This window comes from Haliotis rubra, unplaced genomic scaffold (genome assembly GCF_003918875.1).
Source record: "Haliotis rubra isolate DU_JTF1 unplaced genomic scaffold, ASM391887v1 Scf420, whole genome shotgun sequence".
Taxonomy (NCBI): domain Eukaryota; kingdom Metazoa; phylum Mollusca; class Gastropoda; order Lepetellida; family Haliotidae; genus Haliotis; species Haliotis rubra.
This window is the reverse complement of record NW_025767103.1, coordinates 421,397-543,292: the sequence shown is the minus strand read 5'-3', so window position 1 is coordinate 543,292 and position 121,896 is coordinate 421,397. Positions and strand designations below refer to the sequence as shown.

The 121,896-nt window shown below is 40.9% G+C and overlaps 3 protein-coding genes across 4 annotated transcripts; 2 read left to right on the top strand and 1 right to left on the bottom strand.

The window, feature by feature from the left end:
- The first annotated feature begins 3,204 nt into the window (after positions 1-3,204).
- On the top strand, positions 3,205-33,064 carry LOC124288596. The gene is made up of 3 exons (XM_046725146.1): positions 3,205-4,175; positions 21,785-21,955; positions 32,404-33,064. The coding sequence occupies exons 1-3, from the start codon at positions 4,112-4,114 to the stop codon at positions 32,613-32,615; spliced, it is 447 nt and encodes a 148-aa protein (XP_046581102.1). The 5' UTR covers positions 3,205-4,111; the 3' UTR covers positions 32,616-33,064.
- Positions 33,065-39,567: 6,503 nt separating this feature from the next.
- LOC124288592 lies at positions 39,568-47,059 on the bottom strand. 2 transcript variants are annotated; one of them, XM_046725142.1, is made up of 2 exons: positions 46,842-47,059; positions 39,568-40,499 (listed from the first exon to the last, which is right to left on the bottom strand). In XM_046725142.1, the coding sequence occupies exon 2, from the start codon at positions 40,496-40,498 to the stop codon at positions 39,710-39,712; it is 789 nt and encodes a 262-aa protein (XP_046581098.1). In that variant the 5' UTR covers position 40,499; positions 46,842-47,059; the 3' UTR covers positions 39,568-39,709. The 2 variants fall into 2 exon arrangements, with proteins under 2 accessions (XP_046581098.1, XP_046581099.1); XM_046725143.1 differs by having other exon boundaries at positions 46,952-47,059.
- A 13,450-nt stretch (positions 47,060-60,509) lies between these two features.
- Positions 60,510-112,386, top strand: LOC124288598 (protein rolling stone-like). Its single transcript, XM_046725149.1, has 4 exons — positions 60,510-60,698; positions 93,452-93,680; positions 106,293-106,421; positions 110,731-112,386. Exons 1-4 carry the CDS (start codon positions 60,606-60,608, stop codon positions 111,189-111,191), a joined length of 912 nt encoding a protein of 303 aa, XP_046581105.1. The 5' UTR covers positions 60,510-60,605; the 3' UTR covers positions 111,192-112,386.
- Positions 112,387-121,896: the final 9,510 nt, after the last annotated feature.

Sequence of the window (121,896 nt, the reverse complement as noted above, 5' to 3'; positions counted from 1 at the left end):
AAGGTTTTCCATCAACGTGATATCGCGTCCATTAAGTGCATCTTCTGCGGAAAGGCATACAAACAAAGTTATAGCGTCCATTAACTGCATCCTCTGTGGAAAGGTGTACCATCAAAGTTATAGCGTTCATTAACTGCATCTTCTGTGGAAAGGTGTACAATCAAAGTTATAGCGTCCATTAACCGTATCTTCTGTGGAAAGGTGTACAATCAATGCTATTGCGTCCATTAACTTCTTCTTCTGTTGAAAGGTGTACCATCAACGCAATAGCGTCCATTAACTGCGTCTTCTGTGGAAAGGTGCGTGTACGATCCTGAAACTTATAAGAATCCAGATGTTATTCATCCCTTACCGAGTGATCCCCAGATTGCTATAGCTTAAGATTAACTGCGTCTTCTGTGGAAAGGTATACCAACAAAGTTATAGCATCCATTAACTGCGTCTTCTGTGGAAAGGTATACCAACAAAGTTATAGCATCCATTAACTGCGTCTTCTGTGGAAAGGTGTACCAACAAAGTTATAGCATCCATTAACTGCATCTTCTGTGGAAAGGTGTACCAACAAAGTTATAGCATCCATTAACTGCATCTTCTGGGGAAAGGTGTACCAACAAAGTTATAGCGTTCATTAACTGCATCTTCTGGGGAAAGGTGTACCATGAACGTTATATAGCGTCCATTAACTGCATCTTCTGGGGAAAGGTGTACCATGAACGTTATATAGCGTCCATTAACTGCATCTTCTGGGGAAAGGTGTACCATCAACGTTATATAGCGTCCATTAACTGCATCTTCTGTGGAAAGGTGTACCATCAAAGTTATAGCGTCCATTAACTGCGTCTTCTGTGGAAAGATGTACCATCAAAGTTATAGCAATGCTTTTGAACACATAATGTGTATTAAATGCTTATGAACACATAAATCGTTATTACAATTGTCGCTGGTTGACGCAGGTTGCCCCAGCTTGGGCGCCAAAATGTCGCAGGTTTAAGATACGACCACTGGGCTGGTGCCCAATGTCTTTATTCTGCCATTTGCCATTTGAGGTACAAACACTGAGCCTGCCATAAACCTGTTATTAGGGACACTACACGTGAGGGCTTCCACTGCCAGCATGGTGGGTAATACATTATATAAAATTGTGATAAAGTAAAACTATTGTGACATTACATAATTAGTGAAGAAAAACTGATTATGAAAGTCAATGGTAACTAAACCATTATTACAGACAGTTACCAGAATACAGGATAGACCGGACTTCTAATTGAGAAATTGTTTTAATATGAACCGAGCATTCTCTTCAAATGGTGCAAAACTCTGGAAAAATCTACCACAAGAACTTCGATCACTGACTGAACTTGCATCTTTCAAAAGCCAGTTAAAGACTCATCTTTTTACCAAAGCCTACCTTTAGCTCCAGCGTGGACATCGGATTCTGGCGCTATAGAAGTTTTGTATGTATGTATGTATGTATGTATGTATGTATGTATGTATGTATGTATGTATGTATGTATGTATGTATGTATGTATGTATGTATGTATGTATGTATGTATGTATGTATGTATGTATGTATGTATGTATGTATGTATGTATGTATGTGTATGTATGTATGTATGTATGTATGTATGTATGTATGTATGTATGTATGTATGTATGTATGTATGTATGTATGTATGTATGTATGTATGTATGTATGTATGTATGTATGTATGTATGTATGTATGTATGTATGTATGTATGTATGTATGTATGTATGTATGTATGTATGTATGTATGTATGTATGTATGTATGTATGTATGTATGTATTTCATTCAAACAAACTTGCATACCTGTAATTAGGGATACTACACGGTGAGGGCTTGTACTTTATGATATTTACATTTGAAGTTGTGTGATCAAAATTAAAAACACATATGTTTGAAATCAGGTGTTTATGAAGCTAATCCTGTTGCGGATTAGGCAGAAGTATGACTCCTGTGAAGTTTGTTCGTCTCCAAATGAGAACGATGAAATGAATAATATTAAAAAATCAGAAATAGTCCAATGAAAGTCAATACTGTACATGGATATAAAAAGATATGAACTGTTGACCATTGGTTTACCATGACTATAAAAGTTGTTTAAGAAACTATCACGTTGGTATGTCTACTGGAACTTTACTCCCTCTCTTCCGGCTCCCGGCCCCTAGTGGAGAAGTGAATAGATACGGCATATTGAATATAACTTATGTGTTAAATTATCTGAATACAAAATAATCACAGGTCACTGTGGATGGTATAACTGATGATGAGACCGCCTCCATGGTGTAGTGGTTAGAGCTTCCGCCCGGAGAACGGAAGGTTGCGGGTTCGATCCCCGACCGCGTCATACCAAAAGACGTTAAAATATGGTACTTGTTGGTCCCTGCCTGGCGCTGGGCATTAATGGGTACAACAAGGACTGGTCGGCTCGGAGTCAGTATAATGTGTTTGAGTGGGGTATTCATGCTTCACTGCGGCATGGTATCTCAGTGGGCTAGCACTGTAAAACCAGCTTCAGTCTGGGCTAGTACAAGCAGCCGCACATACACATACACACGCATGCACGTCTTCATACGAGCGAAATATTCTCAAGCACGACGTAACTCCAGATAGCATTCAGACGTTGGCCCAACGTTGGCAATGGTTTTGCCAACATTGACAACGTTGGGCCAGCATCCGAATGCTATCTGGGTAAAACCCAATTTCACCTCACCTCACTGATGATGATGATAATGGTGATGATGAGAATTTAGTTGTTGTAGAATTCTATGGCTAGGTATGGTCAGATATCATATACATACATCCGCAGACAAGAACACAGGCAGACGACACCAACAGCAGACGACATCACCAGATAGATCAGACGACATCACCAGATGGAGCAGACGTGCTGCTTCGGGCTACGTCTGCTCATATCTACGTCAACCTTTCATCGTGTGTCTCTCTATAAGTGGAAGATTTTAAGAAGAGTGCGCCATCACGTGACGTGTAATTTTCACCCAGGTATCGATCTTACCATTTGTTTATACATTGGTTGAGATTTTCGCAACGTTTATCCATTGGTTGCAAAGAATATCGATCTGTCTCCGAGACCTGTTGGAGTGATACAGGCGACAGTATGTGTATGCGACAGTGTCACTCACCAAAACAAGATCATAGACTGTACGCACTTATGAGCCTCATTGCTCGGGAGGTACAATAGATGAGCCTATTGTTTCCATCTCACGATGGTGTTATCGCCCTTGTTAGTGTCGTGTTGAAGACAATACAGCTTGTCTTAGTATTGATTTTCTGTTGGACCACAGATGATGAATTTGAGAATGCCGAGCAAAGTATCGGAATAACATGCTGGGTGTCCTCTTTGTAACTATATTGTGTTGACTAATTCAAATCTGGCAAATAATTAACTGTTTTGAAAATCAGGTGTAAAATGGTATAAACTAAATGCCAGATCATGAATAAGGGGCATGGTTTGCGGACTCCCTTCCTGAAAACCATCTTTCCGTGTTGCTTGATGTCTCATTAGCAAACACGATGACATAATCACAAATCGATCCGATTAGATTGCAAGAAATACAAACTAATTATGCCCTTTGTCTCTGTTGAGTCTGTGTGTTTCCAACAGCCAACAATTACATAACTCGTACTCCAAGAGTTGAACATCGATTGTGTTAGTCGCAGCAGAGGCATGCAACGTTTCAGCAGCGTCGTATACTCCTCCATCCCCGATTGAAACCTTCGCCATCAGCAACCAAAACCAGTCGTGCACAAGTCACCACTCCATCTACTCTCAGCGCAGGGACTACGACCCAATGAACATGCATCCATATGATTCATGAACTCTTCTCCACATGAGAGATAAAGACAAGCCGTCTTTCGTCAACCGTGTGTTGATTGCGTCAACAACTTGCACAAGGACAGGGAGGGTTCGCGATGCGGCAGGTTCAGCTGGCAGACCGGGGGCAGTGTGATTAGTCTGACATACGTTTACTGTCCAGCGTGCACAGTGGGAGGAGGAGGAGGGCGACGTCCACGACGTAGGATGACTTGTTATGTTTACAAAGGGAAGACGGACGTGGATACAAACCAATGATCACCTTCACAGCGCCGTGCATTGCTCTCCTGTGTGTTCTGCTGTTGGACTTGTGCAGGGGTAAGTGACACAGGGTCTTGTACGGGTCTGTTCATGGGGTCTGTTCACGGGGTCTGGTCACTGGGTTTATGGCTTCATGATAATTGTGTATATCTGAATTCTGTCCTTTGTATGAGAAAAACTGATGAATTTTCGGTATTACAAAATTGTTTGATTTGGAAAAAAATATTAGTTCTATTGATTGTAATTATCGTAATAGCGTTTATCTTGTAATTGGATGACCTTTATGCATGATGTGGGGATAACAGAAATATGTGTTGTTAGATAGGAGTAAATATATTTTGTTTTTCAATTCGGAATGAGTCATACCTAAACGGCAGTGAATGACTTTCGTCACATGTCTGTGCATTATGTCAATGTATTTGTCGATAGTCACTGTTATGGTCTGTACGTATTCCCACACATATGAATGTGTTGCCTAGCAACAACTCTTCAACATAAAATCGGTGGTTTACAATGAAAAGTCAAACAATGTAAATCTCACGATGGATGCGGAAGACGAAGGATATATTCAACCAAACATTCTTAATCCGTCGATTCTTGTGACTGTTAGAAGAGTTATGCTGATTGGAAATATAAAACGCATATAATTCATTCTTCACCAGAATTTCAGTGATCAAATCGTACAGTTATTGTTTCGACATTTGTACCTACTGCGATGTTTCGTCCGATAGTCGTGACAAGTTATCCTCTGATCATTACCATTCATAATGTTTTAATGATTGTAGCCGGGTTCTTATTAACATATATTCGCTGTATCTGACCTCGATATATCCAAAGTAGACAATAGTGAAGCCCACATACAGTGCACGTCACCCTCCATGACATTGCTGGAGTGTTGATAAGCAACCTAAAACTACACTCGCTCCACCCGAGGACACAGTAAGTCGTATCCATGGAGACGATGCATCGGTTCTTAAAGGATGGGGTAGACTAGTGGCTGCAGCTTTGATTCGTCATGTCGATGACCTGGGTTCGACTTTCTGCGTGGTGAATCACATTTGTGGTGTTCAGTGCAGTGATACGTTGGTATATTGCCATCAGCGGTGTATATCATACTGGGATGCTTTGTTTACTGAAGATACTAACGTCGTTGGGATGCTTTGTTTACTGAATATACTCATTATCGTCACCAGGATGCTTTGTTTACTGAATATACTTACTAACGTCACCAGGATGCTTTGTTTACTGAATATACTCACTAACGTCATCAGGCTGGTTTCTTTACTGAATATACTCACTAACGTCATTAGGATGTTTTGTTTACTGAATATACTCACTAACGCCATCAGGATGTTTTGTTTACTGAATATACTCATTATCGTCATCAGGATGTTTTGTTTACTGAATATACTCACTAACGTCATCAGGATGCTTTGTTTACTGAAAATACTCACTAACGTCTTCACGATGCTTTTGTTTACTGAAAATACTCACCATCGTCACCAGGATGCTTTGTTTACTGAAAATACTCACTATCGTCACCAGGATGCTTTGTTTACTGAATATACTCACTATCGTCACCAGGATGCTTTGTTTATTGAATATACTCACTATCGCCATCAAGATGCTTTGTTCACTGAAGATACTAACGTCATCAGGACTGTATGCTTACTGAATATATTCACTATCGTCATCAGGATGCTTTGTTTATTGAATATACTCACTAACGTCACCAAGATGCTTTGTTTACTGAATATACTCACTAACGTCATCAGGATGCTTTGTTTACTGAATATACTCACTAACGTCATCAGGATGCTTTGTTCACTGAATATACTCATTAACGTCATCAGGATGCTTTGTTTACTGAATATACTCACTAACGTCATCAGGATGCTTTGATTACTGAATTTACTCACTAACATCTCCAGGATGCTTTGTTTACTGAATATACTCACTATCGTCATCGGGATGTTTTGATTATTGAATATACTCACTATCATCATCAGGATGCTTTGTTTACTGAATATACTCACTAAAGTCACCAGGATGCTTTGTTTACTGAAGATACTAACGTCATCAGGATGGTTTGTTCATGAATATACTCATTAACGTCATCTGGATGCTTTGTTTACTGAAGATACTAACGTCATCAGGATGCTATGTTTACTGAAGATACTCACTATCGCCATCAAGATGCGTTGATTACTGAATATACTCACTAACGTCACCAAGATGCTTTGATTACTGAATATACTCATTAACGTCATCAGGATGCTTTGTTTACTGAATATACTCACTAACGTCATCACGATGCTTTGATTACTGAATATACTCACTAACGTCACCAAGATGCTTTGATTACTGAATATACTCACTAATGTCATCAGGATGCTTTGTTTACTGAATATACTCACTATCGCCATCAAGATGCTTTGCTTACTGAATATACTCACTAACGTCACCAAGATGCTTTGATTACTGAATATACTCACTAACGTCATCAGGATCCTTTGTTTACTGAATATACTCACTAACATCATCAGGATGCTATGTTTACTGAATATACTCATTAACGTCATCAGGATGATTTGTTTACTGAATATACTCACTAACGTCATCAGGATGCTTTGTTTACTGAATATACTCACTAACGTCATCAGGATGCTTTGATTATTGAATTTACTCCCTAACATCTCCAGGATGCTTTGTTTACTGAATATACTCACTAACGTCACCAGAATGCTTTGCTTACTGCATATACTCACTAACGTCACCAGAATGTTTTGTTTACTGAATATACTCACTATCGTAACCAGGATGCTTTGTTTACTGAATATACTCACTATCGTCGTCAGGATGCTTTGTTTACTGAATATATTCATTAACGGCACCAGAATGCTTTGCTTACTGAATATACTCACTAACGTCACCAGAATGCTTTGCTTACTGAATATACTCACTACCGTCACAAGGATGCTTTGCTTACTGAATATACTCACTATCGTCACCAGGATGCTTTGTTTACTGAATATACTCACTATCGTCGTCAGGATGCTTTGTTTACTGAATATATTCACTAACGGCACCAGAATGCTTTGCTTACTGAATATACTCACTACCGTCGTCAGGATGCTTTGTTTACTGAATATATTCACTAACGTCACCAGAATGCTTTGCTTACTGAATATACTCACTACCGTCACAAGGATGCTTTGTTTACTGAATATACTCACTATCGTCACCAGAATGCTTTGTTTACTGAATATACTCACTATCGTCATCAGGATGCTTTGTTTACTGAATATACTCACTAACGTCATCAGGATGCTTTGTTTACTGAATATACTCACTAACGTCATCAGGATGCTTTGCTTACTGAATATACTCACTAACGTCACCAAGATGCTTTGATTACTGAATATACTCACTAATGTCATCAGGATGCTTTGTTTACTGAATATACTCACTATCGCCATCAAGATGCTTTGATTACTGAATATACTCACTAATGTCATCAGGATGCTTTGTTTACTGAATATACTCACTATCGCCATCAAGATGCTTTGCTTACTGAATATACTCACTAACGTCACCAAGATGCTTTGATTACTGAATATACTCACTAACGTCATCAGGATCCTTTGTTTACTGAATATACTCACTAACATCATCAGGATGCTTTGTTTACTGAATATACTCACTAACGTCATCAGGATGCTTTGATTATTGAATTTACTCCCTAACATCTCCAGGATGCTTTGTTTACTGAATATACTCACTAACGTCACCAGAATGCTTTGCTTACTGCATATACTCACTAACGTCACCAGAATGTTTTGTTTACTGAATATACTCACTATCGTAACCAGGATGCTTTGTTTACTGAATATACTCACTATCGTCGTCAGGATGCTTTGTTTACTGAATATATTCATTAACGGCACCAGAATGCTTTGCTTACTGAATATACTCACTAACGTCACCAGAATGCTTTGCTTACTGAATATACTCACTACCGTCACAAGGATGCTTTGCTTACTGAATATACTCACTATCGTCACCAGGATGCTTTGTTTACTGAATATACTCACTATCGTCGTCAGGATGCTTTGTTTACTGAATATATTCACTAACGGCACCAGAATGCTTTGCTTACTGAATATACTCACTACCGTCGTCAGGATGCTTTGTTTACTGAATATATTCACTAACGTCACCAGAATGCTTTGCTTACTGAATATACTCACTACCGTCACAAGGATGCTTTGTTTACTGAATATACTCACTATCGTCACCAGAATGCTTTGTTTACTGAATATACTCACTAACGTCATCAGGATGCTTTGTTTACTGAATATACTCACTAACGTCATCAGGATGCTTTGTTTACTGAATATACTCACTAACGTCATCAGGATGCTTTGCTTACTGAATATACTCACTAACGTCACCAGAATGCTTTGCTTACTGAATATACTCACTAACGTCACCAGAATGCTTTGCTTACTGAATATACTCACTAACGTCATCAGGATGCTTTGTTTACTGAATATACCCACTAACGTCATCAGGATGCTTTGATTATTGAATTTACTCCCTAACATCTCCAGGATGCTTTGTTTACTGAATATACTCACTAACGTCACCAGGATGCTTTGCTTACTGAATATACTCACTAACGTCACCAGAATGTTTTGTTTACTGAATATACTCACTATCGTAACCAGGATGCTTTGTTTACTGAATATACTCACTATCGTCGTCAGGATGCTTTGTTTACTGAATATATTCATTAACGGCACCAGAATTCTTTTTGGTTACTGAATATACTCACTAACGTCACCAGAATGCTTTGCTTTACTGAATATACTCACTACCGTCACAAGGATGCTTTGCTTACTGAATATACTCACTATCGTCACCAGGATGCTTTGTTTACTGAATATACTCACTATCGTCGTCAGGATGCTTTGTTTACTGAATATATTCACTAACGGCACCAGAATGCTTTGCTTACTGAATATACTCACTACCGTCGTCAGGATGCTTTGTTTACTGAATATATTCACTAACGTCACCAGAATGCTTTGCTTACTGAATATACTCACTACCGTCACAAGGATGCTTTGTTTACTGAATATACTCACTATCGTCACCAGAATGCTTTGTTTACTGAATATACTCACTAACGTCATCAGGATGCTTTGTTTACTGAATATACTCACTAACGTCATCAGGATGCTTTGTTTACTGAATATACTCACTAACGTCATCAGGATGCTTTGCTTACTGAATATACTCACTAACGTCACCAGAATGCTTTGCTTACTGAATATACTCACTAACGTCACCAGAATGCTTTGCTTACTGAATATACTCACTAACGTCACCAGAATGCTTTGCTTACTGAATATACTCACTAACGTCACCAGAATGCTTTGTTTACTGAATATACTCACTAACGTCAAGGCAGCAAGGGGGATGCGGAAGCATCGCCAGGCAACTGATACTTCAATGAACTGACCACTAAGGTGATCGTAAGTCACTAAGGTAACCTTGGTGCAATGTTAAAGAATGGGAGTTTAGGTTAACCTTAGTAAAGGTCGTTTGATGAAAGGAGCCACAGGCCAGTTTAACATATACAACCACAGGAAACTGACCAGCTATTACTACAATACCTGGCGACCCCAAGCCTGCAATAGCTTATGTCTGAAGAAAACTAGAATATTGATTTATATGACGTTGTTGAGTCTTCGGAAGGCGTGGTCTGGCCACGAACAATGTGATCAGGAGAATTAACAACATGGACATATGCCATCTTTACTGAATGCGTGTTAGTCATACCCATTAAGAGAGACTTCTTATGAATCTGAAGTTGTCACTTAATCATATCATTTGTTACATAGAGTGTGTTCAATGATGCATTTTATGTCTGAGGCAAAAGTTGTCTTCAAATGATGCATTGTATGTTTGGGACGTGGGTGTGTTCAAATGATGCATTGTGTGTTTGGGACATGGGTGTGTTCAAATGACGCGTTGTATGTTTGGGACATGGGTGTGTTCAAATGATGCATTGTATGTTTGGGACATGGGGTATGTTCAAATGATGCATTGTATACTTGGGACATAGGTGTGTTCAAATGATGCATTGTATACTTGGGACATGGGTGTGTTCAAATGATGCATTGTATGTGTTGTATTGTTTGGTGAAGATATCAATATACTTTTTTTTACATCAAAGTAGTATAAAGGTGGTTGGTTGCGTTTTCATATGAAGATTCGCAACAACACATCTTAGTGGTATTCCGCCCTCTTATAACATAACCATACGTTCAGGGAATAGGATAATTATAAAGCATTCCTGTTGTCACTGTAAAGCAAAGATGGAACAAAAACCGTCCACAACGTTGTCAGACTGTCCCTAACCGTGTCTTGTTCCTTCTCGGTTCATTACACGATAAAAAATGAATCGTTCTGGCTCAATCCGTGGTGTGTTTCACCAAACGCCCGGCATCACTGTGAGTTTCCAACCCAGCTGATGCCCTGTGGTCCAGAGACAGTCGTTCAACAAAAGACATGTGGCGATGAAGGACGAGGTTGAGATGTGAGATGGTTTGTTGAGAATTGCCGTCTGCCTTCTTATCTCCAGCTCATCACTGCCCAGATTATGTCGCACTGGACAGACAGGGAGACACTATACACTCGTCAGTTGATGGGGCCATGTTACGAAATACTTGCCGTCTAAGGAGATACATATACTATAGCGGCCACCCACGGAAAGAAATGTTCTGACCAAATGAAACATTATATGAAATACACCCTCGCCCAACACTTGTCTGCGCTTGCCTTGACCAGAAACATGTCACACTAACCCGTATTTGTCATTACGTGAACACAATACATTGGGTATACTGACCACATGTTTCAAACACCAGTATTCCTATTTGTGAGGAATGTACGGATGATTGACAGTTGAAGTTGTGTACTTGAGACGATATGTCTGACTCCATAGTTCATCTTATTAATTCCAAATCCACAACAATTCCAAGGCATCACGCAGATGTATCACGGATACGATAAGGACATACAATGTCGGAAAGATCAATAACCTGCTATTACCTCAATCCGAAGTCACAGCTTAGTTGTTCAGGTTAATAGTTGCCTTGCCTTTGTATGTGTTTGTTACCGGTGCAACCGTTGGTGCAGGATACGCTGAAACACCCGTGGTCATTACTATTTGATAGTGAAACACATGCTATATCATAAAGTCGACTATGTCTTTAATACAGATTTCTTATGACTGTGGAAATGGTTTTGGCGCTGTTGTTTGTATCAACTTAGGGGCTCGAAACATAATGATATTGTTTTTAATGCAATTGAATATTGACACAACTGTTGTTAAACTTGATTGTGTCTATTCAGCCATCACTCATTGCTGCTACAGTTTGTGAAAAGAAATTTACTGCTGGGTAATTTAGCATTTGAAATCTTGTATAGTTGTGTCAGATTTATTGATTTATTAAAGATAAGATTTCTAAAATATCAAGCCACAGTTGTACTGGTTTCAACCTTTCATAGTTTGAATTCAAATTATTTTAAAAATATAGATATGTAGACATATTCCTTTAGGAGCTGACTGGGATCGTTGAAGTGGTTGCACGTGTAAAATCACAGATATGAGAGAGTTTCAATTAACCACATCAACCATTAGATAACATCTACCGAGAGGTGTTATTTATTGTGCCTGTAAGTTTGTTATCCAATATTATTACATTCATGAATATACAATGAAACGAAAGCCAATTACTATGGTAACAATAACCATGTATTTCTTCCACAAATGATGTTAGAACTACCCGATGATGTCACGACAGGCATATATACCACCAGCTGTACATAATATCTTTGATGTTAATTCGATTTGTGGCGAGGTGAGTGTCATTGTAAGCAGACCTAGACCCTATGATGCACATCAAAGTGCCGAAACGTCAACGGCGCTGTTCACGACGACATATAACTCGATACTGGGGCAGACTCTTTCGCGGGCAATGACGTCATTAGGTGAACAAAGTTACCTAGCAACTGTAACATCAATGTGAAACATATCAAACCTGTAATCGAGGAGTGCAGTGGAGAGCCTGACTTTGAGATTCACTCTGCTGAAAGACGGAAGACGATTCTCGCGGGGCAAGTTTTCTCTTCGACTTTCAGGCAATTATGAGCTCAAGCTCATTTGTCAACTTCCTCAGACCACGAGAATGAACTCATGGAACTCACGTTTTTGGTGAATTCATTGAACGGTCATGGAAACATAAGTGGTTGAGTGGATGGAATTGTGTTGAAGTAGAAGTCTCGACTCTATGGGTTGTTGTTAATGAAGGAGTTCCCCAACAACAAACTGTGTCACCCTACTGTAGCAGGATGTTTGACACTGGCAGTAATTACATTGCACCCCAACAAGTCTACAACACAAACGTTAAGTACGACACACAGGGTATACTTGAATTCCTCACAGTAAGCTACTCTTAAAGCTAACTTATAAAAGCTACAATGAATGTTACCACATTAAGCTACACTTGAACTTCACTCATCAAAGTTACACTAGTTTTTATTTGATGGACATATCGTTATTAGTGATTGTTTTGTGGAAGAAGATATAAATTTAAAACAGAGCAAAATATTCATAACAAAATTAAAAACATTTTTCTAGACCATGTTGTTATTGTGATTTTGATCTAACCCCAAATTCTCAGATTCATCTGGTATCATTATATGATAAAATTAAAAATACAAATGGTTTTGATATCATCGGAAAAGCGTTCCCCGCCACTCCTGTGTTCGTGACAACGAATTACGATGCACATGTGATACATATGGTCTCACCTTAGGCAAGTGAGTTTGTTCAAACCTGCCCCTGTTCACCCAGCAGAAAATGGATACCTGGTGGGATAAGTCGTGTGACTATCAACCTTCTATCTCCTCACGGGCAGCTTGGGTTATCCGGGGTAATAATAATCCGATTGTAGCGCTTTGAGCGTGCCCCTCCGTGGTGCGGAATTCAGCTCATTACAAATGCCCTTATTATGATTAATCGTCATGCTGTGATGAATTCTATATCACACCACACATGAAAATCACACATTCAACACACATCACATGCACATCACACATTCAACATACGACAATATACATCACACATACAACATGACACACATGGACAAAAATGTACAACACACAACACATTCATGACCCATACAAAACACCCACAACAAACACGAAACACACACAACACGAACAGAACACACAGACATCACAACTAATGCCCAACACACGTACAACACGTGCATATCACATATACAGCAGAACAGGTGCACATCACACATCACACATAGCATACACACAGCACGCGCAACAAATACACAGCACATGCAGAACACACAACACGTGCAGAGCTGCAAGACACACACAGCAAACACGAAACACATACAACACAAACAGGACACATACACAACTCATGCACAACACATACAAATCTGACATACAACACAACATATGCCCATCACAAATCACACATACAGCACACACTACATGCACACCAAATACACAACCCATAACACATTCAGAACTTATGAAAAGTTACAATCAACGCGAAATGCATGTACAATGCACACAGAAAATATGCATTACCCAAGCAGAACGCATACACAACTCACAACACACACGAAACACAGACAGAACACATACACAACTCATGTGCAACACATTCACCACACACAAGAAACGCGAAACAGACGCATACCGCGAGCACAAAGCATACCAAGACTACATCACATACGCAACACGAAGTCCAGGAGGTTATCGAGCTATCCGCAGTTCGACACAAATGGCAGACAATCTTTACTATTGGACATGCATGGGTTGTTTTATTAACCTGTCCCGTGTGTCGAATGACATCAACCTTTGTATTACGGCTACCGTTTAGTACCTTGAACAAACCTACAAATGACATTGACTGCTTTATTAGTCGACTATAGGAGTATTTGTTCATTGATTTCCGCAGCCATAATTCTTCCGACATGAACGATCGATCAGTGTCTTTTTGCCCGACATTTGCGTCATCGATCCCATCTTTGTAGCGGGATATATTGGCACGCATAAAGTGATAATTCTACATGTCTCGGGCTGAAGACGTTTTAAGGCAAAGGTAGAACATGAATTGATTCTAGATACAATCACATCCACCAAGGTATACAGGGATCCTGACATGCCACCATGTTTATACATAAACATGAATTTCCATAATCTGTATAGCTAAATGTTTCTTGGTACCTTGGGTATTATCTTGTTCAGGTCCTGTACATGCATCTAGAATGATCAATATATTTATAACGCATATATTATTATCTAACGACATTACGTGAACCTCTAAACGACGCGACCGGGAGACGTTTGGTAGCCCCGTTTTGGAGTTACATGCTCGTGCCGTATTTTGTATATATCCATGTTGAAAGATTACACCACATGTGACGTATGTTGGAAATCCCAGGTGAAACACGACAGTACATGCACGTGTTGTACATACAATACATCGTCAACACTGTAATGCGAACAAGAAATTCATGTAAACAATTTCCAGCGTGTAGCTCGCATTTAAGAAGTGATGCATCATTCTCTGGACAATTTGGCTCAGCACATCCACCCAGCACACTAACAATAATCATAACAATGTCCATTATAGAAACAAGGGACGGTGGGGTAGCCTAATGGTTAAAGCTAGCGTACTCTCGTCACGCCGAAGACCCGGGTTCGATTCCCCGCATGGGTGCAGTATGTGAAGCCCATTTCCGGTGGCTTCACCGTCATATTGCTGGAATATTGCTAATAGTGGCGTAAAACCATACTCACTCACTCGTTGTACAATGAGCATATGATGTAAAAAGTGTCAGGTGTGATCACTCTTTGTTTTCTCAAGATGATGAATGTATTATTACTTTAGTAGAGCATCAGATTATTTATTGTAAGTTATATGCTACATCATCTGAGATGGAAACAAACGGGAGATCCGAGGCAGTTCCTCCACCCGTGCTTGAGTCATGGTATGTTATCATGTGATCACATCATCCGCTGGTATAGTTTGGCATGAAATGCATGTGGACCCGTTTTTTGTAAATATCTCTTCATCCAATGATCCAATCGATCTCAAACTGTGCTAGTGGATGTTTTGTCAGACAACCTAATCACATTGTAAATCACCGATTTTATGCATTTGTATTAAAGAATCTGTCTATGTAACTGTCAACAAAATAAACAGCAGAACGCAGACGGCTTGCAGAGGGAGGGAGCCAATGACCTGTAACAGCGGCAGTGTTGGGTCAGAAAGGTAAATGCACGTGCAGTTCATGATAGTTACCTGTGCACTGCACAGTAATAGACCGTTTGGATCATTCACATTGACTACTTCTAGCTGTCATCATGAAAGCTTATTCAGATGATGCTAAACGTTTAATTAGAAATGTGTTTAATTTTTTTTTTAAAGGAGAGCAAACGTAGCAAACCGATTTATAAGGTGTCGGATTACATGAAACGTACAACTTTTGCTCTTGGCATGAAAAAGAACATCGTGCTAAAAATTGTGAAAAATAAACCAACAACCAATAAACAAAACCTTGTACAAAAAGGTAGGCATCCAAAGTTAGATTCTTTTGACATCAGGGTCATCAGAGATGTCATTCGCCGGCTATTTGCTAGAAATGAAGACCTGTCCACAAGAAAGTTAAAACACATCCTTGCAGAGGATCATGACATTAATGTTTCTAGGTTTATGCTAAGCAAACTACTGCTCAAATTTGGATACAAGTACAAGAAGGTAGCAAACCAGAAACTTGTAATGTGTGAGAGATCTGATATTGTGAAAATAAGGTGTAACTATCTGAGAGAAATTAAGCAGGCAGGAGAGGATGGGTTCGAACCTGTATATCTGGATGAGACCTGGGTCAATGTAAACCATACTGCTGCCAGACAGTGGCTACCCACTGATCCCAGTGATGGTAGGAAAATACCAACAGGCAAAGGTGAACGTTTAATCGTTCTTCATGCTGGTTCCCACCGTAGATTCCTACCTGGGTGTGATCTGGTATTTCGGTCAAAGAGCACAGATGGTAGGGAGTATCATACAGAAATGAACTCAACGGTTTTCACACAGTATGTTGAGGAACAATTGTTGCCAGCTCTGCCTTACAAAAGTCTTGTTGTCATGGACAATGCTCCCTATCACAGTGTTCGAGATCCAAACAATAGGTGCCCAACTTCCAATACAAAGAAGTCAGATATGCAGCAATGGCTAACAAATAACAATATACAATTTTCAATTAAGGCCACTAAACCACAGTTGTACTCTTTGATTAAACCTAACAAACCTCCACCCACATATAACATTGACAACATGCTACGCCAACACGGCCATAAGGTCTTGAGATTACCACCGTACCACTGTGATTTCAACCCAATCGAACTTATCTGGGGAGACCTTAAAAGTACAGCGGCCCGGAAAAATCAATCATTCAAGTTGAATGATGTCAAGCACATTGTCAACACTGCTATATGTGACATTGATATTGCACGCTGGCATGCATGTGTTGAACATGTCAAGAAGGTGGAGAAAGAGTACTGGCTCAAAGATGGCTTGAAGGAGCAAACAGTTAATCCAGTTGTCATTCGTCTGGACACTGATAACTCTTGAACTTGATGATGTTTAATTCTGTTATTATATTTACAGATAATCATAGTATCCAGCCAGATATGCTCAAAGGAATATAACTTCTTTTAACAATGCCAGCACTGACTAATTCCAACGACTTATAGTGTAACATGAAACACTCATTTCACATAAAATTATCATGAAAATATAAATATTAACTATCTATATGCTTAAAGCTATTAGAAATGCATTGCTTAATTTGGAATGTGAACGACGTCAAAACATAACACTTTTGTCTTCATTCTAGCTTTTCTTCAATGAGTGTGCATGATTGTGTGTGCTTGTGTCCGAGGGAACGGGGCTTTAACAGTTGTTGAGTTCTAACCATAGGTGGTCCGATTAATGATTTAGTGTAAATATACTTTCTGTGTTCTTTAAATGCATTTCCACTTAGGTACTGCATAAACAAAATATGACATTAACATTACAAATTTAAAGATTTTAGCCTACAGAAGAATTCTCACTAATGGGTTTTGTGGTTAATGTTGAACAACTCAGAGAAACAAACTCCGTATGATGGTTAACAGTTGGCACCCACCATACCCTATTCACGACCTGTGACACCTCTTCATACCTGTCACGTGCATAGCTGACCTACATTGACGAACGTTGACCTTTATGACCCAACACTGCCGCTGTTACAGTTCATTGGCTCCCTCCCTCTGCAAGCCGTCTGCGTTCTGCTGTTTATTTTGTTGACAGTTACATAGACAGATTCTTTAATACAAATGCATAAAATCGGTGATTTACAATGTGATTAGGTTGTCTGACAAAACATCCACTAGCACAGTTTGAGATCGATTGGATCATTGGATGAAGAGATATTTACAAAAAACCGGGTCCACATGCATTTCATGCCAAACTATAGTAGATATTGCGATAGTAATGTTGGGAAGAGAGCAAGCACGACCAAAAATGTTGACCGAATCAGTAACTCTTCATCACCTTATCGATTTGCCCTGCGAATGTCATTGAGGGGCGGGCAACATCCTCTTTACTTTGTCTTTTGGTAGATTCAGCTGGCCAATCAAACAGTTCTGTTGAAAATGCGTCAGGAATTTACACGGTTATGTCACCAATTCGTCAGGTCGTATAAACATGTGCGGTACTAGCCACGGCGGGTGACTGCAACAGTGATACCATGTGCGGTACTGGCCACGGCGGGTTACTGCAACAGTGATAACATGTGCGGTGCTGGCCACGGCAGGCTACTACGACAGTGATAATCTGTGCGGTACTGGCCACGGCGGGGTACTTCGACAGTGATAACATGTGCGGTACTAGCCACGGCGGGATACTACGACAGTGATAACATGTACCGTACTGGCCACGGCGGGATACTACGACACTGATAACCTGTGCGGTACTGGCCACGGCGGGGTACTACGACAGTGATAATCTGTGACTAATCGACAGTGATAATCTGTGTGGTACTGCCCACGGCGGGGTACTACGACAGTGATAACATGTGCGGTACTAGCCACGGCGGGGTACTACGACAGTGATAACATGTGCGGTACTGGCCACGGCGGGGGACTGCAACAGTGATAACATGTGCGGTACTGGCCACGGCGGGGTACTACGACACTGATAACCTGTGCGGTACTGGCCACGGCGGGGTACTACGACACTGATAACCTGTGCGGTACTGGCCACGGCGGGGTACTACGACAGTGATAATCTGTGTGGTACTGCCCACGGCGGGGTACTGCGACAGTGATAACGTGTGCGGTACTGCCCACGGCGGGGTACTATGACAGTGATAACGACTGCAGTACTGCCACGGGCTACTGACAGTGTGATAACGTGTTCGGTACTGGCCACGGTGGGGTACTACGATAGTGATAACGTGTGCGGTACTGGCCACGGTGGAGTAGTACCACAGTGACAGGGTCTTGAGTGTGGACAGGGTGAGCAGGAGAGATCTTAATACATGTTTACCTGATATACTGTTAATGTGACACGAAAACATTATGTTCCACTCCCAGGTCACCAGCAGCAAAACAGAATATTCCCAAGACATGTTTCCAGAGTGTGATAAATTTACTTGGACCACGAAAATATTGTTCCCGAGATGTGATTATTGATTGAAGGACACTTTTTCACGTGATCACATCTTGCAGCTGCCGTGTTTTCGTCATGTTCTCATTATACCACATTAGTGAAAGTCTTCCTTCAAGAAGCAGGCAATGTATACGGCCTCATTACTAGGGGCTAATAGCGACATGGAGATCACATCCAGGACAGTGAATCCTCCGATTATATAACAGCAATGACGCTAAACCCTTAATCAGGACTAGGACTGTCCCTGATACAGCCGCAACCACTGCTGCCCAAGACAGTTAACCCAGGGACTGTAGATACCCCAGACAGTTAACCCAGGGACTGTAGATACCCCAGACAGTTAACCCAGGGACTGTTGATACCATATACAGTTGACCCAGGGACTGTTGATACCACAGACAGTTAACCCAGTGACTGTAGTTTCCCCAGACAGTTAACCCAGGGACTGTAGATACCCCAGACAGTTGACCCAGGGACTGTAGATACCCCAGACATTTAACGCAGGGACTGTAGATTCCCCAGACAGTTAACCCAGGGACTGTAGATACCCCACACAGCTAAGCAAGGGACTGTAGATACCCCAGACAGTTAACCCAGTGACTGTTGACAGCACAGACAGTTAACCCAGGGACTGTTGATACCACAGACAGTTAATCCATTCACTGTTGATACTACAGGCCGTTAACCCATTCACTGTTGATACCCCAGACAGTTCACCCGATGGCTGATGATGCAACATGCACCTAGCCGAATGACTTTTGAAATAACAGACAGTTAACCCATTTACTGATTATGTAACATGCAGATAACCCTTTCACTGTCTATATAACAGACAGTTAGTTTTTCATTGTTGATATAATGAAGGGACTTTCTAAACAATTTTCTTGTAATGTGGGTACCCGCCAGGGATGCATTTTAAGCCCTCAGATAGTTATAATATTTATTAATCATTTATGCACAGTTATGCAAAATGAAGGTGGTAAAGGAATATTTGTCACTGCTGTTTTCAATAATGTGTATGCCCTTATGTTTGCTGATGATGTTTCGGCTCTTTCGGACACTTGTATTCAACTGCAGAAAAAGATAAATGCCCTTGAATTATTTTGCGAGGAAGCAGGAATGAAAGTAAACCTTAAGAAAACAAAAGTGGTTGTTTTCAGAAATGGTGGGCCTCTTAGATCTTATGAAAAGTGGTATTTCAATGGGGAACAAATAGAAACAGTATCTTTTTATAAATATCTTGGCATCATATTTACACCAAAACTTGTTTGGTCCAGGGCACAATTATGTTTAGCTTCTCAAGCTGGAAAGGCAATTTTATCAGTTAACCACTTTCAAAGGAAATTCGGAAACATTAACTGTACAGATCTATTCAAAATTTTTGATGCACTGATCACACCAATATTATGCTATGGATCAGAAATATGGGGAACTTCCTATTGTAAAAGTATTGAATCGGTACAGCTTGATTTTGGTAAAAAGTATCTGAAAATAAATAGGTCATCTTGTAATTCCATGGCCCTGGGTGAATGTGGCAGATTGCCCCTGCAGCTTAATTATATGACCCGTGTAATCAAATATTGGTGTAGACTGTTACAACTGCCTCATGACAGATTACCTTTTCAAAGCTACCTTATGCTTAAGTCTTTAGATGATAGTGGTAGAACTACATGGGCATCAAAAGTTAAAAATCTTCTGGTTAATTTTGGTTTTGGATATGTTTGGTTGAGCCAAGATGTTGGTGATGTAAAGATGTTTATAAGCTTATTTAAACAAAGATTATCAGATAATTTAAAACAGTCCTGGTACTCTTCCCTGAGTAATTCTTCCAAATGCAACTATTATCAGTATTTTAAATCAGCTTTTAATGTTGAATGTTATTTATCGTTTAACCTTTCTACACATTTAAGAGCTGTTTTAGCACAATTTAGGTGTAGTAATTTTTAAAAAGCTGTAGAAACTGGGCGTTATAACAACACTGATTATAATCAAAGATTGTATATCATGCAAATCTAAAGGTCTTACCTATATTGAAGATGAATTCCATGTACTGTTCATTTGTGAATCCTATTCACACCTAAGAGAGAGGTTTATTACAAAATGTGTTAAAAGCCTTATACTGTATATTCTTTAGCAAATCTTTTCAAGAATACTAATGTAGACACTGTAAAATCTGTTGCCTTGTATCTATTTTATGTTAAAAGGATTATTATCAACACACATGAAAGCACATTGTGCCCCTGACTACACTGAAATTTCCTTTGAATGTATTTTGGGCCTATGGCCTTTTACTGCAAATAAACTCTGTATAATAGACAGTTATCCCATGAACACAACGATGATATCACAATTAGCTGATGTACTACTATATGTAACTACAATGTCCTGTCTGATATCGCCTCATGTTTCTCTAACCAGGTCTAGTGTACTGGTAATGACTTTACTGTTGCCTAAACGGTATGCATGCAACTTCCTCACTCACACAACTATACTTCGTTGACTACTGATTCATCATAGATTTAGGGTAATCACAACAATGTACCCATCACCGCACTGAATTGTCACCTGCATTTATGACACGCCTGCACACGCGTCTAACCTTGGCCTTGTCAAATGAACGGTTATCTGTGCTACACGAGTATTCCTTTGTGAAGACCCCGGGCCATTGAGCAGAATGGGTGGTTACAATACCTGACCTGCCTTTTTGTGTCAGCTGGCCAAGAGAAACCCACGCGACCTCGAACCATCATATTGATTATTGCGGCATAAAATAACATTTACTCTTTGAACGAAATTTCAAGTCTTGTGTTCCTGTGTACCATCTCTCAGTCTTGCCTTTCAGTGAATAGCCTTGGTTGTTTCACATGTACTTCTCTGAACGGAAGTGACCCCTCCTGCCGTGACCCCTTCAATCCTGTCCACGTGAACTACGAGACCAAATGCAAGCAGGGCATGGAAGGCAGAGTCGGTACATTTCCGGCCAAATATTGCACCAAGATCAAAGGCGTGAGAGGTAAGTAAGTCCCCAATGGGATGGCCGCTGGGTTATACGCCACGTTGAACATTATTCAAGCAATTTCATAACAGGTTTTACACGTACCCTTAACATATTGGAAATCGAACGCGGGTCGGCCAAACCCCAACCTGAAGCCAAACATTCTAAAAACCCATTTTGAGTGTAATCAAGCAGGTAGGTTTTTATTATTGATCCTAAATTGTCACTAAATAACCTCCTTGCATGAACATCGAACCTTAATACACACCTAAAAGGTCTTCATCCCTTCATTCAGAGAATTCCGTATTCTTCAAGGATACTACGCAACGTAGGTTAAGGACCATTCCATTTTTTCATTTTAATATAGTCAGACGACCGTGGTATGGCAGATTGACAATAGTACTATGAAAGATTCGGTGGTCATTATCTTAGGTATTTGAGGTGAGGTGAGGTGAAATTGGGTTTAACGTCGTGCTTGAGAATATTTCGCTCATATGACGACGGGCATGCGTGTGTATGTGTATGTGCGACTGCTTGTACTAGCCCAGACTTAAGCTGGTTTTATAGTGCTAGCCCACTGAGATACCATGCCGCAGTGAAGCATGAATACCCCACTCAGACACATTGTACTGACTCCGAGCCGACCAGTCCTTGTTGTACCCATTAATGCCCAGCGCCAGGCAGGGACCAACAAGTACCATATTTTAACGTCTTTTGGTATGACGCGGTCGGGGATCGAACCCGCGACCTTCCGCTCTCCGGGCGGACGCTCTAACCACTACACCACGGAGGCGGTCCTTAGGTATTTGAATGGCATTGTCTTCTTCCGTGTGGCATGAATATATAGTTGTTAGTTTCTTGACGAAAGAGCAAAATATGGGAAATATCGCAACTCTCGATTTATATCGAGATTCATGCTTCAAGGTAAATACCAGAAACGAAGGATAATTCAGAGTTCAGTTGGAGAACCATCATTTGGATATGTGTAAGTTGTGTTAGAAAACAAATTTATTTTATTTATTGGCTTATGTACTTCAAACATCATAGGCTCTTATAATGTCCTGAATATATGAGTTGTGATTTCTGTTCGTCAAATACATAATTTATTATATATATATAAGTTGTTACTTTTCCCCGTAGACACACATTCGAAAGACGTACCACTAATCTCATACAGCATGACACTGTAACAACTTGGTCCATCACATCAAACAGACAATATGGAGTTTTGTATATATCGGTAGATGCTGCAGGGTCCAGAGTGTGGGCAGTGTGGAATGTCTGTCCGCTGCCCTGTGGCCGCCTTGAACGGACACAGCCAGTGAAGAGGGATAGACATTACTGTTTAGTGTGAAAATAGCGGACCGCGCGATGTCTGGCCGCCGAGCGTCAGTTGGTGTTCCAACAAAACACTAATGATGGCCAATTTGAGGTTTTGTTAACACTATCACAGGACCAAAAGCCGGATAGTAAACCATTGAAATATACGTAAATACAGTAGGAAATACATGCCATGACCGGATTTACGTATGTTTTCAGATATTTCCTAACTTCGGGCATATATTTCATATGAATCTATACCTTTGAAACATATGCTCATCGTTCATTTTCGTATGCACAAGCACCTCGTTCATGTATGCCCTGACCGGATTGTCAGGGATTTCCAAACATGAATTGCAAAACAGATACCCCGGTAAATACATGATCATATAATATTTCCAATGCATTCCTTTGAATTTCAATGGGTGCTGAAATTTCTGATTTCGTTCTAAGTTTACTCGGGTTGGAAACATGTGAATTTACTTAGGTGTGGAAACATATGTAAATTTTCAATTTTGCAAATATTTACACACCTTAGATATTTATGTATCATACCGGATTTCAGGGGGTATGTATATGAACGGTTCATACACCTTCATGTTACCTCTGGGGCGGTGGGGTAGCCTAATGGTTAAAGCGTTGGCTCGTCACGCCGAAGACCCGGGTTCGAATCCCCACATGGGCACAATGTGTGAGGCCCATTTGTGGTGTCCCCCCGCCGTGATGTTGCTGGAATATTGCTAAAAGCGGCATAAAACCAAACTCAGTCAGTCAGTCATTTTACCTGTACTCAAGCAAAATGATCATATATATCCATCATGTGAATTACTTGGTTCATGTAATTTCATTTTCACACATTTTAATACGTTTGAAATCAACGTTCACATGACCTCAATATTCTTATCACCAAAAGAGCCTGACAAAGAAAGCAGTATTACGCAAGCTAACACGCCTTATCAAGCTGCATTCGCTCTTGCTACCAGTATCAGTTACGCCTTGTCTGTGGTGTTGGCAAATCTTGTGAGGTGCATGTATCGAGGGATTAAAATGTTCAGTGGTGAACAAAGGGCGATGCGTTGCCCCTTTGTCCTCGCAAGTGTCCCTAGCTGTCCCAATAGAATAGCACTTTGTCTCTCTTGGAGCACAGCCAAATATGCTACACGAATCAACTCGTAATTTCTGTTCAGCTCGCGCATCCCTACTGTAAAATATTTTGTGGCAGTACATAATTGGAATATTATTGCACTGCATGTGACCTTCCTTAATAGTCTCACAGTGCCTGAACAATGTTATTTCTCCATTCACTCAGCCTTTGCTGTAATAACGCCATACATAAGCTTTAAAGTTGTCCGCATTTGTTTCCCTAACGCAAAAGTATACGATAACAAACAATGCCATATCAAATTATATATTCTGTGAGACATGAAATGAAAAATTGTTTTTTATCGTGTAGCGATTATGACCGGATAGCGCAGGCGGGTGCGTTCTCTCAGTATTTCATCGGCATGTTGGATCGCGGTGCCTTTTGTGAAATTCGTCTATATTTTCCTGTTTAAATTGACGATCCATAACTCAGATTGCGAGTAAATATCACGTAAGTAATTGTGATGTCGCATTGCTGAAATTTCCCTGTCGGAGAAGTCATTCTCACAAGAAAATATCTTTCCGACATGAATACAATATCTCAGCGTTTTCCTAAGTAAGTGGAGAGCTTTCTACAACATTGGAAATAACTGTATCGTTGTCCTTCTGATATTCCCCCTGAACGAAAGCTCTACCCATTTAGGGTACAATGTGTAAGTTACAGAATTGTAGGGAATAGTCTTAAGACTTTTCTACTTTGACCAGGATTCTTCGAACTTGTAACAGTCGTTTGAGAAGATCAAAAGAGAAAAGGGTAGTGCGCGATGTATCTGACGGACGTATATGGAGAACGTTCGAAGAACTTTATAAATACATTAATAGAAATACCGGTTATGTTTAAAACGTACCCTCAATCTGATAGAGGGATTATTGTGAAAGATCGCAGTATGTATCATCATAAACGGGCCTAGATAAAAGTACATGTCATTCATCCCCACATTATATCCCTTTAATAGACTCGGAACATCGTTGTTACAGGTAGGGCAAACACTTTCTTCTAAAGTATCTGCCGGTTTCACGCTACATACATGTGTTCAGATTATCGAGAAAACTAGCGATGCAAGTTCTCCTCCATCACACCAGAGACCACATAATCTATCATATGGCCTTTGATCACACATATAATTGTATAGATACCCAGTGTTTATTGATAGCGATGAAGCAACTTATCAAAATCTACAGCCGACAGTATCATCTGCATTACTCTCTTACATAAGGTGAAATATCACAGGGTTGTCATGGTAACGATAATTTGGCATACTATTTATTGTGTTATTCTTTAATCTGCGATTAGAATTTAAATCAGTTTTGACGTGAGCATGTTAAGAAAAGAGAAGCTGTAAAACGAAATGTATTGTGATCGAACCTATAGGCCTTTGTAAAAGCGAGTTTCAAGCCACCTACATAAAAACCACTTTTCATGATAAGTATCTGCTAATCCTTGGCACGATTCCGACCATATCATGGGCATGTGTTTGTGAATCATAATCAAATAGTGATGTTACAAGGCGTCCATGCCGCGTCAACAACACATGCAAACAGGGGCGTAGCTACCATTATAAAAAAACAGCTCGAGCGTACACATGATCTTTGCTAAAAAATAATTTTTCTTCTAATTCTTTCCAAAAATACCTACAAACACGTTCCATTTAAAAAGTGGCAATCCCTCTATGTATCGTACTGACTACAATATTCTTTGATTAAAGCATTACCATGTACAGTAAACAGGTTATTCTTCATATCATAGCTTTCAGTGATGATTGTTTTTCCATCGACATGAATGAGGATGTTTTGTTACAGTCATGATTATATGTGAATCATCACTGAAATGCAGTTGCTTATTTATCATTTGTTTATCAATTATTTTAGAAAAAACACCAAATACTCGATGTATGGTATTGTATCAATGCAGCAGACATGTATAAAATATGTCCAAACATATTTGTATATGAGGAAATCACATTTCAATTTCCATGGTGGTAAGACTTCCGTCCGTATCCCCCCCTCCCCCTCCCCCCATGAGGAAAACTTTCTTTAAGTGGCATTTTTAGAAGTAGAATATGTCTTTCAGTATGTTCAAATACAATAAACAAAACACGTTAAAACTCATCCTTATCGGATGAGGAATATATATTCAGGTCATATGATTTGACTAGAATGAAATTTAAGGGGGAACAGGCGGAAGTTTTTCCGGGCAAGCCCTCAATACCACCTAAATATAAGGCTTTGCAGCCCATAGGGCTTACACGAAAAAATTGGCTTGCTACGTGCCTGGCAAACGCACGAGAATTGCAATACGGGCCTCAAACCACTGATTCTCCGTGACCTTGAGACACATGTGATTGAGCGTATGTTGGGACGTCGTCTGTCATACAGACCCTGAAGCAAACATATCCAAGCCCACGCAAGTCTACAAAATGTGGCAAGTCTAGATTCCACAGTTTCAGGAGAAAGTCTCAGGGCTCCTTTTCTTTATATAATAGTCTTTTTTTACTATAAACTTTTTTTCTGTAAAATATGTTCATATCAGAGACTAGTTGTTAATCTAGTTCTGACGGGTAGAAGACAAAAGACAAAATGGATACTAGTGCTGTTACATTTTTTAATTATGTATAAACATTCGTCCTTGGCTCGGGATAAATGTATATTTTCCACCAAATGTACATTCGGAGGATATTGAAATCTAGGTTAAGCTATTTGAATCATATTTACAATTAAAAGACCCAAACAATGGTTTGTTGTCCACATTTTTGGTTTTCCATGGTCACAGAACGATATTTTCGCCCCTTCCGTCTCTAGGAAAACTCACTGCAGGGTTCGGGTTATGGAGTGCCATACCAAACACCCACAGCTGGCGGGACCAACATCTCCAGTAACATTTACATCTGCCATAGCTTAATTCGCAAGTGGTGAGGCAATAAGCTAATGAGGCTAAGGGTCCTGTACCATGTTTTTGAAATATCTCTGATGCCTTATATGAAGTCTATCATCTAAGCAAGTCTAGCTATGTATGGCGTTAAGTCACTGCTTGAAGAAAGGCTCCTTTAGAATTTTATTTGGTCAATATTAGTATTTCCATTATATTGGAAAATCCATAGACTAACGCTTAGTGTCTGAATATATATAATTTTGATAGTAACAAACAAGCCCATTTAAATTGAAAAGGAGCCCCAGGGAGACAGGAGATTCAGTCCGGCTAGCCATGGCAGTTAGCTATAGATATGTTTACTTTGTAACCCGACCCCCAAAGTGAGTTAGGGTTCTTGCAGATGTTAACAGATCCTGGACCTGAGGAGGTCTAGACTTGCTTCATTTAAGGCTTTAGCATTGCAGAGAGGGCTTGGCAGTAGGGGAAATAATGTGGTTCAGGGACTGTGAGATAGACTAAACAGTAAGGAAAATAATATGGTTCAGGGACTGTGAGACAGACTATAAAATGCATGGCAACCTACACTTCATTGTGACTATCATTTTAAAACACAAGGGTTATTTCCTTTGCGTTAACTGACAGGCTTTCGATGTCAAATTATTTGGAACTCCAGCCAAAGGTGATGTTATGCTGTTTGGAAATATGTCCTTTTTGCAATGCCATAATGATAAGTGATTGTTGTACATATGATGTTTTTGAAGGATAATCTCAGTTGACTAATACTTTGCACGTGTTTCCCCCCACTCTTTCCATACCCGTAAAAGTTAACTTTCCATGTATATGCCTGTAAGAAAATACTGTAAAGTAATGGGATGGCGGAATTTGGCCACCTAAGGTAGTGACCACAGCACTCTGGTTATACTGCATTGAGAGCGGACAGAGCTTGGCAAGATACCAATAAATATGCTTGTCATTTAAACCTTTATCTGATGTTTGTGGAATGTGATTTTAGAATTGAAGATGCTTCCTGCACCTGTAGCCCCAATATAGATGTTGTTAGTCTGTGAATCTTCAAAATTACTTCGTCTCTTTTTTTCAATTGAAATTAAGATCAAATAATATATTTTCAGTCTTAATGTGCCTTTGAACCCAGTTTTGTCACAATATATCCTTCAGTTTTTATGTTAGTGACATGATCTGCACACCGATAATTTAAAAAGTGGAATATAAATAATGATTGTTTGCGATCTTTATCCAATTTAGTTTTCCATTGATCGAGTAATTTTCTGTTTCTATTTCCTCGAAATTCTGTACGAAGGTACTTTTAACAGTTTCACCCAATAACAGTAAAGCATACAGATAATACGTTTAGGTACTTTGATAGTAATATAAGTACAAATTATATTCCATGATATTGAGATACCAAAAATGATTAACACAATTATATAATGTATAACACAGCAAAAAGCAAAAAGGAAAACGCATGAGCAACATAATGCTGTCAGGTAGTAAGCTTTCAACAATTATCGAAACTGCTTAGTTATGAGCTAATTGCAATCACTACAATTTCCTATAGTCTACCCAAGAGATGGAAACAAAATAGGTCTATTATGAAAATTATGAGCTAATTGCAATCACTACAATTTCCTATAGTCTACCCAAGAGGTGGAAACAAAATAGGTCTATTATGAAAATTATGAGCTAATTGCAATCACTACAATTTTCTTTAGTCTGCCCAAGAGGTGGAAAGAAAACATCTCTACAGTATATTCCGTCGGGTAACTGTAATTTTAGAAAACGTCCGTGTATACCTGTATTCTGAATCAAAAAGAGGCCATACCAAGTATGTGCATGTTCACACATTTACAACAGTAATTTACACCGGGAATCATTAATACATTGTAATCATCTTTTATGAAAGTATAGATAATGAAATTTGTTCAGTTATGATCAGTCGGATAACTCATACAAGTGAGCACTAAAATTAGGGACCTACCGGTTCATGTCTGTGTGAACACATCTGTCTGTGTTTTATTGTAATTAGCAGTGTCTCCTTGTATAGCATATATAAGAAGTGTACCTAAGGTCAGTTATTTAAACTGTTATGTAATTTCCATTACAAAAAGTATAAACGATATTACCTACTGGTCTGAAAGACTTATCAGTACCCCAACACCGACCCACCGCTACCACCCCACCCTAGGCCTACCCCATGCCACACCCGCTCCCTCGCACACACACACACACACACACTCCCTAACATACATATCGCTCTGGCCCATAGACCCGATATTTGAACCTTTTAAACAGACACCATGTGTATGTCATGAAAGACACGCATGTTATTAGTTGTGCTCAGTCATGGGTATCACTTCACCATGTGTTTCTAATTATCTCAGTACATTATGGCGTGGTTGGACGCGCTAACGAACCCTATGTGACAGTTACATTACAGAACCATTGAAATACTTGTTAAAGTAGTGCTAATCTTGTAACACTATATTTACCCATTTCCAACCATTTACGCATGTACTAACTATATGACAAACCTAACCTTGGTCATACGAGATTTCAAGGGTATTGAAATGCATGTCCTACAATCACAGGATTTACATATGTTACACATGTTAGGAAACACATGAAAACAATGGCCAGATTTACACACCTGTAAAATACATGTAAATGCAGAGTTGAAAGTTCGTTAATTTTAACATCCCTTTAAACGTGTGTAAATCTGACGGCCAGATGATACGTAGATTTCAAACGTTGTTCATATGGCCGCCGGATGAAACGAGTATTTCCTGACGTTAGTAAATTTGGGTAATACAGTCATTTTGTATGGTGTATTTAAGCAGATATTAGGTAACGTTTGACACAAGAAGACATGGTTTATAGATCGACAGACCACGTGTCATCGGAGGTGTTAAACTTAATTGAACGATAGATTCTTAATCAATTCGAATTATAAGGTTGGCTCGTCTCCATCCGGGATTCGAACCTACATTCTCATTGTGAGGCTCATATAGTCAGGGATCTAACCCAATCCACCGCGACCGTGTTGTTTCTAATCCCAGATGGGACTCAACCCAGAAAGGTTCTAGAATCTGTCGGATTGTAAACATGTGGCAAGTAACCATAGGCGGATCCAGATTGGGGGTGCGTCCCACCCTTGTCCTGATAAGTTTATTAAATGACCATTGGAACTCTCGAGAAAATGGGTGAAAATAAACTGTGCACACACAGCCCTAGATGGGCTAGCACTGTAAAACCAGTGTTAGTCGGGACTGAAATGAAAAACGACTCACAGCGTGTCAGCCAGCTAGCCACACACACAGCATCACACACACTCTCTCTCTCGCACACACACACACACACACACACACACACACACACACACACACACACACACACACACACACACACACACACACACACACACACCACAGGCGGATACAGAGATGCACACATACACTCACATACACACACGTGCACGCATGTCGCAAATTGATGTAATATTCTTTCTCATTATGCCCCATTGAATCCCATTATACCTCAAAACAGACAGTTTTGAGAGTACTATTCTCGAAACTATACCTTGAACCTACGGATCTTTCCCAAGTGTATAGGTATAAACTAATCGACTTTACGTTCAGAAAAAGCAATTATTGAATAGCTGAGTTCAATGAAATTCTACAATACAAGCACGATGCTTCAAATGTGTGCGGTACCAGGACAACAACAGGCTATGAGAGACAGATAGCGACCGAGCAAAGCCACATTAAACTGTCTCATTAAAAAGTAAGACCAGAAATGCGTGGAAAATGCTTTTTGGCAATTTTTTGATAATGGTTGATATTTCAGATTCAAAACTCATATATAATCATTCATACCACCTCTACCTAATATGGCATATGAGTAATCACGATGTACCATTCCCTAATCATAATGATTACCCGTAAAATATCGAAAAACTTTGAAAACATTCCATGGTAGAAACACTTCAAAGAAACAAACTATACCGTGACCCATCTGGCAGGCAGACAGGGTGACAGCGTTCATGTAACGCACGGGCAGTACATGTCAGGGACCGTCTCAAAATATCAAGTGTCAGTATCACTGTTGGTCGAGGACTCTATCGGAATTACAACAGGTGCAACTCGGCTGACGTTAACGCCGTCCCGCAGACGGTATTCGTCCTCGATTGTTCTGCAATTGGGCAATGGCCATGGGCAAGTACATACAGCTGTAGTGTTTGTATCAGATAATAGTCCAATGTCTACGGTGGCTTCTGAATAGGCTGTTAATACTTGTATCTTTGTGTCTGTAGGCCAGCTTGTCTCGGGAAACAGCAATATTACCCTCACGTGTGTTCGACAGTATGATTAATATATTTACTAGCTTACACTAATAAAGTTACACGTTGACATGTTTTTACATAAACTGACATTTTTAGTCATGTGTTATTGTGGTGTACTCGGGCACCAGGTTAACCGATTGGGAACTGAAGTCAGAACACTAGACACGAACAGTGTAGCATACATCCCATTGTACCCCTAACCCTTATATGGTACAGTCCTTGTCCTGTATCATGTCAATACCTCTGTAGCCATGGTATGTTGCATAATGTAGTTGGTCTGAGAGTTGAAACTGGAACACATGATGTTGTCCTTTATCTAAAAGAATTAATTGCATAATTGTGAAGGTTTTCTTGAAGATGAATGTTAAATGTTACTGCAATGTCCGTTATATCCTGTAGAACGTTTAATCTTTTTAACAAGTGTACCTAGTTAAAAAGAAGTTTTATTTTCTTTAAGAATGCAGATAAGGTTAATTATATACCGTCATACCCTAAGCCGTCCTTTAAACTGCCCAAACCTCCTATAGTATCTTGAAAACACGTGCTGCAAATTTGTAAATTCCTACTTACTTAATATTTTATTATAATAGTGAAAATATACTTTGTTTAGATTTTGTTTTGATTTATGCATAATGATCTCTCGTAATTCTGTATGCAATAGCTCAAGGATTTATCGAATGTATGTGTATATTTTATGCACCAAATGCTGAGTTTAGACGTTAATAACATATCTATCTGTCTGTCTGCTGTTGACGCTGACGTTGCTTCTGTCTGCAGTTGACACCCAGTCCGAGATGCTGGTCCGGTCTTGTGGCATGGAGTCGATGCTCAACACCTGCGGCTTGTTTCGGTTCAAGGAACACGACTACCACGGCTGTCTAATGTCGTGTAAGGCTAACGCTTGTAACGAGGCTAGTGCACTACGTCATATGACGTCAAACATAGTTGTGTTTACGGTGTCAGCTCTAGTTATAGGCAAAAACAGTTGACCTTGACCTTTGGATCCACAGGAAGACTGACGTTTCAAGAATGACGGTACTGTTATAATCATTACTCGCATCACTCAATGTGTGACGTCACAGACACATGTGGCGTAGACACGTCACGGCTGAACACATGTGTATTGTCTACCAAGGATGGGTATTCGATGGACGTGGAAATTGCACGTTTCTAGATAGCGTTTGGACGGTGCATCATGGCGTCACAGAGCAAAAGGGATCGGATGTATCAACATTCATTTGACTGTGACTTACTTTCATCGAGGCGTAATGTTGAGAAAATGTGTCTTAGCTTGGTAATCAAATATGAGTACAATTGTCTATATTTTCTTTATTTCACGTTGCGACCGCATAAGATCAACGAAGACATTGATTTATGTATATATTATGTTGGTTGGTTGATTGGTTTAACGCCGCACTCAGCAATATTCCAGCTATATGGCGGCGGTCTGTAAATAATCGAGTCTGGACAAGACAATCCGGTGATCAACAGCATGAGCATCCATCTACGCATTTGGGATACGATGACATGTGTCAACCAAGTCAGCGAGCCTGACCACCCGATCCCATCAGTCGCCTTTTACAAATAAAATGGGTTGCTGAGGACCAATTCTAACCCGGACCTTCACGGGTAGTACATATTATATGATTATCAGCGTGCGAATCATATCATCTCGATCTTTCAGAAAAATATGGTCTCGACATAAGGAAAGAAACAAGCGACTATTACAGGAGAATTTATCTTGATGCATGTCGCAAAGATCGAAGCTATATATATGAACCAATCACCGGATCGTCTGGTCCAGAGTCGACAGTTGGCGTCTCCTCTCATTGTCTTAATGTTACAGGTAGAAGTCGACTATCCTTCATATAAAGTTATATGGGATAGTCTAAGTTTGGGAAAAAACTCCGGGATCGTAACAACGAGAACTTACATATATATATCCCCCTCTCCTTTTCCGTTACACTGAATGTTGTTTTGTTGAACGTGGTATATCTACTCAATCTTGAGATATTATTTTAAGTGTGAGAAAAAGCTAGTGTGTTTTATATTCATAGGTTTCGAACTATGATTTGACATGTACAAATATTTCAAATTCGAAAGAACCTTAAAGGTATCGGAGCTACATTGAAACTTCTAGCTTAAAAAGCGATTTTTCTTTTCTTAAATCATGTATATGTTGAATTTATATGTGTAAGGAATTCTGACATGTTTAATTTTCATTTGTTTCTGATAACTGCTATCCTTCCAGAAGAAGAAGTCGGATATCGAGTACATCGTCTGTACCATAAAGTGTCGTGACAGTACAAATGTTTGTGCAATTTTATTACATAACATAACGGGAATTCGTTTTTTAAAAATATTCATTAAACTGTTCTCCAATCGATTACAAATGCATTAAACATCATGATATAAACATGCAATATGTCTAGAAAGTGTTAACGTCCCGTTTGAAGGGTATATATTCTGAATTGTTTCCATTTTGCCACGTGACATGATGACACCCACCCCTCCACGACCAGTAGTGTACCCCGTCATCCTACCGTCTTTTCACAATGGCGCCACTTCCGATCACGTGACAGCACTTCCGGTTTGGAAGTCATGTGATTGGTTGTGTGATCGGTCATGTGACCGGAGGCGTGGCCATTTTGATGGGATCTCCCTAGAACTGTATCGTTGACATACTAGCCAAGCTTAGCTAAACTGGACTATATTATGTCGGGTGCTTGTCCCGAACTCCTCAGAAGTGTATTGGTCAGTCCACTCCAGCTGGTACTGGGTCCTCTTCAACTCCTCAACTTCCCTTCTTCCATATCTTGTGTATCAGCTAGGGGCTGCAACTGACAAGACCAGCCGGAGCCGTGTTTATGTAAGACCCTATGCTGTCGTAGCCAATGACGTCATAGGCGCGTGAGGCAATTAAGACCAATGAGACGTGAGGCATGTACCAGTTCAAGCTTTCTCAACTCTCACCATCACTTGCCAACTGAAACTGGAACCACGCAGACGTCTCTCTCCTCCTACCGTTGTCGCCTGTGACAAACAGATGTACTGTTAGATAGATAGACATCTGTACTGTTCTATGGTGAGCTGCACAATATATGGTGTTCAATGACATCGTCATTACAGATGTCCACAGGAAACTGTGAAAAACACAATTGCCGTCGCAGTTACGACTGTCCACGCCACTGCCGTGACTGTGACAATGACGATCACCGTAGTCTGGACTGCTTAACAAGTCCCTGAGACGCCCAGCCCCAGTCAACCAGCCAGGTCAACCTCAGCTGGAATTGACCCACATTCGTCTAAAAAAGGGCTTAAACAGGCACAACCAGCCCCCCGCTGACATCCCCCCCCACACACACGTGCACAGACCACCACCCCTCCTTCCGAAGCCTCTCGTTTTTTCACGTCCCTTCTCGCGAGAACGCGCCTCCCGCGAGATCCCATCAATAAAGCTAGGTATCCGATCACATGACCCTCAAGCCGGAAGTGATGTCAAGTGGCCGGAAGTGCCGCCATCTTGAAAAAGACGATAGGGTGACGCCTGTCACCTCTCCATGAAGTCGTTCATATTTAGACGCGAACAAGTTAAGAACTGGAATAGGAAATCACATTTTGTAGTATTTTCAAGTGTCATCCTATAGGAATATTCAGTCAGACGATGTCAGTGAACATATATTATCTCAAAGTAAAAAAAATGTAAGCAAACGTAAATTTAATCATGTTATTATCATTATGAAATATTATTAAGAATATAAATACCCACCACACATTTTACTCTTCGTGTTTGTTCTATCCTTTGTCGTCATTGTTTGCATCAACGACGTTGTGATGTTGAATACGCAGTTGAAGAAGAGTCCTGACATGAGTTTGTTCTCGGCGCTGGACAGTGCAGAGTGAGTCACTTACGTCACATGTAAGCTTAATGCACCATGGCCATAACCATCGATCGGGAGCTGCACAGCCTATTGACTCCGTTCATATGTACGTTCATAACGTAATGCTATAACGTCGTGAAATGTCATACAATAATGGCGTCGAAAATTGTGAGTATGATGAGAAATGATAGATTGTTTTATCTTATTGTGAAAGCGTGTGTTCTTTATCCACAATACACGCTGCAGCTCGGATCAGCAGGTACAACTATAACGAAACATCTTGAGAAACACACAGGATTATATTGAATGTGTTATGCGAATATAAAATAAAATAGAATAGAAATATCATCATCGTGACTTTTTATAGTACTTGTACCAGTAGCAGCAACACCAGAATTGGTACTTCACTATTCAGGTTAACATAACGGTGCCAATGAAAGTAAAAACAGAATTTATGTTTTCTGATCACAGGTTTGGATATTTTACCAAATATTACCACGTTCAGTTCTCATGCTGTGAACAGACAGGCAATACTGGAAAACACGTATCCCCAGGTTCCCTTGGAGTCACGGAAAGGTACCGAAAACCTGAACGGGATCTTGTGGGAGGCTGACATGGCCCCGCTTCTTATTTGTCTGGTCCCTACTCGATTCTTCTGATCACTAGATTACTTACAGACCACCACCATATAGCTGAAATATTGCTGATTGCGGCGTTAAACAACAAACCAAAACAAACGATCCTTCAAACACGCATGCATGATGTGACGGATCGAATATTGCTGGGAGCTGCAAAAAGAGATATTCACGTGGAACGGACCTCGAGGCTTGGTGTTATGATTTTACAGACGCTTCCATAACCCTGTACGCCATAACGTACAAAAACGTGAACACACAAAAAACGTTTTCGTTTATAGATATGTTTAATAAATTTCTCTAAAATAGTGTCATCTGTCCACTGTATCACATTCGAGTTATTGCTGCAAGACATCATCACAGACTATATTGCTGTCTCCATCAGGACCATTTAACAACACAGAGGGATTCAAATGGGTGTAAATAATCTTAATATAACCACATACAAACAGTAATATTCCATTCCAGCAGTATGGTAAAGACAACAGTGTTACCTATTCAGCTTCAATCAGAAAAGTAAAATATACTTTTACCAACAATTTACAAAGATATCCTCTAAACAGAAAAATCCTCCCCGATCAACGAGTGAGTGAGGTGGTGCCGGCACTAGCCATCGAGATTCCACACAGATTATATAATTATCCATTATCCAGGATATCTCTGTTATAACAAGGCAATAATAATATACAATGAATTGCCTTATTCGGGTAGTACATAATCATACATTCACGGTTAGCTAGGAAGCAATAAAAGCATAATATATGAGAAGGAAGTTAACAGTTACGACATCAGAGCGGTAGCTGATACCCAGTTAGAAAGTTAACTGACACTAAACAGGTTTAGACTCATCCAACGCTAGAACTCTCGCTGTAAACTGATTGCTCTGGATAGATCCACAAACCCCTTTAAATCATCAATAGAATTCATAAAACGCTAAATTCAATACCCTGAATAGCCTGTAGAGGCCAAGGGCAATATTATCCTGCATCGTGATTTAGTGACTCTCTGTCATAGGCCTGAACCATATTATTTACCTTTCCGTCCAACCTGTTCTGCAATGGAAAAGCAGTATATGAAGCAAGTCTAAATTCATTCCGAGCTCGCGATGGCTCCTGTTCAATTTGAATGGAGTTATTTGTTTCTCTCAAAATATAATATTATATCGTCAGAGATTAACCGTTTGTCTAATATGCACATCTGTGGCTGAAAGTGCGTAGATTCTGATATCACTGGTCCATTGGTCTCATTCCAGGATGGTTTTATGCGAGAAGCTTATTTTCCACAAATAGCTGTTGTTGGTAATAATGTGTATATTCAGCACACGCTCTGGCAACATCTGGTGGATTCCCATTATGAATAATGCAAGCAGTCATGTACATGTAAATACAATACTGTGACATACAAGTAGTGGAACACTCTCAATCCTAGTGTGTCATCTGATCACACTTTGACATGTGACTGACACTGTTGATCGACAAATGCACAGATTTACATACCAACACAAATTGTTTCCACAGTTCATCAAATCATAATGTTTGTGAAATTTCAATTTGGCAAGTATGGGATAATTTAACCATCGTAAACAATGATCATTGCTATATATGCACACTGTAGTAATTGGGCGACCATACACGCCCACAGCATACTGTGTCGCAGACTACCAGTACTGATGAAGCTGGCATTTACACCAAAGCTACTTACGTTTTACACATGCAGTATACCAGGGGATCTGGTAACAGTATTACAGTAATATTACGGCGAGGTACGTAATTATTGGGTTACATTGTTGAACCGACAGTGCATGAAGTGATAAGAGTGTGAATGATTCCTTAAACCATTGTTCCAGGTCGAAATGGTCCATTTAAATAATCGGTGCAGGAACATTAAAAGTCCAAATGGACTAAAGGGATAAGGATTAGCTAATCCCGCCACTATATGTACGAAACATGATCGGCCTTAGGGCTTGAACTGTCTTCACGTGTATGCGGATGGCGTCACATATATCAGGGCATGCCTGGTTAGTGTGGGAGGAAAGCCCGGAGTGATGCAGGGGTCAGAGGTCACCAATTTCGTGAACCACATGGGCAGTTCATGGTGCCGACATACCCCGGAATATAACAGGATCAAAACGGGAATCGAACCAACGATTGTAGATTTCTGGCCACGGGAGTCCGCAACAGACTGGGAATGATTTAACCAGAATTTTAACCATTTCGAGTGTAAATTAATGAGCTAGGGGTTATTTACGGTCTGCTTAAACTGTGAAGTGGGATAAATAAGCACTTAGGCACAGGTACACATTTCTCAGAAAAACGCACTTGATATTTATCATAACGTCATAATCTTTCGCAGGAAATGGAATATTTTGAGGGCATATTAGAATGAGTGAGCGAGTGAACGAGCGAGGGAATGAGTGAGTGTGGAAATATATCAGTCAGTTAGTCACTCAGGTGGGTTTTAGAATTAAACAGCGTGTCTTTAAAGACTGAATATCGTATCAAGCAAATTATGTTTACATTTCATACGCCAGTTACAGTAGATACTTCCATATATAAGGCCTATATTCCACATGCGGTTCATTCAAAAAAGGGCAGACCTCCCAAAAGACAGACCTCTCATAAGACAGACTCAATGAGTACAATAATTAGCTGAGCCATGCTGTCCACACCTATTTAATTAATGAGCTGGCCTAAGAAGAGCAGAGTATGTCCCACCCCAGAAAGGTGCGTCCCAGGTACTCCTAGAGGTTGTAGGAAACAACGTCATAGGAAAAAGGTCATTGATTTGGGGAGGAAAATGTCATAAACTAAAAAAAAAATCAGTATTGATAATGTATTTATTCAACAAGTCATAACAATATTATCATCAATTTCTCAAAACCACATCTAAACCTAACTTTATTCTAGTATACTACAAGTATTAATAACTGGAGAATAGGACGTTTTTATAACAGTTGTTGTTGAATTAGTTTTTGCAAATAACTGGAGAACAGGATGTTTTTATTACTTATTATTTGATGATGAAAGTGAAATAGTATTTATAAAATACAGTATAAACAAAGTAAAAAGAGAATGGGATGTTTTGCTGAGTTTTAGCCATATTTAAAAATAACAAATATACTACGATTAAGAGTTTGGGAGAGATAAAATGACTTTGATGTTTTGGGACTTACGGCTTGTTCTCATGTTTGATAGGTACATGTATAAAATATTGTTTTTGATAATATTCACAAGTAAATGTGATCTGGCAAATATTATGTTTATGTACATATATGTTGATGCAATATGTCTTAATCTAAAAAAACACACACCATAATTCATTACATGAATTGATAAAACTATAGTTAATACCTAATGTTGTCTTGTTTTATCTGGGCACATACCATTATTATCAAGGGTACAGCTTAATTATGCCTTATGCAACCAACCATAAAATGTGTTGTTTTACGCGGTCTGTCTTTTGGGAGGTCTGTCTTATGGGAAGATACCCCACATGCACAGCAAGTTTATGGTTTATACGTGGCTGCGTATTACTGTGCAGTACATGCATTACTCCAGTAACCCTACTTCACTGCCCAACAATACCCCCAGGGTGCCAGCTTGCGTACCTCTCTGGGTTCATGGAACGTTCAATCATTGCAAAGATCAATATTCCGAAGATCAGGGCGAGGATCCCCGACAAAATGATCAACCGTTCGGCCCTTTTGGCGTATTTGGCCGCCGTGTCAATGTTGCCTCTCATGATTCCCTCGTCAAACTCAGTCTTTGCCTTGAAAGCATAGTAACATGCAGGAATGCCGGTCGGAAAGAAGAATATGATTGCTATAGTGCCGAAGACCTTCAAGAATTTCAACTGTTTTTGACGCAGCGGCCGATCCAATTCTCGCCATCTTTCTGGTATTGCACGAGTCTGTATTTCACTTGTTCCGTCTGACTGAGGTACCACAACCCGTTCTTGTATTACGACATTGTTCCCACTTCTGTTGTCGTAAACAACCGGTAAAGAATACCCGGATGACGATACATCGGTTTGGTCTGCGGTCGGGGTGGACTCTGCAGGTGTTTGTGCAGAGGTATTTTTCTGTGCTAAAATGTCCTTTTTTGACGGCGGTGGTGGAAGGCGTATGGCAGAAGTAGTACCATTTCCGGCATTTGGCGCAGTACCATTTTCAGCATTTGGCGCATGTCCATTTAGAACTCCTGGCTCGGGGTCTGTTGAGGTTTCTTCAAAAGCCTGGTTCTCGTATCCACCGAGTCTCAGCATGCCTCCGTTGATGTTTGGCTGATAAATACCGCTCTCACCAACGCTGTCGCCAGAGACCAGTTGGTCGGAGAATCCGGAAGACTGGTCGGCCATTCTGAAACAGAAATAGCATGCCTGACAAATGAAACCCTGAATGAAACATTTCCCCCACTCCAAGGCTTGTTTTCTATGGAAACGCACCTCCTCTGGCCACCTGACTGACACATTGGGGAATCCAAATCTGGATTTAAAAATGAGAAATATATTTTCAAAATGTATGTTTTGTAGACTGCCTGCATCCATACTTTTTGCTGTGAGTCTTCATAACATACTTGTTTATACTATGACTTAATATCAACCTGAACTGGTAAGTCAATTTTGTGATGTTTCATGGAATGTACTTGAATACTGCATTGCTTTGCATCAAAACAGCTTTGACAAGGCAAGGAGGCCACACCCCATCTGTGTATAGGTTTGAACCCCGGCCTTTAAGGATGTACTTAAGCTCTGAAAACCGAAAATATTACCATGTCTTAAAGTGAGATGTTACTTCTGTTCAAGTCTTTGCTCCCGAGTGCTAGCCCATTCAGATACCACGCCTCATTTAAACAGTTCCCAAAGCACAGCGGACTCATTCCTAGCCGTCCAGTGCTTTGTAATTCCTTTAATGCCTAACGTCAGTCAGCGTAACAAGAAGTGCCATCTTTTAACGTCTTTTGGTACGATTCAGCAACTGAAGGGAATTAATTAATGACCTTTCGCTCTTCGGACAGACGTTCTGGTAGACCACGGAGGAAGTCTGATGTACATATGCAAATTTGACCAAATGTGCACTGTTTGTGTCATTTAACACATTGTTGCCTTCCAGCTGAATATAGAGTGAGTGAGTGAGCGTGTCGGGTTGGGTGGAATTTCCGCTTTATTCCGTAGCCTGAGCTAACTGAGAGAGTGAGTGAGTATGGTTTTACGCCCCTTTTATCAATGTTCCGGGGGACACCAGAAATGGGCTTCACACATTGTACCCATGTGGGGAAGCGAACCCGGGTCTTCAGCGTGACGAGCGGACGCTTTAACCATTAGGCTACTCCATCGCCCCGCTAACTGACTTTATTTCACTGGCACATCAGCTTGACGTCTCTTCAATGAAACAGGTCAGACATCTTTCCACTTTCGTGAAGGTAAACATTCTGCACTTAGCAAAATGATATTGATTATTTGCCATTGCTGACATAGGCTTGGGGTCAAGCCTTCACACTTACATAGGCTGTTCACACAACAGGTTTTTAAAACTTCTTAAAAGGGTAACATACAATGACCAAAGTTGGTGAACAATTGCAAAATTAAGATGGTCTTCAAATCGCGTTAAAGATTCCTCATCTCGACTTGGCTCTCAAAGTTCCAGCCTTATTTCTTTAAAATCACATTCAGATAAAAAGGAAAACCCAAACGACACCGCGTAAAGAAAAGGAAGTAAAAAACGTGCCATTCGTTGCCGCTTGGCGCACAATTACGTTGATTGCATGTGCTGGAGGACTGAGATTAGCTTCGTATAGAGATGGCTGTTGGGCTTTGTCGACTGTATCGACTTGCACTCACGTACGGCCAACTGTACACCGGTTTATATAGAGTACTTGCGGTGTGCCATTGATCCAGATGGGAAAAGGTGGACGAAATGATGACAATTATCTTTTTGTATGGTAAATGTTAATATCAGCCCAGACTCAACTCGTTCATGTATGATACGAAAGTGTATAAGTAAAGGTTAGGGTACAAGGGCGAGGTCTTGCTGCGTGTAGAAAGATCACGGGGCAGTAGGGAGTCTTTCTACACGTATCTAGACCTCGTCCACGAACACTGAGGAAGAAGTTTAGTCATGAATAAAGGACACATGGTCCAGAGCTCGTTTTCATAGCTAATATCAGTTGATGTGCACATGTATTAGAGATTGACAAACATATTTCTTTATGCATTATTACAAAGGTAAATCTCTTTTCATATATGACAGTTTTATGATGAGATATACATTGCTGAAGGGAGAGTGAGTGAGGTTTACGCTGGTTTCAGCAATATTCCGGCATTATCATGGCTGGGGACATTAGAAATGGGCTTCACACACTGTACCCATGTGGGGAATAGAACCCGGGTCGTCGGCGTGAGGAGCGAACGCTTCAAACACAAGACTACCCCACCTTCCTGCAGCAGCTGGAAGATCGTTGGAGGATGGATTAACGTTGATGAAAGGAAGAGTACATTCATAGCTTTCGGCTACAGGAGCTGCGCGACATTTGTCGTGGGGTCACACGAGGTTCATGGTCTAGACTGTGTGGAAGTCATCACTGACTTTGTGTGCTGGCGCACACAATGCCTCACTCTCAGTATTTGGGTTGACATCCCGGACGGGGCTCAACCCCTCCAAAACGTACAAGTGTTTGGAATCAGTTGTTCAGAGACATTAAGTTTTATCAAGTTGAGTGCAACTCGCTGCTCACAGTAATTTTGGTATCAAGGGGAATAACTCTAATAGGAGCCGTTATGAGCGGCAGTTGACGGTTGAGAGAAAGCCGCGCGGTCTGCGTCATTAAGTGATAATTCGAAGGTTTGTTTTGCAGAAAAAGGCAGGTTAAAGTCTGTATTCGCCAGGAAAGTTTCACCTAACGTTTCAAATCACTTTAATCTAGGACTATGCTAGGTTATGCTTTAGTTCCAACGCAGTTACATCTATTTCTCATGAATGTTTCATCAAGTCGCAACTGACTTTCATCTATGAAACAGTGTTGCAACAGTGGAGTTCTGGATTAAACAATTGAGACTTCGAGTTGATATTCCATGAATACGAAAAGGCTTGGCCAAGGACAGTACGCCAAGAACTTTCCTGGAGGGCCCCACAAGGGTAAGATCTGGATGGCAGTTTGCTCAATCCAAGAGGGCTCTATCATGTAATGTAAATTGTAGTTTGTCCAGATAACTAGAACATTTGGTGCCATGATAGTTCCGTTAAAATTGCCTTTCAGTTTGTAAGTTTTCAAACTAATATACATCATGTTGATATTTATTCATAATTGTCGGAAGGAAATTATTCAGTTTAAAAAGTCCAATCAAGGTTATGTTAAAAACTTTGGAGCATCATTATTTCCTTTATTCATTAAATGTCTTTCCACAGTTATTTATATCTTATTTGTTCTACCCAAATTTTGGGAATGATATTAATATTTATACATTCCTTTAGAAATTTAAAAAAAGATTAGTTTTAAAAAACTGCAAAGTTGTATAAACTCTATTTTATTCATATTAAGGTGATTCGTGAGGTTTTGTGTAGTGTCAAATATGTGAGCTTGGATCCATTTAGAGTTGGGACAAGTTTCAGAAAACACATTCGCGTGAAACAAGAAGTGCTTTGATATGGGTAATTTGAATACAGAATAACACGTCAGTCAAAAGTTAAATAATATCAATCACTGTGCAACATACTGAGAGACCTGTGAAGGTCCGGGTTAGAATATTGATCTTCAGTAACCCATGCTTGTCGTAAGAGGCTGCTAACGGCATCGGGTGGTCAGTCTCGCTGACTTGGTTGACACGTGTCATCGGTTCCCAATTGCGCAGATCGATGCTCATGCTGTTGATCACTGGATTGTCTGGTCCAGACTCAATTATTTACAGACCGCCGCCATATAGCTGGAATATTGCTGAGTGCGGCATAAAACTAAACTCACTCACTCACTTACATACTGAGAATTTGTTGAACTGCATTTCGAGTTTAACTCAAAAGTGATGAAAAGCAATATATAGCTATCCTATATCACAATGAATGGATGTGAACGTGAGAGAATGTTTAGTACACAGCGACAGGAGGAAACTAGTTTCTACGCTCTGGTGCTCGTCACAAATCCAGACAGGCAGGTGATCTGATTACCAATGAATACTGGTGCAGCATACTGTTAAAATATACAAGCCTGTCAGAATATCATCCAACTACCACTTGAGAGTGAATACAGGATAGGAAGACACGTCATATAATGTTTGTATTTGGAATTTCGCCGGTATGAATGTTGATTTGTACCGCCATCCGCAAATATAATTTAAGAACTTCAAGTTTAAGTTTAGTCAACTTTCCTTGTGTGTCTTGCGATATTTCCTCTGCTCAATCCGTGGGTATTTAAAGGGTTGTATGCGGGCAGTAATACACGTAATGATCGACGTGCACTCGGTATGAGCAGATGAGTGTGGAAAATGGTTGCTATGCCTCCCTTTCCATGAACAAATAAACATAATAAACAAACAATAAATCTGAAGACAAAACTGGGTAATACTGACATCGTTACAATGCTAGAAAATACTCTTTACCATTCTATTCTCAATCTGTTAATGAGTGAGTGAGTGTGGCTTGATGCCGCACTCATTAGCAGCTATTCCCTGCAAGAGGTTACTAAAGGTGATCTAATAAGTGTTCAGTTTATGGAAATACTCATTCCAAACACATATCTTGTGTTCGACAAACGAAATGCCTCCTAAACTGATCGCAATATGTCAATATCTACTTGAAAAAAAATCGCGCCTGACCCACACAAACCAGTAGTCGGGAGGATGTTCAACGACTCAGGATACAAGGTTCCAGGACATGCGCCACTGTAGCCGACATGTATGATGTGGCATGACGTCAGTATGGGGGCCCATGGGTAGGAATCCATGTACGACCTCTAATATGCAAAGGCTAATCGGTTGTTGTAGTCCCCTTGCTCTTGCGGATAGCTGTAAATTGTTACTCACTAACCCAGACACTCATGATGACTCACCCCGGTACCCTCACTCACTCAAACATTCAGTCATGGACCGGTGGGGTAGTCTCATAGTTGGAGCGTTTGCGTGTCACGCCGAAATATCTGGTTTGTGTCACTGCAAGGGTACGATGTGTGAAACCCATTTCTGGTGTTCCACTCGACGAAAAAACATACTCACTCACTCAATCGTTTAGTCACTATTATGTCTTGTATTTCACTTTTACTCCAATATACCTTTACCTTAATATACTAAGCTTGGCTTGTTTTTTTTCTATCATATGAATACACGAACATTCACTAACTACAGCATACCCTTCTCTCTTGTCCTTTACTTTCTGGTTAGTAGATTACCTTTACAATAACATAATTACTGGTCACTTTTAATTTATTATGTAGTTCTTCTGGGAGAGCTGATGGGCTGTGCTCATTACATGGGGGTGTCTCTACTCAGATAATTAATCCCTAATTAATCCCTGTAGTTAATTTGGAATGTAGTTCAAACGGGATGTAGTTCTTATGGGAGTAAACCTATCTCACTATCTCTCATTCACTAATCTACTTTCTCTTACTCACAAGCCCACAATCTCCCTCACCCATTCATCCATAGTTAGACTAAATGCTAGTCTCTGATTATAATATTATTTTGATTGTAACAAATAATTCCATATACATAACAAATGAGGCCCAGTGAGAAGGGAGATTCTCAGACATGAGGAAATCTAGACTTGCTCTATTAAGAGTTTAGCTTTACAGGCAGGCAGAAGGGGAAATAATGTGGGTCAGGGGCGGTAGGCCAGGCTAGCCCACAATCCCCCTCACTCATTCATCCACAATCTCACTCACTGTCACTCACACACCCAATATCTCACTCACTCAGGGGCGGTGGGATAGCCTAATGGTTAAAGCGTTCGCTCGTCACGCCGAAGACCCGGTTTCGATTCCCCACATGGGTACAATGTGTGAAGCCCATTTCTGGTGTCCCCCGCCGTTATATTGCTGGAATAACGGCATAAAACTATACTCATTCACTCACCCACAACTATCTCACTCGCGCTCTCCTCACAATTATTATTCTTATAGAGTCTCTCTCTCACTCACTCACCCAGCCACTCTCTCACCTCGGGTTTGTATGTATGCTGAACAAAGATGAATATATGGCCGACGTTAGGAGAATCTTAATTACTCACTTTGCAAACAAGCTGGGTCTACACCGTACAATATATATGCAAGTCCCGAAATGTTGGTTATGGCAACAGCAACTGTGAAACCAGCTTGCAGCAATACCGCCGACCGTTCCAATTATACACCTAACATCAATAAATCAATCAACTCTCCCCTAGACAATGATACCCAGCTGACCTGATTGATAATCGATTATTGATATTATTGACAACGTGTACAGGTAGCCATATTTGATCAAGGTGAACATTCCAAACAGCGCCTACATAGCCATTCAACTGTGTCGTAAATACCTGGCAAGTAGTTTTACACCTGTATCATATAATCACAGGTATTTTCTGTGTAACTACGATCAATACTCCCCGATTAAACAGCTGATGAAAGACACGCTGTATAACAATGTTGCTAAAACAATACAGTCTAAACTTTGGGTGTTGAAATTTAACCTAACTTAAACCCCATGCAATATTGTCAACGGAAACAACCTCTTAATTCCTTACCTGTCCGCTAGGTGACGTCAGCCCCGAAGTGTATGATTAGGCGGATGAAAATGCCACGCGAGTTGATGCAATAAACAATCTGTCAGTCATGATTGCAATCGACAACTTACGTCTATTTCCTCAGTATGTGAGAGGGTAAGTCCAACATGATCTGAACGGTGACACACGTTCTCAATGAGGCGCTCGTTTGGCCTGCATTCTCGCTTGGTCGACCATGCTAAACGATAAAGCCTGTGTGTGGGCGATTGTTTTCACAGGTGTACGGAAACGTGAACGAAACTATCCCAAGTGTGATTCGGCCGACCATTAGATGTTCTGGGGATGAGGACGGTTTGAGGGGATGGGATGCCTGGGATTTTGTACAGAGGCGAGATATCTTTTCAGATACACCTACACCTAAAAAGCAGATATCTACTTGATTAAAGCTATGAGACTAAACGCACGCACGCTATGAAGGATAGAGTGTTTGGAGTTGGGGAAAATACCGAAATGATGTTAGCCTTTTTATACTTTGGTTAAACCCAGGACAATTGATGTTATGCTGGCAAAATTAAAAGTGAGTGAGTGCGTGAGTGAGTGAGTGAGTTTTACGACGCTATTAGCAACATTCCAGCAATATCAGAAATGTTGTACCCATGTGGGGAATCAAACTTGGGTTTTCAGCGTAACGAGCGAACACTTTAACCACTAGGCTACCCCCACCGCCCCGACTAACCTGGAAAGATATCTAGGCTTCGAACATCAAATGACCACTTTTTTCTGGCACACCTAAAAATTGAACTATCTACATCGAACTGCGAGGACTTCGACTGCTGGGTCCGCGGTGGCCACTATCTAAAATGAGTGAGTGAATTGTGTTTAACGCCTTTTAACAGTATTTCCGTTACATCACGGTGTGCTAAATATGGGAGAAAAGACCGAAGTGGTGAAGGTCTCGGGTTATTACAAAAATGCAAACATAATTAGGTATTTGATTTCTTGGGAGCTCCAGGGAAGCAACTATGCACACCACTATTTTGAATGAAGTGACCCTGCATTTGTCTCGGTGAAAGTGCTGGATTAGTAGATTAACTACAAAAGGACCGAGTGTTTGAAGGGCATTTAGAAGTGATACACATAAAGGCAAGAGTTTTATGGATGACAACTTCTTTATTGTGAAGGGTCACGACGTTTCGAAGGAGTAAGAATATACCTCGAAACGTCGTGACCCTTCACAATAAAGAAGTTGACATCCATGAAATTCTTGCCTTCATAAAAGCACCGATATAGAAACCGTCTGGTCATTACTTAGGGTTGCTTTATGTAAACCGAAGAAACATGACGAGGTAGAACGACGTTTCTACTCTGAGAAATATTTCGCTTAAACACAGCATGAAAGGTCCCACCTGGAAAGCTCAATACAGCATGGCCTATCCAAACCGGTTTCAGTTTTATCTGTTGACTTTGACAAAGCGTGATTATCCGAGCATGTCTTTTCAGCAAACACTGGCGGTATTTGGTGTACGTGGAGGCAGTCCGGTTTCATGTTAGCCCCACCTTGGTGTCTCCATTTTCTCACCGGGACTCTTTCCATAGCCATAAAGTCACAGTGACATTTCAAGTTAAGAGAGAGGCGATAAAGGATAGTGCGGAGTTGCGTGTAAATACGTGTCCCTCTTACAAAAACAATAATAAATAACAAAAACAACAACAACAGTAGCAACATTAATAAAAATAATAATATAATATTGTATGTATGGTGCATGATGCGAATTAATACCCACAGTAAAAACATAAGACCACAGTACTAACCAATACTCGAACCTTCGACTCGTCCCCTACAACTTAAAAGACCAATCAAAATTAATGAAATTTAGAAAGCAGGCAGATCTGTGGGGAAAAAATTAAGAGCCCCGTTGGTGCTTTTCCATTGATTTTTTCCTTTTAGCGGCTTGGGTTTACAGATATATCAATGCAACCTTTAAAACTAATCATATAACAGCAATTATTAACAGGGGAGTTATTTAAAACTATTTAACAGTAAACACTTAAAACTATGTATGTATAAGTAGTGAGTGAGTTTAGTTTTACGCCGCACTCAGCAATATTCCAGCTATATGGGGGCGGTCTGTAAATAATCGAGTCTGGACCATACAATCCCGTGACCAACAGCATGAGCATCGATCCACGCATTTGGGATACGATGACATGTGTCAACCAAGTCAGCGAGCCTGGCAACCAGATTCCGTTAGTCACCTCCTACAGCAAGTATGGGTTAGTGAAGATCAATTCTAACCCGGATCTTCACGGGTACATACAATTGCGTTTTTCGACTATGACATAATGTTGAATAACATTGGCAGTTATTGGTAAACCATAACTGACTGATTAGAAACGACTAAACGAATAGAATAGAAACGATTCTATTTCTCCTAAAACTGAATTTCTCTCCATTGTTATCGAAATACTTGGAACAAATGGAACCGAATTACAAATATTGATATTCTTGGGATGGAATACGTTTACAATTACTTTATATCTGATGCGTTTAAGACATTCAGCTATATGGTTTTCATTGTAGATGTATATTCATAACTTTATATTCCACCAAACGAAATTGTACAAATTCAATTTCAGTACAAATACAAAGGCAATATAATGTAAAATATGTGATCAGTGCTGGTCTCAAATATTTCATGTGAGAGACAAACATGTATTGTCCAACTTATATGAACTAAATACGTTCTGGTATTTTTTCCCAATGCTTTATTACCATTGCTGTTCTAGAAACTTCCAGACTATTCTTCACTGCAGGTCTAAATATAGTAGGAACGAGCACGCCGTAGCTCTGCACTGAATTCCAAAAGAAACAACGCAACACAGTTTAATCACTTATTTACAATGAATAACACTGTCACATAACAACTTGCTTCCATCAATTATATGAAAACACTCAGATAATGAAGTCACCGTTCATAGGGCATTGGAGGCTTCTCAGGATTGCGGAATCAGCGTGTATGCACCGTTCTCACAGGGGTCCTAAGTTTCGCGCAGCTTTCTAGAAGCTGTCCGAAGTTGTCCGCATTTTTCCTGATGCTTCACACCTTGTTCTGGCAGCTACTGCTACACCTACTGCTGTGAAGACCCTTGCTTCAGATCTGCTGTTCACAGATTTGGTTACCATCAACCCAGATCGACCAAATATATATCCCTTAAGGTTAGCGCTCTTATATACGTATTAGGCAATGAAAGGAAGCGAAGAGGTTAAGCACATATAAATTTGCCAACTTTATTTGTAAATTTGTCGCACTGTTTCTTACTTGACAGCATATGTCAACAAGAATACTTAAGGTCATAGAAGACATAACTTCAGGGTTTGATTGAAGTATTTGAACCTTACACTTGTGCACCAACCTGCCCTACTCTAGAAAATAGGTTGCTTGCTCAATTCCACAAGGATTACACAGCAGCATTGAAAGTTCACTAAGTACAGTGGGTACATCAATTCCAGAAGTTTGTTTTTAAATGATTCATTTTAACATGGAAGAGAATATTTATTCTGTCAAGACAAATTGGTTTACTACGCTTGGAAAGAAGACAGTTTGTGAATCTACATTTTCAGTGGGAAAACTATACCTGTCATAACAATATATAATTAAGTCAATCCGACTCAAGTATTTACACGACTACAAGGTTGACAAAATACTCCTGTCAGAATTCGTAACAGCAACTGTCACAATGTACATGACAAACATCCATGACGTTTCTTCTTAAATGAACTGAATATTCACTTGGAAAATATCAAAAATACTGCAATAAGTTTGCACATGGTAATTGCATAACAATGCTGAAACTGGATTATATGCACAATCCAAGCCATTCTTAGGTTACCAAATTTCCACCTTTATCAATGTTAATTATCTAATTTAGGGAGCATGTTGTTTCCTTCTGAATTACTTTGTGCATTATGTTTGCACCCAAGTCTTTAAAACGAAAACCCGGCTTTCCTTTTGCATGTTCGATGCTTTGTTGTTCCCTTTCCTGCCAGTTCGATTTACGAAAGAGGCAGCCCTGACTTTCAGAGACTTGCGTGCAGTCATCATGGCTTCTGTTTTCAATATGAAGTCCGGACACACAGTCATATATTTGGATAGGCATGAGTGTGAATGAAACAGTGGTGTCATGGACTTCAACACGATGTTGCACAGGTCGAGATTTCCTTCCATTATAGCATCTTGCCTGTCAAGAAGGACGAAGTATCAATTCAGGAAATTTACATCATAATTGTGGATATCATCATTCATTTGCTGCATCTTCTGTATGGTCATTGGAGTGGAGATACCGGGAATTGTAACAGACAGCCCATTCCTCACCTGTCCTATGGGTACACTAATGTACCTGTTGCCTGACGGGTGTACTGCCGCCACACCATCTTCTACTGGTAGTGTGGGCTTTCTGGTGTTATTTCCAATGACTACATCTTGGAACTTGATGTCTAAAAAGTTTCAAGCATAAAACCTGAGTACAACCTTCTTATTAAATGGCATATATATATGCAATATCCTCCCAAAAAGTCCAAGTGGAACTATAAAGAAGTCTTGACACGGTTGTGTAACTACTTCTAAAGTTCATATCAGACTTGTGTTAAACACTACACAGGAAATGGACACAAAACAAGTGAAATTATGGACCGGATCTAAAGAAATGCTTTTCTCCAACTTACACCGGATTCTTACTTTCAGTCGTCAGTAGTTTACTGCTCCATGTAGATGACATTAATTTAGTTATATAGTTATATAGAGGGATGGCAGAACTTGAACTTAACTGTGTTTCACAGGAGATATTGCTAGTGTGAGATCAAACGATATCTCCTAGGAGATATCGATTTGACAGTAGATTTTGTAGAATGAGCTGACAATGCTATGATGTCATGAACTTGATGACGTCACAATGGTATGGCATCGCTGCACTGCAAGTCTAATGACAGAACAATGTTCAGAGATGTACAATTTTCATTCAAAACTAATGAAGAGTGATTTTTGATGATATATAGAATCTCACCCTCGTGTCTTCTGATATCAAATATACTGAACAACATTGAAAACGCACCACTTATAAAAGTTCAGATTATTAAAAGCACGTGTAAGGAATTGATATTTTTTGAGTGGATAATAACAGATGGACGACTGACAAGAACGACAACACAGAAAAGCCGCTTATTCATTTAATTGTTCCACAGTCAGAAAGGATCAAACACACGTGGGGTCAAATCGAAAAGTCAATATCGCGTGTGACCGCCATTTGCATTGACACATGCAGTTCAATGTCTCCTCATTGAGTCAATAAGCGTCAGAATAGAGTTCTTCAGGATGGCATTCCACTTCTGCAGTAGTGCAGCCTCAAGTTCCCAGATGTTTCGTATCTGTTGTCGCCGTCGATAGACTTTGACCAATTTCTTCCCACAAGTGCTCCATTGGGGATAAATCGGGCGACTGTGCTGGCCAATGAATAACCTGGATGTGTTGCTGGGCCAGATACTGCATGAAAAGAATTGTGTGTGCGCGTGCGTTGTCCTGTTGAAAAGTATGGACATCTTGGTGATTGAAGACAGATACGATGTGATTCTGAAGAATCTGCTCACGATAATAAAGGGCATTAACTCTCCCTTGACAGACATGAAGGCAGTCCTGTGATTGTAATTTATTTCACCCCAGACCATGACACTCCCACCACCCAAAGATCTGTCTGAACCCACACACTCATCAGCATAACGTTCACCACGTCTACGCCAAACACGTAATCGGCCGTCAGCATTACGTAGATGAAGACGTGACTTGTCAGTGACTACCACACCATGCCATTATTGTAACCTTGCCACACTGTTTTGCTTTGTTGCTACACTTTACTAACAGATTCAGCTTTAACCTCAGCTAGCTACTGTCTTTCGCCTTGGTTCAGTTTGAAGCAACTTAAACCTCGTGTTTCGTTACTTACTTCTCATCTCTGATGTCCTCAACAAAGTGGTACATTTTCCTGGAAGCACCAGCTGGCGCTCGGGCTTGTCTTTTCACTCTGTGGAGCAGCAAGTCTAAATTCCTAAATATAGTTGATCTTTGTGAAACAAGTTATACATAAATGCTACTTTCGCCCTGTCAGTTGCAAAAGCCTGTAAGATCTATTACGCCCCGCCAAACACATTTTTCCTTGCATTTTGAGTTACATCAGCAGCCATTTTGGAAGAAGACCCACGAATTGACAATCCTTTCAGCTGTGCCCATTACGCTTAGTCGGAACCTAGTCGCAAAGTTGAACACGACACGGGCTCGAGCCGGCTTGTCCCGGAATAACGAGAGTGGGTCACGAATGATTCTGTAGAACCTAAGGCACAAATTGGAAATCGCAGAATTTCTGCAAGTGCGTGTTCCCCTTCATGACTCTCTTTCACGTGTCCTGTTGTCTACTTCCAGTGATTTGATGACAATGTGAGACCTGCTTTACGACAGCCAGTAGATTCGTTGTTGTAATATAAATTGTGAACAAGGGCAGTCATGGCGTGATAACCGATGACGTCACATTATTGCCCTTACACGACACCGACCCATTTAGTTGGGTACATGTTTTCATACCACAATTCGAATTAGAGAACCATGGTGTTTACTCACCGACTTGTACTGTATGTTAACAAAGGAGACCGGACAATCAGTCGGCAGGATATATTTCTAGTAGTGGTAATGTTCTTCATGAAATATGTTAGGATCAATGGAGCCTCAGTTGAAACAGATGCACTGGAAACTCCCAAAGAATTGTTTTCTCTACACACCATAACGGACATTTTGGAAAGCTTCTAGAAAATTTCTGTGCACATTCATACGAAGACAGAAGCGAGGAAAACAATTTAAACTGTTATCTGGCGCTAATGACTGCTGCCAGATGATGAGATGGACACGTGCACGAAAACTAGTTGCAATATGGAATCCTGTCAGTGCTCGCTGATTTCGAACTGGATTACGAGTCGGGGCGAACCCAAGCGAACTTCAGCAACTATGTGTGCAAATCTAGTTATATACCCTCAGGTATCTTTGTACACAACCATTTCTTATCCACACATGAAAAACTCCATTTGTAGCGAATGGACGGGTAGTAATTCAAGGGAGACAACTCTAACATAACAATTACCAACGACTTGGCCCAGTTGAGTATATTTTATGACACTTCGATACCTATCGCCCACGGCATCAAAGCGAGAGGTGTTGGCGACCAAAGGCCCAGGGTTGCTCATATATTATTTAACATCTGGGGTCAGAGGGCAATATGTAACGATTTATAAGATTTCAAAAACTGTTTAGTCGGTTAAAACGTTTCTATTGACATTTTTATCGACAACCAATCGACATAATCACGGAGAAATACTCTCCCTTCCAGATGGACTGTGTCTCCTTCCTGTGAGGTCATACCAGACATTTATCTATAGAGGCGACAACACAGGATACTGTCAATGACTGGAAGTGTTCACAATGCCTGAAAAATATGACACCGGTTCCTCTCAAGAATATTCCTACCTGCATCGTTTTTCAGTAAGTTAAACAATCAGTAAAATGAAACATAAAAATAAACTTTCTATGAAGTGTAACTGTTGTTGATTTCAGTACTAACTTCACGTTAATTGTTTTCATAGCTTGGAAGCATAAACATTTTCTGAAATTTGTAAATAAATTCATCTGTGATAATTTCAGTCGGTGGATGCGTTGACGACGGTGGATGACTATCTGGGATTGCTGCTGCTTGACAACGTAACCTCGAATTGTAGCTAGATTCGTGCTCACGCTTTCATCCACTGGTTCAGACCTCCTACTAACTATGGAGGGCGCCTGACCATCAAGCATACTAAATGCTAGCTGTGGCAAGACAATGCACCCTTCCCACTACCGATGTGCAGATATATGGTCATACTGTCAACCATCGGTTTGTTGCGTCCAGACCTTACCACCTATACAGCACAGACAGTGCGTGACCTCCTAGACGACCAAATGCCGAATGCTGGAATATAAGGTACCAATGAAGTGCAGACCAATGCTCATACTATCAACCACTGGTTTGCTTGATCCAGACTTAACCATATATACAGCACATATGACCAAATGCCGGCTGTGGCTGAGATAACGTACATATGAAGTGTAGATCTATGCTCATACTATCAACCACTGGTTTGCTGGATCCAGACTTTAACACGTACATCTCATCGTTACATAGGCATGGCATTAATCACAGACGTAAGCATATTTTTATTCAATCACTCAAAAAAGCGAAAGAAGTTGCTGAAAGGAGTATCAATCAAAAAACGTGTTTCACTTGAGTTAATGGTTACACAGGGAAGAAGTGCATGTTAATAAGAGGGGAGTGCTTCAGCATGATGGATAGAAGTGATGGTGCGTCCATCTCTGTAAAACATACAACTTTCCGTGAAGAAATGCAGACAGGTTCTAACTGATTAGGTGTTGTAAAATCTCGCGCGAAGGACGCCCCATCACTATAACGAGATATATTTGCCTGTCATTGTGCCACTCACAGCCGATGGTAGGCAGGCGTGTAATTTAATCTGTTCACGTCGATTGACGAGAAGAGGACGTATCTTTGACACGTGCTTATTCAGAAAGGAATAAAAACGGCCAGATTTCTGTAATATGGTATTTTTTGGCGTGAAGATATTCATGACTGTGACGCCGGTTATTTCTGGCGCCTGCGATGACAGTGTGTGCAGTCTGAATCCAACATACATCTCTGAGAAATGGTGATATGATCCTGTCTCCAGGCCTCTGCGTCCGCTGCAATCTTCTCCTGTCAGGGGGAATGGTGACAAATAGTAATATCTCACATCACTCGCCGCCATGTCTCCCTTGCACGGTTAGATATCGCGTCTGTCCATACTCACGACGACAGCAGGGAATAATACACGAGGTATCAGATAATCCTATAAAAGAAAATATTTTTCTACATTCTCAAAAAAAGAAATACTCCTATGAGCTTAGCTGCTGCATGCTCATAGCATTTCTTGATAAAATGTCACATTGGCCCTTGTAAAATGTCACACTATTCTGAGACTAATATCACACTATTCAGAAACTAAATGTCACACTCTTCTGAGACTAAATGTCACACTATTCCAAGACTACATGTGGCACTATTCTGAGACTATATGTCACACTACTCCGAGACTAAATGTTGCACTATTCTGAGACTTAATATCACACTATTCCGAGACTAAATGTCACATTCTCTGAGACCAAATGTCACATCTTTCTGAGACTAAATGCCACACTATTCTGAGACTAAATGTCACACTATTCCGAGACTAAATGTCACACAGTTCTGAGACTACATGTCACATTATTCTGAGACTAAATGTCACACTGTTACATAACCAAATGTCAAGAACTTCTGTGAATATTTGTCACAATATCCCTTGAGTATTTGTCACACAGTCGAGTGATCAAAAGCATGAGCATCAATTGGGATACGATGACATTGATAAACTATGTCAGCGACCCTGACCACCCGATCCCGATAGTCGCCTCTTACGACAAGCATGGGTTACTAACACGGATCTTCGTAGGTGTTGGAGGGCAAATACACGATCCGCAGACTAAGGGAATGTTGAGGGTCACTATTGTCCCAAAATGTGAAGCACATTAATTGAGCCGTGGCAGCAGCAATGCTTCTTCATTTGAGCCTCTGCTTCCCGTGAACCAATGAGTAACCAAGCCTCCCAAGTTGTTCTCGGTATCGCTGTCTAGCCATGTGTCTATTAGTTTCATTATTTGCAGCAGAAATAGTTAATTCTGAGATTCACCCCTGTCTTATTGACAGAGCGGAGAGATATACCAGCAAGGTAGGCGTCCTTTAACAACCCTAGTTATAATACTACTCGAGAGTCGCCGAAAGAACTCGAGAGTCGCCGAAAGAACTTATCTTGGTTTTTCTGTGAGACAGGGCAGCTTGGTCGGCGTCCTTTTCAAACCTATTTATAGTACTATGCGAGAGACACCGGAAGTACTTGGTTTCCCTTGGAGATGGGAAGCTTAGTGGCGTCCTCTTTAAATCTATATTTAGAGTACTACCAGCGAGACACCGGAAGCACTTGTCTTGGTTTCCTTGCTTGATAGGGCAGCTTGGTCGGCGTCCTTTACAATCCCATTTCTAGTACTACCCGCGAGACACCGGAAGTACTTGTCGAGGTTTCCCTGGGAACTAGTACGGCCAACGAAAAGCTGCTATCTACATTGTCATAACAATAATTCAATCAATAAAACCACTTTCAATGAACCGGCGTTTGGGAAGAATAACTATCGTGCATTCGTTGAACCCCTCTGGTAGAGCGAACGTATAACATTGTACAAAAAAAAATGCGAGCTGACAGCCCCTGGGGACTCCTCGTCTCTCGGTTCCAGATGATGAAGCTGACAGTGCACGGTTAAATGAGGCCATCCTCCATGCCTTCCTTTCCTTCTGTAGTTTCAGAACAGAACAGAACATGTATTACTTTCAGGCCACCATCCGTGGCATATGTGGCAAGACAACATATCCTTCCTCTTCTCGATGTGCAGATCTAAGCTCATACTGTCGACCACTGGTTTCTTGGGTCCAGACCTAACCACCTATACAGCGCACACAGTGCGTGACCTCCTAGACGACCAAATGAAGGATGCTGGGAGATAACGTACCTATGAAGTGCAGAACAATGCTCGTACTATCAACCACTAGCTGTCTGGGTCCCGACTTAACCACCTATGCAGCACATACGACCAAGTGCCAGATACTACAAGATAACGTGTCTACGAAGTATAGACCTATGCTCATACTATCAACTAATGGTTTGCTGGCTCCAGACTTTAACACCAACATCTCATCGTTACATGACATTAGTCTCAGACGTAAGCACATTTTTTATTTAATCACACAATATTATTCAAAATACTTACATGGTGGTAGGACAATTTGCTATATTTATGTACATACTAACTCAACAATATTGTGCAAAGGGTAGATATTAAGACTTTTTTGCATATCTAGAGGACTTGTAGCTTAGCGTAATTAGGACAGAGTTTACTTTACTTTCTAGGTATTTGTTCTTAATTTTAGATAGAGTACCAAGTTTTGATACGTTTCGATGAACATAAAAGTATGGTGACAACAGTTTGTTTTATATTCATAAAAGTAATCTTAACACAAAAGTGCATGGTATTCATCACTTACACAGTTATCCTGACATAGAATACAGGTTCAATCTGTTCTAGGTATATTATTCCATCTGCCTAGTTCAATCTGTGACGTGATGTCCGAAACTGAATAAGTGGATCGTATATTTCCATGGTTTAAGATGTAATCCGATATCGGATCTCACAGAATAGGTTGCATGAGTTAATGTGACTTAAGCAAGCTGCCTCGTACCTTTGATGTGTAAGTTCAAAGACTAAAACCACGGCGCAACTGCCAAAGGAATGTAGCTACCGTGAATGACCGCTGTATATCAAATGCCTTGACATAATGGTTCCGTCCAGTGCCAGACATCTACATCAACATACATAATTATATGGCTCCCCATCATTGTACTGTGCATGGAACTACACGCTGTACGTTAGGTATCACAACAGTTTATTCATCAGATAATAGGTTTTCTCTGCTGAAATCTCATACATATCTAGTATATCCTGTTTAGTTTTGAACTGAAATCAATGCATGCTTAAAGAACTATGTAAAGTATAGAAACAGGTGTCCTCGATGTCACACATGGAGTTGCCAACAATAAGCTTCTGTCGGAATGCGTAGGTCTAACAGTTTAAGAACAGGGCGTGAAAGGTGAATGTGGCGAAACAAAATATACAAAATATGGGCCTAAAAGCAACCATTACATGAGTCCATACACGTCCAATACATGACAAGCAGCACCCAATGTGGGTATAAAATAATTAATTCCAGTTGTAACTGAGCTGCAATCTTTGACCTATTCTCTCGTATTATCTGCGGCTCCACGACAGTGACGCCGAGTGTACATGTTTAACGACACGACTGACTGACTGAGTTTAGTTTTACTCCGCTTTTAGCAATATTCCAGCAATATCACGGCAGGGGGCACCAGAAATGGGCTTCACACATTGTGCCCATGTGGGGAATCGAACCCGGGTCTTCGGCGTGACGAGCCAACGCTTTAACCACTAGGCTACCCCACCGCCCTTAACGACACGAGCCTTTACAGGATTGACATTGTAAAGACAGAGTGATCATTCTAGCAACCATTGGTTTGTCCGGTCCAGGTACGATTATTAACTATGTTCAAAAGAAGGGGTAATAATAAAATTGTAATAAGCTTAATAATTATCGCAAATGTCCGTGAAGAGTCCTACACAAACCCCAAGACGTCGATGTTACGCACGTTGACTATACATGTTTGGACGTATGCCTTCACGTGAAGGGGAAGAAACGATGGTCAGGTGACTCAGTGAGACAGCTACTGACGCATTCTGACTGTGTCAATCATAGAGTCATGCACATCTATCTAGTCATTGACTGTAACAATCATGGGTTATTTCTATCTGTCAAATCAGTACTGATGACTGCATGCAGAAAAGAACAATTATTATTAGAATCACACAAAGAGGTCTAAATATGCATATATATTTTGAATATGTGAAGAAAACAATGGGACTATTTTGTAAATAAGTAATCAACAGGGCCGTACTTAACTTTATTACTCACCCGTTGAAGATATCACTGTTTAATAGGGGGCAGCGGGGTAGCTTGATTCACATGGGTACAATGTGTGAAGCCCATTTCTGGTGTCCCCATGCTTGATATTGCTGGAATATACAAGCGGATTAAAGCTAAACTAAACTCACTCACTCACTTAATATATACGACCCAATTACTCATTCAGATTTGGTCTGATCATGCGCCAAATGCCTCTAAAACAACTGATCCAGATATTTAATTTAGCCTAACCGTATTACATGCTAGTAATGAAGAGGTAAAATCTAAAATAATCGCGTTTCAACGTAAACTTGTTCGTCATAGTTGAAAATAGCTCCTTCTATACAAACTCCGTAGTACTGAGAAGGAATGCAAATGTTGAAACAACCTCCTTCCGACATGAATCAACCTTCACATCCTAGCAATTCTTCTGGGAGCAATTCAACTTAAAGAAGATCTTGTATTCCGAAGTATTTCGGTTAAAGCAATAAAACTTCTTATAAAAAATTCAGCATGGTCTTTATCAAATTTCCTGATTCAAACCCGAAATCATTTTGGTGGAATGAACCTCAGCCTGATTCAATTCAGCCTTAATTGTGTTTGTTTAGGGCTGGCAAACATATTGTCATCCACGCGACCCATCCCGTCGTTCCATCTTTCCATAATGGATTGTGAGATTCTGTTGTATTTTCCAAGTGGAAATGCCTAATTTTCTGTCGGCATTATAGTTCATTCGTCTTTTAGATCAATACTCTGAACCAGAGCCACACCGTTGTTTCGTCTCCCCATCACATAGAGCAATCTTTAAATATTTACAACGTTCATTGTACCTATTATCAGCATATATCTGTTCAACCGTTTACTCCACTACATAGAACCATAGTTTGTAGAATTGCTAGTCACGTGACAAGCGGTTTCAGCGTAATAATTTATGATCAAGTCTCTCTCAGTCTATCGACCAGCTCCATACGTAACACGCGCGGGCTGAGATGTCGTCTGCTTTGTGACAACGCGTGGTCTGCAGACGACACTCCGCGTGTAAGGATGGATGCCTGTTCGCAGTGTCTTGCGCGTGAATTTCGATCGGAAAATGCTGGACTAGGATACGAAAATCCCCCAGCATTCGTCACATCCCAGGTAAGGCACTACTTTCCTGATCAAGATTCGCTTATTTCTAGATTTGAACCAAATAGTTAGCCTGCATATAATGCTGTGGTGTAAGTGAACGCGACAAGTGTATATCGATAGTCTTTACACACTTGTGAAGCACCGTGCATGCGGTTAATATTGACAGGTGGTGATGCAAACACTAGTTGTCGGAGCCTGTCCGTTCGCTTGCATCATTTACCACGTTTGGATGAAATTAAATATCTACAAGTTACATGGCGACTTGTTTGCATGTATTCTTAGGGAGCAGTTGCAGACGCTCCGTAACACGTTAAATCAAATGTAATGTTTGCGAATCTCCATTGACGTATGGTATCAGTCAAATTTGATATTAGGCAACTTAATTTTGTAGCAGAGATTTGTATTCTCTGAAATGTTACAGCTGAAATAACTCACAATACCAGAACCTTTTAAATATCAAGGGTCATGAAAACCGTTCTTACTCTTGCAACACGCTATCACATATTAACACTATAACAATAATGTCAAGGCAGATGTATTGTCAAATATTGTGAACTGTTTGATGAAATACAGGACTTAAATGGTTCTTTTGAAGTTTACCAAATTCCATCTGGTGTATAAATACCTTCAACAAAAGCCATTGTTTATGTAGGTCACACTGCAAGATAATTGCAGCAAATTGTAGCTGTAGCAATAGCATAATCATTGTGCTCAGTGTTCAGTGAACAATACACACTCCCTGTGGAACTATCAAACCTTGTTAGCATTCCCAAAACGCTTTAAGTTAGCTTGACGTTCTATTTACGCGGACTCCCTCACACATAAACGTACACCTTTGATGTACAAAAAGCCTGTCTTCATGTTCAAAAACGCTATTTGTTCTATAATATATTTATGTAGATGCATAAAGTAAAAGTTCCACATTATATATATGATCAATCTCTTTGAAAAGCAAAATGAATATATTTGAGATACCCAAAGAAAATATATATTAGATGAAAATCTAACTTCTGTAACAGTTTAACATACATTCTAAAGATAATACTCGAACAATTATACTGCAAAACATGTCAGTTACATCAAAATTGTTTGTAAATGTGCTCAGATTGTTACGTATATTATATATTTCATAAACTACCGCCTATCATATCACGAATGAAATTGCATTTGTATTCCCGTTCCTACCAGCCCCCGATTCCCTACCCCTATGGGGAGATATCCCACCCACAGAAAGAAGGACGTCGATGCCCCAAGTTTGTCATGCATGGTGGAAATGTACCACGCTCATATCAGTATCTTTCCAGAGAGTTTATCTGTAAGACTAAGCCCACGGTGGGTATATAGTTGCTTTTTAAGTCTCCATACTCCACATGAATGATTAATGCACATCCTTTGATATATTATTCCCTAATCAGTAACTAATCTTCCAGTGTATCCGTGAGCTACTTATATTACTTCCAAGGTTCCCCTGCATGTACACTTTACACCGGGCACACCAAACAACTACCTCCCCCCCTCTCCCCTCCCACACATATACTGAGTGCCACTAGGGATCCCCTCTTCAATCACGCTACCCACACACACCAAACCTCCTACATACACACTTGGCGTAACTAGAGGTCCCCTCCACAACAACCCCTCCCCTACCACCCCTTCCCACCATCACCACCACCACCACCACCAAACCTCTCACATACACACTTGGTGTAACTGGGGTCCCCTCTACAACCACGTCAATCCCGCACACCAAACCTCCCACATACACACTTGACGTAGCTATAGACCCTCTCCACAACCACACCACACCCGGAAGAGCAGCACAACGGTCCACGACCGACAGCCCCGTGGTACTCCAGTACTCCACACGAGGGTCCCAAACCACATCCCTCGGACACAGCGCCATGTAGACACGACCCTTTATACCAACCACGTCTCTGCAATACCAAGAGGGGGTGTGAGCTCCCCTGCCCTTGCTCCGATGCAGCCATCTGCAGCCAGGCTCAGCACGCTATGAATACCGTGACATTTGTTTTTCACAGAGGAACCACAAGCTTTGCATTAGGACCGGAGACAAACTACATTTAATACATTGTGAAACCCAACGAATCCCTTGAATGAAACTGGTTCACGTATTCTATATAAATATGTGTTAAACACTATTGCAGTGTACACAGACGAGAGTGCCCGAGTCAAAAAAGATTGATTTCATGCAAATGCCAGTAACTGGTGTGTTTGATGTAACAACATGACATAGCTGTTGATGTTGTTGCAGTTCTCCATTGCAAAACGTGCGCATCGCCGCATGTTGTCCTCGTCGTTGCAAGCCGTCGCCATCCGGACCGGCAAAAATCTAACTAGCATATCCATTTGGATGAAATATCGACATGTTTTGCAGTTGGAATTTTCATTTCGTTTGCAAATGAATTATTTATGTTATGTCACTATACATATTTTAAGAGAAATTATCATATTTTATTGATTGAATATCTGTTAAACGATTCTCTAAAATAATGCCGAATAAAGGTCAAACTTGTCATTCCTACTGTTTATCAAAAACGACACGACATTTCAAAATGATGTTTACAGACTTGCATACCTATACACAGCTAGGTATGATCTCATTGGACGGGTGACAAACTCAAAGTCAAGCCAGATCCAACTTGTCGGGTCTGTCTTGAAGCAGACTCTATATGGCAACAGGTTGTATCGTCACAACATTTCAGGGTTGTATCGAATGCAAAGTCCTTATAAACCGGCGTGACCGGGGGATGTCAGTACAATATTGACCGCCAGGGAATCCACACACTCATCTTTAGTCACTTCAGTGACTCCTCCACGGTGCTCTGGATGCATGCCCCTCGACAGACGCTCCCTCAACGATCCTCCGTTAGTCACACTGTACCCCCCACCAACCCCCTGTCTCCCACTACTCCATCTGCCTGGCAGGCACCAGACGGACCAATCAGTACTGTCAATTAACACGGACCTGTTGGTATCGGTGGTCTTGTTAACCGTGACATTGTCGAGACGGTACCTGACATTGGGTTAAGGCGGCCGCAGAAGAAGAGACTCACCCGCCATACTATACGTAGAGCATCTAGGATAAAGTCGATTTTGCTCTACAGTATGTTTCATCATGGCGATTCAATTGTCGAACTTAGAGACTAGCAAGGTTTCGTGTGTCTCTGTGGCTCGCAGACTAAACATACATTGCGTTTCAAAAGAAATGATTACACAGATACCTAGGGAGTGTTTGTTTGTGCAAGGGCGAGACCTATGATTGTAGATGTTAAGGGGTGAGAAAGGGTGTTGGTGGCGATGGACTGGGTGTTGGTGGGTATGTTATGTGTTGGATGCATGTTGTATGGGGTGACAGCTGAAGGTGGGGTTCCGGTGTGGTGTGGTGTGGTGTGGTGTGGTGTGGTGTGGTGTAGAGTGGTGTGGTGTGGGTGTGTGTGAGTGGTGGTGGTAGTGGTGGTGTGGTGTGTGATGTGTGGGTGATGTGTGTGTGTAGGTGTGTGGTGGTGTGGTGTGAACGTGTGTGTGTGTGTGTGTGTGTGAGAGAGAACAGGTGTTGGGTAGGTCTGTGGTTTGCTCAGAGAGAGAGAGAGAGAGAGAGAGAGAGAGAGAGAGAGAGAGAGAGAGAGAGAGAGAGAGAGAGAGAGAGAGAGGTGAATTGGTATTGTGTAAGTCTGTGGTTTGCTCCGTGGTCTTGGGGTGTTTATCGAGTTGATATTTGACGTGTGAGATGTATGAAGTGAGATGAATGAAGTTGTGGGACAGAAGAAATGTACGCAGTGACTGTTAGGTTGCTTCTTGGGTAGATTCCACCCATTGATGATGTTACAGGTAGGGTTTCTCTGTAATGGACCCGTCAAGGGAAGCCGTAAGGATGAGGCAATAACAGTAAATACCAGTATGGTTTATGATTACACTTAACGGTAATGCGTCTCCCGTCGCCTGAGGGGAAGGATATAGTCATCATACTTCTCAAGATAACATTAGGTTAAATAAAGATTTATCTACTGTCTTTTATTGCTGAATCTGCAAAACTTTCCGAGTTTGATGTAAAGGAATTGTACAACCGATATATTATCAAAATATTCCCGTTCTGAGAATTGCTGGTGTTGGACATTATGGCCACACTGGTCCGGCTGGATCCAGATAGTAATGATAACGCACTTGTGTTGGTGGCAATGGTCGAATTAACTGCTCCCTAAACATAAATTCCTACTTAATCATCAAGTACGGAGCTACAGTTGATAGCACCACGTGGCTGAATACCACACTATCACATCTTGTCGATAAATACCTATAACAAATACCATATGAGGACTGTATAGTAGAATTGATACATAACATTTTCGATAGTGTTTCATCGAACTATAATGTGATAACCACATAACCCAATTCTAGGTGTATCACTTACTATTCAATCATTGTGAAAAGGCCGAATGTAACACCTGTTTGTTAATTGAAAGAATTTATGAAGGCCCAGACGAGGGCGAAGGTGGAATTACAAGGTGGGAGTCCAATGGAGGTCAATAGATGTGACCGATTAACCCTCACAATGTCTCAGTTGGTCGTGGCTTGAGTCACTAGTTTACAGGGACCAAATTCGATGATTTATAGATGGAGCATTATTTGTTTGCGGTGTAAAACAGCATTCACACATTAAATACATTATACTTGTTTTTCTGCGGTGAGTTTGTGTGTAGAGAGGCCTCTGTTGAGATTCCCATTCCTTACTCTGCTGCAAGCTGTGAGGTGAGGTGAGGTGAAAATGGGTTTAACGTCGTGCTTGAGAATATTTCGCTTATATGACGACGTGCATGCGTGTGTATGTCTATGTGCGGCTGCTTGTACTAGCCCAGACTGAAGTTGGTTTTGTAGTGCTAGCCCACTGCGATACCATGCCGCAGTGAAGCATGAATACCCCATAATAATAATCTCCTTATTTGCACGCCAGGCAGGGACCAACAAGTACCATATTTTAACGTCTATTGGTATGACGCGGTCGGGGATCGAACCCGCGACCTTCCGCCTATCATGGCTACCTTCCCGTCATAAACACACTATTTTGATAATAATAATTAATCTTTATTTGAGAGAGACAGGCCTATTAGATCATTTGAGAGGAATTTAATCGGGTAATCATAGCATAGTAAATGAACATTGAAATATTTTGTAGAAGAACTGGATTTTTACTACTTAACAGTGAGGAGAATTTTATCACATTTGGATGGACATAGTAATATCTTTTAATATATTTTGTTCGCAACCGGTCCTGAAATGGACATATTAGGAGAAAATGTAATTCATCTTCTATTTCGTTAAAATTACAAAGTGTACATATTCTATTTTCTCTTTTTACATTCATATATCTGCCTCTTTCAATCAACAAATCATGAGAAGAGCATCTGAATCGTGCCAGTGCTATTCTAAACTTTTTAACATTAACACAGGATAGATATGACTCAAGAACTATTATAATGGCATTTTTAAACAATGAATAATACATGCATTTATTTGATAAGGATATCCTTTGACACCATGTTTGAATATACATATCTTTTAGTCTTGTCGTTAAGGATTGTATGAATAACGTAAGTGATTCGACATATTGTGTATTCCATGTAATTCCAAAACCAATAGAATATAAAAGGTTTTTTACATTGGTTGCCCAGTTTTTTTGTCCACCTTTATCATATAACAACATCATATTATAACACTTCTTGGGTAAACGATTTGAAGGCATAATCAACAGTTTTAGCCAGTACTTAATAACTTCAATGCTTGTAAGAATGTGCATTGGGTACCTACCGCATTCACCATAAATCACTGCGCTAATAGTGTTAATTTTAACTCCGAGGAAATTTTTGCAAGCGTATAAATGGATTTTGTCAATTTCGTCAAATTTTGTTATTCCCCAAATTTCGGCCCCATATGATAAAATTGGACTGACTTTGGCATCAAATATTTTAAAGAATGAAGAGTAGTTAATATTACCAAGTACATTCAACTGTTTCAATTTGATTCTGTAAGCCATTAATCGTGCTTGAGAACAAAAGAATGTCATCTGCAAATAGCAATAGGAAAATATGAACTATATCAGGGTGGAGTTGAATCCCGTGTACACAATTAGTTTCGATTTGTCGTGCTAACTCATTTATAAAAAAGGAAAATAGAAATGGGCTTAGTATACAGCCTTGTCTCACACCAAGTTGCAAGTCGAATGTTTCTGAATAATTATGATTACTTTTAATACAAACCTTAACATTTTCATACATATTGCATAAAAGTTTACTCATTTTACCACTGAGACCGTAGGTATTAAATAGAAGCCAAAGTTTTTTGGTTGGATAGAATCGAAAGCTTTTGAAAAATCTACAAATAATGCGTAGATCATATTTTGATGATAGAGAATGGTATGTACATTTTAAGAAAAGATGCTTTGGAAAAGAAGCTGCTTTGAGTAGAATTAACCACAATGGTGACAATAATGGTTAAAATATCACACTACGGGGCTAAAGAAAGTGCACACTTGAAATGCTCTTATCACACCATCACCATCACCATCACCATCAAATGACAATTTCTTTTTTGTTTTGGTTTACCCATCATCAAACATGAGTGTCTTCCTGTCGGCAGTTTACTCTTGGGTCTCTAATGTTCTTTGTGTTAAAGGCAGAGCCATGCATCACAAGCCTAACAGTAGGAGTGGGTGGGTATGGTTTTACGCCGCTTTTAGCAATATTCCAGCAATATCACGGCGGGGAACACCAGAAATGGGCTTCACATTTTGTACCCATGTGGGGAATCAAACCCGGGTCTTCGGTATGACGAGCCAACGCTTTAACCATTAGGCTACCCCGCCGCCCCCTAACAGAAGGAAGTCACATTCAACAACACAGACTGACATTATGACTAAAACAAATTATAACGCTTAGAAGGTAAGTGAATCATTATAAATACATTTGGGACATATACTCATGGAAACGAATAAGGGAACACATGGAAGTACAGTTGTTCCTTTATTCTTTTCCAAGTTTCTTCACAAGGTATGTATTGCACTGTGGGTGAAATTCTGGAAATAAATAAAGGAACAGTTGTACTTTCACGTGTTCCCTTATTCGTTTCCATGAGTATATTACAGAACAGAACAGAAGTATATTCAGTATTATTTGGGTCATAAGGCCTATGATACAGTTGACAAATAAAATATAAATTACACGTGGTTATAAACATGCGAGTTTCATATAGATCTTATTATAAATATTTGATTGAGATAGATAGCTGTTAGATGCTGTACATTACTGTTTTGTCACATGAAAATTGCCTGAATGGTTAGTGGGCCTCTGTAGACTGAATGTAGCTTCTTTAGAGATTCGGCTTGCTTATACTTGTCACAAACAAAATATGTGAAACATATTGCCAAATTGGGTATAGTCATATAATGTAAGGACTACATAAGGATATACTGCTCAAAACAACACCTGACCTGCCCTGATGACAACAGTTAATATACCATGGCTGGTTGGTAATTTTAACACTTAACTTAATTCCAAATGTAGGAGTTCTTTAACTTTATTATTTCCGTCAGATCTGTCGTGCGAGCACTTGCCATTCCTTTGATATCCATAACACAAAAGTATTATATAAGGTTTTATGATTTTAGACATTAGCGTCATCGTTCTCATGTCCTGTATTTGACTGTGTGAATCACTGTCACCAGAATAATATATTTCAGTGTTTTATCTCTGTGCAATTTAGCTAAATAGACACATTTGCCATGCATATGGGGACACTAACTAAAACAAAGTATGTCAGACAGTAGATAGCAATTTGTGACATGGATAGATAATTGCATCATGTTCCTGTCAATTAAGAATAAAATTATAAAAGAGTAAATTATTTTTGCAGAACAGTGTTTTTCATATAGAAAGGGTAAATATTTACAATACTAATCCTCCCCCTGTCACACTAGGTGTTCCTGTTGTTTCCGCACTGATCCCTTCACAGTCCGTGAATCAGTGAGACAGATCGTTGATGCGTGGTGTAGAACAAGCATGAGAGTGGTAGCGTATTCAGGACACGATCCTGATACAGATAGGGGCCGTAACCCTACAGAGTGGGTTTTCATTGTTAATCAGTCAGTATGTATCTTGTCTATCAGTGCTTTATACAGACAGTTCTGGCTTTTTCTGTACAATGCTGGTATGAAACCTGGTCCCTTAAAAACAGAAACTGTCTCACCAAAATAGTTTTAATAGCCAGTAAAATTTCAGATGTATCTTTTGCTAACCTAAATGAAATATTTGAGGAAAGAGTTCTCAAGTCAGCCTGTAAGATTATATCTGATCCAGGTCATCCCATCCACTATGAGTATAAATTACTGGGCGCCGTTATAATTTACCCCGTTTATAATCCAATCGTGCCATGAAATCCTTTGTTCCCGCCAGCATTAATCTTTTGAATAATTCCTAGTGTTTGTCTTATCTTGTTAGCGTGTTATATGTGTGTTATTTATTGTATCAATGTCTGAGCTCTGTACTTTACACAAGAATTGCCTAACGGGTAATATAGTATTGTCATTGTCATTCATGGCTGTAGCCGTGTATGATTTCGAAACGTCGTCCCACATGTTTGTCAGCTGAGCGCTGTACCAGTCCCCACACATGTGATACTGTGGACAGATAGGGTACATTCACTGACTGGTCAGCATGTGCTGTAGCCCGTCATTTGTTATGTTGCTCACAGTTTTAAACGGAATGCTAATGTTTTGCATTCTATACATAAGTACCACTTCATTTATGCTTATATATTCTATTTCTTTATTTGAAACCACAGCCTTAATAACGCTCAATGAACTTAATGAGACTATCGGGGCGGTGGGGTAGCCTAGTTGTTAAAGCGTTCGCTCGTCACGCCGAAGGCCTGGGTTCCATTCCCCACATGGGTACAATGTGTGAAGCACATTTTGGTGTCCACCGCCGTGATGTTGCTGTAATATTGATAAAAGCGGCGTAAAACATACTTACTCACTCACTCACTAATGAGAGTATCCAACAACTTGTCAGTAGACGTCTAACGTCAGCACAGTATCTTAATGATGGCGTGTCCGACTCCCAATTGTTCTCGGGCTGCAGTGCTGGGGATTCTTCAGAATCACAGTCTCCGAAAAGTTCTTTGTGGGCTCCTGTTGAGAAGTGTAGGCTGCGTGTAGAGTAGCCCAGGGATCTGAGCTGGTGAAGAGTCTAACCTTCCTGACCGGGATCACCCGAACATGCAATATGATCTGTAAAATCAGTGTTTGAAATAAGCCAAAAACCCAGCCAGACATCTAGGCTGGTAACTTAAAAAACTTACCAGCCCAAAATACATCTAACCAGTTCTTCTTAAATACTAAATAGATAGTGCCAATGGACACGTAATATGCTTTTTTTTCACCCGTCCATCGGGTTGGCTAGCTGTAAAATTAGACCGTCCGGCAGACATCTAGCCCGTCTCGGGCGGGCCTTATTTCATACACTGATAAGATACTAACAATCATAAAAAGTACAAATTTCAGTCCTGGCCTTTAAAGGCAATCAGTGCAGAATACCTAATTATTAACCTTCATCGTTACTCGCCTTCTTTAGTCACTAGATACATGTTGCCGGGTTCACTTCAACGAGTGAAAACAACTGAATGTCCTCAACATGCCTCACGCAGAGTTCGTGCGGTCATTAAGGTCAAGGTCGATAGAGAAACTGCCGGGAACGACATCGGATATCCGGAGCGGCAATTATCTGATTACCCTGACAAGTTGGCATTGCCACCGGGCACTCTGACATTCATGGTACAGAATGGTGTATTGTTATTGCAACATGTAACGCAATGCAGCTTCTCTTTTACGACTTGCCGCATGCCAAGTCCCCAGTCACAGCTAATTGGGTCTTTTGTCTGTGCGAAATTTATGCATGCATCAAACCGTATATTGACATTCTACCAGTAGTGCGTTCTGCTCGTGTTATACTTTTTATGTTATTCAATAGGGTGGTGTAGTAGCTGTAGTGACGTCGTGACGTTATGGCGTTCATGAAACCAGGGCACTGTGGAGGCGTGACGAGATGCTCAGTGTTATCAAGATGTACAAGGGTACAAAGGGATATATAGGAACGGTGGGGTATCCGAGTGGCTAATGCGTTCGCTGTACCTGGGTTTTATTCCCCAATGCATGAAGCCCATTTCTGGTGTTCCCCGCCGTGACATTGCTATAATATTGCTAAAAGCGGCGTAAAACTAAACTCACTCACCAAACTCACTACAAAGGTATATTCCATAGAATACTGACAGACGATCGCACAAAGGCAATCCAAATTCTGAGTCCTCCGGTATAAGGAGGTCCAGTCTGAGATGTCAATATGTTAACAACGCGACTGGAAGTATGCGATACATTATTACAGAACATATGGCATGTTGGAAATATCAACACCTGCCTTGCGTTAACGTTATTGATGACATATTGATTCAGGTATTGATTGTTTGCATTTTTTCAGTAAACAATACCTTCATTTATATATGAAAAAGTATGCATTTTAAAAATGCGTGGTCGTAATATCGAACCACCCACATTTATATTCTTCAGTGCATAAATTAAGTGTTTGTGCTTCCTTCCACGTCAGGAAGTGCCATTATAATGGTTAATGACCGTGCTGGGGGCTGCATCGTGCGCTCTTTGATCAATACTTTCTGAAGGAATACGTCGAAATAACAGCAATATTAACACATGACATTTATTATTTCCCAACAGTTTTAGCAATGTTTACACTTTTCCCCACAATCAATACATCTTCGCTATGACCATATACAAACGGCCCATTGCAAATGTCACATGAACCATGCAAATATCCAAGGTGTACATTTGCCAAAACCCCGTTCACCCGGATGGTAGCGTTCCAGTAAAAGCATTAGAACTATCCACATTATTGATTAACGGGTCTTTAGTATGACGTACATGTTGGAGGCTGGGAAACGGTTGTCCAGATTGAAGAGGTTTCATTGTCGTTCATAAACGATGAACATCAACTTGAAACCTGCTCAGAATCAAATTGACAGACAAGAGAAAGTACTCACTTGAAATGCTATTTGATAAAATATTATTTAACGTTATCAGAAAGTCACTCGGCTGAAAACAGTCACTGAAACAGTAAACCTTAGCGTCCCAAACTATGAAACCGTATCAGATATATCAATTTCAAATTACCATTTCTCGTTTGTTTCTCTTCTAAAGGGAGGTAGGGTAGCCTAGTGGTTAAAACGTTCACTTGCCGCGCCGATGATCCGGGTTCGATTCCCCACATGGGTACAATGTGTGAAGCCCAATTATGGTATCCCACGCTGTGATATAGCTCGAATAGTGCTGAAAGTGGCGTAAAGCTAAACTCAGTCATTCACTTCAAGCTACCATAAGGATTGTGCGTGAACCTTCTTTCGCCGTGCAGTTTAGTACACCGACACAAATATATATTTACGCAGTATAGCAAAGAATCTCAGCCCAGTGTACTAAACCTAAAGGCGTGATGCTTCAATTCCCAATCTCTACATCAGTTCGTGGTTGAAATGAGATCCAATTTATAGCGTGGAGATATTGAGTAGGTTAGCACTAACGCAAGACTCACTAATCAATGGAGACGTCGTAAAGTTTGATTGCTGTGTTTTATGGAGTGCCGCTAACGGCAATGTGTTCGTAGAGAACAGAACACAAATAAGCTTCATGGCCATGTCAATACCATTGACCGGTGTACTTTTTCCCCGAGTCTAACTTGATTAGAGCTGGGCCCTTATCGTGTGAGTTTTCGATGAAGCAGTGTCTGTTTCAGGAATCACCAGCCAAGTGAGAGTGTCATCGCTCCAGGGCGCTGAGAAATCACTTAGATTATGATGAGCTGTGTGTTTGTAGCGCGCCGTAAACTGTCAAGTGCGTTTTGAAATAGCGAAACCGATGTCCCGTGAGATAACTTGGCCTTTGTGGGATACCGCTGTGTTAGAATATGCTTCTATTATATCGCATGCATCGAGTTTAATGTGCGAGTTGCTTCCATTATTGTGTTTCATCTATTGACTCGGTTGTGCGAGTGGTAGAACGCATTACAGAAAGGAGTTTATTATGCGTGAATAACATATAATGTTTTCAATACCAACACTGATTTAACGTTGTTATGTACACGGTAACCGAATAGGCCCAAACAATTCAATGTAGAGGTGTAGAGTTACAAGTAATGTACGAGGTTTCACGAGATCTCGTTTACCCTAATTCCGCAGAAACGGAGGAACTGGATAAATGGTCAATGAAAGAGAAATTTGACGTTTGACATTTCCATGCTCAACAAGTTGACTACACACACATAGGCATATGTTAGACATGGTCGTATTTACAAACTGACCAATAGCAACTCCGGATACACATGTGTCGGATATAACGAATAGTCGTCTCTACCGGAAGTGAAGTACCCTGTAGAGAGTTTGGTTAATGCAAGGTCGAGGCAAGACGGTTTAATGTTTGACCGTGCATTCGTACTGTACTGGAATATCTATGAAATTTCAGAATACATGAATATTTAGTGGAGTAAGAATTCATGATCCTAGATTCTTCTAGAATAAGAACTTGTGTGTGTTAGCACGACACAAGAGTAACACTTAGTCCCTAAAAGTGCATAATTCCGAGAGAAACAAACAACTCCAATTAATTCAAAAGGAGCCCCAGTGAGAAGGGAACCAAACCTGAAGAAAATCTAGACTTACTCCAGTCTGGGAGTTAGCAGGCAGAGAAAATAGAACTGCTCTGTGACACAGACAAGAGCGGCATCAGCAGGTGCAAAATGAAATCAAAACCTGAAAGTACCTGCATACCTAGAGCTCTCATCCAGGCCCCAAGCTGTCAAATGACTGAAATACCGTTCAAGACAGAGTAAGATCAACCTCTCACCCACTTGTATTAAAGTACATAAGAATTATAATCGTCAAAGAAAATAAACAACACAAATATCCATAACTGAGACAAACAACACAAATATATATTTGAGTGTCTTTAATCCAGCGTTGTTACACCTTTATCGATTACACATCTATACTTGCTAAGACTGTATTTTAAATAACTAGCTGCGAGCAGAATTAATAAATAGTACTCTGTCCCGCATCTGTTGCACCATCCCCGTCCACCACCATGTCGTCCATGATACCTAGTGTAACAGGTGCCCTCAAGTGTTAGTCGATAAGTCGCATAAACACAGTGGGAGGAGTTTTGACATGGTGTAAATGATGCCATTGTAAAATATGGTAATAAAATAATGATTCATTATTAAGTTAGTTCGGAAACAATTATTGCCATAATTCCGATTGACTGCGTTATTCCTAACTGTGAGACCCCCTGTCTTACCCAGGCGTGCATGCCCTGGTTTATAGATATCATGTGCACATGATTAACAGATGTCGTAGGTTAAACGAAGGCTTACTGAACAAACTTTGTACATTGAAACTATCGACCGCATGTCCCGTACGCACAGCTGCACAGCTCATTGCTTCATGCTATTTGGATGTACATGACAGTATGCATTGAAACAATGTTCACTCATGGCCGTCAGAATCACGAACTATCTAGAACTTTCCGTAGCGTCAATATGAAAACTTTAATGTGACAACTGAAGGATGTCGATCTTCGTAACACGAAGCTAGTTTAATACTAAAGAGATCTTAGCACCGACACTACACATACACACGCGTCTCTAAGGACTAGGTTTTACGTTTAATTAATAATTACTTGATTAAATAAATGATGACAATTTGCCCTCATGAAAATGTGTCGTTCATCAGCTTGTCCACACCTGCGGGTTGTACAAATAAACCTCTTAATATGTACATCCACGGACTTATTGGCGTACTAAGATAAAGGCTTACGATAGGCGTGCAGCTGAGACCGTTTTGTGAAACCGGCACCTGGACGATTACGTTACCATGGATCTATGGAACTGGAAATAGGATCACTGTATGCTGCATTATCACACGTATTAATTCATATTAAATTAACAAACATATTAAATTTTATTTTGTAAAATTATGACTATCATCTGACAGATCCATGTTCCTTCTACCCAGGGTCTTAAGATACGAATGTAACTCCCTTATCGTTCTATTCCAACTAACAGCTAACGTGGTATAGTTGTTACAACATCTGCACGTCAAACGACGGTAAGGAAAGGTACTTGATGTTTCCTGCCTGACAATAATAGGGTCAAGCAAAGATCACTCGGCCCGGAGTCAATATATATTGTTTGTGTGAGTGCGTGAGTGCGTGCGTGCGTGCGTACGTGCATAACATGTCAGATTGCGGCATGGTATTTCATTCGGCTGGCAATATCAAACCCAAGTTGTACAAAACGTCACACACACGCTCGCGTGGATGTTTAGGCAAACTACAAAACGTCACACACACGCGTTGATGTTTAGGCAATCTCTTGCGATCGCGTGGATGTCTTTTTGAGGCAATCTACAAAAATAAAAAGTCACATCGATCACATACGTTCGCGTTGATGTTTAGGCAATCTGTCTTGGTAAGGGCACAAACCCAAGATAACAACCTCGCGTGGATGTTTAGGCAATCTACAAAACGTCACACACACGTTCGCGTTGATGTTTAGGCAATCTCTTGGAAGGGACGATAAAACCTATTTTTTCACCTCAACTCTGTTTCATTAGTGACTAAACCCGACATCAATCTATGATCTAGTTTTTGAGCTGGTCCCAGACTGACATTCTAATGACAGACAAATAAAAAGCCTGTCATGTGGGTAGCGACCGGTCATCGATCTCTGCGATTACTCGTCACAGCATACAGTCAGCTTCTGTCTGTGAACATATCATACCGAACTCCCTTCCGCCAGACGAGTCAACATCGCACCAATCCACGTATTTCTTAATAAATAAAATTGATCGTTTCCGTTCTATTGACCAAGGGATTGACCTGTTGATTAGCGTCTGATGTTTCGGGATGGACGTTTCGTCTGGCCTGAGACTGACCATTGCCCAGCGTCAGCCATCAGGCCCATTTTATCATTCACAGACTCAATTTAAGCATATTTCCCAGAGGAGCCACTCACTTATTAAAGGGTCAGAAACCTCATTCAGCAGTAATTAAACGGTCGTATAACTTCCTCGCCAGTGAAGCCTGGTAACACTGGTAGAAGGTGAGTCGTAAATCTCAACAGGGAATCAGATGGGGGGTTTACTTATAGCATTCGGGGAAATCTGTGGACAGGAAGTATTGAAATATACTGTCAGTCAACTCTGTGCTGCTCCCCTGGTAGAGAGGAGGCGCAGAGAATCAATTGCCCACTACATCAGTAATGATTTCGGATTGAGTAGATTGATTAAGGGCAGTTTATTACACGAATACTTTTATGGATGCGAAGTTTCCACGAAAGCCGACGCCAGTAAACCCGGTACAAACGGTATGATTTAAAAGTCTGATGTGTCTCGCTGCTTGATCGAGGATCAAATTCGGGCTTAATCTTGGATTCGAACTACGATTAGCGGATCCAAAAACGGCTACAGCATTACCCTACACAGTGTGTGAGTGAGTGAGTTGAGTTTTACGCCGCTTTTAGCAACATTCCAGCAATATCACGGCGGGGGACACCAGAAATGGGCTTCACGCTTTGTAACCATGTGGGAAATCGAACCCGGGCCTTCGGCGTGGCGAGCGTACGCTTTAACCACTAGGCAACCCCACCGCCGCCCTACACAACGCAAATTTTATGTCTAGACATAAAACAGAAAATTGTTCTGCGGATATCGATGTAAAACACATGCATTAAATTGCCAAATATATTCAATTTGACATTGTGTATGATTAATTCTGTTTATAAGTTATGACAACTGAAAACCCAATGGTATGAATGTTTTTAAATGTACTTTTTTCTTTAACTGATTGATGGCTTTCAATTTTGCATTTCTATTTTAGAGTATCAGTTTTCTTTGCCCTCATCCATCTATATCGCCAGGAGTATAATGCATAACGATCATATGTTTACCTTGTCGATTGACGAGCCTATTCAATTAGACTGAGGTAGGCTGCCGTCAGCCCTTTTACCTGCTCTACTCGGTGTTCCGGTGAAGAGGCTTTATGGCCTATCATAATACTATATCGACGCCCTCGCCTCTCGGCGTTGTACGTAACCACTTAAATGATTATGTGTCTAAAATGAACGCGGTGACATTATTTTTGATCAGCTAATTTACAAGGCAATTGTAACAAAAATAGGCATATATAATCTATGTCTATATGTACGATACTCATAGACTTGAAGATCAACGGCAGAAGGTAAAGATGACTGTTTTAAAATTGCTGATCAGGCATAAACGAATATACCCACACCATCAGAAAAAAATACATTAGTTTTGCGAATCTGAAACTTTAACAGTGATGCCATCTTAGTATTTCAATCGATCGTATTGACGTGGCAATCATAATGTGAGGGTAATACGACCGTAGCATCTCCTCGCTCTTGGTGGTCAGCTCTTGTGTCGTGTGTAACTTTAGACAGCTGTTGAAGTTAATTTCCTGTATTCTTGTGAAGATATTTGCCGTGGGTAAATTCGTTTTTGTGCGTGCACGTTACACTCCTGTATCTAGAGCAGTGATGTGGGCTCATTGTACACATGGTTTTACGAATGCTCGCCTTTCAAACACATCGGTTAGGGGGAGTCTGTCTGTAACTGGGTGACCATTACTTAGCGTCTCTGTCAGAATTATTGTAATTTAATAGGCATTGTAGGCTTAGAACGCTCTAGTTGGTTGCCTGGCCACAGATCACAGTAGTAACCTACCGGTCTTAGAACTAGCGATCTCTTACTACAAGCGTGTGTACAAAGGAAGCAGATTAGAAATGAAGCATTCAAGAATAGTGACAGTAGTTAGATTAACGTGGGTCTTGTGTTTATGTGTGCTGCGACTTGTATTCGTCTGGATTAAATATATGTCGGGTGTTTAGTCTTAACTCACCCAACTAACGTGTCACAGTGCCTGTTCTAGTCTGGACAAAGAACGTCGGGTGTTTAGTCTTAACTCACCCAACTAACGTGTCACAGTGCCTGTTCTAGTCTGGACAAGGAACGTCGGGTGTTTAGTCTTAACTCCCTGACCTAACGTGTCACAGTGCCTGTTCTGGTCTGGACAAGGAACGTCGGGTGTTTAGTCTTAACTCCCCGACCTAACGTGTCACAGTGCCTGTTCTGGTCTGGACAAGGAACGTCGGGTGTTTAGTCTTAACTCCCTGACCTAACGTGTCACAGTGCCTGTTCTGGTCTGGACAAGGAACGTCGGGTGTTTAGTCTTAACTCACTGACCTAACGTGTCACAGTGCCTGTTCTGGTCTGGACTAAGAACGTAGGTCGTTTAGTCTTAACTCCCTGACCTAACGTGTCACAGTGCCTGTTCTAGTCTGGACTAAGAACGTAGGTCGTTTAGTCTTAACTCCCTGACCTAACGTGTCACAGTGCCTGTTCTGGTCTGGACTAAGAACGTCGGGTGTTTAGTCTTAACTCCCTGACCTAACGTGTCACAGTGCCTGTTCTGGTCTGGACAAGGAACGTCGGGTGTTTAATCTTAACTCCCTGACCTAACGTGTCACAGTGCCTGTTCTGGTCTGGACAAGGAACGTCGGGTGTTTAGTCTTAACTCCCTGACCTAACGTGTCACAGTGCCTGTTCTGGTCTGGACAAGGAACGTCGGGTGTTTAGTCTTAACTCACTGACCTAACATGTCACAGTGCCTGTTCTGGTCTGGACTAAGAACGTAGGTCGTTTAGTCTTAACTCACTGACCTAACGTGTCACAGTGCCTGTTCTGGTCTGGACAAAGAACGTCGGGTGTTTAGTCTTAACTCCCTGACCTAACGTGTCACAGTGCCTGTTCTGGTCTGGACTAAGAACGTCGGGTGTTTAGTCTTAACTCCCTGACCTAACGTGTCACAGTGCCTGTTCTGGTCTGGACTAAGAACGTAGGTCGTTTAGTCTTAACTCCCTGACCTAACGTGTCACAGTGCCTGTTCTGGTCTGGACTAAGAACGTCGGTCGTTTAGTCTTAACTCCCTGACCTCACGTGTCACAGTGCCTGTTCTAGTCTGGACTAAGAACGTCGGTCGTTTAGTCTTAACTCACTGACCTAACGTGTCACAGTGCCTGTTCTAGTCTGGACTAAGAACGTAGGTCGTTTAGTCTTAACTCCCTGACCTAACGTGTCACAGTGCCTGTTCTGGTCTGGACAAGGAACGTCGGGTGTTTAGTCTTAACTCCCTGACCTAACGTGTCACAGTGCCTGTTCTAGTCTGGACTAAGAACGTCGGGTGTTTAGTCTTAACTCACTGACCTAACATGTCACAGTGCCTGTTCTGGTCTGGACTAAGAACGTAGGTCGTTTAGTCTTAACTCACTGACCTAACGTGTCACAGTGCCTGTTCTGGTCTGGACTAAGAACGTCGGTCGTTTAGTCTTAACTCCCTGACCTAACGTGTCACAGTTTAGTCTTAACTCCCTTAACTGACCTAACGTGTCACAGTGCCTGTTCTGGTCTGGACTAAGAACGTCGGGTGTTTAGTCTTAACTCCCTGACCTAACGTGTCACAGTGCCTGTTCTGGTCTGGACTAAGAACGTCGGGTGTTTAGTCTTAACTCCCTGACCTAACGTGTCACAGTGCCTGTTCTGGTCTGGACTAAGAACGTCGGTGTTTGAGTCTTAACTCCTGACCTAACGTTAGTCTTAACTCCCTGACCTAACGTGTCACAGTGCCTGTTCTGGTCTGGACTAAGAACGTCGGTCGTTTAGTCTTAACTCCCTGACCTAACGTGTCACAGTGCCTGTTCTGGTCTGGACTAAGAACGTCGGTCGTTTAGTCTTAACTCCCTGACCTAACGTGTCACAGTGCCTGTTCTGGTCTGGACTAAGAACGTCGGGTGTTTAGTCTTAACTCCCTGACCTAACGTGTCACAGTGCCTGTTCTGGTCTGGACTAGAACGTCGGGTGTTTAGTCTTAACTCCTGACCTAACGTGTCACAGTGCCTGTTCTGGTCTGGACTAAGAACGTCGGTCGTTTAGTCTTAACTCCCTGACCTAACGTGTCACAGTGCCTGTTCTAGTCTGGACTAAGAACGTCGGTCGTTTAGTCTTAACTCCCTGACCTAACGTGTCACAGTGCCTGTTCTAGTCTGGACTAAGAACGTCGGTCGTTTAGTCTTAACTCCCGGACCTAACGTGTCACAGTGCCTGTTCTAGTCTGGACTAAGAACGTCGGGTGTTTAGTCTTAACTCACTGACCTAACGTGTCACAGTGCCTGTTCTAGTCTGGACTAAGAACGCCGGGTGTTTAGTCTTAACTCCCTGACCTAACGTGTCACAGTGCCTGTTCTAGTCTGGACTAAGAACGTCGGGTGTTTCGTCTTAACTCACTGACCTAACGTGTCACAGTGCCTGTTCTAGTCTGGACTAAGAACGTCGGGTGTTTAGTCTTAACTCAATGACCTAACGTGTCACAGTGCCTGTTCTAGTCTGGACTTGATGTCGGATGTTTAGTACTAATCCACTGAGCTTGCATCCTTTAAAATATTGTTTTCCCATATATTTGTCTTTTGTACCACAGTTGGTGGGTTTTCGAGAAATAAAGATGAAGATGAAGGAAATATGCAGAAAGTACCGGGGATCGTTTTCCTTCCTGTAATGGCCATAAGGTACAGCCATCTCCACCTGCACCGAAATCTAACGAGGAACTAATGTTCCTTAAAATGTTCACAAAACGCATGGCGATATTCTGACCGGCTTTGTCTACGTTCACGGGAAGAAGTCGATCACATTCTCGTATCAATTATGGATGATTGAGAAATGAAACCATGAGAACTATTTACCCATTGAAGGGCGATTCTTCATACGACCTCTCCACACTTAACTCAACCCTGGACATATCACTATTACGTCATTGTCTCATATAGTTCAACACGAAATAAAACCTATATCACATCTTTGTCAGTGTCTACAGAACGTGAAACATAACGGCAATTGTTGTTACTGTTTCTTTTATTAGGGTTATCTCGGTGCAGTTAAGCTAAATCAATAATATGTGAAGAGATATCATTCAACTTTGAAATACGTATTGATTAACCAGTGTTCCGTGTACATGTACTTCCCAGCTGCTCTCAAAGACAATTATTATTAACTATGGTAAAACTGACAGACATAGTTATTTCGATTCTCTACTCTGTGAATGTTGTTCCTTTTCTCTTCATACTTGTGTGTTCTGTTAAGCCACACTCGGGTTAAAATGACGCATATCGTCTTCCGCGACACACGTTATGCAAGCGAGTGTTATACATGCGAGGGGCTATCAAAAACTTTTGAGCGTAAAATATTTAGAGACAGAACATCGATGCAGTCCTCATTCATTTCTCAACATGATCGCCTTGTAAGTCGATGCACTTGGTCCATCTTGTCTGCCAGGCATTTATACTTTGCATCTCTTTCCTTCCCTTGCTCCCATAGCCAGCTGTTGTGAGTTCATGATCATCCCCGAATCACGGAGGTGCTTCTTCAGGTTAGGAAACAGGTGGTAGTCACTTAGTGCCGTGTCTGGAAAATAGGGCGGGTGAGGTAGGATTTCAAATCCACATTCTTCGACAGCGGTATCATGCACATATCAGAAGTATTTTAGGCTCAAAACGTTTTGATAGCCCCTCGTACATATGTATCATACTGTTGTACACAGGGCGATTCACGTTCTTTAATCAGTTCGTTTCTTTTGGCTAGTGCATATTTAAGATATAGTAAAAGATTTAATATATGAGATTCCGCAATCGTTCTTTGTCGTTCTTTGTCGGTGGCATCCGTAGCAACTAATCTTTAATATATTTCTTTCGTAGTTCAGTATAAAATGGACAGAGGAGCACAAAGTGAATTTCATTTTCTATTTCTATTCTCTATAATTCAGATATTCGAATCGATTTTCAAATGCAAAGTTTTATGCATTCATTTACGAAAAGATACAATAGACCAAGCCGATATTTAATAGAATGTTGCCTTAAATTTTCCGTCGTGAGTATTGATAAATAAATTTCTGGTTGGAGTAAGGTTTTGAAAGTTTTGAATAGACAGATCGGGAACTACCTTAGAAGTGGAATCTCATTCCTGTTAGAAATATTAACAGACCGATTTCTAAATTCGTTAACAAACATGACTACACTTCCAACTGACCGACATAACCATATAAAACCAAAGCCATGAGGGAAAAAGAGATTTCTTATACATGATGCCCATTTTTTCCCCATGTTATCTAAGTGTAAAATCATGTTAATCTATTCTGGGGAAACTTTGTTCGTGCATATGAAGAATTTTGAAACAGTGTTTTAAACATCTAATTTGGGAATAATTATATAATAGGTGTCCATTACATTCACCATAAACCATACAATTGTGTGTAGAAGATCCAACACGAAGGCATTTTGCACATGCTAATAAGTAAACATTATCCAAACAGTCATAAAGTTCATTGTGTGTGAAAACCAGATTCCTAAATAAGAATAATTATCTATTGCACTGACTATCTGGCCATCAAATAGCCATCTTTCTTTCAGCGCTATTGAACAACCATTCCTAAAGGTCACAATTGTTTATTACTTTATTACATTCACCAATACATTAATCTTGGTTATGTAAGTAGACTATTTAGTTGTCTTTGAAGACCAACAACAGTATCCGACACATAAAATGACATCATTTGCAAAACGTAATATTAAAACTTCAGTAAGGTCTAGAAACATTTGGATACCATGTTTACCATTAAAGCCATTACAATATATGATTCTATCCGTGAAGATCCGGGTTACTATTTATCTTCAGTAACCCATGCTTGTCGTATGAGGCGACTAGCGGGATTGGGAGGTCAGGCTCATTCACATGGTTGACACATGTCATCGTATCCCCATTGCGTCGATCGATGTTCATGCTGGTGGTCAGCATATAGCTGGAAGATTGCTGAGTGCGGCGTAAAACTAAACTCACTCACTTACAATATATGTTTCATTAATGAAAAATGAAAATAAGATAAGATTCAAAATACAGCCTTGTCTTAAACCCAAAGGACAATCAAAGGAATCCGTTTCACCATCCCTCCTACAAACAAGTAACCTCGCACTGCAATATATTGCTTTTATAATAGAAAACATTTTCCCCTCGTAGTCAAACTTTCCGTAGACATTTCCATAACTGAATTAAAAGCTTTTTTTAATGTCCAAATGCAACATACAATTTCTGCTTTCCTTGTGACAAAGGTTGTTGGATAGGTGCATAAAGTGTAAATATATGACTCTTATGAATAAAACAGCGCTGTACATTGCTTGATGCTGATCAAGTGGCTCGTGTTTCACGTCCTTCACCGTTGCCATGATGTTATGGTGTTGCTCGGGATGTATAAACGGATAGCTACAAAACATTGCATCAAATTTCACATAAGCTTAATTGCTTGACATATTTCCCATACCATTAAGAATATAATACCACATGGCGCTCACAAAGTCTCTCTTTTATTAATAATCATGTTACACGATAATATTTATATTAATATAATGTCTATTTATTATTGCGGCTTGTGAGGTGCTAGAATGTTCATGACTTACCCCACCGGGTACCCATTCAACACTAGTACTGCTGTCAAGTGAGCTTTGTTGTAGGGCAGGACTGAAGTCCTAGAAACTCTCAGGAGTCACCTGTCCAAGGAGTCTGCGCTACCAACGTTGCTTAACTTTAACTGGTTTGTGACCTGGGCTCTATGCACAAGACCACACATCACCACTATTACTATTTGTAGATATATGTGTTAAAACAGATCATAACCACAGTTTACAAGCAGTAAATTATTCATATCCTTGTTTCATGCGCTATTGAAAACCATCGAGGCAATATCACGGGGGCATTGCAATGTCATGTTTTGTTGCATCACCTGCAGACTTAGCTGCTAGCTGCTGTACATGGTTACATGTTTAATACAACGCCATTCCGTTTAACCCCACACTACATAGATGGTTGATGCAACGCAGTTTCGTTTAAGCACACTACACTGATGTTCCATGTTAACTACAACATATGGACGGTTCATACCATGCAATGTGGTTTGGCTACAATATATAGACAGTTCATACCATGCAATGTGGTTTGGCTACAATATATGGATGGTTCATACCATGCAATGTGGTTTGGCTACAATATATGGATGGTTCATACCATGCAATGTGGTTTAGCTACAATATATACATAGTTCATACCATGCAATGTGGTTTAGCTACAATATATACATAGTTCATACCATGCAATGTGGTTTAGCTACAATATATACATAATTCATACCGTGCATCGTGGTTTAGCTACAATGTATACATAGTTCATACCATGGAACGTGGTTTAGCTACAATATATGGATGGTTCATACCATGCAACACTGCACATTAGACACCTGTTACTCACACTACACGTTCCACCACACTATCTGAATCATGTCATTAGGCACCCCACGCTAGATCCTCCATATAAACTGTAAAGACAGAAACATGTTCACGGAAGATCTGTGTGTATATTCCTAATGCCACAGTTTCATTCAAGGGTTTGGTTGTGTATTTGTTTGTTGTTTAAACAAATGTTCCAGCAATATAATACTCTAATCTGGACCTGACAATCAAGTGATCAACATCATGAACATCGATCTACGTAATTGGGATATGATTAAGTCAGCGAGCCTGACCACTCAATCCCGTTAGACTACGCATTCAGTACTTAACTATGTTCACAACAAATCTGTTTTCGCGCTGAACAAGAAGTTAGTATACGAAAAGCCTTGAGTTGGTTTGCGAATGACAAGCTTAGCACCGTTTTGCATAGGCCAATATGGAAGAGTAGGAGTGCCACGGTACAGAAACATCTACCCAGACTGTGGCGATATAATCTTTCCATAGGACAAGGATATCATGCATAGGTTAGTAACAAATAGTTGATAATAGTGTAGTAGCGATTAGGCAGGTAAAAGAATATCTTTACATGTTCATACCTAAATAGATTTCCATTCTCTGACTACAGAAGGTTTTCATTTCATATTGAGCCACTGATAGTAGAGATGTACCGTAACGTCTTTGAACTGACATGTTTCACCTTGGGTGACACTTGTATGGGGGCGGTGGGGTAGCCTAGTGGTTAAAGCGTTGGCTCGTCACGCCGAAGACCCGGGTTCGAATCCCAACATGGGTACAATGTGTGAAGCCCATTTCTGGTGTCCCCCGCCGTGATGTTGCTGGAATATTGCTAAAAGCGGCGTAAGACCAAACTCAGTCAGTCAGTCAGACACTTGTATGAGCACTGTCCTGTTGTAGTGTACTTGTAAGTTCGTCTGTTTAACCCACGAAAATAGGAACTTTAATTGCTTTAAATTCAAAACATCGAGTGCCTACTTTTGTGGACAACTGAAGCATATTCTTAGATAATGTCAATATGAACAGTTTGCTTGCACTTTAAGGTTCATAATAATACGCAGGTCTCCGTTTTAGTAACATCTAACAATATATGCATAAACGTATACATGACATAGTATATGCCACCACGAGCATCGATCTTCGCAAGAGGGATACGATGGCATGTACCAAAATACTCAGCGAGCCTGACCGCCCGTTTCCGTTAGTTTAACATGGGTTGCTGAACACCAGTTCTAACCCAGATAGTGTACGGATCCAATATATGTGTGAACCTCTGAGAAAGAGTTATGATTATATGTTAAAGTCAGTCTGATGATAGTAGGTAATTTCCTATGCTTAGAAAGACAATTGACACAATATATATACAATGCCGTCCGGTAACACATCGATCGCAACACGGCAACTAACATCTCTTATGTTTTGTGGTTTACGTGACTAAACATGCTGGTATGCATTATATTTACCTAGAAATATAAGTTTTATTGACAACTATAAGATGCTAACGTTGCATTGTACCATACGGTTGACCTTACCGGCGTTCTGACGACATCGCTTGTTGTCCGGTAATTCTGCGCAGCAACTGATGCGCATAACATCCAGCTGGAGATCCGAAGTATGGAAGCGTATTAGGGCCAGATTATTTTTAAAAATCACTTCATCAATGTAAGGAGGAGTGTTTCATATATAATCCAATTATGAATAATGTAGAAAAGGTTTAAAAGCCTGAAGGAAACGAATTTCATAAAACTTTTAATTTATCTGACAATTACTGTTATTTACTTAGCCTTAGTGATTAAAGCCAGTCCCTTGTAGAAATATCCCGATTCCAAGCGTAAATGTTTGGTAGCAGACGATGTTGACCTTCGATACGGAAGTACGCTATTGAAGCTGCGCAGAATTACTGGACTCGCTTGTCAACTGAAATCTGCATAAGTCGTACCTTACAGCGGAAGTTGCATTTAATCACCACCAACTTTTCAGTACACGCACAGAAGGTGGTGTAGACATTGGCAGACGTGTTAGGTGCATTAGAAACAGGTTTAAATCTGAGCGGGTTAGGCGCCTGACTTTGTGTGCTGTCGATTACATGCCTGATTCTGAGGGTGTGATGTGTGCTGTCGATTACATGCCTGATTCTGAGGGTGTGGGTTCGAATCCTGCATGGGACTCAACCTCACAAAAGTACTAGAATCTGAACTTTGCTGAAAAAGTGTAATCCCAAATATACCATAAGTTACAAGTTTTAAGCCGAACACCTTGAATTCGTATAATTATACATACTGACAGTAGTGGGTGACCTCGAATACAACCAAGTCCGATTTCAGTGTTGTCAGTACAGAGGAGAGTTAGAGAAGTGTCGATAAATCGCGCATCATGGAATTTGCTTACATGAGGCACTGTCTTCTTCAGCTGACGAACACCAGCAATACAAAGTCAATCGTCCTTTAATATTGACAGTAGCGGGTGACCTCGCCCAGATGAATACCACTAAGCCAGCTGCCGTTCATTTCCTGATTTCAGTATGTCTCGTGATTAAGTGGTCAACCGAGCGAAGAGTTACTGAACTGTCAATATTTCGCACACCATAGAATCACCGGGAAGGTGTAATATGACTCTTAGTTATATCATGAATGTGTGGAGGATGCCCCAAATGAAGTATCTATTTGTACTTACAGGAACTGCTATACTTTCCAACTGCTATAGTATAATTTACATCAGTCGTGTGTGGCATCGGAAATGTAACCTCGCCGCCCCAAGCGGTAATCCCGTCTTCAGCAGCTCATCAAAACCTCGAATTACTCAACCACGCACCAAAAGTTGACAGAACGTTCCTAGCAATCCATCTTCAGCATCAGCTTGGTCTTGGTTTCATTCCAGTTCCAAGTTTACTTCCATTTCAGGCGCATGAAACCGCCATTTTGTAACGTTCATAAAACCAAGCGACGTAATACAGACTGGGCATTTAGGCGTTAAATTAAGTTCGCTTTATATACAGTATATATAATTGACATTTTGTATTTGAATGGATTCTTTTGGTGAGTGTGTACCTGTCAATACATCAAACTTAGCGCATCATGGTATTTGTTATCGCGAGGCACTGTCTTCATCAGCTGATTGGCCCGTGAAGATCCGGGTTAGAACTAGTCTTCAGTAACCGATGTTTGTCGTAAGAGGCGACTAGCGGAATTGGGTGGTCAGGCTCGCTGACTGGGTTGACACATGACATCGTATCTCAATAGCGTAGATTGATACTCTTGTTGTAAATCACTGGATTGCCTAGTCCAGACGCGATTATCTACTGATCGCCGCCATATAGATGGAAAACACAACGTTTTAGCAACTACAGATGACTTCAGTTACGTTAAACAAACACATTGCCTCTGTCATCCTTAAAAGAGATTTCTTGTGTTTCAGTTTACAGATTCAAGTAAGGTATACTTCCTTGCGTATTTACCTCTTTTAATAGTTAGGGTTCAAGTGGCAGTGATATCACTGATTCTGACATCATATGATAATAACCCTCTGTATCTTAAGACGGCTGCTTGGAAATGCCAAATACAGTAGAAACCATGAATCTGTGGGGTATGTGCATTGCTTAGACCCAGCTACACAATGACTGTTTTTGATAGTTGTTCACCTGACACTGCCTGGGAACCCTTAGTACAAGTCAAGAGGGGACTTACATCGGACATAAGTTGTTGTTTTTAAAACTGATACGTCAAATCCGGAAATGCAGGCAATCCGTAAAAAGTAAAACCTTTTGAAAGTCCCATCCAGGTTCCGAAGTCTTAGAACCCGACCAAACACCTTCCGATCAAGAATCAAATTACACGACCCTGCTTGTTTCATTATACTGTTAGCAGGGCTACATGGTGCTTCTCAGTTTTTACAACGACATTTAATATGATCCAGAACAAAGGAATCCAAGTAGCTGCTCATTATAATCTTCAGTACCCTCACATCCCTACCAAAACTCCATCTCCATATCCAGGCGTACTATTAGCGTAATGACAGGATTGGGGTCAAGTTCAGGACATTTGGATTATTTACGTTTAGGCTTCGAACGCAACTGTAATCATGTTTATGGATCAAAGAAATGTTAAACTGGAGTGTTCAGGGTCTAAACATCAATATGTGACAGAGATTCATGAACCATTATGGTTTCAGTCGTACACTGTATGTTTATTGTGTTTATGGAAAGGGACCTGTCGCTTTTATGTACATTCTGTTACCATGTTGTAAATGATCCTTTCAGAACTGACAGTCACATTCCGTTGTAATGAAATATGGAACCCATATTCGTATTAATCTACAAGCTAATAATATAAAGCATGGTGTAGATGTTGAGGTGCAGACTACAAGTTGGAATTAGGATGTTAACATGACCTGGGGTAATTAGAAGAATGTTTTGGTGTTCGAAAAAACAAATGTAAAATATAGCAGAAATCCTACACAGATAGCCTCTAAGATATAATATGACCAGAAATTATTGAGAATTTTAGGAATATGTTTAATTGGATTTCTAGTATAAACAACCTTGACCAGCTATGACATGCTTGGTTTCATTCAAGAGAGACAACTCCGTCAATCCTTTTTCATTAGTTTGTGAAGAGTTATTCCCCTTTGTTTACTTGCTAGCAGACGACATTTTCAGTGATCCTCAGTATGGATGATTAAGAGAAGAGGAAGTTGATTTTAGAGTATTATAACAAGGACATCAGATCAGCTAAAGTGATTTCAAGTAGAACAGGCATCCCTTTGTCCACTATCTATCGTGTTTTGAAAAATATTGCAAATGGATATGGCATTGAGCACCAGGGAGGCGCAGGTAGGCCCAGAAAATTGACTGTCTGTGACAGGAGGCAGCTTGGTATTCTTGTTTCTAAAACCACCGAAAGAGTTTAGAAAACTTAAGGCTGGATATGATTGATAGAGGAACTGTGGCTGTCTGTAAGGAGAAAATTAGAACTGAGCTGCATGCATGGGTTGGCAGAAAAGTCGTGGAATTCCATCACCGATCATGAAACCTGAACAAAAGGAGTGAAGGTTGAACTGGTGCTTATAGCATAGAAATTTAACTCGGACAATGTGATTTTCTCAGATGTAAGTTCTGTGTGGCTGTTTCCTAATACACTGAAATTCTGGACCAAACAAACTGAAAAACCTTTGTATCAGCGCCCAAAGTACAGTCCGAAATTTAACGTGTGTGGTGGCATATCTGTGTTAGGGGCAACGTCCCTCTGTGTATTTGAAGGGAATATGAACAGTGAGCGGTACACAGATATTCTCGAGGGACATTTACTTCCATCTGCTCACATGTTCTATGGAAATGTTTGGATTTTCCAGCAGGACAACGACCCAAAACATCGTTCAAAGCATTCAGAGGGCTTGTTTCGGACCCAATATATGACATTATTAGATTGGCCAAGCTATAGCCCTGACCTAAATCTAATAGAAAGCGTTTGGGGACTTATGAAGGAAAGTGTCAATAAGAAAATCTGACAAATATTGCTGAAATGAAAGAAGAGGTGGTCCGATATTGGGACAGCATGGACCACGACTTTCTAACTTCTTTGATCAGTAGTATGCCCCGCCGCATTGAAGCCTGCATTGCTGCCCATGGTGACTTGACAAAATACTAACTGTTCACCTGTCTTTGAATCTGGAGTTATGTTCTGCTAATATTCACATTTAATACGTGAGTAATGAGTGAAAAAAAAAAAAAAATTTACAATCTTTAAATTCTCAATAATTTCTGGTTGTACTGTATATACCGAAAACGTGCGGGTTATTTAAACTACTTCTCGAATACTCTGCTCAGGTTCTCGCCGTGGTATGAAAATGTTGTTCCAATTAGACCGGTAATTTAAGTCCACCTCTCCGCTGGTCATTTTCATGTGAAGAATACAGCTAAGGGCTTCAATTACCACCGTACCTCCCGGGAGTGTCGCCTACCTCGTGTCTCGCCTACTGCTATCGTATGTCCAGACGTTATAAGGCATACTGTCATTGTATGTCAAGATGTAATAAGGCATACTGTCATTGTATGTCAAGACGTCATAAGGCATACTGTCATTGTATGTCAAGATGTAATAAGGCATACTGTCATTGTATGTCAAGATGTTACAAGGCATACTGTCATTGTATGTCAAGATGTAATAAGGCATACTGTCATTGTATGTCAAGACGTTAAAAGGCATACTGTCATTGTATGTCAAGACGTTAAAAGGCATACTGTCATTGTATGGCAAGATTTATAAGGCATACTGTCTTTGTATGTCAAGATGTTATAAGGCACACTGTTATTGTATGTCAAGACGTTATAAGGCATACTGTCATTGTATATCAAGACGTTAAAAGGCATACTGTCATTGTATGTCAAGATGTTATGAGGCAAACTGTCATTGTATGTCAAGATGTTATGAGGCATACTGTCATTGTGTGTCAATACATTATAATGCATACTGTCATTGTATGTCAAGATGTTATAAGGCATAATGTCATTGTATGTCAAGATGTTATAAGGCATACTTCCATTGTATGTCAAGACGTTATAAGGCATACTGCCATTGTATGTCCAGACGTTATATGGCATACTGCCATTGTATGTCAATACGTTATAAGGCATACTTCCATTGTATGTCAAGACGTTATATGGCATACTGCCATTGTATGTCTAGACGAGCCACTGTATGTCAAGAGCTTAAAGGCCCATAGACATCGTATGTTCACAACACATTAGCCATATAGAGAGCCCTGCCCAGTTAGACAGAAAGCTACACAGCAGTAGCCATTTAGAGAGAATGTTGCGTGCACTGACTAAGCACATGGTATTGCAGGTGCAGTCTTTACTTAACTTCAGAGTACAGAAGCAGGCACAACACTGTACTTTGTTGCACGAACCAGCGCCATGCCAAGGTACATGTTACCGTCCCTTGAACCAGCTCCTCATTTGTACAACACTGTATGTTCTGTAAGCATCTAAAGTATAGGGCTTCTATTGAAGCCTGACCTCCCTTGCTGTGTCACATAAGGTTATGGTCGTCGGCATATTGATTCAGCCTACTCCATACATAACGAACACGCCCACACAATCAACAGGGTCTAAACTGCCATCATTGACAGCTTCTTCAAATGTTTCAGTTTGTTTATTTTGTTTGCGGTTCTTTGTTCTTAATTCAAATACTCCATCTTCCTCTGCTGTGGGCGAAGAAATACTACGGAGAACGTGCGCTATTTCCAAACTCATAAAGAGTATCTTTTGTGTTTACGAAATATAATTTACACAATGCATTATTTAATTGGGATTCAATAATACTGACACACAGCCATACCAGCTGTCGCCCCCACATCTTTAGAGGACGTCCAGTGCCTGGCGTCGTTCATTGTCCATTTCCTCCGATAGATATGCAGTCGAGTTATCGTTCTCAACTCCACAGGGAGTACATAGCCTAAGTTGTAAGCTGACAATGAGAGCACACATATCTTCTAAACAGAGTAATTGCATGCAATGAGAGATAAGCTGGTCCCTCGGCTATGATAGGACTTTCTCTGAGGACTTGAATTAACGATGGTGGGATAAAGGCTGTAGTGTTGGGGTATTGGTATCAGTAACTGTATGGGGCGTGACCTTCAGGAGAAACAATAGCAGTAGTTGTAGTAACTGACGTAGTAGGAGTAGTTGTTGTGTCAGTACATGTCTGGTGTCCTCCGCTGTCATATTGCTGCAATATTTCTAAAAGCGGCGTAAAACTAAAGTCACTGTAGTCTCACTAGTAATAATATAAGCAACAGTAGACGTAGAAGCGGTAGCACATGTACTCGTTGTAGTAGTGGTAGTAGACGGAGTAGCAGTAGACCTAGCAGCAGCAAAAATAGTAGTAGTGGTAGCAGACGTAGTAGGTGTGGCAGGTGTGGTAGGTGTAGTTGATAATATAAGAGCTGAAGACGTAGTAGGTGTGGTAGTTGTAGTGTGATAATATAAGAGCTGAAGACGTAGTAGGTGTGGTAGTTGTGGTGTGATAATATAAGAGCTGAAGACGTAGTAGGTGTGGTAGGTGTGGTAGTTGTAGTGTGATAATATAAGAGCTGAAGACGTAGTAGGTGTGGTAGGTGTGGTAGTTGTAGTGTGATAATATAAGAGCTGAAGACGTAGTAGGTGTGGGTAGTTGTAGTGTGATAATATAAGAGCTGAAGACGTAGTAGGTGTGGTAGGTGTGGTAGTTGAGAGGGTGAGAGGATCGAAGAGATCTGACAGGTTGATATCTGGTTATCATGCTGGAGAGATACTGAGGGGCTTGATTGTGGAGACACTTGAAGACAAGCAGGACAACTTTGTATTTGATCAGCTGTGGCACTGGCAACCAGTGTAGATGTTGGCGAATTGTTGTGATGTGATCATGTCTCGCTGTTCTTGTTGCGACTCGGGCTGCTGAGTTTTGTACAACTTGTAACTTCCTGATCAGACATGATGACAATCCTTGCAGGAGTGAGTTACAGTAGCCAATGCGTGACAGCACACAGGCATGGACCAAGGAGATGACGGTTCTTTTGTTCATGTACTTTCGTGCCAAAGCCATGTTGCGGATATGAAAATAAGATTTCCTGCAGACAGAGTTTATGTGAGACTCAAGTGTCATGTTTGAATAGAAAATGACACCGAGATTTCGGGCCTGTTTGCTTGGGCTGATCTTATGGTTGCCGATGTGATAATCTGGTAATACAATGTCGTGACACGAATGTTTGGGCATTATGATAAGAAACTCGGTTTTGTCTCCATTCAGCTTTAGATAATGGGATGTCATCCATTCTTTTATCTCGTCAATGCATGTTTCCAGCACTGTGAATGTGACAGAAATGGATGCTTTCACCGACGGTTTGAATGCCATGTATAGCTGAGTGTCGTCTGCGTATAGATGGAACGACAGTCCATGTGATCGTGCGATGTCACCGAGCGGTGAAGTGTAGATGGTGAACAGAATGGGCCCAAACACTGAGGCTTGTGGCACACCATACAGCAAATCTGATGAGTCAGAGGAATGACCATCAATGACAACACGTTGTCGTCTGTCAGTCATATATGAATCAAACCAACCCAGAGCTTGTGAGAAAAAGACATTGAAATACTTATCGTTTAAAAGACGTATTGCGATATACCAGTATATCGGTACTACCGTGCAGTCCTAGGTGCTTGTGTTGTTATTTTATGTGTTTCTTCCTTTCTTGCAGTGGCCTGTGAAGCAGCGGTTTTACGTGGTGTACCGGGCGCTGATAGCAGTGGCCATCACGGGCTGGTGCGCGGCAGACATCACGTACGAGTCCACCACCTTCTACGACTACAAAGTATGGAAATGGTTTATATTTGCCACAAACTGGAGCTTCCTCCTTCTAGCGCTGTCGGCGATATACATCGCCTTCACAGTTGCCGTGTATACATGTCGACCATATTGGATTATGGGTAAGTTATTACACGAACCCTGTATTACATAGATTCCTCGAAACACGAATAGGTGATACAAATATGATTGATTGAGTGAGTGAGGTGGATGTGACGCCGCCTTTAACAGTTGTCATCAGCTTAATGTTGGAGAAAATAGTCAATCAGGACACAGACGCTTACCATTCTGTTGAAAAACTAACAAACCAAGAACGGGGATTAAATCCCACGATCATAGTTGTTCGACACGCCCAATGGGATAACTCTACACCGTGCTTTGTGGAGCTATAGTCGATTGAGTGTCTCGTACATGTATGAAAACCGCTAGCAGATAGAATTGGTGAAGCACAAATATAATTTCATTTTATTAATACCAATTAGAAGTTATACACTTATGGAGAGGAAATGTATGGATGTAAACCTTTGTAATGTAGAGACTAATGTAAAATAATACTCAAACCGTGGCACCGGCCAAATGCAAAATCCTCACCTAACATCTTGGAGAAAGAGCATCACAGACCCATACATGCTCATATTCAACCTCGTGAAACGTCATGAACAGGGCCGTTTATTTTTGGGTACGACTTTTGCAATAACGTCATCTGTTCAACTGGAGCGTCATGCTACATTGTAGGACGCCTACGTCATGTCACACAGCACCCACTCTGGTGTCGGTCCCGCCGTCACGGTACCTCACGTGACAGACACCTGATGTTTCAAGCCCTTGATATCGGGTGACGTGGATCCGTGTTGTTTTTATACGGTAGTTCTTATACTCTCCCAGAGGTAGTTTGTCTGGTGGGAGCACGCCCTCAAACAGACCTCATATATAGCCTAATCTGATCATACAGTATATATCAGCTCATAGTCACACAGTCACTGGGTCTTTGAGTAAACGTCTCTGCACACCATGGCATTACATCAGGAAATACACTCGTACTCAACTACCCAACCATTCAAACACTTCCTCAACCACTCAACCACTCAACAACTCCCTCAACCACTCAACCACTCAACAACTCCCTAAACCACCCAACCACACCCTCAACCATTCAACCACTTCCTCAACCACTCAACCACTCAACAACTCCCTCAACCACTCAACTACTCAACAACTCCCTAAACCACTCAACCACACCCTCAACCATTCAAACACTTCCTCAACCACTCAACCACTCAACAACTCCCTCAACCACTCAACAACTCCCTAAACCACCCAACCGAACCCTCAACCACTCAACCACTTCCTCAACCATCAGCCGCTCCCTCAACCATTCAACCACTCCCTCAACCATTCAACCACTCAACAACTCCCTCAACCATCAACCACTCCCTCAACCATTCAACCACTTCCTCAACCATTCAAACACTTCCTCAACCATTCAACCACTTCCTCAATCATTCAAACATTTCCTCAACCATTCAACCACTTCCTCAACCACTCAAACACTTCCTCAACCATCAACCACTCCCTCAACCATTCAACCACTCCCTCAACCATTCAAACACTTCCTCATCCATTCAACCACTTCCTCAACCATTCAACCACTTCCTCAAATACTCAAACACTTCCTCAACCATTCAACCACTCCCTCAATCATTCAAACACTTCCTCATCCACTCAGCAACTCCATCAACTATTCAACTACTCCCTCAACCATTCGACCACTCCCTCACCCATTCAAAAACTTCCTCAACCATTCAAACACTTCCTCAAATACTCAACCACTTTCACAACCATTCAACCACTCCATCAACCATTCAAACACTTCCTCAGCTACTACTTCAACCATTCAACCACTCCTTCAACCACTCAACCACTTCCTCAACCATTCAACCGCTCCCTCAACCACTCAACCACTTCCTCAACTCCTTACGCTAACCTACAATACTCCCTCAACCATTCAACCACTCCCTCAATCATTCAAACACTTCCTCAACCACTCCCTCAACCATTCAACCACTCCCTCAACCAATCAAACACTTCCTCAACCATTCAACCGCTCCCTCAACCAATCAACCACTTCCTCAACCACTCAAACACTTCCTCAACCATTCAACCACTCCCTCAACCATTCAACCACTTCCTCAACCATTCAACCAACTTCCTCAACCATTCAACCACTCCCTCAACCATTCAACCACTTCCTCAACCATACTCAACCATTCAACCACTTCCTCAACCATTCAACCACTTTTCAACCATTCAACCACTCCCTCAATCATTCAAACACTTCCTCAACCACTCCCTCAACCATTCAACCACTCCCTCAACCACTCAAACACTTCCTCAACCATTCAACCACTCCCTCAACCAATCAACCACTCCCTCAACCACTCAAACACTTCCTCAACCATTCAACCACTCCCTCAACCATTCAACCACTCCCTCAACCATTCAAACACTTCCTCAACCATTCAACCACTCCCTCAATCATTCAACCACTTCCTCAAATACTCAACCACTTTCTCAACCATTCAACCACTCCCTCAACCATTCAAACACTTCCTCATCCACTCAGCAACTCCCTCAACTATTCAACCACTTGTACAACTACTCAACCCTTCATTCAACAACGCAACCACTCACTCATCCACAACGTCAGTCATTGCAATAAATTCATCAACTCGTCCGGGGACAGTCGTGCACAGCATGACAGCAAAGATTGTGCACCATCAGTCACTATTTAATGAGCTATTTGATAATTCCCTGCTGAAAACATTCCGAAACTACGTTTCATACATCATAAGGCGTTTTCCGTATTTCACCAATAAGTATGAATGGAACAGGCAGAATATTTAGTCACAGCCTCTAGCAATTTACAGCTGGAATTCATGCTACATTACTTCAGCATTCATGAAATTATTTCTAGTTATAAAGTAGTTGTGTTCCAAATTGTATGAATATCAAACATATGGGGTGCAGCCTGAGCTCCCATACGACGGTTGTTAAAGTCGGTTATCTATTATAGGGGCTACATCTGGACTATCTCCCAGGTTGAAAAATCTATCATTACCGAATATACCTTCACACCGACGAAATGACAGTAATTGTTATTTAATGAATACAATATTAACTACATCTGGAGTATTATGACTTATTAATGCTTCGGCCGGACGTTATTTTTCTAAAATTAAAACGCGTCGTGTACCGACATGAAAATGTGTTGGTTATTTCGGCCAGGGCTGAATGATAAACGAGAACGTGATCGACTTGATCTTAATCAATGACTATCTTTGGGAAGCCAAGTCTGATTGTCAAATAGATTACCTTGGGTAAATGAGGCGCCTTTCTAACATTGAATTATGAATTTACATTTTGGAAGTCCGTTCCTTTGAAAACCGTCCACAGAGTTTTGATTTTCAAATTAGCTTTCTCTTGGCATACAGGCATGCACACATATCGATCCTTTAGTGTGCTCTACTGGATTAACTTTATTGTCCGAACCAACACGAAATTTTCCGATAGCTGAACTAGCATCCGTTTCAAAGAAATTGTCTCATTCGTCTAACCTGGTAGCATCTAAGCATATCTCGTACTTCATGTCAACAAGTGGCTCCCCATAGAGCTCTTGCATGTTCCCAGTAGCCATCGGCCTCTCTCACGTCATGTGGCTCTTCAAACATGGCCCTTCTCTCTGTAGCAAACAGTGGGCGGGAGAGGAAAAAATATAATTGTACAGTAAATTATTGATCAAGGTTTAATTTTTGGATTTCTGCATGAAAGGGGTTGTCCTAATGTAAAGCAGTACTTCAAGGCCATCTGCTCCCAGGTCGTATTTAATACGTGATTAGAGGACGACTTTTTATTATCTTCTATCCTGACATGCGGAGGAGGACATTATTACAATCATATGGAATAAAAAAGTGTTCGTTAGTGGCTCGGTGATGTCAGTAATCTTTACAATATAGCGGCACACATGATTGTGAGTTAACACAAGACTTCAAGTACATTATATAGCGTTGTTTTCAATACGTAATTGTAGTTAGTGACTGAGTGAGTCGGTGAGGTTGGGCAGTGACGAACTAGATCAGTATTTGAAACTGTCTCTTCGTGTCAGTTCAGTTGGGAAAGACAGGTTTGTTCATAGGATTACTTGGGTGGAAACCATAAGCAACGCTATGGTGCCGACATACCCAGGTTCACTGTACTTCACGGGCGGTGGGGTAGGCTAGTGGTTAAAGCGTTAGCTCGTCACGCCGAAGTCCCGGGTTCGATTCCTTACATGGGTACAATGTGTGAAGCCCTTTTCCGGTGTTCCCTGCTGTGATATTGCTGTGATATTGCTAAAACTAAACTCACTCATTCACTCACTCACTCACTCATTGAAAAACCATTCTACGATTTATACTATATCATAGTCATGTCTCTCTATCAAATAGTTATGATATTAGGTTTTCGAGTAAAGGTGGGCGTTTACTGTCCCACCGGCGGCACCCGCCGTAAACACTTGCAGACTCAAGTCAATTGTTCAGATGCCAAAGCACGTGGAACAGGTCAAAATAGTTTCTTTCGTTGGACATCACCTTGGTCACTGATGTTTCAGCCTATCTACCCGTGAAGATCCGGGTTAGAATTGATCTTCAGTAACCCATGCTTGTCGTTAACGGCGACTGACGGGATCTGGTCAGGCTCGCTGACTTGGTTGACATATGTCATCGTATCTCAATTGCTCATGATGTTGATCACTGAATTGTCTGGTCCAGATTCTATTATTTACAGACCGCCGTCATAGCTGGACTGTGGCTGAGGGTTGCGTAAAGTTAAACACGCTCACTCACTCACATCTATACCATAAACGCTTTGAAAGAATCGCTAAGCCCTATTATACTTGAACTAGAATCACGTGACTTTATGACATTGCACATGTTACATGAAGCCATCCACCAAATGATTAACCTTTCTGCACCATGATGTCGATTATGCTCAGCAAGGAGGCAGTGTAGGTGTTCCGTTTTGATGGATTTGGCCCATGAGGGAAGAAGCAGCGGAATAGCTTGTAGGCGTGCGGCATTGTGATACTTGTAGAACAAAGTCTTGTGTGTATATGTGTTGTGTGAGAATTCGAAGTCTCCATAGACTGGCTGAGATGGATGGGGGTGGGATGGACGGGGGTTGTATTACAAAAGCGTCATGATCCACGACTGAGGCCGCGGGAAAAAGGTTTGACTTTTCGGGAAGAGAGAGATCGCTAGCGAGAACGAGGTGAGTGTATGTGGAGGAGACAGATTGCTGGTTGGAACAACGTAGGTGTATGGGGAGGAGACGGAGACAGATTGCTGGAGGGAACAACGTGGGTGTAAATGGAGGAGACAGATTGCTGGAGGGAACAACGTGGGTGTATGTGGAGGAGACAAAATGCTGGAGGGAACAACATGGGTGTATGTGGAGGAGACAGATTGCTGGAGGGAACAACGTGGGTGTATGTGGAGGAGACAAAATGCTGGAGGGAACAACGTGGGTGTATGGGAGGAGACAGATTGCTGGAGGGAACAACGTGGGTGTATGTGGGAGGAGACAGATTGCTGGAGGGAACAACGTTGGTGGTGGGAGGGAGATGTGGAGAACAACGTGGGTGTATGTAGACAGATTGCTGGAGGGATCAAAGTTGGTGTAAGTGGGAGGGAGACAGATTGCTGGAGGGAACAACGTGGGTGTATGTGGGAGGAGACAGATTGCTGGAGGGATCAAAGTTGGTGTATGTGGAGGAGACAGATTGCTGGAGCAACGTGGGGTGTGTGGAGACAGATTGCTGGAGGAACAACGTGGGTGTATGTGGAGGAGACAGATTGCTGGAGGGAACAACGTGGCAGTAAGTGGAGGAGACAGGTTGCTGGAAGGAACAACGTGGGTGTATGTGGAGGAGACAGATTGCTGGAGGGAACAACGTGGCAGTAAGTGGAGGAGACAGGATGCTGGAGGGAACAACGTGGGTGTATGGGGAGGAGACAGATTGCTGGAGGGAACAACGTGGGTGTATGTGGAGGAGACAGATTGCTGGAGGGAACAACGTGGGTGTATGTGGAGGAGACAGATTGCTGGAGGGAACAACGTGGGTGTAAGTGGGAGGAGACAGATTGCTGGAGGGAACAACGTGGGTGTATGTGGAGGAGACAGATTGCTGGAGGGAACAAAGTTGGTGTATGTGGGAGGAGACAGATTGCTGGAGGAACAACGTGGGTGTATGTGGAGGAGACAGATTGCTGGAGGGAACAACGTGGGTGTATGTGGAGGAGACAGATTGCTGGAGGGAACAACGTGGGTGTATGGGGAGGAGACAGATTGCTGGAGGGAACAACGTGGGTGTATGTGGAGGAGACAGATTGGGAGAACAACGTGGGTGTATGTGGAGACTGGAGGAACAACATTGGTGTATGTGGAGGAGACAGGTTGCTGGAGGGAACAACGTGGGTGTATGTGGAGGAGACAGATTGCTGGAGGGAACAACGTGGGTGTATGTGGAGGAGACAGATTGCTGGAGGGAACAACGTGGGTGTATGTGGAGGAGACAGATTGCTGGAGCGAACAACGTGGGTGTATGGGGAGGAGACAGATTGCTGGAGGGAACAACGTGGGTGTATGTGGGGAGGAGACAGATTGCTGGAGGGAACAACGTGGGTGTATGTGGAGGAGACAGGGATTGCTGGAGGGAAACAACGTGGGTGTATGTGGAGTGGGAGAGACAGATTGCTGGAGAGAACAACGTGGGTGTATGTGGAGGGAGACAGATTGCTGGAGGAACAACGTGGGTGTATGGGAGGTAGAACAGTGTATGTTGGAGGAGACAGATTGCTGGAGAGAACAACGTGGGTGTATGTGGAGGGAGACAGATTGCTGGAGGAACAACGGGGTGTATGTGGAGGAGAGACAGATTGCTGGAGGGAACAACGTGGGTGTATGTGGAGGAGACAGGTTGCTGGAGGGAACAACGTGGGTGTATGTGGAGGAGACAGATTGCTGGTGGAACAACGTGGGTGTATGTGGAGGAGACAGATTGCTGGAGGGAACAACGTGGGTGTATGTGGAGGAGACAGATTGCTGGAGGGAACAACGTGGGTGTATGTGGAGGAGACAGATTGCTGGAGGGAACAACGTGGGTGTATGTGGAGGAGACAGATTGCTGGAGGGAACAACGTGGGTGTATGTGGAGGAGACAGATTGCTGGAGGGAACAACGTGGGTGTATGTGGAGGAGACAGATTGCTGGAGGGAACAACGTGGGTGTATGTGGAGGACAGACAGATTGCTGGAGGGAACAACGTGGGTGTATGTGGAGGAGACAGGTTGCTGGAGGGAACAACGTGGGTGTATGTGGAGGAGACAGGTTGCTGGAGGGAACAACGTGGGTGTATGTGGAGGAGACAGGTTGCTGGAGGAGGGACAACGTGGGTGTATGTGGAGAGACAGATTGCTGGAGGGAACAACGTGGGTGTATGTGGAGGAGACAGGTTGCTGGAGGGAACAACGTGGGTGTATGTGGAGGAGACAGATTGCTGGAGAGGAACAACGTGGGTGTATGTGGAGGAGGTTGCTGGAGACAGATTGCTGGTGGGAACAACGTAGGGTGTATGTGGAGGAGACAGATTGCTGGTGGGAACAACGTGGGTGTATGTGGAGGAGACAGATTGCTGGTGGGAACAACGTGGGTGTATGGGGAGGAGACAGATTGCTGGAGGGAACAACGTGGGTGTATGTGGAGGAGACAGGTTGCTGGAGGGAACAACGTGGGTGTATGGGAGGAGAACAGGTTGCTGGAGGGAACAACGTGGGTGTATGGGAGGAGACATATTGCTGGAGAGAAGAATGTGGGTGTATGTGGAGGAGACAGATTGCTGGCGGGAACAACGTGGGTGTATGGGGTGGAGACAGATTGCTGGAGAGAACAACGTGGGTGTATGTGGAGGAGACAAATTGCTGGAGAGAAGAGAGTGGGTGTATGGGGAGGAGACAGATTGCTGGAGATACATGGGAACTAGAAGAGCGTGGATATAATGGAAGAGTAAACGTAATGGATGTTGAAGTCGGCTTGCAAAACATGTGGTAAGATCAATACAGATGAAGAGCGTGTGATACACCGGGTGGATACTGAGGTAGATTTGGAGATGATGAGATGAGTCTGCCTTGTGTGGGTTAGATTTGTAAGTGTGGACCATTTCTGAAGGACGTTAGGTGACCTTGAGGAGCGGGGCTGATCCCAGTGAGTGTGTGGTAGATGTGGAGGAAAGGGCTGTTCTCGTCATGACCATACAGTCATGAATGGTTGGAGGGTAGATTTGAAGGACAGGAATGCTTGAGTTAAACTGGAATGATGTTGAGAAAGATGCGTGTATGGGTACACGTTGTCCATCGCCGGTAGATATATGTATATGGGGCAGGTTGGCAACCCGTCACCACTACCCAATGTAGCACTGACTCTCTAATGCATGGGGCGACCGGAGCAGATTACCAGGGCCAAGATTGATGGCACACACACGATAGCAAATATCAGTTATTGGGGGAAATATTGTCTCTTTGCCGTACGTTATATACCACGTACTGCTAATTCAAAATGACTGCCGCAAGTTCATATTTCATTTTGATTTACTATCAAATGTCTGCTCTATCAGCAAAAACTTACACATTACACATTCAATCCATACGCCCGGTAAAATATTCAAATTCCTAATCGATTTCTTCGACGCAGGCTGTCAAGCAGCAGAGCTGTGCAATTCAGTGAATACTTCCCAAAGGAGCTTTTGTTCTTTGATTCCTAATAAACACCATTAATCTGTGTTAGTGCGAGTCCACTTATCTCCCTCGCTGAAGGACAGTCGCACGGAGAACATTCATCACCAAGGTTGGGTAACTCCTGCCCGTCATGTATGATTTGTTCCACAGAGGATGTCCTAATACCCTACGTCTGGGTATCAGTACCGTGTGTCCCCTGTCAAAGGTCCCTTTAATCTGTGTGGGTATCGTACAGTACTGGCAGCAAGGAGTTGCGGTGTGGTCTAGTTCTGGGGTATCTCGCAAATTATGCAATTGTGAGTGAGTGAGTTATGTTTTACGCCGCTTTTAGCAATATTCCAGCTATATCACGGCGGGGGACACCGGAAATGGGCTTCACACATTTTACCCATGTGAGAAATCGAATCCGGTCTTCAGCGTGACGAGCGAACGCTTTAACCACTAGGCTACTCTATTTGATTGTGGCTCCAAACCGGATAATGCCTGAGATAGCTGAGTGAATGAATGAATGAAAGTCTTTATTTCCTCCAGAGTTGAATCCTAAGATCGTACAAAGGCAAATACATTATTTACAATACATCACATACATTCAACGAAATGGAACAACATTTGTAACAAAATGGAAGCGTATGTTAGACTGCTCATTAATAGATAATTTACAATGTACAATTTGTGAGCAGTAGGGCTGTGTTTAAAAGATGTACATCAGATGTTTCTTTAGATTCCATACGAATTGAGAAAATGAAAGTATTATGTATTCCCATGTTTCATAGTCAATTATTTCAGCTAAGTCATGTATATCTGCGCCGAGAAACAGTGCCAGCATATCATCGTCGTCGAGCATATCTATTTTAACATATAAATATACACCAAGTTTATCAATCAGGCAGGAGAAGAAATTATTTCTGTCGGACATAAAAAAAATACACTGTGTAGGATGATATGGCAGTCATAGCCATAGCAATGTCGATTACAGTGGTTACATTCTTTTGACACTTTTGCTCTTGATCCGATTTTGACACAGATTTGCAGGGGCTGTCTTAAATGTTGGTAGAGGTGGATCAGATAATAAAAGACGTGCATTTGTAAAAGTTTGTGGATTTTACAGTATCGTGAGAGATCCTGTCTCTGTGCTAGTCTCCCTCTCCCGATGTTTTGTTCACAGTCCGAGAAAATGATCTCATTTACGTTTTTGACCAATATGATCGGAATTTGATCAGGTTGCCGATGACATGTGGTGAACGTTTACAAATCAAACACATGATCTTTGACGTAAAGTATATCTAATGTAATTACCTATTTTGACCTTCAATATGTGTTTCAGCGTTTATGGATGGACAATTGACTTACCTTTGCGTGTGTTTGTGATGGTGCATAAGCTCAGCTTTATGCGAACACCTGATATCGTCACTTTGTGAATGGGCCCACAAGCACATGCTTTTAGATAACAGTGAAAATCATTCAAAGATTTCCTGTAGTTAAATGAAGGGTTTTTACTAAAACTAAATCTTAAACTCTCGAGTAATATTCATATTCATCTTTCATAGCGATGTAGTCGATACTGGCAATGACGAGGCTGCAATTACTGTATCTGATATTACTTTTTGTGTCCATAACGAAAGGCGTAACGATTACGACATTGGCAGGGGCTATGATTCCTCAGCAAATCTCGTTACTTGTCTGTGATCAAACACAACAAATTGCATAATTAGGTTGTGAGAATGGCAGTAGCGTTTTAATATTGAATATAGCAACAAAAAGAGGTAGAGTGGTTAATGTACTAGTGTTTCAGTTCAGCGACATTACCAGGAATTACTTCATTGATCAAAGACAGCATATGGTGCTGATTTTTGCAAATTTACATTAAACGACGGGAACAAGTAGATAAATGGCGTTTGAATTTCAGACTGATTAAAGACATGTACCTCACCCAAATCGACTCATAGGGAGTGGGCGACAAAATATGATTTATGTGGCTTTGAACAGCTCAGTCACATCATAGCGTGACGGTTTTATTGAAAATTGAACCATCCTGATATAAATCAGACATTGACCACTTTGGTGAAAACTCCAATAGCGAGGGTGTTGTGTGGTCTTATTGAAAATTGAACCATCGCGATTGAACTCAGACATGTATCACTTTGGTGAAAACTTCAAGAGCAAGGGTGAAAATCCCAAGAGCAAGAATGTGGTGCGAACACACCAAGACTAAAAAAGTCAACTGGAAGAGTTTGGGATTCAAACCCACAACAAGAGGATCCTGACTGCTAGTTGGCTTGGAACATGCTAGGCGTTTACCACTTTTGTGAAAACCCCATTAGCAAGTACATGGTGCCAACAAACCATGAGAAAGAATCGGGACAAATGTGAGATTCAAACCCACCTCGATGATCCTGACTAATAAAAACCAAATTGCAAAGCGAACTAACTTGGACCACAGAACCACCCGTCCCTGATTCACGTTAACAAGCCTGATAAATGTGATGGGGGCCGCACAATACAAGCCTGACGCAACAAGTCAGTTTACCGGGAGCCATTATAAGAAAACTACAGCCGCGGAAGGCATTACCGCCGCACATTTGCATGTAATTCCCTTCGAGCCCCTTAGATGGATTGTTCTGTCATTTCGCCATCAGTGCCAGTAATTCGGGTTAGGCAATATCATTTATATGTGTAATATAGAATAATACGATCTGCGTGATAACATTGTGCTCATTAAGAATCAATGTGGCTCTGAGGATCGCCTCTCATGGATGCTGGTGACGGGCATAAAACTGTCTGGTTTGTGTGTTGGTAATCGTTAGTTGTTACGGCGAATAATTGAAGCTAGGTGACAATACCTGTTTGGCTGTTATCTGATTCATTAGGGGCGTTATATGCTCAATCTATTGATTGGTCTAATGAACGCTGTCTAGATACCGGAGATCGTGTGAATAATGTCATAAAAGGTCACACCGCTTGTGCAGTTTGATGGAACACCTTGTTTGACCTTGGTAGTCTGGAATGGTTTGAAGGTTGCTGACACAGCTTTAAATAGTTGAATCTCGCGACCGGTATGACCTTGGAGTAAATTGCACAAACGAATTCTTTCATTGCGAGTACTGTTCTGCACAAAATATTTAGCTTGATCCAAAACTGACGACAATTATATTTTTAAATGACATACTGTAATATTGCACAAATATACAACAGATACATCACTGGTCTCACGAACGCTGTCTCTGAACTATCACAGATGTATAACTAACCTTTGCAGAACCTGCTCCGTGGTATCACTGCATCACCAGCCATATACTGAATGCACTCGAACATGTCACCATTTGCGTCAGAGCTGCGCTCAAGCGTAGTTTATTTAAATTAACGCTTTATTCGACTGATAATTGAATATTCGAATATCATCCTGTCAATTAGCATCAAATATATAAGTGGTTTACGAGAAGATAAAAATATACGTATGACTTCAAATGGTAATTTCTTTCATTTTGTGCAATAAATGGATAGATGTAACAAGACTTATATAATGGTTATTCCGCATGGTATAGTATGAGCTGAGATATTGCAGGCAGGCAACTGGGTACAGCTGGTTACTGGTTGGAAGTGACTTCAAAACACATCAGCACCAACCATGATATAGAAACATCGTCGTTCCTTAAATTGGCAGGATTTCATATTCGCTGTTTTCTTACACCTTTCTCTGCATTTTAAATGGTTTTCTTTGATCGCTCGTCACGCCGAAGACCTAGGTTCGATTCCCCACATGGGTACAATGTGTGAAGCCCATATCTCGTGTCCCCCGCTTTGACAATTTTCCTGAATGTTACTAAAAGGGGCGTAAACCTTCACTCACTCACTCACTCACTCACTCAAATCTTTTGATGTTCAAGTGTTGTTTTGTCCCAACTGCAGATCCGATGTACCCGAGAAGTATGCCGATCGTTCTACGTCTACAGTGGATCATCTACAACCTGAGCTGTAACTCCGCCATTGTGGTCACCATGTCCTACTGGTCATTCGTCGCCTTCTTCTCACATTCGGGTAAGTCGACACTTTGTTTCTGGAGATTCATGAGTCAACATTTACTCATCTGACAGTCTGTAAGTCGACACTTTGTTTCTGGAGATTCATGAGTCAACATTTACTCATCTGACAGACTGTAAGTCGACACTTTGTTTCTGGAGAGTCATGAGTCAACATTTACTCATCTGACAGACTGTAAGTCGACACTTTGTTTCTGGAGATTCATGAGTCAACATTTACTCATCTGACAGTCTGTAAGTCGACACTTTGTTTCTGGAGATTCATGAGTCAACATTTACTCATCTGACAGACTGTAAAGTCGACACTTTGTTTCTGGAGAGTCATGAGTCAACATTTACTCATCTGACAGACTGTAAGTCGACACTTTGTTTCTGGAGATTCATGAGTCAACATTTACTCATCTGACAGACTGTAAGTCGACACTTTGTTTCTGGAGATTCATGAGTCAACATTTACTCATCTGACAGACTGTAAGTCGACACTTTGTTTCTGGAGAGTCATGAGTCAACATTTACTCATCTGACAGACTGTAAGTCGACACTTTGTTTCTGGAGAGTCATGAGTCAACATTTACTCATCTGACAGACTGTAAGTCGACACTTTGTTTCTGGAGAGTCATGAGTCAACATTTACTCATCTGACAGACTGTAAGTCGACACTTTGTTTCTGGAGAGTCATGAGTCAACATTTACTCATCTGACAGACTGTAAGTCGACACTTTGTTTCTGGAGAGTCATGAGTCAACATTTACTCATCTGACAGACTGTAAATCGATAAGTAGTTTCTTGGATCTGCATCAGCGGTCATTTATCTAATCATCTAGTCTAGCTTCAAGTTGACTTTTAACAATCTGGCATACCAGATAACCACCGGGACACCAACACTAATTTCACACTCACTATGATGTTTTTTGCATGAATGGTTCTTTATTGTCAAGTAACAGATCAGAATTACATGCAGAAAGATCGGCATCAATTCGTCATTCATACAATTGTATGTGGTTTCCAAAATGAAATCCGAATTGCACCCGGGATGGTCGACATCAATTACTAAGTCATACAGTAGTCTGTATTTTCTAGTATAACATCCGAATCATCTACAGGAAGATCGACAACAATTCCTCAGTCATACAAGTATCAGTATTTCCTGATAAAACATCCGTATTAATTAACATGTACACTTAAGGCTACAGACAAACGGAATTAATTCATGATTCACACACCTATATGAACACTACCCATCAGTGGTCCGCATAGTCGACAGTCATTCAACACACATTGTATCATTCATCCAACAAACACTTGTGTAATTCGATGAAAGTAGTTAATAGAAACTCCGACAGACACAGTTGGACGTTTGACTGTGACGTCGTGTTTGATCTGTAATATCATTGGTGTCTAGATAACCACGCCACGCATACGCCCACACACATTCCCGTTGATCGCAGCCCCACCCATTATATCTTCACATCAACTGTGTGGGAAAATCAATCAAGCTGTCATCCACAGTGTTCATATATATATATTTCTAATGTGCCATGTAGTTGCCTCATCACACAAATAAATTTGGTCGAATATTTCCCTAACGCTACAAAGAAATGAACTCACTCCCCTAGCTGTTCAAGTGAGTGAATGCTGTTTTATGACGCCTCTGTAATTGTATATATCGCTTTCATAACCTGTAGTTTACTGCTATTAATGCATAATTACAAAACAATGTTGAAAAGATTAAGTGATAGAACATTGTAAAGGTGTGTATTCCGCGATACAATGTTACTTCATGTTTGTGGTGTCAACGAAATTGTTTTTATCACGTTCAGCGGTATGAGATATTCATTTTGAAAACATATGGACCATTTGTAGATAAATTATTGCGATTTGATGCGATGGAGAATTATGCCCTTTGCTTGAGATATCCACAAGCTGTAGACTTGTAAACGACTTCAATTTGTGCCTTTGGAAAATCAATATGTGTATTAACACAATGTCGGCGGTGACAGAACTACATTTCCGTATCTAGCGTGTCTGTTTATAAGGCTGTTAGAAGCTGACTTCAGTTTGTCAATAATTTGCAAAATCAATTAATAGTTTTCAGCGACTGCCAATGTTCAACAACTCAATTGTCACTTTACGGCATTGAATCAATTGAACAGATTCGGAGTCAATTGTATACAGTGACTTTAGCCTAGTGCACCAACTGACTTTGTTGTGTCACAGATGAATCATTAGATGTGTTTCCCTGAAACAAGTGCCTAGCGAGGGCACGGCATTGCAGAGCACAAATACACTAGCATCTGGTTATGTAAGCGTCCTGAAAGTAACCTTGTCCGATGAGGTCAACAGGACACGAGGTTTTGTGCCCGATCCTGGAGAGAACTAGTGACAATGTCATCTGGTTATAAACTGGCAGCAGCTCATGCTTTCTTTCTTATATAACTGACAGCAGACTGTTTGATCCTACTTAGCTAAATTACTGACAGAAACTGGTTCATACCTTCTTTCTTAAAAAACTGACAGCAGACTGTTTGATCCTACTTTGCTAAATAACTGACAGAAACAGGTTCATACCTTCTTTCTTAAAAAACTGACAGCAGACTGTTTGATCCTACTTCGCTAAATAACTGACAGAAACTGGTTCATACCTTCTTTCTTAAAAAACTGACAGCAGACTGTTTGATCCTACTTCGCTAAATAACTGACAGAAACTGGTTCATACCTTCTTTCTTAAAAACTGACAGCAGACTGTTTGATCCTACTTTGCTAAATAACTGACAGAAACTGGTTCATACCTTCTTTCTTATATAACTGACAGCAGACTGTTTGATCCTACTTTGCTAAATAACTGACAGAAACTGGTTCATACCTTCTTTCTTATTTAACTGACAGCAGACTGTTTGATCCTTCTTTGCTAAATAACTGACAGAAACTGGTTCATACCTTCTTTCTTATTTAACTGACAGCAGACTGTTTGATCCTACTTTGCTAAATAACTTACAGAAACTGGTTCAATTGCATTGTCTTACTTAACCGATAGAGGCTGGTTTGATCTTACATTTGTGGCCCAACTAGACACTAGACAGTTTAATCTTACTCGGTTACATTACCGACAGTAGCCAATTTAATCTGACATAGTTATATTACTGACAGTAGCCAATTTAATCTGACATAGTTATATTACTGACAGTATCCAAGATAATCTGACATAGTTATATTACTGACAGTAGCTCATTTAATCTGACATGGTTGTATTACTGACAGTAGCCAATTTTAATCTGACATTGTTATATTACTGACAGTAGCCAATTTAATCTGACATGGTTATATTACTGACAGTAGCCAATTTAATCTGACATAGATATATTACTGACAGTAGCCAATTTAATCTGACATGGTTATATTACTGACAGTAGCCAATTTAGTCTGACATGGTTATATTACTGACAGTAGCCAATTTAATCTGACATGGTTATATTACTGACAGTAGCTCATTTAATCTGACATAAATATATTACTGTCAATAGCCAATTTGATCTGCCATAGATATATTACTGACAGTAGCCAATTTAATCTGACATGGTTGTATTACTGACAGTAGCCAATTTTAATCTGACATTGTTATATTACTGACAGTAGCCAATTTAATCTGACATGGTTATATTACTGACAGTAGCCAATTTAATCTGACATAGATATATTACTGACAGTAGCCAATTTAATCTGACATGGTTATATTACTGACAGTAGCCAATTTAGTCTGACATGGTTATATTACTGACAGTAGCCAATTTAATCTGACATGGTTATATTACTGACAGTAGCTCATTTAATCTGACATAAATATATTACTGTCAATAGCCAATTTGATCTGCCATAGATATATTACTGACAGTAGCCAATTTAATCTTATTTTGTTATTCAAGTGGTATTAGCTCCCTTAATCTTACTTTGGTACTAAAGGTGTAGTGGTCGGTTCAGTTTACTGTTATATAACTGGCAGTAACCGGTTCAATTCTACTTTGTTATGATGCTGGAAGGTGATGGTAACTAAGTCCTTGCAGAAATGTGATACATACAATATTACAATCCTTTTGTGTTACAAACCAGTAACGTATATGATCGTGTCACCTTCTTCGAAACTTGATAGTTTTTCAGTGATACACCTTAGTAATTGAGTTATACTTGTGTTTCCTATTGAAGGAACTAACTAACATGAACGATGTAACTGACACATCTTAGTGTTTATCTGACAGCATTAACACATAATGCGGATCAGGTGCGTTAACACGTGGGTTTTATTCTGGTTACAGAACTGCTGGCTACACCGATGAGCCGTGTCAAGCACACCATGAACACTGTGTACGTCATCACCGACATCATGATCAGCGGCACCCCGCTACGTGTGCTACACATGTTCATGACAATAACACTCGGCTCCGTCTACGCTCTCTTCAACGCCATCTACTTCCTCAACGACGGCACTGTAACGGACTCTCGTGAAGAGAGACATTACGCTTATAACTTCATGAACTGGAATAAGCCAGTAGAGGCTGTCATCACCTGTGTTCTCTGCGTCCTTCAAGCGATGCTGGCACAGGTCATCCTCAACCTCCTGTATCGGCTCCGGATGTGGGTGTTTTCCAAGTTTTACTACGTTCCAGATGACCCCACTCTAGACTCGGAGATGCAGAACATTGTCATGTCGACCTCCACAAGCTATAACGCTGTCGATGACAAGAGTCTAGCCAGTGACGGACGCTATGCTGAATAACCCCTGCTGTGCGTAGGATAATAATTCAGATAATTCATTCACAGCAAAATATCAAGAAGCATTCTTCAATTTAAGGAAAATGGGCCACAAACATTTTATTTTGAAACTGTATCTGAGGACATATGTACATGCTTTGCGGTTAAGGGGCAACATATTCTTAATAAGTCGTTTTTGAGACAACGTGTTCTGTCGAAAGAGGATGACAAAATAATTACTTGTAAATCTTCATAGTTTTTAAAAAAATGTACATATATTCATAACATACGTCTCAACGTTCGCTCCACTTCCTAGCGCCATTAAACATTACGTACTAGACAATCGTTATGCATCTACTAAAAATATTACGACATTTGATTAGGTTGTGAAGTGTGTTTTGACATTCATATGTAGAGAACAGGTTTTCAGTGGTGTGTAACCTTCTCCGTAAGCGCTCCTCCCTATCTGTCCCGTCTTTCAAACATGCCGCTCATGCTTTCCCCCTTGGTGCTAAGTATCCGTGACGTCATAGGTTGTGTTTACATTTCCTGTGACGTTGTACACAAGACTCGATGACGTATGATGGACAAGTATTGACCCACATTGGTGCTAACCTTGACCTTGGTTATACCTGTCTTGTATAAAACGGCTTGGCACTGTTTGATTTAGACTGGATCCGTTTCGTTCTAAATATTAAAAACTTACAAGTTCAAGGTGTGTGATTTTTATGAAAATGTGCGTAGAAATTTCAGTTTAATTTTCATATTTACATTTACGTTATGCGATAGTTTTTGTGATTATTGGACACATGTAATAACATGTTTAATACCAGATCCAGTCTGTGTGTTACCACAAAGCTTTGATGTATTGTACATGCTCCCGTAGAATCCTCCTAGTGTGTAAATAGTTGATATAGAAGTTGAAATGTTATTGTTACTCATCTTAGCATTATAATAAGAAATTGTTGATAGCTTAGTTAAATGGTTAATGTTCGTTGACTAGATGTATTGTATTGTTAGATATATGTAGAAACTGTTTCTATCATATAAGTGATTATATTTGAATTATATCTATATTTTACAGATTTTTCTATTCCATCCATGTTATTTCAATGTTTCACTTGCTCATGTCATAATTTTGCTGTGATAATCTGTCATCGTGGTGTTGATTCATCTTTATTTATGATTATTATGTGAATTAAAATGAAGTAAAATCGAAAGTGACTTGCGTGATCAGTTGCATGAATCGTATGTACTAGACCATAATCTTAAAATTCATTAGGCCATTTGACACTCCAACATGTTAGTTCTCTTAAATTGTTCTGTGATCTGTAAGTACACTTATTTTAACCTGTAGATCACCATTAAATTGGGTACATTACACCGTCTACTTCAGGAAGCGATCACCACTAAATTGGGTACATTACACCGTCTACTTCAGGAAGAGATCACCACTAAATTGGGTACATTACACCGTCATACTAAATTGGGTACATTACACCGTCTACTTCAGGAAGCGATCACCACTAAATTGGGTACTTCAGGAAGCGATCACCACTAAATTGGAAGCGATCACACACTTACACCGTCTACTTGGAAGAGATCATCCACTAAATTGGGTACATTACACCACTAAATTGGGTACATTACACCGTCTACTTCAGGAAGCGATCACCACTAAATTGGGTACATTACACCGTCTACTTCAGGAAGCGATCATCACTAAATTGGGTACATTACACCGTCTACTTCAGGAAGCGATCATCACTAAATTGGGTACATTACACCGTCTACTTCAGGTAGCGATCATCACTAAATTGGGTACATTACACCCTCTTCTTCATGAAACGATCGCCACTAAATTAGGTGCATTACACCGTCTACTTCAGGAAGCGATCGCCACGAACATAGCTACATTACACCCTCTTATTCATGTGGGGAACACCAAGAACATGGGTGCTGTTTTCTTGCACTGCGTATGCCAGTGCCTGACGTCGCTCCTGTAACTATGTTACAAGAGTGAGTGAGTTCGAATATATGTCTCGTGTGAAAAAGAATACGAATGGACTACCTCGCCGAACTCAACAGCTGTTTACGGGCGGTGACATAGCCTTGTGGTTGAATCCTTCGCTCGTCAGGCTTTAAACCCCGATTCCCAATATCAGAACAATATCTGAGCCCAATTCTGGTGTCCACAGCCTTGATATTGCTGGAATAGAGACTTAAGCGGCGTGCAGCTACATTCACTCACTTACCACCTATATTTACAAACGTCACCGTCAGAGCATATTATTCACCAGTCTCTATTGTCTACTAAAACAATATTGGGGTGTAAAAGGCAAAGTAGTGATGAACGATATGTGGATCAACCACTGAAAATCAATGCTGACACCAGGTGTTCATCAAACAGGGGTAAATATGTCCCGTTGTACCCTGAAACAACCGCCATACACACAATTTTCATAGACGTTTTTGGTTCCTAACTATGCCCAGATAATTCCATCCCAGAAACATTCCTTGTCTAACCAATCTATGTCACTACTTTGCAGGTTCTTACATTCTCTTCACTCCTGTTAATGGGATATTTATATAATTCTGCCCCAATAGTTTTCTTTTATTTCTTCTCCTTGAAATTCACTCACTGCGAGCACATAAGATACGTGTGTTGCCTCTGATGGAAGCGCGGTCAGTAATTACCCCAGCAGCATCCCAATAAGATGAGGCCCTCCTCATTGATTGTACAACCATGCCCTTCACAGAACGTGAAGACACTAATGTCATCAATTGTTGTATTTAAATATAGAAAATCGTTCGACTTATTTCTTGTCTCTGCCACAACTGGACATCACGCCTGAAACTTGGCTAAGGTTGTGACCATCGAAACCATTCTTAAAGCAGATGCAGTGTTTGACAGATAATATGTGTATGATTACCAAACATGTTCAAAACTAGAAAACATGTTAACAAAAACACCCCGTTAGCATGGTGTTGTCTTTTTAAATCAGTTTTGGAACACTTACTGCTGTAAAGTGGTTAACGTGCTCATAAAACCACGTGTATCCTTTCACTAGAATCCCGAACAGGTGAACACATTTAACAACCCCTAAATAATGATATTTGGCCAACTTTAATTAATAGAAACCACCTTATATAAACATATGCAATATTTAATATACATCACCGTTGTAATCAGTTGTTTGAAGAACCAATACAGTATAACACAAATGTTAAGTAATTCGTTTTCAAGCAAACAGAATAATAACTTGTACCTAGTTAAACCCTGATCCGAAGCAATATATAAATAACAAAGTTCATAACAAGGTTTTTTGAGATTCCTTCAAAACAAGACGATATCGATTAAAGGGAGTGTTGGAATGAGAAGCGTGGGCCGGCCACGTCTGTAGGGTAATCGTGGTGTATCACCTGTGGTTATCGACGAGTCGTGAGACAGACTTCACTACCATACCGTCAAGCCTGCTACACTGATGACGTAATCAATATTGTCATCCCGAGCACAAAGAAGGCGTATATTCCAGGATGCTAAATTTGTAACTAATTACAAAAAACAGTTGCAATTAGCGCTGTCCTTTCCTCAAGGGCAAATATAGGCGTGTTTTTCGTCAAACAATGTTTTTACAGTTCTGCTGAACGATATGCATCTACATTGGCAGAACACACGACGGTCTTGACTCATTTGCAGAGGTCTTAGTAGGATCGAATCTTAAACATGGTAGTATAGTGTCAATGGACAGATGGGTGGAGTGCGACATGCAGAAATGAGTCCTACCATGTAGATAGCAACAAACGCTTGCCCTGTGTGCTAACACGCATGTTCCTCCTATAAGTAGTGAGTGAATGAGTGACTGAGTGAGTTTAGTTTTACGCCGCACTGAGCAATATTCCAGCCATATGGCTGCGGTCTGTAAATAATCGAGTCTGAGCATCGACCTATGCAATTGGGATACGATGACATGTGTCTACCAATTCAGCGAGCCTGACCACCCGATCCCGTTCGTCTCTTACAATCATGGGTTAGTGAAGATCAATTCTAACCCGGATATTCATGGGCTTCCTATTAATTTGCGTTACTTCTTTATACGAGCTCATAACGGCATCTACTCTCTCCTATTAGTACATACCGTTATACGCTCGTTAGGTTGTAACGCAAGCAGTTAGTACCATGAAGTTGTATACACCTGTTCTTTCTGTGTAGACACACACGTTGATACCAACACCTACTCAGGTACTCGTCCAATTAGTGTTAACCTGGTCGGGCCGGTTACATCCTGAGGATGACGTTAATGGTTGTATAGCACCTTCATTGTCAGCGTACATCAGTGGTCTCCGTGTGAAGTGAAGAATATTTAGCGCAGTAGTATCTCTTTTACATTCTCAAGGCTATTAAAACGCAAGTTTCATTGTGGAAAATTAGTTGTACAGCTAGAAATTGCCAGGATATTTGCAGGGCGAGGACGTTAATGCCGTTATCTGACCATTTCCCTAACCAGACAGGCAATAGCACTACAAATGTGTCATTCTCTCAAGTGAGGCCCTTTGATGTTGCAAAATTAATATAACTGACTGAAGTTAAGCAGGCCTGTGTTGCACACTGACATCTTCAGATCAATCATGGTCTTGAAGTTGACTTGGAGACGCCTCAAGAGGCCCACGAGGACCGTGTGATGCTGTTCGTGCAGTGCCGGACTCGGGGATGTTGCTGCAAGCTCCAGCTGGTCTGATGATGATACAACTTTGATGATAACACAACTTATGCTATCTCAGTATAGCCTGTTTTAAGATGTAGTACGCTTCTGCGTTGATGTACTCTCACTTCATCTTTGAACAGAAGAATAGAGTGAGTGAATGAGTGAGTGAGTGAGAGATCGAGTGAATGAGAGATCGAGTGAGAGATCGAGAGAGTGAGAGATCGAGTGAGTGAGAGATCGAGTGAGTGAGAGATCGAGTGAGTGAGAGATCGAGTGAGTGAGAGATCGAGTGAGTGAGAGATCGAGTGAGCCATCGTCCCACGTTTTATTAGTATGGTATGGAGCAAACAATCCAAGGATAATAATCAGGACGAATGTGAGATTCGAACCCAGGACTTTGGTGAGATCCACGATCGCTGTGACAAACAAGACACTTGTCCTCCATACAGTCATCTTGTTGTTCAAGTGAATGGTCACACAAAGGGATTTGAATATTTGTCTCGTATACATTAGTTGCCGGTTGGTTCATTCAATGGCAAAAATATCTTTCTTTTTCAAATAACAATAAATGTCATTCCATTCCTGGCTTTGCCTACGACATGTTGAAAATTAAAGTCAGATACACGGCCATTATTGAATGAAGCTTGGTAGAAGCTGTACTCTTTCAGGTGGACATTCTGCAAGGTTAAACAAAAAGAAGACATTATCAGCATTTGGGATTAAATAGGACATGTGCATGCAAAATATTGGGTATGAACCACCGACACATTTGGAATAATCATAAACATAGAACTTTTTTCCACCTCTATCCCACATGTGCTTTTGTTCATTCTTTCTATGACACATCCCCGTGACATTGTCGTGTGAAGGCCGGCCACGCTGAAACAGCGCACGGCGTCGGCAGCAAAACCATGGCGTCAGGTACTTTCTTCATTACCCTTCCACACAAAACCAAATTTGGAGTATGGTTCAAGATGACGCGGTAGGGAGTTCTATGCTTGTGACGTCAATTTGTGTCAAGGAAATATGTTTTTGAAAAATCAATGCTTTAAATGCCTTTGACACAGTACCACCGTTGATAAGGCAATGGTGGACAGGTAATGGAGAAGGAGAAGTAGCAACGCTTATAAAGCATTGATTCAGCACACTGTAACATACAGACTGGCAGCCAGTGCTTGTTGAAGAAGCAGGATGTAGAGTAAAGCGACAAAACCCTTTCCATAACCACATGGAATCTCTGTTAACAGCCAAGTAGGTTAAACAATTCATACTGTATGATAAGCATGTGTTTGTGAACAGCCGAGTAGGTTAAACAATTCATACTGTATGATATGCATGTGTTTGTGAACAGCCGAGTAGGTTAAACAATTCATACTGTATGATATGCATGTGTTTGTGAACAGCCGAGTAGGTTAAACAATTCATACTGTATGATATGCATGTGTTTGTGAACAGCCGAGTAGGTTAAACAATTCATACTGTATGATATGCATGTGTTTGTGAACAGCCGAGTAGGTTAAACAATTCATACTGTATGATATGGTGTTTGTGAACAGCCGAGTGAGGTTAAACAATTCATACTGTATGATATGCATGTGTTTGTGAACAGCCGAGTAGGTTAAATGATATGCACGTGTTTGTGAACATAGGTTAAACTCATGATATATGCATGTGTTTGTGAACAGCCGAGTAGGTTAAACAATTCATACTGTATGATATGCATGTGTTTGTGAACAGTAGAGTAGGTTAAACAATTCATACTGTATGATATGCATGTGTTTGTGAACAGCCGAGTAGGTTAAACAATTCATACTGTATGATATGCATGTGTTTGTGAACAGCCGAGTAGGTTAAACAATTCATACTGTATGATATGCATGTGTTTGTGAACAGCCGATATGCATGTATGTATGCATGTGTTTGAACAGCCGAGTATGTTAAACAATTCATACTGTATGATATGCATGTGTTTGTGAACAGCCGAGTAGGTTAAACAATTCATACAATATGCATACTGTATGATATGCATGTGTTTGTGAACAGCCGAGTAGGTTAAACAATTCATACTGTATAATATGCATGTGTTTGTGAACAGCCGAGTAGGTTAAACAATACATACTGTATGATATGCATGTGTTTGTGAACAGCCGAGTAGGTTAAACAATTCATACTGTATGATATGCATGTGTTTGTGAACAGTAGAGTAGGTTAAACAATTCATACTGTATGATATGCATGTGTTTGTGAACAGCCAGCAGTCATAATATAGGTGTACGCGAAAGGTCAGTGTCTCCTGTTCATGGCTCCATCTGATGCACTCCTCATTCTGCGACAAGAAATGTAGATATACATCAAAGATCAATTCTTAGATTGATTTAACTAAACCCATCCAGATGTGTATATAACTCAACCGCTCATATCGTCGTAATGCTAACAAACTTATCTACTAATATGCGGCATAACAGGATTGGTGAGAAATTGGGAAATAATGGAATTATTCACAAGACCACTTTTCTACAAATTAAAGATGCTTAGGGAAAGAATGGTGTACTCAACCAAATGGAAAACGTGACACTTTTTAAATTGAAGTAGTGTGTGCATCGTTATGAAAATGAATGTTTATCACACTCTTATCATGACGGCAACAATACGGATGATGAACAGTGGATTGCGGCACCATAATACTGGAAACATAATGCAGGCGTTACGAAAGCGAACTTCACACTTCGCAGAGCTGGAGAAATAGAAGAAACAAGCAACAAAACACTTTCCATATCCATACGAAATCTCTGCTATTTGTTGACCCGTGAAGATCCGGGTTAGAATTGATCTTCACTAAACCATGCTTGTCGTAAGAGGCAACCAATCGAATCGGGTGGTCAGATTCGCTGACTCGGTTGACACATGTCATCGTATCTCAATTGCGTAGATCAATGTTCATGCTGTTGAACACTGGATTGTCTTGTCCAGACTCGATTGTATACAGACCGCCACCATACAGCTGGAATATTGCTGAGCGCGGCGTAAAGCTGCTATTTGTATGTTTAACGCCACACTCGGCAATATTACAGCTATTGCTACATCTTGAAACAGGCTATACTAACTACTGAGATAGCATAAGTTGTGTTATCATCAAAGCTGTATCATCATCAGACCAGTTGGAGCTTGCAGCAACATCCCCGAGTCCGGCACTGCATGAACAGCATCACAAGGTCCTCGTGGCCCTCTTGAGGCGTCTCCAAGTCAACTTCAAGACCATGATTGATCTGAAGATGTCAGTGTGCAACACAGGCCTGCTTAACTTCAGTCAGTTATATTAATTTTGCAACATCAAAGGGCCTCGCTTGAGAGAATGACACATTTGTAGTGCTATTGCCTGTCTGGTTAGGGAAATGGTCAGATAACGGCATTAACCTCCTCGCTCATCTTATAGTAAAGGCAAAATCGGCAGTGGGTTATAGTACTGTATAGTACTTTGTTTTCATTGATATTGTTTAAATGTTAATATGAACTACAGTATCATCAACAATGATCGACAATGTTCAGACAGTATTCACGTGAGATCGAAATCAAATATTAGTTTTGTTACTCAATCAGATTGTAACGAGATAACGACGAGTAAGACCATGGTAATACACATACGCACACACACGCGCACACACGCACACACGCACATGCATTGATCATAACTTATTTTCCTAAAAAAAAGGAAATTGTATTTGTATATGGTGAGTTTGCATACGTTAACATGACTGTTGGCAATAATAGAGCCACATACGTCATAGCTTATATTGTAGCACCATTGAGAGTATACATTTTGTTCTCCCCGGGATCGCTGTGAGGGCGGGGGTGAGATGTAGGGTAGGGGACTCTCTCCCCAGTCAGATACCAATACTACTTCCTGACTGACGTGGTGGTTCCAGCACACGGTGGTTGGTTACCGATCTTCAGGTGTAGCCACTGACTACCACGGCCATACGTTCCATATCGCTGTAATGTCCGATATAACGCCAAGTTACACAACACCAGGATCTCGCAGACCCAAACACGGCAACGCTCACAGAAAACAGTAATCACATGCTATCAGCAACCGCCGATATCCACAACGTGGAAATGGAAGATCTTTGTTTCAATTGTCTCCCCATCAATACATGATTAGGATCGGTATCACCACAGCAGTGCGTGCATATTATCCCACAGGTAACAATGATTTACTTGCTAAATATTTAAACTAGTCTTTAGGAAGCACCATTAATCAGGCAAGTTAATGATATTCAATCACATCGATTAGGATCAATTTCCCTGCATTTAACTATCGATGATTGATCAGCCCCATAACACGCGCTGGCTGGCTCTCCATCTTCTCTTATGGATTAGGAGCTGCAGTTCCTAAGGTGGTGTCTGAGAAAGGCGGCTGATAAAGCAGTCGTAATGTAATACTGATTGTGAAATGATACTATTAGTAAAAAGTATCCCAAAATCTATGCCAAAGTCTTTTACTGAAGTAAACAGCATCATGATGTTACCATGGATTGAATGCATTATTAATGTTGGCAATGCACTCAGCGTCTTAATGCATCAGTAAAGAATATCATCATATTAAAGGGCAAACACAATGATATACGGCTTTTAAAAATTGCGTTCATGTTTTGGAATATTAATTTGCATCCCTGTGCAAACATTTGGATGATCAATGAAAACTGTATATAACCACTTAGATTGCTCACATTAATTACCCGTATTCTAGCGTGTCTTGCCACGCTGAGTAATCTTACTAATAACACATACTGTGATGTCCTTCCCCGATAAGGGACAGTGACACGTATTGTGCATCTGGCCACGTACAGTACTGTTACTAATGACACATACTGTGATGTCCTTCCCCGATAAGGAGGGAGGGGGGCGGTGGGGTAGCCTAGTGGTTAAAGCGTTGGCTCGCCATGCCGAAGACCCGGGTTCGAATCCCCACATGTGTGAAGCCCATTTCTGGTGTCCCCCGCCGTGATGTTACTGGAATATTGCTAAAAGCGGCGTAAAACCAAACTCACTCAGTCAGTCAGTCCCCGATAAGGGACAGTGACACGTATTGTGTATCTGGCCACGTACAGTACTCTTACTAATGTCACATACTGTGATGTCCTTCCCCGATAAAGGACACTGACACGTATTGTCTATCTGGCCACGTACAGTACTCTTACTAATGACACATACTGTGATGTCCTTCACCGATAAAGGACAATGACACGTATTGTGTATCTGGCCACGTACAGTACTCTTACTAATGACACATACTGTGATGTCCTTCACCGATAAGGGACACTGACACGTATTGTGCACCTGGCCACGTACAGTACTCTTACTAATGTCACATACTGTGATGTCCTTCCCCGATAAGGGACACTGACACGTATTGTGCACCTGGCCACGTACAGTACTCTTACTAATGTCACATACTGTGATGTCCTTCCCCGATAAGGGACACTGACACGTATTGTGTATCTGGCCACGTACAGTACTCTTACTAATGACACATACTGTGATGTCCTTCCCCGATAAGGGACACTGACACGTATTGTGCACCTGGCCACGTACAGTACTCTTACTAATGGCACATACTGTGATGTCCTTCACCGATAAGGGACACTGACACGTATTGTGTATCTGGCCACGTACAGTACTCTTACTAATGACACATACTGTGATGTCCTTCCCCGATAAAGGACAATGACACGTATTGTGTATCTGGCCACGTACAGTACTCTTACTAATGTCACATACTGTGATGTCCTTCCCCGATAAGAGACGATGATACGTATTGTGTATCTGGCCACGTACAGTACTCTTACTAATGTCACATACTGTGATGTCCTTCCCCGATAAGAGACGATGATACGTATTGTGTATCTAGCTGAACTTCAGTACAAACAAATATATCGACATTCTGGACTATATTTTCTAAGGACTGCATATGTTGGTTACTGCATTTTACTTCTTTAGGTTTTTGCTCTGGCTAAATTCGCTGAT

Bases quoted from the DNA above. Each gene is read 5' to 3' on its own strand.
- LOC124288592 (XM_046725142.1), bottom strand. From the start codon at position 40,498: ATGGCCGACCAGTCTTCCGGATTCTCCGACCAACTGGTCTCTGGCGAC.
- LOC124288596 (XM_046725146.1), top strand. From the start codon at position 4,112: ATGATCACCTTCACAGCGCCGTGCATTGCTCTCCTGTGTGTTCTGCTG. The intron at 4,176-21,784 runs GTAAGTGACACA...CTTGCCTTTCAG, and splicing joins GCTGTTGGACTTGTGCAGGG to TGAATAGCCTTGGTTGTTTC. The intron at 21,956-32,403 runs GTAAGTAAGTCC...TTCTGTCTGCAG, and splicing joins CAAGATCAAAGGCGTGAGAG to TTGACACCCAGTCCGAGATG.
- LOC124288598 (XM_046725149.1), top strand. From the start codon at position 60,606: ATGGATGCCTGTTCGCAGTGTCTTGCGCGTGAATTTCGATCGGAAAAT. The intron at 93,681-106,292 runs GTAAGTTATTAC...TCCCAACTGCAG, and splicing joins TCGACCATATTGGATTATGG to ATCCGATGTACCCGAGAAGT. The intron at 106,422-110,730 runs GTAAGTCGACAC...TTCTGGTTACAG, and splicing joins CGCCTTCTTCTCACATTCGG to AACTGCTGGCTACACCGATG.